Genomic DNA, 121898 nt, shown 5'->3' with positions numbered 1-121898 from the left:
ATGGGGTGATGTAGGCGCTCTCCTGCTGCGGCCTTCTGGTGGGTAGCCATGGACCTTTTGTGCTTCTACTCAACAGAGGGCAATAGTGCCAAGTTTTAGACAAAGGGGACGCTTTACTATGCCAAGAGACAGTTTATCTTGGTCAGTCTTCCCTATATAATATTTATTGCTAAAGGAAAAAAGAAAAAATGCATTTTTTTTTCTTTTTCTGAGTAAACAACTGAGGTCTCGCCAGAGAGCTGACTATTCTAATAAAGGGTGGGGCGATGCCCAGGAGCAAAGCTCTGACCGTGTCCGCTGCTTCGCCTGTTGCAGTCCATGGGGAAGCACCGGCATTTTTTCCACATCCCTAAAGCTTCCTCTGTGCCTCCGCCGGTGCCTCCGCCTCGCCTGAGTGCCGGGGCGGGAAGGGCGGCTACTGCCGATGCCGTACGCGGCGTCCCTGCCTCGCCCCCCTGCCCTCGCTCTTCGATTTCCAGCTAAAGCAGCGGACGCCGAGCCCGCCGGCGCCGCCCCTGCTGCTGCCGGGGCCGGGACTCGAACCCGCGCCACCGCCGCGCGCCGCGCGGGCCGCTGGGGCCGGCTGCCGCCGGAAGCGGGGCGGCAGTTCCGGGGCGGCAGTTCCGGGGCCGGCCGTGTCCTCTGCCCGCCCCGCGCCGCCGCCCGCTCCCCGCCGCACCATGCTGCTCGCCCGGGCCCTGCGCGCCGCCGCCGCCCTGCGCCCGCCGCCGCGCCCCGCGCCCCGCCGCCTCCTCTCCTCCTCCTGCCCCCGCGCCCTCCTGCCGCCGCCCGGCGCCGCGCCGCCCCTGGCGCGCTCGCTCTGGCAGCTGGGCGGCGGCGGGTGGCGGACAGCGCTGCTCCGCCCGCGGCGGGGCTCGGCCGGCGGCGTCTCCTGCGGCTGCGGCGGCCTCCACACCGAGGGTGAGCGGGGCTGGGGGGCGCCCTGCCCTGAGGGGAGGGGGGACCCCCGTTCGTGGGGCGAAGGGGGACGGAGCGCGCCCGCCCTTGCGGCGGGCCGGGAGGTGGGCACGTGCGCGAGCGCTGCCCACCCCCCGTCCCCCATCTTGGGCAGCACGTGGTGGCGGGGGGGGGGAGGGGGCCTTAACACCCCCCGTCCCTTTTCCCGCCAGGCGACAAAGCCTTCGCGCAGTTCCTGACGGATGAGATCAAAGAGGAGAAGAAGATCCAGAAACACAAATCCCTGCCCAAAGTCTCCGGGGGGTGGGAGCTGGAGGTGCACGGCACGGAGGCCAAGCTGGTGCGGAAGGTCGCGGGTGAGAAGTAAGTGTGGGCTCCGGAGGGGTTGGTCTGGGCGAGCAGCTGCCCGAGAGGGCGAGTAAATAACAGCAGCCAGGTTCCTGCTCGTGCTCGCGTGGCTTTTATTGCCGCCTGCCCAGTCCGTGCGAACCGGACGTGGCCCAGGCTCACAATTTTACCACCGCGGGCCAAAGGCACTTTTTTTTTTTTTATATAAGCTTGCTACTATATTGTGTGTTAAAATTTCATGCAGTCCCGCATTAAAAATAAGAGTTTCATCTAATAAAACTTGAAAAGACAATCATTTGTGAGAGCACGTGGAGGAAATCAGCTTCATGCTGCTGTCCCCACAACAGAAGCCTCAAATAGAAGAAATTTTTGATGGGTATTTTTTGAGCGTGCTCGAAGTAACTGCTGCTGTTTCTTTTGAAGGATAACGGTTACGTTCAACATCAATAACAGCATTCCACCCTCAGTTGATGAAGAAACACAAGAAGAGCAGAAACCTGATGAGCAGGAGGTAACTTGGTCTTAATGTGCGCGTCAGTGACGGGCACAGAGGGAAGTTAGAACATTGCCCTTAAGGGTTTTTTTTTTCTCTCTCACCTGATATTTGGGAGCATTAAGTCACAAAACACAGATTTTTCTGGGTTGGCTGTCACTTGGCTGTGACCCTCTGCAGCAGAAGGGCAGAGCAGGGTGAGAGGGCTCTGTACGCGGAGAAGCGAGAGGAACTCGGATCTCTCCAGCCTTTGCGACCCCCTGCAGTAAATAATAGCGTAACTCATGGTGCTGGTGGGCAACATCAGTGAAACGCAGAGCTGTTCAATGACTGCGCTTGCATGGTTTTGTTGGTCAAGTGTCTCCCCCCTGTTTAATAAGACTGTTAGTAAAAATACTGGTAAAAACTGTAAAAGAGCAATATAATTTGAGGCAAATGGCTTCATCTGTAGTGACAGTGATGTCGAACAAGCCAGGAATGCAGCTGCGGCTGGTTTGCAGCAGTTAACTTGCACTTTCCGCATGGTAGTATCGGTTCCAGCGCATGGCACTCAGCTGGGAGGGACAGTACTGGGGACACTTGCACGTTGCTTCCCTTCGTGGGCGTGCCGGTGTCTGCTGAGAAGGTGCAGTGCGTTTGATCTGTACCTGCGTTTGGCAGTCTATGCCCTGCCAAGTTTCCTCCATGAAGGAGGGCAGGCACGAGCAGCTCCTGCTCTGAAACCAAGCTGAGTCTGTTCCCAGTTCCTGTCACTCTGGAGGGACCTATCCAGATGAGCTGCAGGCTCTCTGGGTTTTCAGAGGGTGGGAGATGCTCCCAGCTGCCATGTTACCTGTGTGACCAGCCGCAGAGTGGAGAAGGAGCTCAAGGGCCATTGGCGAGGCTGAGGGAAGTTTGGGTTGCCCTGGCCAGGACAAGGACTCCAGAAAGAGGGTCACGGGGAACAGCCTGCGCTGGATGGGCTGTGTTGCTGGGCTGTACTATGATCACTCTGACTCCTGTTCAGGTTCCAATACTGATACAACTCTTCTCTTATTTAGCCTGATCTTACATCAACTCCAAACTTTGTTGTGGAAGTAATAAAAGATGACACAAAACAGACCCTTGTTCTTGACTGCCATTATCCCGAAGACGAGGTGGGTATCAAACTGGTTGTGTGTTAGCAGTAGCCAGCTGCGGGCTGTGACTCGCTGTGCAGTTCCTGCATGACTGTAGTTTAATTGTGCCGCTGTTGAATGTAACGGCTTTTTATATTCTCTCGCTTTTCTGAATCTGCAGAAAATGCAGTCTCCTCTCTTTTAACACTGAAAAAAAAAAAGGCTTTGGGTTTGCAAGAACAAGCTTTCAGGAGGAGATGTTCTGTTGCGTTCCTCACATCCTGACTTGGTGTTTCTGATCAGCTGCCTATTGGCCCGTTTATTGGATGTCGTTAGAGAAGGGAGGCATGGCGTAACTTCAACAGCCCCACAACTCGAGGGGTAAACAGGAACGGCCAAACCCAGATAGATTGGATACAGCATGTCAGTAACTTGCGAATCTCACTGTTGGGAGGTGTCACAAAGAGAAGCAGGGATTAAAAAAGGGGGAGGGGGAAGAATTGAGAGCTTTGCTTCAGACCGATCGTTGTGCTTTATTTATTTATTTAGAGCAGCCCTCCAGTGCCTAAAGGGGCTACAGGAAAGCTGGAGACAGACTGTTGACAAGGGTGTGTAGTGACAGGACAAGGGGCAATGGCTTTAAACTGAAAGAGGGGAGATTTTGATTAGATAGAAGGAAGAAATTCTATACTGTGAGGGTGGTGAGGCACTGGCACAGGTTGCCCAGAGAAGCTGTGGCTGCCCCATCCCTGGAAGTGTTCAAGGCCAGGTTGGATGAGGCTTTGGGCAACCTGGTGTAGTGGAGGGTGTCCCTGCCCATGGCAGGGGGGCTGGAACTAGATGATCTTTGAGGTCCCTTCCAAGCCAGACCATTCCAGGATTCTGTGATTTTGTAAGCCCTAACAAGATTACGTATGCAGCTGGCCCTAGCTGACAAAGGTTAGCCAGGCGTGTGAAGGCAGATTTAGAACCGTACTGAAGAGGTTTTTACATCTTTGTAAAAATGAGGCTGCTGACTCACATCAGGTTGCTCCTGGTAGACTGACCTCCAGGGGATTTCCTGCCTTCTCGTGCATGTCTTTTCTTGCCTTCGCAGGCACGGGCTGAGAGGGGAGAGGCACAGCTTCAGTGCCCGTCTCGGGGCTTTGCCTGCAGCGTGACATTCCCAGCTTCAGCATTAGACAGCTGAAGGTGCCCCGTGGTTACAGTAACGTCTTACATCTCATCTCCTGTTTCAGATTGGAACTGAGGGAGAGGAAGAAAGTGATATTTTCACGATTCGGGAGGTCAGTTTTCAGCCCACTGGAGAATCGGATTGGAAGGACACCAACTACACTCTCAACACGGATTCCCTTGACTGGGTAAGTGCTGCTGACACGGCTGTAGGCTGCAGAGGGCACTTCAGCTTATCTCATTTGCTCCTGAATTATGAGTGAGTCCTGTCCCGGATGTCTGGGATGAGGGATTCCCCTGATCTGCCACAGCTTGCCATGAGAGCGGTTCTGCTGCAAACCGAGCACTACCACATGGTCCCAGCAGCTGTGCAGTGCTGGTGACATTACCAGCAGTCAGAGACCAACATGTTGAAACTCTTTCTGTTCCAGGTTTTTAAGCTGGTGATTTCCTAGCAGCTGTATTACATTTTAGAGATGCTTTTACACTTGCTCAGATGTCTTTTAATCTATGTGTTTAATAAGGTATCTTATCAGACACTGTGTGTACATGTCTTTATTTTCCAGGTATGATTTTATAGTGGTGACACTAAAAGCTAGCATGACTAGGAGCAATGGCTTTAAACTGGAAGAGGGGAGATTTAGACTAGATATAAGGAAGAAATTTTTCACTCATAGGGTGGTGAGGCAGTGGAACAGGTTGCCCAGAGAAGTTGTAGATGCCCCATCCCTGGAGGTGTTCAAGGCCAGGTTGGATGAGGCTTTGGGCAACCTGGTGTAGTGGAGGGTGTCCCTGCCCATGGCGGGGGGGTTGGAACTGGATGATCTTTGAGGTCCCTTCCAACCCAAACCAGTCTGTGATTCTATGACCAAGAATTGAGCCAACTGCTCATACGCTCTCAGTGACAGGCTTTCAAAAGTTTAAATCTTAGTTGTAGGCTGTGTATCATCTGATGAAAACTTTAGAGTGTGTATCTCTCTCTTTAGGAAGCATTCATGTTAAAATTGTTAGTGTGCTCTAGAACATCCCACACTGCTTTTTTTTTCCCTCTCTGACTTGAGACAGAAAATTAATTAAAAAATGTGTATGATTTGTGATCTACTCAGATTATAGACATCCAGAATTAATCATTTGCTCAGTAATACTGGTCTGTTTAAAAAAAACAAAAAAACCCAAACAAAACCCCAAGAAATGCATGACAGGTATTAGCATTACTGCACTAAGCAGCAATAATGAATCTGTTCTCCTGAGGTGTGAACCCACAAGCATTAACATATGCTGGAGCTGCAACAGTTAAGTAGGAATAGAAAGAAGAAAAAGATGATTGTGAAAGATTTAGTCTCTCAAACAAATATTTACATCAGATACCACCCTTTTCAGACACAGCAATTCACCCCCAAGGCCATAGCACTATACAGGGGGCAGGCACAGCTCGGCAGGTGTCATCTTTGACAGACTTTACCTGCTGACTCCCACAGGCAGTTGATCATCTCCAGAGTGCAGCTTGTTTGTAAGGTCAGCTTTGGGTTTATATGACCAAGTTTGGATGACTTGTTCCACGTCTCCCTCCAAATGTTACATCCAAGGTCAGGCCTGCTGAGAAGGGAGTGGGGAGCTGCCATGGGACATTTGAAAAGCAACCTGTGCCCAAGTGTGCTCTGCTAAGGAAGTTTCCTGTTCCATTTCTTCCAGGCTCTGTACGATCACTTGATGGATTTCCTGGCTGATCGAGGAGTGGACAACACATTTGCTGATGAGTTGATAGAGCTCAGCACCGCACTGGAACACCAGGAATACATTAAATTCCTTGAAGACCTTAAAAGCTTTGTCAAATGTCAGTAGGTTAGGCTAGGAAACTTATCTTCAAGTGTGGGTATTCTGCAGCACTGTTCCAGCCAGCAATACCCAAATATATCTTCACAACAGATACAGAGAGTAAGTAACTTTGAATTTGGAAAGGAGCATCATAGGAGAATGAGGATTCTCACTGGTATTTGGGGATTTGTATTTATGTTGCAGCCCAGATCAAGTTCTCCAACATTATGGTCCGGAATTGCCTCACTCTGCTCGGTGGTTTTTGTACAATTAAGAATGAATGTGAAGAATAAAATCTGTTCAACATATCACTGAAAAATGGTGGTTTCTCTTCTACTTGTACCATTGCTGACCAGACAGGTGCCATAAAAATGAGGCTAGTGTTTGCCTGTGCCTGCAGCCAGTGTGGATACAGCCTACAGGGCTGTTGATGCAGCAGTGGTGTGTGCTGGCCCAGCGTTTTTCTCCAGGGAGAGCTGTTCCAGCACCTCCAAACATGTAGTGTGCCCTTCTGTCAGCCAGGCTGTGGCTGTAGGATGAAGTCTGCTGACCAGGCGGTGCTAATCAGGAATGTGAATCTCATTCTAGAAGTCTTGGCTGTGTGTTAGGGAATAGAATTCAGAGTCCTAAACATGTTTCGGGAGCTGTTGTAAAAAGAGGGATGTGCTACCATAAGCTATTGTGTTAGTATTAATTTTAGAAAAATACCACAGGGAGGCTGGACCACTTCGGTTCCAGCAGAATGACTGAAAGGCTGTGGCTGCTGATGTCACGGCACTGCTGCAGGGCAGTAGTTGCGGTCTTCTACTCAAACCTGTGTCTTGTTTTACCTGAAGGTCTTATTAAGTTTCAACAGAAACTAAAGCTGAAGTCCATGTGAGATCACTGAAAGACAACACAAAGGCTGAAATAAACTAAGTATATTTATTTCAAAACATATACTGTGCCATCAAAAGTGCAGGTCAAGGCAGTACTACTGCCTTTTCAAGTGTCTTTTGACACAGCAGTTACTTGTATATACATAAAAATACTAGCAGCTCTGGGTGGATTTTTAGTCTTGAAGTCGTTCCAGTAAAAAAGCAGCAGCCAAATCAACTTTTTACAGGAGAATTGTCCAGGAGTCACAGACCTTTACAAAAGGTAAGTTGAACAGAGACGCTATAGCAATATATAAAACTAATTATGTTCAAAACTATTTGAAATGCTCTGCTTCTAGCACTGTCCTCACTGTGTAGGTACATGCAGTGATTTTACATAAGCAGCAAAGCTAAAAACTTGCTACCTCTAGCTTGAAGTGAAAGGTTGGTGTTTTCTAAGAGGTATGGGCAAGCCTTTTGAAGAGGCTTAAACTGAAGTAATTTTTAAAGCTTTTCTTCATGAACCACTTATCTGAACAAGTGCTCCACACAAGACTTGGAAGTTGTTAGCTAAGGTGTGAGAAAAGTGAGGCACTAAGTTTGACAGGTCCTTGAAAGATTCCCTAACGCAGCAGTTAAGGTAAATTGTGTAACTCAGCTCTTCCTTTTACAGTTACTGGTAGTCAAAAGTAAAACCATTTCCAAGGAAGTTTGTGGAAGAACAGCAACACAAACCCCTGGGATCAATGTACATGTGATTGAGAAGCGGATCCAAGCAGAGATAATTTCCAGGAACTTAACATTTAGACTCACCGGACAGCTCATGAGGAGACTGGCTTCTTCCTCCATTCCACTGCTAACTCTGAACTCTGGGTTGTGAAAGCACCTGTGACTGTGCTCTGTTACAGTGTTTTCTAGGAGTGACCGAAGCTTCTCTTCTGTCATACCCTGAGAAAAATTGGGTTAAAAGACCTCCTGCACTTAAGATGCCTCTCTGCAGCAGCAGACTTAAGACATCACGTTTAACTCATTCCTCATGACGCAGCTTACCTGTGTACTGATGTATAATCCACACTGGCAAAAAACCAAGTGATTCTGCACAGTCAGGTAATTCCTAGAAAGAGCATACAATGAGCACCATCACAACCACCAGAAGCAAAGGTAGATTTTAGCAAAAAACCTCTTTGATTTAGGAGATCATTGCTCAGTTTTTTTATTTTGTTGAAATTGACACTAACAGCAGCCTGTTTGCCCACTGCTTTTGCCCATTTCTAAGCCCAAACTGCTGTAGGGGATGGAGAACCTTCTTCCAATGCCAAGGGCTTTCTTACTTTCTGCACACTGGGCAGATGACCTTGTCGCTGACGTCCAAGCCATCAAGCGTCGCGTTGAGACATTCTTCATCAAACTGCAGACTTCGCTCGTACTGTTCTATAACAGACTGCTCTGCAATAACACAACAAAATACCCTCACGCGTCTCTTAGGACAAGCAGCACACGAGAAGCTGCTGAGCAGATGGAGGCTGGGGCGGCCACTAGTTTCCGAACTTTTTTTTCTTTGGATCAGATTTCTACACTTGATGAAATCATTCCTGGTAATCCGGTTTTTGCTATGGCTCTATCTTTACCCAGTCTCAAGTGGGTGACTTTCCAAACAACAATTTAGAAACATTCTGAATTAATTTATACAGACTCCTATAGCTCCCAGACACCTCAGTCTGTTTCTCCAGTCTCCTTTCGTTAGCTTGTCACAGACTTTAAAAAACACCACTTAAAACTGTCAAAAAGGGTCTTGACACATGAGATAGAAATTTCTGTAGCCTAAGGAGGCTCTTCTGTACCACATGGTCTACAAGAACCGAGGAGTGAAGCCTCAGCTCGTTTGGATTACTAGAAAGTCAGTAATATTACAAATAAAATAGCTGTCAGAAAACGTGGAGAATTTACCTTCCAAGATCAATTCCTGTTGGATCTCTTCCAGCACTGCTAGCTCATCGGGGTCCTCTAGCATCTGAAATGTGCACCAGTCAGTGATTCTCCCATCCCTGCTACTTTCTCATTTAACTTCCAGCACCTGGCTGAGCTGTAACTGTAACATACATTGGCCCTGCTTACGCTGTCAGGTCACAGAACGTGCACGCGCTGCGGAAAGCGATCTATACTAAAAGCACCTGTGCAAAGCCAGCCACAAGGGATCAGAACACGGCCTGCCCAGGAACTTGCTTTTTAAAACGTGCTGCAGTTTTGCTCCCATTCCCACGAGTGCTCAGTGACAGACACTAAAAGCCGCAGCGGAGGAAGCCATGCTCTGCCGGGGTTCCCACGCAGCCTGGGAGCGGCAGAAGGAAGCGGTCCGCTCGCGGGCCCGCAGGCCGCATCCCCCGCACCACCCGGGCAGCAATCCCCGCGCTCTGGCTGCGGCCGGCTCCCACCAGCGGGAGCGCGGCCGAGCGCCGAGCCTGACCGCCCGCGGCGGGCGGGTCGCGCGGGGAAGCCGGAGCCCGCGGCAGCGCCGGGGCGCGAACTGACCTGTGCCGGGGCCGCCGCTCCGCCGAGGCCCGGCGGGCTCTGCCGCCCGCCCCGCAGCGCCCGCCACTCCTGCGCCATCACCTCCCGCACCAGCAGCGCGCCGCCGGCCGCGCCGCGCGCTCCCTGCCCGGCCCGGCGGTACCGCTCCAGCAGCCTCGCCCGGCTGCTCCGCAGCCTCTCCACGCAGCGCTGGGGGGAGCAGAGCACACGGGCCCCGTCAGCGCCGCGCGGCGGCCGACAGACGGCTCCGAGCGGGGCCACCGGCCGCCGCGGCGGCGCCGCGCTCTCGCGAAGAGGCGCTGGGCCGGGGCCGGGACCCCCCGCCCCGCGGGCCCGCCCGGCCCCCGGCCCGCGCCCCACTCACGCGGCGGTAGGTCTCCTGCCAGGGCGGCGCGGCGCGGCCCTTGTACCGCGCGCGGTGCCGCCGCAGCGGCGCCTCCATCGCCCGGAGCCGCGGGGCGCCTCTGCCGCAGTGCACGCCGGGAAATGTAGTCCCGGCGCGGAGGGGGCGGGCGCGGCGGTTGGTGGCGCGGGCGCGGACTGCAGGGTCGTGAGGCGACGGCGGCGGCGGCGGCGATGGCGTCCGAGCGGCGCCCGGCGGAGCAGTGGGGCGCGGCCCTGTCGCAGCACGCGGTGCTGAGCCGCCTCCGCGACCGCGCCCCCGCCGCCGCCGCCCGGCTGTCGCTCATCCGCAACCTCCTCTTCGGCCTCGACGGCGACCTCGTCCTCTGGGACGGCGAGATCAGCGGCCTCCGCGCCATCGGCCTCCGCCGCCTCGGCGGGCCCGACGCCGCCGGGCTCAGCCGCTGCCAGGTGTGGCCCGGCGCTGCGGGGGCGCCGTGAGGGGCCGACGGGCCGCTCAGGGGAGACCGTTCCCGGGGGGGCGGGGTGGGTGTCGTGCCCGGAGCGGGGCCGGGGGGGCCGGTGCCGGAAGGGCCCTCGGTTGCCCGTTACCCCCCAGCCCGCCGCCGGGGCGTCTCTCCGCGGTGACGGCGATCGGCTCCGTGCTTGGCTGTGGCGGACACGAGTTTTTGCCTCATTCTGCACCTCGCAGTGACACCTGAAGAGGAAATCGAACTTTCCAAGACCTGTTCTGGAGTGTTAGAAAGCGCCATCCTTTATCGCAGCGCTGGGTGCGCGGGGGATTTCTCCTCCTAGCAGGCACACCCGGCTTCTGGGCAGAAAATTAGTTACACGCTACAGTCATGCATAATTCATAACATATTTACATATTCTTTAACAGTCGGTTCATTTTCTCTTGCTTGACATGTAAATTCCTTCACATGCTCAGTTCTCTTCCTCCGCCCCTTTCTTTTGGGTCTGGGGTGTATTTAGGGCAGGTGGTCCGTGAGTCAGTGGTCGCGATCTCCTCCCTGCTGGAATTCCCTTTTCCCCCAAGTCACTGCATGTTCACAGCTCAGAAAAACACGGGAACAAAGTTTATGCAGTTTCTGGGATGTTCCCTCCAAGGGCAGATAGTTCTGAAAAAAGAATCTCCCTTCTATTCACTGCTGACAGCTTCAAGGATGGTCATCTCGTTGGTTTCTTTAGGTGTGTGTAAATCACCAACTGCCTGCTAAACCCTTCATGAAACTCTTACACAAAAACTTTAACCCCTTTATTGTTGGGTAACAGCAGCCGTTGTAGAGATCCCCGTCCACAGCACAGACGTGCTCTGCTCCCGTGAGCGCCTGTGATGGCTCGTGCTCAACTGCCATGTTGGTATTTTCAGACCCTGCTCTGCATAAACCCGCCCCGGTTTGAGGTTCTTCAGGTGCTGCTGAGCCCCACGCAGCACCATGTGGCGCTCATCGGCACGAAGGGGCTCATGGTGCTGGAGCTGCCGAAACGCTGGGGGAAGAGCTCCGAGTTTGAAGGCGGGAAGTCCACGGTGAACTGTAGGTGGGTGAGACCTCCGGCCGTCCATGGCATCCTTGCCCAGCCCTCGCTCCTCTACAGCCTCTCCCCTCTTGGGGCCAAATGGGTCTGGAAGGTCCTGGCTGTTATCGGGGCTGTAGGGACAGTCACAAATGCAGGGTCAGGGCCCTGCTGATTGTCAGGTGACCCAAATGAATGGCCTTCTACACGTGTTGCCAATGCTGAGGAGCAAGGTGCTCCTCTGTAGTACTCTCCAGCCTTTCTGGGGTCTTTCAGCCATGGTAGCTAAAAGCATGTGTCCAGATGGAAATAACAAAGGGCTTCAAGTTAAAGCTGTCTCTCCAGCTTTAGCAATAGTACAGCTAATGGCTTTGAAACCTTTTAACTGGGTTTCTAGCTCCTCTTGCCCCAGCTTCCCTTCAGAAGTAACTTCTGTATTTCTTGTCACAGTGCACATTCCTGCTCTGTATTTCAGCACTGTTCCGATTGCGGAAAGGTTCTTCACAAGCTCGACATCTCTGACTTTAAAGCAAGCTGCCTGGTATCCGTGTGAGACATTGGAGCCTCATATTGTGCTTTTGACTTCAGATAACACTATAAGGTAAAACCCGTTTGCAGTTGATTAAGCTTTTTTTGTCATAGCCGGTCTGATTTTTGCTAGATATTTGTGTCCTGCTATTCTTACCAGGATTACCAATAAAAAATAGGATGGGAGAAACTTTAGACAGATACCATTTGATGTTCCTGCACCAACAGGAACAGTGCAACACTGGCAGCTGAATGAACATTCTGCTGTTTCTTTCCTCTAGGTTTTACAGTCTGAAGGTACCTCAGACACCCATCAAAGTGATTGCTCTTTCAGACACTGAGGAGGAGACTCCTCCAATCAAAAAAGGGTTTGTGTGGCTTCTTGTATTTTGAAGTGCTTTTGACAGAATAACCTCTGTGTTCTCTGTTGTGTTTTTAATGACTAAGTGATAAATCTACCTGAAAATCTGATGTGATTTTTTTCATGGGCTTCTTCAGTGCTAGGACTTCTTCCTAGCACAGTAACTGCACTTTTTTTTTTTTCTTTCTTTTTCCCATCCATCTAAAAGTGGTAACAAACTGTACAGTCAAGTGTTTGTCAGAGTAGTCATTTGAAAAATATCCATTGGCTTTAAGATGGGGTTAAGAAGGGCTTTCTGAGGGGGGAATGCAGAAAACAGATGATCTTTTTATTTCCCTCTCGGCCTGTTTGGAAAGGGAGAACTTGTGGATCTCTACTAGTCAAGTCACAGCCTGATGCACACCCTCCTCTTTTAACCTGTGCAACTGGGCTGGCTGGTCGGTGTCTTGCAGAAATGAGGTACCGTGAGGAGGACGTTACGTGCAGGGTTTGCTGCTGAAATAGCGTATGTCAAAAGACTGATGGACAGGTGTTTGGCGGTAATTTGTCAGCACAGACCGATGGGCCCAGTGAAACACGTGTTCTCACGGTCATTGCTGACTTCAGGTCTTGTTCTGCCTCGTCCCCAGGAGAGCCTATACGGCATCGCTGGGAGAGACCGCGGTGGCGTTTGACTTCGGCCCGCTAGTGCCGGTCCCAAAGAACGTTCTTGGACAGCGAGGGACTGAAGACGTGTTGGCCTACCCACTTTACATTTTGTATGAAAATGGAGAGACATTCCTCACATATATCAGCCTGCTACAGAGGTAGGATCACATTCAGCCTCAGGTTTCATTTGCACTTGTATGTTTGTACAACGTTAGGGTTGGAGAGCCATCTCTCAGTTTTGCTAGGACAATTGAGTGATAAAGATAATTAACTGGAGCTTTCTGTGGGTACTTTGTGTTCTTGTATGAAAATGTTTCCTCTTGAATTTGTTGAAATGCAGCTTGCTTGCTTTCAAAGCATAAAACGTTATTACTGAGCTCGTTTCTTTTGTGAGATCTCCACCAAGTAGATGTAGTGCAGACTCTTAATCTGCAGAACTCTGGGTTGCTACTATCTAATGGAAATGAAACAGAACTCCAACCATGGGGGTTTGGGTGCTTTTTCAAATCATCTTTATTTTGTAGTTACTGTGCACCAAACTGCACTGTTTAATGTATGACAGGTACCTTCTGCAGAGCTATCATTATTGTCAGGTTCTCTTATAGTCCTTTTATTTTTATCTAACTATTTCTGCACTGTTCTTAAGTATTTCTTACAGCTTTTTTAAACCTCATTATCTGAAATTACATGGGTGAACAGTGATGGAGCAGGCTGCTTTGAAAAGCAGGTCATTCTGCTGTTCAAGCACTTCCTTGCCTTGTTATTTTCTTGTCCTCAAGTAAACGGTTATTTATGATTCTTGCTAGCTTCAGCTGTGGGGATGTGGGGATGTGACCTGTACCAACCTTGCCTAGAGCTGGGTTTACCACATAATTGAAATATTTCCTCTTACTGCTGTAATAGATGAGTTCCACAGTGGATGAGTTCCCCACTTTAACTACCACTTAAACTTTTCTGCTTTAAACTGTGCTCTCCAATGTGACGTTCCATGGCAGAAGCACAGTCCATCCTGCATCCCCTCCCCTGCTGTGTACCAGAGAAGACAAAGATGTTGCTGTTTCCCCTCTCCGTATCCTGGCTGAGTCGCAGCATTCGTTTGAGAAGCACATCCGAAGCCTCCTGCAGCGCCGTTCTGCCAATCCCTTGCTTCTGAAGTAAGTGATGTGTTTTCCTAGGGGACCCGAAGAGGGAGGACTCTGGGGAATACTGTGTGTTCATCAGCTCCTGACCGAACAGCACGTTATCTTGGACACAGCAATAGTGGGGGTGCAGCTCCTGCAGCTGACGTGTGCCTCCCTGTACAGGGAGGACATCAAATCCAGTAACGACGGGGGCTGGGAGGGAGAAGCATCTTGCTCCAGTCCCCTGCTCAAAGCAGGGGTGACTGCAGCTGATGGGATTGCTCATCGCTCGTCCCGTTGGGCTTTGAGTAGCTTAAGGGATCTTGGGATTTCCTCCTGTAAGAAAAACGATTGATACCAAAGGCATTTAATTATAGTCCCTCACTTCTGTAACTGAGCCCCGAGAGCCCTTACCATAATACTGTGAGCTGTTTAGCCTTTCAAAGCAACATGTTGGAGTAGGATTGCAAAACCCTGTCTCTCATATTTGTCAGGTCTGCTGATAAAGATGCTGCACCTCCCTCTGACAAATGCCTTCGGCTTCTTAGCAGAGCCACACAAGTGTGCATAAAGCAATATATACTGAAACAAAATCTGGCAAAAGAGGAAATTCAGCAAAGGTAAGGCAAACCCCTCATAAATATGTGCTATGCAAGGTCTTCTCTGTACAAACAACATCACTAAGTATTGAGCACTCATCCTCTTCTGCTGGATTAACCCTTGTAAATTAGTAAAATGTACTTGTGTAAGACTAATGGAGTACCAGAACTGAAAACTGAGTTACCAGGGAAAGCAAGGGTGAGTGTAATACTTGATCTCTGTAGTGGCTCACAGAGGAAAGAAAAATAAAGTAAGCACACACACACATAAAATACTTCTGTCTTGCTGGTGTCAGTCTGCCTGCGGGTGGCAGGAAATCCTTTGACCTCAGCAATAATCCTGACAAAGCTGCAAAAAGAAAAATTGCATTAAATAAGTCTCTGCTTTTTCAAATTATTTATTTATATTATAAAGTTAGGACAAAATGGAGGAGTTTGTTCTCACCACTGCCCATTTTTCAGTGTCTTTAGTTCTTTATACTCCCAGGAGCGTTAATCACATCTGTCCTGTCTTCTGTGTGGCCTAAATCCTGGATTGAACTGGATTGCTGTTGTGGGTGGTTTGATTTTGTGTCATATTTTAAGAGTAAAGCTGTTGTGGGGACTGAAGAAGAAACAACTGGAAGATCTTAATTACTGTCGAGAGGAAAGGTGAGTATAATCTATCTGCTTTTACCAAGTCAAACCTCAGGAATGACAGACCTTTGTACAAAAAGTTTTTCATACAGGGTCCTGTGTGAAACAAGTGAGAAGCGAATGCGTTTCCAGCTCTGATGAAGCGTGTAGGCTCGCTCCCTGCTCCAGCTTGCTTTTTCAGGCTCCTTGTCCTGTTTCCACATACAGACCACCCTGCATGTAAATCTAAAGTAAATAAACATTTCTCACTTGCATAAAGGAAAAGTTTGCGGGAAAGGGTTATGTGGAGGATTATGGCACGGACCCCGCTGAGTGCTTCAGGTGAAAGCCAAGGCGAAATCGTTTGTGGAGCCAGGCTGGCAATCTCATTTGCACGCGACAAGCACCCCTCCTACATTTGGTCCCAGTCCTTGTTTACTGTAAGAACATCTTTTGTTCTTCTTTCCAAGGTCGCTCTTCTCAGTCCCGTGTCCTGCACGTCTGTTCTTGTTGCCTGGTGTTTGCAGTTCTGATGCGCTTCTATTTTTGTGTCCCACGGTCTCAGGGGAATTCCGTCTCCCACATCTCCCCCTTCTTGTTTTAGCATGACATCAAATGCGCTTCAGTTCAGAGCCTTCATGAAAGCATTCTGTAAGCACTGCAATAAACAAGGCACTACACAAGCCAATATTAATAGAATTATCAACACCATTAATCCTTCTTTAACTAAGGGTAAAATCCATCCTGGTAATCCCCATCCATTGAATAAATTACCCAACCAGTCTTGATTAACCTGTAATCCATTCACCCGATCCTTCAATTTTTGTATCGTTTCATGAGGTGATTCTGCGCCATCAGACAAGTTCATGCAGCACATTCCTATTACCATCTCGACTCTGCCCAAGATTCCACTGAGCAGGAGGGTGTCAATCAGCAGGGTCATCGCGGAGAAGGGAGGCAGGCACGGCACCTTCAGGGTGTCCCCTGTTTATCCACACAGTGTGCTCTGCAGCCTCCTTCCGCCCCGCTCCGAGCCATCCCTTTTACACCCTCAGCAGAGTCCATGAAACAGACACTGACTGGGCGTTGCTGCACGCGTGGCCAGTGCGCGCAACAAGGCTGCCCAGTATGTGCTCTGCTGGCTGACAGCAGCTTTTGCGGATCGCAACATGTTGTTCAACAACAACCCTCCCAGCTTCTTTTTTTAAAATTACATACTCACAACTAAGTCCGGTTTGTAATTCTTTGTCATTAGTTTGATATTGGTCAATTCTTTTCGAAGTCTCCTCTCACACTGTTTCTTGGTTCTTTCCCAGTCTCCCTCGGAGGCCTCCCACAATTGAGGTACCAAATGGCCTTTTACCACGGACCTACTGACACTCGTTTTGTGCGGCTGGTGGCATCCTGTGTGTTGGCGGATGCTCTCGTTGTACATAAGGCTTCACGCACCTTGCAGGTACCCATCGACTTTCTTGGCCTGCAGAGACACAAGCATCCCCTCTTCCCCAGGTTATTCTCAAATCTCTAACCATGACCTGCGCTTGATTTTGACTGATATGTGATATTTTATCCATCCCAGAATGTTTAGCCATTGGAGCTAGATCATCTTCCCACCGATTTAAGAAACTTAGCACCTATAATGCTTTAGCTATTCTTTCGTTGGGAGATTTCCCTGTCATTCCCCCTTCTTGTTTGAAAAGCATATTTTCCAAAGTACCATGTGCGTGTTCTGTGATCGGTTGCCCAGCAGGATTGTAAGGAATACCAGTAACATGCTCAATACCTCATGATGACAAAAATACATGTATCTGATGAGAGGTGTATGCCAAAGCTCCTGCGAGTGTAAACCACGAGGATTAACACCATCCATTGGTGGCACAATCATATTTTAACAGCTACTACACAATTGTACGATTGAGCGGGCTTGCTGTAGTGTTAAGCCAAATTGTGACTAACAACATCAGCGTTCTGATGGCAGCAGTCATGCGAGGTTTGTGCCTGCATTATCGAGTTTGGTACCAGAGCTGCACTCGTGAGCAGCTCAGCTCGCCTGTTCCCTTCTGCTGTAGGCCCTGGCAGCGCGGTGTGCGCTCGCAGATGTACAATGGAATACGCATGTTTACGGTTTTACAACACTGATTTTAACTGTTGGAATTGCTGGAACAGAAGAGGATTAGTTATTTCCCACAACGCTGATCGAGATGATCCAAGTTAAGTGTTAGGTGTACTGTCTCTTGGTGAAACCTGGGCCACCGGGGTGGGACAGCGCTCACAGGCCCGCGGAGCGGGGAAAGAGGGGAAGGAAGGACCCAGTCTCCCACACGCACAACAAGTCTGTGATTTTTTACTCTGATCAATCCGACAAGCTGCGAATGCCTGAGCCATAGCTTGCATCTCCCAGCCTTTGGTTCCAACCACATCACATGCTTCCACCATGTGGGTTACTGAAGCTAAGGGACTGGCAGCCAGCAGAGCATCCAATACTTTTTTGCAATCCAGATTTGCATTAGCCACTGCTAGTTGTTTCAGTAAAACGAGACAAGCTTCCCCATGCTCCACCGGCCTTTCCAACACCTCATTCAAATTATCTATAAACTGCATGTGTGGTTCAGTCAGGCCTTGCTTAATTGCTGCGAACGATCATGCGGCTCCTCCGTTACTGCTCGGAATGCTTAACAGTGCTTTAAGGGCAGCCTCTTGGCTCCGCGTTAGGGCTTCACGAGCGATACGGAGTTGAAGATTGTGGGGTGTGAACACACCTTCACCCAAGAGTACCGGCACCCCAGCTGCATACAACGGATCCCCCTGCTGCCAAATTTGGCATCGCAGCTTGCTCACACAAATCCCTCCAGCGCTGTGCCCGCAACATGTGGTGGGTAGGAGTCAGAATGATCTGTGCCAACGTCCGGGAGTCACCAGGTGAAAAAAGATTTGTAGCAAATACTGATCGTAATAACCGTTTTGGATACGGCGAAGTGAGCCCTGACTCTTTCACACTTCGCCTTATCTCCTTGATTATATATATCCTTATCTCCTTCTGTAGATATGTCAGTGATAAAAGGAGGACTAGGGAAAATGTGGGCCCTCTCCAGAAGGAAACGGGGGCCTGGCCACCCAGGATATGGAGAAGGCTGAGGTTCTCAATGACTTCTTTGCCTCAGTCTTCACTGGCAAGAGCTCCAGCTGCACAGCCCAAGTCCCAGAAGGCAAAGGCAGGGACTGGGAGAATGAAGAACCGCCCACTGTAGGAGAAGATCAGGTCTGAGACCATCTAAAGAACCTGAAGGTGCACAAGTCATAGAATCATAGAATCATAGAATGGTTAGGGCTGGAAGGGACCTTCAAAGGTCATCTAGTCCAACCCCCCTGCAAGGAACAGGGATATCTCCAACTAGATCAGGTTGCTCAGGGCCTCGTCCAACCTGGCCTTGAACGTCTCCAGGGATGGAGCATCCACCACCTCTCTGGGCAACCTGTTCCAGTGTTCTACGACTCTCATGGTAAAAAATTTTTTCCTAATATCCAATCTGAATCTACCTCCCTCTATTTTAAAACCATTACCCCTTGTCCTATCACAACAGGCCCTCCTGAACAGCCTCTCCCCATCTTTCTTGTAGGCCCCCTTGAGGTACTGGAAGACCGCTATAAGGTCACCCCGGAGCCTCCTCTTCTCCAGGCTGAACAGCCCCAACTCTTTCAGCCTGTCCTCATAGGAAAGGTGCTCCAGCCCTCTTATCATCTTCGTGGCCCTCCTCTGGACCCTCTCCAACTGGTCCATGTCCTTCTTATGTTGGGGGCTCCAGAACTGGACGCAGTACTCCAGGTGAGGTCTCACAAGGGCAGAGTAGAGGGGGAGAATCACCTCCCTCGACCTGCTGGCCACGCTCCTCTTGATGCAGCCCAGGATGCGGTTGGCCTTCTGGGCCGCAAGAGCACATTGCCGGCTCATATTGAGCTTCTCGTCCACCAGTACTCCCAAGTCCTTCTCCTCAGGGCTGCTCTCAATCCATTCTCCACCCAGTCTGTATTTGTGCCTGGGATTGCCCCGACCCAGATGTAGGACCTTGCACTTGGCCTGGTTGAACTTCATGAGGTCGACACGGGCCCACCTCTCCAGCCTGTCGAGGTCCCTCTGGATGGCATCCCTCCCTTCCAGCGTGTCGACGGCACCACACAGCTTGGTGTCATCGGCGAACTTGCTGAGGGTGCACTCCATGCCACTGTCCATGTCACCGACAAAGATGTAGAAGAGGGCCGGGCCCAACACGGACCCCTGAGGGACGCCACTCGTGACCGGTCTCCACTTGGACATCGAGCCGTTGACCACTACTCTCTGAGTGCGGCCATTGAGCCAATTCCTTATCCACCGAGTGGTCCATCCATCAAACCCATGACTCTCTAGTTTAGAGAGAAGAATGTCGTGCGGGACAGTGTCAAAGGCTTTGCACAAGTCCAGGTAGATGACATCTGTTGGTCGACCCTTGTCCACCGATGCTGTCACCCCATCATAAAAGGCCACCAAGTTGGTCAGGCACGATCTGCCTTTGGTGAAGCCATGTTGGCTGTCACCCACCACCTCCTTGCTCTCCATGTGCCTTAGCATGGTTCCCAGGAGAATCTGCTCCATGATCTTGCCGGGCACAGAGGTGAGACTGACTGGCCTGTAGTTGCCCGGGTCCTCCTTGTTCCCCTTTTTAAAAATGGGGGTTATGTTCCCTCTCTTCCAGTCATCGGCGACCTCGCCAGACCGCCACGACTTCTCAAATACAATGGCCAGTGGCTTGGCAACTTCATCCGCCAGTTCCTTCAGGACCCGCGGATGGATCTCATCAGGTCCCATGGACTTGTGCACCTTCAAGTTCCTCAGATGTTCCCGAACCTGCTCTTCAAGTACAGTGGGCGGTGGTTCATCCTCACAGTCCCTGCTAGTTCTTTCCACAGCTTGGGTGGTAAGACAAGAGGCTTTATCAGTGAAAACTGAGGCAAAAAGGTCATTGAGTACCTCAGCCTTCTCTATGTCCCGGGTAACCAGAGCACCAGTATCCTTCCGGAGGGGGCCTACGTTCTCCTTGGACTTCCTTTTGTCCCCTACATACCTATAGAAGCATTTCTTATTGCTTTTTATATCCCTTGCCAAATTCAATTCCTTCAGGGCTTTAGCCTTCCTCACCTGATCCCTGGTCACTCGTACAGCTTCTCTGTATTCCTCCCAGGCTATCTGTCTCCGCTTCCACCCTCTATCGGCTATCCTCTTCATTTTCAGTTGGTCCAGGAGCTCCTTGCTCATCCACGCAGGCTTCCTGGTCTTTTTGCCCGACTTGTTCTTCATCGGGATGCACCTCTGCTGAGCTTGGAGGAGGTGCTCTTTGAATGTGGACCAACTTTCCTGGGCCCCTCATCCCTCCAGGGCTGCCTCCCACGGCACTTTGCCCATCAGGTCCTTGAAGAGGCCGAAGTCCGCCTTCTTGAAGTCTAGGGCACAGAGCTTGCTGTATAGTTTCCTTGTTGCCCCGTGGATCTTGAACTCCACCGTGTCGTGGTCACTGCAGCCAAGGCTGTCCTTAAGTTTCACATTGCCCACCAGTCCCTCCCTGTTGGTGAGCACAAGGTCAAGCATGGCACCTCTCCTTGTCGGCTCCTCTATCACCTGCAGGAGGAAGTTGTCATCCACGCATTCCAGGAACCTCCTGGACTGCCTGTGCCCTGCCGTATTGTCTCTCCAACAGATGTCAGGGTGGTTGAAGTCCCCCATGAGGACCAGGGCTTGTGACCGCGAGGCTGCTCCTATCTGGCTATAAAGCGCCTCATCTGCTCTGTCCTCCTGGCCAGGTGGCCTGTAACAGACCCCTACCGTAACATCCCCTATCCGTCCCCGTCCTCTAATCTTGACCCATAAGCTCTCTGTCAGCTCGTCCTCCGACCCCAGGCGAAGCTCCACGCACTCCAGCCGGTTGCTGACGTAGAGAGCGACACCCCCTCCTCGTCTCCCCTTCCTGTCCTTTCTAAAAAGCTTATACCCCTCCATGTTGACACTCCAGTCATAGGAGTCATCCCACCACGTCTCCGTGATGCCAATAAGGTCGTAGCCCTGCTCATGTGCACACATCTCCAGCTCATCCTGTTTATTTCCCATGCTGCGTGCGTTGGTGTACATACACTTCAGCTGGGCCCCCGACAAAGCCGACTCGCTGGCTGGAGCGACAGGGGTCCTGATGAGGTGCATCAACAGGTCCTGAGGGAACTGGCAGATGAAGTTGCTAAGCCACTATCCATCGTATTTCAGAAGTCGTAGCAATCTGGTGAAGTTCCCACTGACTGGAAAAGGGGAAACATAGCCCCCATCTTTAAAAAGGGAAAAAAGAAGACCCGGGGAACTACAGGCCAGTCAGTCTCACCTCTGTGCCCGGCAAGATCATGGAGCAGATCCTCCTGGTGACTATGCTGAGGCACACAGAAAATAAGGAGGTGACTGGTGACAGCCAACATGGCTTCACTAAGGGCAAATCCTGCCTGACTAATTTGGTGGCCTTCTATGATGAGGTTACAGCATTGATGGATCGGGAAGGAGCAACTGACATCATCTGCCTGGACTTATCCAAAGCATTTGATACTGTCCCGCACGACATCCTTGTCTCTAAACTGGAAAGACATGGTTTTAATGGATGGACCACTCGGTGGATAACGAATTGGCTGGATGGTCACACTCAAAGAGTTGTGGTTAACGGTTCAATGTCCACGTGGAGGCCAGTGACAAGTGGTGTTCCTCAGGGGTTGGTACTGGGACCAGTGCTATTTAACATCTTTGTTGGAGACATGGACAGTGGGATCGAGTGCACCCTCAGCAAGTTTGCAGATGACACCAAGTTGTGTGATGTTGTGGACATGCTGGAGGGAAGGGATGCCATACAGAGGGACCTTGACAGGCTGGAGAGGTGGGCCTGTGAGAACCTCATAAAGTTCAACAAGGCCAAGTGCAAGGTCCTGCACGTGGGTCGGGGCAATCCCAAGCACAAGTACAGGCTGGGCGGAGAATGGATCAAGAGCAGCCCTGAGCAAAAGGACTTGGGAGTGCTGGTGGATGAGAAGCTCAACATGAGCCGGCACTGTGCGCTGGCAGCCCAGAAAGCCAACCGTGTCCTGGGCTGTCTCAAAAGGAGCGTGGCCAGCAGGTCGAGGGAAGTGATTCTGCCCCTCTACTCTGCTCTCATGAGACCCCACCTGGAATACTGTGTTCAGCTCTGGAGTCCCCAACACAAGAAGGACATGGAGCTACTGGAACGAGTCCAGAGGAGGCCATGAAGACAATGCGAGGGCTGGAGCACCTCTGCTATGGAGACAGGCTGAGAGAGTTGGGGCTGTTCAGCCTGGAGAAGAGAAGACTCCAGGGTGATCTTATAGCAGCTTTCCAGTGCCTAAAGGGGGCCTACAGGAAAGCTGGAGAGGGACTTTTTACAAGGGTGTGTAGTGACAGGACAAGGGGCAATGGCTTTAAACTGAAAGAGGGGAGATTGCGATTAGATATAAGGAAAAAATTTTTCATTCAGAGGGTGGTGAGGCACTGGAACAGGTTGCCCAGAGAAGCTGTGGCTGCCCCATCCCTGGAGGTGTTCAAGGCCAGGTTGGATGAGGCTTTGGGCAGCCTGGTGTAGTGGAGGATTTCCCTGCCCATGGCAGGGGGGTTGGAACTAGAAGATCTTTGAGGTCCCTTCCAACCCAAACCGTTCTATGATTCTATGATTAACCCGAACTGAAACCCCTCCCACCAAGGAGGACTATCAGCTGCAATAGAACCGGCACCCCTCCAGCCACGGTTGACTCCCGCACTGCTCCCCATCCCTCGGTCGGGTCGGGGATGGCTACGAGCAGCCTTTCCAAGGTCGCTGTTCTCAATCCCATGTCCTGCACATCTGTTCTTCTTGCCTGGTGTTTGCAGTTCTCCTGCGCTTCTATTTTTGTGTTCCATGGTCTCAGGAGAATTCTGTCTCCAACAGGCTTCAGCGCCTGACTGACAAGTACGAGGAGGCCAAAGAGAAGCAAGAAGATATTTTGAACAGGTGAGCGTGAACTACAGCCTGTTGCATCACGGATAACTTGCTGTTGTGTCGACGGTTGCAAGTGTGGTAGAACAGAGCAGGCAGGAAGCATCACCCTGGTTTGCGAGATGATTTGGCTTCTGAAATTCTTTGCTGGGGCTCAGTGGTGATTTTCCAGTACTAGTTCAGGTCCAGACCGAGTAAGCAACGTTTCTTGCTTTGCACCTGAAGGATGAAGAAAGTACTTCGGAGTTTCCACGCCCAGCTTCCTGTTCTATCAGACAGTGAAAAAGACATGACGAAAGAATTGCAGACAATACGTGACCAGCTGCAGCGTTTGAGCAACACTATCAGACAGGTGAGGTAACAGATGACCTGGCTGGTAAGTTACTGACATCTCCTCACTCGCACCTAACGGGAGTGCTGACAAAACACTGTCCTTCCAATAGAGCAGCTTTGTGCTTTTGTTAAATTAGCACCAACAGACTAAAATAACTTCTGATCCTCCTTAGTAATATCCACAGAACCTCTGCAACCCCTTACAGACCCTGAGAAAACCTACACACCTTCCGCAGTCTTAGCCCTGGCTTTCTCTTCTCTTCTCTTTGTGGGAGGAAGTGTGCAAAAGCAAGCAGATTTTAACCCCAAAAGAATGGGAATTCATTGCAGTTTGTAACCGTAACAAGCTTTCACTTTGGCAGGCAGGACCAACACTGACTGGGGTCTTCTTTCTGTACGTGACTTCCAGGTTAAAATGAAAAAGGAATACCAGCAGAAAAAGATGGAAAAGGGTACCAGCCCCCGAAAACCCAGCATCGCCCTCAGTGCCTACCAGATCAAGTGCATCCAAAGCGTCCTCAAAGAAGAGTAAGTTAAAGCTTGGCTCCTCCTGTAGAATTCCAGCCTTGGCACTTACATCAGCAATTCCATTCAAGGTGGCAGTCTGTAATTAAGAGAAGTGTTTGCAACAGTGCTCCCACTCTCTGCTTCTACCATATGAAGTATTTTCCTTCCTGATAGGTCTTGAGCAAAAATGACTTGCAGCCTTTTGACTTGAATTTGTTTTTCTTGAAGGGGAGAATGCATAAGGGAAATGGTAAAACAGATCAACGACATCAAAATCCGTGTGAACTTCTAAGGCGTCCACAGTGAGGAACCCGCACCGAAAGGCTGGATGAGCTGTAGTTTTCTCTGGTATTTCTCCTTGTATATTTAACATTTGTATGTTGAACGATTCACCTTTTACTTACTACTTTGTAAAGATGGGCTGTGAAATAAAATACTTGTGAAAAGAGATTACAAAAGAGTGCGTTTCTTGTGCTTTTCCTTAAGTATCAGAATTCAACAGAAAAATTTCAAGGAGCTAAATTCTCAGTAAATTTTTCTCTTTTTTTGGATTAGCATTTATCTGTTCAGGAGACACACAGCTCGCTCATGTCCACCACATTTCAGCAGCATTCAGATTCTTCAACACAAAGTCAATGATAGGAAAAAAAAAAAAAATTACTGAGTTATGAAATAAGATCAATATCCAGTGTCCTGCTAATAAAGTCATATTTTAATATAAAATATTCATACAGCATACTCTACACCTCATTCTCTCTGCTAGCTGAATACTGTTACTGACTAGTCAAACAGAAAAACTTCAACCACTTGGCTCTTCAATGTTTTGGAGGGACAATATGGTTTCCAGCAGCTACTTTGATCACAGTAGTGGGGGGAAAAGAAAGAGGGAAAGACAGGGGGTAAATGTTCCAAAACTCTCTATTAGGTTACGAAGTCGGCTGAAAGAGGGAAAGTTTTTCAGAATGTAAGGACTGATCCCACTCAGTGGAACACGAAACACCGCACTCGTTAGTGTTTCCATTACAAAGTTCTCCTTCCTACACTGCAAGTCACCCTTGTGCTCTCTTCCTGCCCAGTACGAAACCCTTTTCCCTCTAGAAACAAAACTTCGTCATTGCTCCCCTCTGTTGTCTTCTGCTCTTTCGGTTAGAGTTAAATAATAATTAATGTTGCTATAAAGATGAGTTAAAAACCCCAAATGCAGCCTTGGAGCCTGTTCGTCAGGGTGTCATGTTTCAGGAAGCTGATTAATGTCCGTCAGTTTTGTGTCATTCAGGATTGCACGGATTCTCTCCAGGGAATCTGCCTGCCGGATGCGCTCCAGCTGCACCTACAGAAAACCAACAGGCGCAATGAGTTCGCAAAACGGGCCAACGCGAGACCACAGACCCAGACCCAGACCCGAGCCAAGGGGCAACGTCAGCAACCCCTAGTACCTGTGCAAGCAGAAGAGGCAGCACATTAGCATTGGCTGAAAAATGCAAGGCGTGAAGGAGCACAAGCTCCATTTAGAACCAAGAATGGGGGAAGAAGACATAAGGCAGTTGTGTTTTTTCAATAAAAATAATAATTTTATAATAATTTTTTTTTACAATAAAAATAATAATAATAACAATTTTTGAAAATAACATACTGGAAAAACATCAGGAGATGGACAATGAAATGCTAGGGCCTAAATGTGTCATCAGTTATGGTTTGCTACAGTTCCTTTGTGTACAATAATTGTGTATCTTTGCCGCTGAGAATCGACTGGAATCAACTAATCAGAATAAAATCCCCAATAGGCTTTAATACTAATATTATCCTAGGAATACCTGATCAGTTTACTGTGCTCATAACTTTTAAAATAGTTCATAAATATTTTACATCATATAATTTACAACTGCTACTTCTTATTTTACACAGCTCTGGAGAAGAAACAAAAGTAGCACCTTAAAAACTGATTGTACTTCCCTTACCTGAAGCGTCTGAGAAAGCTTGACAAAATCTCTCAGGGGGAGGGGAGGGGGAAAAAAGGAAGGAAAAAAATGAGAGAGAGAGAGAGAGATCATATCACAAGTAATTCATCCGACTGCCAAAGCAGCGCTCCTTCCACCAGGAAGAACAAAACGACATTTATTCACAAGAATCAAGGCGTTCGAACCACGGTTCGGTCACTCAGGAAGCTTTCTAGATGCAGAAGTGTCGCTGAAGCCAAACTTTGGAAAGAACCCAAAAGAGATTCCAGGTCGCAGTACGCCAGATCCACAGCTTTACAAACCCAAGCACAGAGGGACTGGGATGAGGACTTCAACTGCATCCAGTGGACACTACTTCACTGCCAGAACGTTATCAACATTCGAAAGTTCCTTTTCCAGCCTTGTGCAGCGCTACGTTCCCTGGCCACAGTTCCATCAGCACAGCGACGCACACACGCTTCACGGCCGGACACCAGGGCTACCTTTGCTGCTGTCTCCTTCTTCAGCGCTTTTTGTTTCCTGCAGGCTCTCCGGAGCCCGCGGCAGCGCCGGGGCGCGCACTGACCTGTGCCGGGGCCGCCGCTCCGCCGAGGCCCGGCGGGCTCTGCCGCCCGCCCCGCAGCGCCCGCCACTCCTGCGCCATCACCTCCCGCACCAGCAGCGCGCCGCCGGCCGCGCCGCGCGCTCCCTGCCCGGCCCGGCGGTACCGCTCCAGCAGCCTCGCCCGGCTGCTCCGCAGCCTCTCCACGCAGCGCTGGGGGGAGCAGAGCACACGGGCCCCGTCAGCGCCGCGCGGCGGCCGACAGACGGCTCCGAGCGGGGCCACCGGCCGCCGCGGCGGCGCCGCGCTCTCGCGAAGAGGCGCTGGGCCGGGGCCGGGACCCCCCGCCCCGCGGGCCCGCCCGGCCCCCGGCCCGCGCCCCACTCACGCGGCGGTAGGTCTCCTGCCAGGGCGGCGCGGCGCGGCCCTTGTACCGCGCGCGGTGCCGCCGCAGCGGCGCCTCCATCGCCCGGAGCCGCGGGGCGCCTCTGCCGCAGTGCACGCCGGGAAATGTAGTCCCGGCGCGGAGGGGGCGGGCGCGGCGGCTGCGCGCGGCGGAGCTTGACGGCGGCGGAGCTTGACGGTGGCGGCGGCGATGGCGTCCGAGTGGGGCCCGGCGGAGCAGTGGGGCGCGGCCCTGTCGCAGCACGCGGTGCTGAGCCGCCTCCGCGACCGCGCCCCCGCCGCCGCCGAGCGGCCGCCGCTCATCCGCAACCTCCTCTTCGGCCTCGACGGCGACCTCGTCCTCTGGGACGGCGAGATCAGCGGCCTCCGCGCCATCGGCCTCCGCCGCCTCGGCGGGCCCGACGCCGCCGGGCTCAGCCGCTGCCAGGTGTGGCCCGGCGCTGCGGGGGCGCCGTGAGGGGCCGACGGGCCGCTCAGGGGAGACCGTTCCCGGGGGGGCGGGGTGGGTGTCGTGCCCGGAGCGGGGCCGGGGGGGCCGGTGCCGGAAGGGCCCTCGGTTGCCCGTTACCCCCCAGCCCGCCGCCGGGGCGTCTCTCCGCGGTGACGGCGATCGGCTCCGTGCTTGGCTGTGGCGGACACGAGTTTTTGCCTCGTTCTGCACCTCGCAGCCATTGTAGAAATCCCCGTCCACAGCACAGACGTGCTCTGCTCCCGTGAGCGCCTGTGATGGCTCGTGCTCAACTGCCATGTTGGTATTTTCAGACCCTGCTCTGCATAAACCCGCCCCGGTTTGAGGTTCTTCAGGTGCTGCTGAGCCCCACGCAGCACCATGTGGCGCTCATCGGCACGAAGGGGCTCATGGTGCTGGAGCTGCCGAAACGCTGGGGGAAGAGCTCCGAGTTTGAAGGCGGGAAGTCCACGGTGAACTGTAGGTGGGTGAGACCTCCGGCCGTCCATGGCATCCTTGCCCAGCCCTCGCTCCTCTACAGCCTCTCCCCTCTTGGGGCCAAATGGGTCTGGAAGGTCCTGGCTGTTATCGGGGCTGTAGGGACAGTCACAAATGCAGGGTCAGGGCCCTGCTGATTGTCAGGTGACCCAAATGAATGGCCTTCTACACGTGTTGCCAATGCTGAGGAGCAAGGTGCTCCTCTGTAGTACTCTCCAGCCTTTCTGGGGTCTTTCAGCCGTGGTAGCTAAAAGCATGTGTCCAGATGGAAATAACGAAGGGCTTCAAGTTAAAGCTGTCTCTCCAGCTTTAGCAATAGTACAGCTAATGGCTTTGAAACCTTTTAACTGGGTTTCTAGCTCCTCTTGCCCCAGCTTCCCTTCAGAAGTAACTTCTGTATTTCTTGTCACAGTGCACATTCCTGCTCTGTATTTCAGCACTGTTCCGATTGCGGAAAGGTTCTTCACAAGCTCGACATCTCTGGCTTTAAAGCAAGCTGCCTGGTATCCGTGTGAGACATTGGAGCCTCATATTGTGCTTTTGACTTCAGATAACACTGTAAGGTAAAACCCGTTTGCAGTTGATTAAGTGTTTTTTGTCATAGCTGATCTGATTTTTTGCTAGATATTTGTGTCCTGCTACTCTTACCAGGATTAGCAATAAAAAATAGGATGGGAGAAACTTTAGACAGATACCATTTGATGTTCCTGCACCAACAGGAACAGTGCAACACTGGCAGCTGAATGAACATTCTGCTGTTTCTTTCCTCTAGGTTTTACAGTCTGAAGGTACCTCAGACACCCATCAAAGTGATTGCTCTTTCAGACACTGAGGAGGAGACTCTTACAATCAAAAAAGGGTTTGTGTGGCTTCTTGTATTTTGAAGTGCTTTTGACAGAATAAGCTCTGTGTTCTCTGTTGTGTTTTTAATGACTAAGTGATAAATCTACCTGAAAATCTGATGTGATTTTTTTCATGGGCTTCTTCAGTGCTAGGACTTCTTCCTAGCACAGTAACTGCACTTTTTTTTTTTCTTTCTTTTTCCCATCCATCTAAAAGTGGTAACAAACTGTACAGTCAAGTGTTTGTCAGAGTAGTCATTTGAAAAATATCCATTGGCTTTAAGATGGGGTTAAGAAGGGCTTTCTGAGGGGGGAATGCAGAAAACAGATGATCTTTTTATTTCCCTCTCGGCCTGTTTGGAAAGGGAGAACTTGTGGATCTCTACTAGTCAAGTCACAGCCTGATGCACACCCTCCTCTTTTAACCTGTGCAACTGGGCTGGCTGGTCGGTGTCTTGCAGAAATGAGGTACCGTGAGGAGGACGTTACGTGCAGGGTTTGCTGCTGAAATAGCGTATGTCAAAAGACTGATGGACAGGTGTTTGGCGGTAATTTGTCAGCACAGACCGATGGGCCCAGTGAAACACGTGTTCTCACGGTCATTGCTGACTTCAGGTCTTGTTCTGCCTCGTCCCCAGGAGAGCCTATACGGCATCGCTGGGAGAGACCGCGGTGGCGTTTGACTTCGGCCCGCTAGTGCCGGTCCCAAAGAACGTTCTTGGACAGCGAGGGACTGAAGACGTGTTGGCCTACCCACTTTACATTTTGTATGAAAATGGAGAGACATTCCTCACATATATCAGCCTGCTACAGAGGTAGGATCACATTCAGCCTCAGGTTTCATTTGCACTTGTATGTTTGTACAACGTTAGGGTTGGAGAGCCATCTCTCAGTTTTGCTAGGACAATTGAGTGATAAAGATAATTAACTGGAGCTTTCTGTGGGTACTTTGTGTTCTTGTATGAAAATGTTTCCTCTTGAATTTGTTGAAATGCAGCTTGCTTGCTTTCAAAGCATAAAACGTTATTACTGAGCTCGTTTCTTTTGTGAGATCTCCACCAAGTAGATGTAGTGCAGACTCTTAATCTGCAGAACTCTGGGTTGCTACTATCTAATGGAAATGAAACAGAACTCCAACCATGGGGGTTTGGGTGCTTTTTTAAATCATCTTTATTTTGTAGTTACTGTGCACCAAACTCCCGCAGGCCATGGGTAACTGCCATTCCACACCTTGTGTTGTGAACACATCTTCTTTATTCCAGCAGTGGAAACCTTGGCAAGCTGCTTGGCCCTCTGCCCATGCACCCTGCTGCAGAAGATAACTATGGCTACGATGCCTGTGCTGTCCTTTGCCTGCCTTGTGTTCCAAACATCCTGGTGATTGCCACCGAGTCGGGAATGCTTTATCACTGTGTGGTACTCGATGGAGAAGAGGATGATGAGCAGGTACCTCGTCTTGGTTTATTTCCATATGTATTTTTGTTTCTTTAGTCAAAGTTCCTGGCTGCAAGATGGCAGGATGCCTCGAAGGGAATGTCAAGTGCCACAGCTGCATTCTTTTATAATGAGGTAGTGAGTCTTCCTCCTATTCCAGCCAGTTCCTGTGAATCTCTAATGCTTTTATTTTAAATGTCAGTTCTGTGTATCCTGTTGGTAGATCAGTTTTTGATCAAACTTGCTATGGACTATTTTAAGGAGGGTCTTCTGAGAAGAAACCCTGTTTCTCAGCTAATTTTTTTTAAGTAAAAAAGGGAAAAAAAGGGAACTACTTTCCCTGACAATTAATACTCTTGCCCTATATTATGTAACTCTTTCTTGATGCTGCTTATGTTAGCGTTTCTATTTGAATGATGTCTCACAGAAGAATTCAATGTTCTTTACAGTCAGAAAAGTCGTGGGACCCAAGATCTGATCTTATTCCTTCCCTGTATGTGTTTGAATGTGTTGAGCTGGAACTTGCATTGAAAGTGGCATCAGGAGATGAAGAAGAGCCTTTGGAGTCCGATTTCTCTTGCCCAATCAAATTGCATCGAGGTAGGGTTGTTGTTCAGGTTGTTGTTTTTTACTTGCTTTATTTCATGCATTTAGGATCAAGCTATTTACAAATTATCATTGGTGTCAAGCAAACAGTGGTATTGGAATAAGGATTTGCCTGATGTCTTCAATAAAGCTTTGGGAAGAGCAAGCTTGGGAGGTGCTCTAGTGTTTACTCAAGGGCAGATTACATTTGGTCACATAATACTAAATTCTTTCAGCTGTGGATTATAAAGTAGCGGGTGTTGTGTCTGTGATGACCTAAGTATGTAAGCAAGTGCTGTGGGGTGGTGATCCTGCAGGAAGAATGGGTATCTTCTTATGGGACTATTTGATGCAAGTATGGGGCAGGAGCTTGGGTAGGACAAAGAGTTTGGGTCTTTTTGAATAAGCAGCTTGTCAGAATGCTGGTCTGTTGGCTTTACCTGATCTTCCCTTTAAAAATCTAGTGGATTGATACAGGCGTGGTGTGAGAGGAATAGTCCAAAACACTTCATCAGGTGTTTCAAGCATAATTTAATTGTCTGCAGAACTCGAATAATGTGGCTAACGCATCTAGCTCAGGTCTTGGATGGGGACGAGTTAGTACTTGCAACAAGATGTTGCAGTCTATGTAAAGTCCAGTCAGCATTAAAGTGTTCAACAATGCAGGTTTGCAGCATGATTTTTTTCTCAGTTCAGAGCCTTCTCTTTCTTTGGCTGTTTACATTTCAGATCCGAAATGTCCCTCTCGATACCACTGCACACACGAAGCTGGTGTCCATAGCGTCGGGCTGACGTGGATCAATAAACTGCACAAATTCCTTGGCTCAGGTGAGTGGCGAGGCTCTGCTGCATGTAGAGGGGCGAGAACACCCCTGCACACCTGCCTTTTGCTAGTAACGAGTTGGCGGATGCGGATGATACTGAGAATCCCTTACCCTGCAAAGCGGAGCTCATGCTTTGTGACAAATCTCTTTGTAGATGAAGAAGACAAAGACAGTTTACAAGAGTTGGGAGCAGAACAGAAGTGCTTTGTTGAACACATTCTTTGTACAAAACCGTTGCCATGCAGGTAAAAACCAAACCCTTTCTATTGCTTCCAAATCAGTGAGTTGCTATGGAAAGTATTTATGATTTGCCCTCTTTTTGCAGCTTTCTTGCCATTAAAAATAATGAAGTCAGCTCAAAAGAATTCAAATAATACAAATAAATAATTGGTGCATCAGGATTCTTTATGCACAGTTAGGGAAGCATAGGGAAGTCTGAAAATCATCTGTCAAACCAGCAGAAATTGCCACTTCCATTTACTTGACCCCAGACAACTCTGAGGCTTGGTTTGGCTAAGGGTCCCGAATGCTGACATGTTCCTTTTAAACAATGCCTCGAGAGAACATCTGGTATTTTTTGAGCTTAGTCAGGCTTAAGAGGCATCATTTGCTGGGCTATGTAATACACCTTTGTCTGTATGCTTTATTTTTCACTTTTTTTGAGGCCTAATCATATCTGTGGATTGCTATGTATTAAACAGTAGGAAAATACAGAAAAACTGTTTATTAATAGGTGCTGAGTCATCTAAAGGGTTCCCTAAGCCAGCACAGATGGTGACTTTCCACTGGTGTTAGCAGTTACCTGGGCAGAGGGCATTTGGACCACCAAGGTGGCCTGCAGAGCACCTGCGTGCTCTCCTCTGGAGGTCCGTGCCCTCGCTAGAAGCGGGCAGTGTTTCCTGGGGCACAGCCGGGTTTTGCTTTCTGTCACAGTCAAGTTGCACAAGTGCTTCCTCTCTCCAGCTGGATGAGTTTGTCCTGGTACATCTGACTGCCAGTCAGATCGTGGGGTGTAAGAGTAATTATTTTGCAGGACTCGTTCTGGGGAGTGGTTCTTAGCTCAGTGAAAGGGGTCTGGCTTAGGCCGATTGCTGTAGATAAAGCTTTTCCAAAAGAGTGAATTTGCACAACTTCAGGAACAAAGGCCTTTTCTTGACCTGGTAATTCTTGTGTTCTCCTCCCTTCAGGCAACCTGCTCCAATTAGAGGATTTTGGATCGTTTCTGACATCCTGGGTGCCACGATGATCTGCATCACGAACACCTATGAGTGTATTACAAGGCCTCTCTTGTATGTGGTTCTTATTTTTTTTTTAAATCTGTGCCTGTTCCATGAAAAGGATGTCAGGATGTAATTTTTTTATTATTACTGTTCTTTTGCTCCTTTCACCCCAGAGTTCTGCACTTCTTATAGTATCATAGAATCATAGAGTGGTTTGGGTTGGAAGGGGCCTCAAAGATCATCTAGTTCCAACCCCCCTGCCACGGGCAGGGACACCCTCCACTACACCAGGTTGCCCAAAGCCTCATCCAACCTGGCCTTGAACACCTCCAGGGATGGGGCATCTACAGCTTCTTTGGGCAACCTGTTCCAGTGCCTCACCACCCTCTGAATGAAAAATTTTTTCCTTAGATCTAATCAAAATCTCCCCTCTTTCAGTTTAAATCCATTGCCCCTTGTCCTGCCACTACACACCCTTGTAAAAAGCCCCTCTCCAGCTTTCCTGTAGCCCCTTTAGGTACTGGAAAGCTGCTATAAGATCACCCCGGAGCCTTCTCTTCTCCAGGCTGAACAGCCCCAACTCTCTCAGCCTGTCTCCATAGCAGAGGTGCTCCAGCCCTCTGATCATCTTCGTGGCCTCCTCTGGACTCGTTCCAGTAGCTCCATGTCCTTCTTGTGCTGGGGACTCCAGAGCTGAACACAGTATTCCAGGTGGGGTCTCATGAGAGCAGAGTAGAGGGGCAGAATCACTTCCCTCGACCTGCTGGCCACACTTCTTTTGATACAGCCCAGGACACAGTTGGCTTTCTGGGCTGCCAGCGCACAGTGCCGGCTCATGTTGAGCTTCTCACCCACCAGCACTCCCAAGTCCTTTTCCTCAGGGCTGCTCTCAATCCATTCTCTGCCCAGCCTGTACTTGTGCTTGGGATTGCCCCGACCCACGTGCAGGGCCTTGCACTTGGCCTTGTTGAGCATCATGAGGTTCTCACAGGCCCACCTCTCCAGCCTGTCAAGGTCCCTCCCTCCAGCGTGTCCACAACACCACACAACTTGGTGTCATCTGCAAACTTGCTGAGGGTGCACTCGATCCCACTGTCCATGTCACCAACAAAGATGTTAAATAGCACTGGTCCCAGTACTGACCCCTGAGGAACACCACTCGTCACTGGCCTCCACATGGACATTGAACCGTTGACCACAACTCTTTGAGTGCGACCATCCAGCCAATTCCTTATCCACCGAGTGGTCCATCCATCAAAACCATGTCTTTCCGGTTTAGAGACAAGGATGTCGTGCGGGACAGTATCAAATGCTTTGGATAAGTCCAGGCAGATGATGTCAGTTGCTCCTTCCCGATCCATCAATGCTGTAACCTCATCATAGAAGGCCACCAAATTAGTCAGGCGGGATTTGCCCTTAGTGAAGCCATGTTGGCTGTCACCAATCACCTCCTTATTTTCTGTGTGCCTCAGCATAGTCACCAGGAGGATCTGCTCCATGATCTTGCCGGGCACAGAGGTGAGACTGACTGGCCTGTAGTTCCCTGGGTCTTCTTTTTTCCCTTTTTAAAGATGGGGGCTATGTTTCCCCTTTTCCAGTCAGTGGGAACTTCACCAGATTGCCACGACTTCTGAAATATGATGGATAGTGGCTTAGCAACTTCATCTGCCAGTTCCCTCAGGACCTGCGGATGCACCTCATCAGGTCCCATGGACTTGTGCACCTTCAGGTTCTTTAGATGGTGTCGAACCTGATCTTCTCCTACAGTGGGCGGTTCTTCATTCTCCCAGTCCCTGCCTTTGCCTTATGGCCCACAATGAAGTTTGCCAGCACTCCCTGGCTGAGTGCTTAAGTGTTACCATTGTAGTTATTTACTATTGGTAAGGTGTTTGTAGGGGATATAATTAATCTGTATCACTTACTTAATGAGTATTAGGACAAGAGTTGCATCAAAACTTCTTGGCAGTATTGTTGTTGATGGTTTTTTGTTTTTATAATGAAGAGTCTGCAAATCCAAAACGTGTTTACAGGCAGCAGTATAGAGGTTCTTCATGTGGGCACCAAGGTTATGTTTGCATGAAAGGAAAGAAAAAGTGGGCTCTCAAAGTGCTTTGAAAGCAGTGGGATTCTAGTGTGCATTTCGAAAGCAGCTTTCCTGTGGGGGTGGTGGGAAGATGCAGATACAGTGTGGTAGCTTTGCCTTTGCACAATTAAGTGAACACATTGAGGGGATGGCAGTATTTTCAGTTCATTTATCACCAAGGGCACTGTTTAATGTGTGGCAGGTACCTTCTGCAGAGCTAGCATTAATGTCAGGTTCTCTTACAGACCTTTGATTTTTATCTTTTTAAGTATTTCTGTATTAAATAATATTATTTAATATGATTATGATTATTTAAATCATAAATTATTACATGATTCTTGCTAGCTTCGGCTGTGGGGATGTGGGGATGTGACCTGTACCAACCTTGCCTAGAGCTGGGTTTACCACATAATTGAAATATTTCCTCTTACTGCTGTAATACATGAGTTCCACAGTGGATGAGTTCCCCACTTTAACTACCACTTAAACTTTTCTGCTTTAAACTGTGCTCTCCAATGTGACGTTCCGTGGCAGAAGCACAGTCCATCCTGCATCCCCTCCCCTGCTGTGTACCAGAGAAGACAAAGATGTTGCTGTTTCCCCTCTCCGTATCCTGGCTGAGTCGCAGCATTCGTTTGAGAAGCACATCCGAAGCCTCCTGCAGCGCCGTTCTGCCAATCCCTTGCTTCTGAAGTAAGTGATGTGTTTTCCTAGGGGACCCGAAGAGGGAGGACTCTGGGGAATACTGTGTGTTCATCAGCTCCTGACGGAACAGCACGTTATCTTGGACACAGCAATAGTGGGGGTGCAGCTCCTGCAGCTGACGTGTGCCTCCCTGTACAGGGAGGACATCAAATCCAGTAACGACGGGGGTTGGGAGGGAGAAGCATCTTGCTCCAGTCCCCTGCTCAAAGCAGGGGTGACTGCAGCTGATGGGATTGCTCATCGCTCGTCCCGTTGGGCTTTGAGTAGCTTAAGGGATCTTGGGATTTCCTCCTGTAAGAAAAACGATTGATACCAAAGGCATTTAATTATAGTCCCTCACTTCTGTAACTGAGCCCCGAGAGCCCTTACCATAATACTGTGAGCTGTTTAGCCTTTCACAGCAACATGTTGCTTGGGGTATAAAAACCCGAAGCATCACTACAGGCTCAGGGAAGAGTGGCTGGAGAGCTGCCTGGCGGAGAAGGACCTGGGGGTGTTGGTTGACTACCGGCTTGATATGAGCCAGCAGTGTGCCCAGGTGGCCAAAAAGGCCAATGGGATACTGGCGTGTATCAAGAATAGTGTGACCAGCAGGAACAGGGAAGTGATCCTGCCCCTGTACTCGGCACTGGTGAGGCCGCACCTGGAATATTGTGCCCAGTTTGGGCCCCTCGCTTTAAGAGAGATATTGAGCTCCTGGAGCGGGTCCAGAGAAGGGCGACTAAACTGGTCAAGGGGCTGGAAAATAAAACTTATGAGGAGCGGCTGAGGGAGTTGGGGCTGTTTAGCCTGGAGAAGAGGAGGCTGAGGGGAGACCTGATTACGGCCTATAAATACTTGAGAAAAGATGGTGGGGAGGTGGGGGAAGGGCTCTTTACATTAGTGATGGGTGATAGAACAAGAGGAAATGGGCATAAGCTTAGTCAGGGGAGATTCAGGTTGGATGTTAGGAAGTATTTCTTCTCTGAAAGGGTTGTCAGCCACTGGAATAGGCTGCCCAGGGAGGTGGTTGAGTCCCCATCCCTGGATGTGTTTAAGAAAAGGGTGGATGATCTACTTAGGGATATGGTTTAATGGGGATTAGGGACAGTTGGACTCGATGATCTCTACGGTCTTTTCCAACCTAGAAATCTATGAAATCTATGTTGGAGTAGGATTGCAAAACCCTGTCTCTCATATTCATCAGGTCTGCTGATAAAGATGCTGCACCTCCCCCTGAAGAATGCCTTCAGCTTCTTAGCAGAGCCACACAAGTGTTCAGAGAGGAATATATACTAAAACAAGATCTGGCAAAAGAGGAAATTCAGCAAAGGTAAGGCAAACCCCTCATAAATATGTGCTATGCAAGGTCTTCTCTGTACAAACAACATCACTAAGTATTGAGCACTCATCCTCTTCTGCTGGATTAGCCCTTGTAAATTAGTAAAATGTACTTGTGTAAGACTAATGGAGTACCAGAACTGAAAACTGAGTTACCAGGGAAAGCAAGGGTGAGTGTAATACTTGATCTCTGTAGTGGCTCACAGAGGAAAGAAAAATAAAGTTAAGCACACACACACATAAAATACTTCTGTCTTGCTGGTGTCAGGCTGCCTGCGGGTGGCAGGAAATCCTTTGACCTCAGCAATAATCCTGACAAAGCTGCAAAAAGAAAAATTGCATTAAATAAGTCTTTGCTTTTTCAAATTATTTATTTATATTATAAAGTTAGGACAAAATGGAGGAGTTTGTTCTCACCACTGCCCATTTTTCAGTGTCTTTAGTTCTTTATACTCCCAGGAGCATTAATCACATCTGTCCTGTCTTCTGTGTGGCCTAAATCCTGGATTGAACTGGATTGCTGTTGTGGGTGGTTTGATTTTATGTATCTTTATATTTTAAGAGTGAAGCTGCTGCGGGCACAGAAGAAGAAACAACTGGAAGATCTTAATTACTGTCGAGAGGAAAGGTGAGTATAATCTATCTGCTTTTACCAAGTCAAACCTCAGGAATGACAGACCTTTGTACAAAAAGTTTTTCATACAGGGTCCTGTGTGCAACAAGTGAGAAGCGAATGCGTTTCCAGCTCTGATGAAGCGTGTAGGCTCGCTCCCTGCTCCAGCTTGCTTTTTCAGGCTCCTTGTCCTGTTTCCACATACAGACCACCCTGCATGTAAATCTAAAGTAAATAAACATTTCTCACTTGCATAAAGGAAAAGTTTGCGGGAAATGGCTGAGCGCCTGGCTGACAAGTACGAGGAGGCCAAAGAGAAGCAAGAAGATATTATGAACAGGTGAGCGTGAACTACAGCCTGTTGCATCACGGATAACTTGCTGTTGTGTAGACAGTTGCAAGTGTGGTAGAACAGAGCAGGCAGGAAGCATCACCCTGGTTTGCGAGATGATTTGGCTTCTGAAATTCTTTGCTGGGGCTCAGTGGTGATTTTCCAGTACTAGTTCAGGTCCAGACCGAGTAAGCAACGTTTCTTGCTTTGCACCTGAAGGATGAAGAAAGTACTTCGGAGTTTCCACGCCCAGCTTCCTGTTCTATCAGACAGTGAAAAAGACATGACGAAAGAATTGCAGACAATACGTGACCAGCTGCAGCGTTTGAGCAACACTATCAGACAGGTGAGGTAACAGATGACCTGGCTGGTAAGTTACTGACATCTCCTCACTCGCACCTAACGGGAGTGCTGACAAAACACTGTCCTTCCAATAGAGCAGCTTTGTGCTTTTGTTAAATTAGCACCAACAGACTAAAATAACTTCTGATCCTCCTTAGTAATATCCACAGAACCTCTGCAACCCCTTACAGACCCTGAGAAAACCTACACACCTTCCGCAGTCTTAGCCCTGGCTTTCTCTTCTCTTCTCTTCGTGGGAGGAAGTGTGCAAAAGCAAGCAGATTTTAACCCCAAAAGAATGGGAATTCATTGCAGTTTGTAACCGTAACAAGCTTTCACTTTGGCAGGCAGGACCAACACTGACTGGGGTCTTCTTTCTGTACGTGACTTCCAGGTTAAAATGAAAAAGGAATACCAGCAGAAAAAGATGGAAAAGGGTACCAGCCCCCGAAAACCCAGCATCGCCCTCAGTGCCTACCAGATCAAATGCATCCAAAGCGTCCTCAAAGAAGAGTAAGTTAAAGCTTGGCTCCTCCTGTAGAATTCCAGCCTTGGCACTTACATCAGCAATTCCATTCAAGGTGGCAGTCTGTAATTAAGAGAAGTGTTTGCAACAGTGCTCCCACTCTCTGCTTCTACCATATGAAGTATTTTCCTTCCTGATAGGTCTTGAGCAAAAATGACTTGCAGCCTTTTGACTTGAATTTGTTTTTCTTGAAGGGGAGAATGCATAAGGGAAATGGTAAAACAGATCAACGACATCAAAATCCGTGTGAACTTCTAAGGCGTCCACAGTGAGGAACCCGCACCGAAAGGCTGGATGAGCTGTAGTTTTCTCTGGTATTTCTCCTTGTATATTTAACATTTGTATGTTGAACGATTCACCTTTTACTTACTACTTTGTAAAGATGGGCTGTGAAATAAACTACTTGTGTTAGGACTCCTTACGTGCTGGGGGTTTTTTGCTTTTTTTCCTGGGAAGGAGACTGCAGCAGGTATTTTGAACCTTAAGCATGTTGCAGCATCACACTTACAGCTAGCTCAGGAGTGTGGGAGGGTTTTGCTGCCCCCTTCAGAAAGCTGCCCGGGGTTACTCTGGGAGACATCTCCTACCCGTGGTCCATGGCACGGTTACTGCGGGGGAGGCCTGCGGCACAAGGCACAGTAGAAAGACCAGAGAAGCGCACACACTTCAGCAGCTTTTTTTAATTTGGAACACTTTCTGCATAAAGGACACACCTTCAATACAATTAACAAATGGTTACACTTGAATCCTGTAGACAGCAGAACTCTACACCCACAATTGCACAGGACACCAATGGCTTGGTTCACTGGAATGCAGTAGTAACTTCCAAACACTCGCTTTGCCTTTATCAAAGATGGCTCTTGACATTAAAAGGCCAATTATTTATCTGCTGCAGACAAACCTGAGTGGACAAATAACTGTCCCCTCCCCCACCCCTTAGAAAAGGTGACATGGCCAAGCTCAGTTTTGAGAAGTAGTACTGCACTGCTACAACCGCGGCACGGCGAGAGGTGCCGAAGGAAAGCGGTAAGGGAAGGAGGGCTGTTACCACCCGTTGGGTAACAAGGTGACCAGACATGCTGCAAGAACACTGGTTTTTGTACAGATTAAGACTACACAAGTACAGGAATGCAGACAGAACTTGATCTCGTCCTGTTTACCGTCTACATGAACAGAATCCAGTTTTCTAATCCACGCACCCTGTGTGTCATAGCTGACCTGCCAAGTTGAAAGTAGTGCCTGTTACGGCTCTTACTAAGTGAGCAGAACCTACCACCCTACTCCAATCAAGCTCCAGAACACCAACAACTGGAGAGAAGAGCATTTGTTTTTATGAGTCATACCACCATAATTCATCCTGTGAGTATCTACACCAAGAGCTTGTACCACACTTAATTTACAGACTTTTAAATTTGCAAACTTGTCACATGCTTTTTCTTTTTTATTTTTGTTTTCCTTTAAGGACCCCTTGAGTTCAGCAGAAGCTTGAGGCACTGCTTCTGAAGCTGCGCTTTCCTTCCCCAGGAGGGACAGCCTCTGGGTTAGCAGGACAGCTGTCTGCAGTGAGCACATCTCCCACCACTTCTGTGAACCGCCAGGCTCTAAAAACAAGAAGTTTGCACTGGCTGGTGAAAAAGGGCCCTCGCATTACAGCGGTCACAGCTCGTACTCAAACAGCAGCAAAGGTGTTTGGGTGCATGATGGAACAAGGTGGTAAAAAGGCAAAACAACCATACAGGAGCTGTATACCCTTCCTCTCCAAAGCACAAGGAAGTTCCTTCACTGACTCATGCGGTGCCTGGTTTACAAGCCAGGAAGCCCGTGGTCTGCAGCAGCCCGTTCAGGCGAGTCTTCACTCAGCCCCCTTCGTGCCCTACCCCGGACCCCTGCAGCCTCCTCTAACCACACCAACACGCCGTGGCCGTCCGCTGAGAAAAATGCACGAGCACAGACACGGACACACGTGCACACACGTGCAAAACTCCTTCGGCCACTGCTGTATTTGTCACTGTGCCCGTCACAAACCGACGGCGAGTGTGTGCTCGCGGACTGAGTGCCCCTCTGCTGCCCTCCCCTAGGGGCTGCAGAAAGGCTCCCTGCAGCCACCTGCAGCCTGACAGTACCACACCGGTGGGAGGCCGGGTCCACAACTGTTAAAAAACGCGCTCAGGGAAAGCCACGCCGGCCACGTAGTGCCTGAAACAATCCGAAACGCTCAGCCACAGCCACGGTCGCTTGGAGCAGACAGGGAGGCAGGGCTGCTGAGAGCAGGCACTGACCCACGGGCAGCAAGGGATGCAGAAAGGCCATGACCAGCTGCTTGCCTTGCTCTCTTGCACTAGGACAGTCCAGAAACTCAACCAAAAACTCTTCTTCTGTACAGGTCTTCAGGTGCATTTCCTCAAGTGTTCAGCTTGCTGAAGAGATGTATAGGATTTGTTGTCGTTCTGCTGTACAACAACAGGCTTCCTTAAACCCTGCTGCACAGGTTAAGTGTCAGTAACCAGTTAAGAGTTTCCTTTGGGGAAGGAAGGGACCACAGGAAAAAGCTTTTCATTCGGCAGCTCCCATTAAAGGCCTATATTTTTTTCTCCAAAGTTAATCCAACAGAACAGGACCCTGACCATTCAAAAATTGAATGCAAAATATCTGGTATTGGATTTATGCATCAGGAGGCAGCTGCTGTCACCTCACATTTCAGCAAATAGTAAAAAAGATTAAAAATCCCAAAATCTCATCATAGCCAATTAATAAAGAACCTAAACCACGTTTCAGTTTTACTTTTAAGTGAAATTAAGTGTCATCTGGAAGATGACAACTCTGCCATCTATTAGTCTAGTCATTACTAAGGTGGGAAAAATGGCTTTTGGGTGTCAGGATTATGAAAGGAATTAATTGCTAGGGTGAATAAAATGCTTTAATTCTTGCAATGAGTGACATGGAATTGAGCTTGTACGCTGCTTCTTGGCTGTTTTTAAGGCATTCATCTTCAAAACCACGAGTTCTAATTTTATGTTAGTAGCAGGATATACACTGCCAAAAACAGGATTTAAGCACTTAAAATACAGTCATGTGCATTACAGTTTGGAGCATTTTCTGTCACTTCTGGTTTTCTTCATCACCTTCAGATCCATGGTCAAGTACGTAAAGAAAAAACAACATGCAATGGAGGAAAGTCTCCGTTATAAATTTTGGACAGTAACAATCAGCTCCTTCAACCTCCTTTCTTTTAATTGAGTTGTAATTAGAGGCCAGTTCAAGAACTCGATTTGCACCAGCAGCATTATCAACACCTGTAACTGTACATGAAACCACTGCTATCCAACCGTGTGCCTGAAACTCCAACAAGAGGAAAAAGAGGAGGAATGGTCGTGTTACCGCCGAACATCCACAGAACAGGAAACCCAAACCTAACACCTGATAGATGACAAGAATTTCTTGCCTCTGCTGTCATGTTACATAAAGTCACTTCAATGTATGGTTCTAGAAACACACGACAGTGTCGGAGTCAACTCTGCACAACACCACGACCCCAGGCTTCCCAGTAAGAGATGCACTGTGCCTTTCCAACTGGAACCAGCAGAACAATGCAGCTCCAGCACGTGTGCTCTGTGACTCAGTGCAATCGCTGTTTTGCTACTCTTAACGCTGGCCCAGAAGAGGTGGGTCAAGCTGACTGCTTCAACTCAGCACCTTACCTTGACACCTTCCAGCAGATGCTGACAACTTTACATCTGGTGTCATCCACCGGAGCTACGCAGGCCCGTGGAAACTTAATGCCAGTGCTCAGACAACGCGTAGGGTTTTTACTAGCCTTTTTTTTTTTTTTTTTAAATGTAGAGAAGGGATTATAGGTACTGCTCAGCTTATAGAGATGAGAAAGAATCAGTCGTAGGTTCCCTATTCTAAATTACATTTGTGAAAAGAGATTACAAAAGAGTGCGTTTCTTGTGCTTTTCCTTAAGTATCAGAATTCAACAGAAAAATTTCAAGGAGCTAAATTCTCAGTAAATTTTTCTCTTTTTTTGGATTAGCATTTATCTGTTCAGGAGACACACAGCTCGCTCATGTCCACCACATTTCAGCAGCATTCAGATTCTTCAACACAAAGTCAATGATAGGAAAAAAAAATAATTACTGAGTTATGAAATAAGATCAATATCCAGTGTCCTGCTAATAAAGTCATATTTTAATATAAAATATTCATACAGCATACTCTACACCTCATTCTCTCTGCTAGCTGAATACTGTTACTGACTAGTCAAACAGAAAAACTTCAACCACTTGGCTCTTCAATGTTTTGGAGGGACAATATGGTTTCCAGCAGCTACTTTGATCACAGTAGTGGGGGGAAAAGAAAGAGGGAAAGACAGGGGGTAAATGTTCCAAAACTCTCTATTAGGTTACGAAGTCGGCTGAAAGAGGGAAAGTTTTTCAGAATGTAAGGACTGATCCCACTCAGTGGAACACGAAACACCGCACTCGTTAGTGTTTCCATTACAAAGTTCTCCTTCCTACACTGCAAGTCACCCTTGTGCTCTCTTCCTGCCCAGTACGAAACCCTTTTCCCTCTAGAAACAAAACTTCGTCATTGCTCCCCTCTGTTGTCTTCTGCTCTTTCGGTTAGAGTTAAATAATAATTAATGTTGCTATAAAGATGAGTTAAAAACCCCAAATGCAGCCTTGGAGCCTGTTCGTCAGGGTGTCATGTTTCAGGAAGCTGATTAATGTCCGTCAGTTTTGTGTCATTCAGGATTGCACGGATTCTCTCCAGGGAATCTGCCTGCCGGATGCGCTCCAGCTGCACCTACAGAAAACCAACAGGCGCAATGAGTTCGCAAAACGGGCCAACGCGAGACCACAGACCCAGACCCAGACCCGAGCCAAGGGGCAACGTCAGCAACCCCTAGTACCTGTGCAAGCAGAAGAGGCAGCACATTAGCATTGGCTGAAAAATGCAAGGCGTGAAGGAGCACAAGCTCCATTTAGAACCAAGAATGGGGGAAGAAGACATAAGGCAGCTGTGTTTTTACAATCAAAAGCCACTTTCTGCGGGGTTCAAGCAAGCCTTCATCATCACTCTTTCTTTTGCCCAAGAACCAGTCACCGAAACCATGCTCCTGGCGAACTGGAGGAGGTGCGTAAGCAGCGTAAACTTTCACAGAAAGATCATAAAGGAAGTAGAGACCTGCCCAACGTGGGCCTTCAAGCCTGAAAGCGACCAGGTGCTGAAAAAGCGACCAGCAGAACTGTGTTGAAATGAACACAAGGAGATCACATCCTCATTCGATGGTAATCTCTTATGTTACACAGCAGATCTCATACTATGTATGGTGGAGATGGCACAAACCATTGTTTGAACAATGAGGAGGAGGATGAAAAGCAAGAAGCAACTTCACTAGCCAGGAAAACAATAGTCTCCTTTGTTCTACCTACTCCTCCAGAAACAGCCAGAACAAGAGGACAGTTCCCTACTGCCCATCCAGTCAAACTCTGCCTAATAAACAAGCTCCTGTACTCCTGCTTTAGTTTTTCAAATTAACCTGAACACTTGACTCAAAAAGTTTTAATTAATAACAATTTTTGAAAATAACATACTGGAAAAACATCAGGAGATGGACAACGAAATGCTAGGGCCTAAATGTGTCATCAGTTATGGTTTGCTACAGTTCCTTTGTGTACAATAATTGTGTATCTTTGCCGCTGAGAATCGACTGGAATCAACTAATCAGAATAAAATCCCCAATAGGCTTTAATACTAATATTATCCTAGGAATACCTGATCAGTTTACTGTGCTCATAACTTTTAAAATAGTTCATAAATATTTTACATCATATAATTTACAACTGCTACTTCTTATTTTACGCAGATCTGGAGAAGAAACAAAAGTAGCACCTTAAAAACTGATTGCACTTCCCTTACCTGAAGCGTCTGAGAAAGCTTGACAAAATCTCTCTGCACTTGCTCGCTGACATCTAACTCAGTCTGCAACCGCTGAGCTTTATTCTTCTCTTCAAACACCAGCTGTTCAAGGTTTGCCTGAAGAGAAAGAGATTCTTTATGCTGTGCTTGAACTGAACAAAAAAGCAGAAGCTTGCATAAACTGATTAAAGCCCGATACTAGAGCAAAGAAGCCTGGTTATTCCCAGAGTCCTGGCAAGAAATCAAACCAATCCCTCTTTCGACACTACAGTTTTCCTAACTGCAAAATCGGGGGCTGATATCCACCAAACGTTCTCATGATTAGATGGGTTAAAGCATGGAAAAGCCTCATGTCTTAACAGCACTGTGTCCAAGGACCTCAAAATAAAACCAGCACATTTCTGGGTTTGAATGGAACATGATCAGAAACGAAGGGCAGTAGCCTGCTGGTGAGAACACAACTATTACTGTCTCGAGTTTTACCCAGAAACATCTTTGGGGGTGCAGAGGGGGGAAAAAGGAAGGAAAAAAAAATGAGAGAGAGAGAGAGAGATCATATCACAACTAATTCATCCGACTGCCAAAGCAGTGCTCCTTCCACCAGGAAGAACAAAACGACATTTATTCACAAGAATCAAGGCGTTCGAACCACGGTTCGGTCACTCAGGAAGCTTTCTAGATGCAGAAGTGTCGCTGAAGCCAAACTTTGGAAAGAACCCAAAAGAGATTCCAGGTCGCAGTACGCCAGATCCACAGCTTTACAAACCCAAGCACAGAGGGACTGGGATGAGGACTTCAACTGCATCCAGTGGACACTACTTCACTGCCAGAACGTTATCAACATTCGAAAGTTCCTTTTCCAGCCTTGTGCAGCGCTACGTTCCCTGGCCACAGTTCCATCAGCACAGCGACGCACACACGCTTCACGGCCGGACACCAGGGCTACCTTTGCTGCTGTCTCCTTCTTCAGCTGTTCCTCCAGAGCGCTTTTTGTTTCCTGCAGGCTCTCCAGTTGCTGCAGGTTTTCCTGGGAAGAACTTTCCAACTATATTATAATAATAAAAAAAGTATTAACTAAAACTCCTAACATTTCAATTTCTCACAGTCCCTCCATAGAGGAAATAAGAGCCCAAACGTCTTTCTTGGGACTTCAGAAATACACCTTAGTTATCTTTCCTAGGGACAGAGAAAAGACCTAAATAACACATCTTTCTCTCCATTTATTTTTTTTTGGAGCTGGAGAGAAATGGCCAAACTTGACATTTAGGTTATTATTAGATAGCCTACTATTAGGCAGGAATTAATTAATCCAATTATTTAGGTTACAGATCAATAAACAGACAAAACATCTTTTAAGGAACAGACTATGAATGTGTCCCAGTCCTACACTGGCATCCATACAGCTATTCTCTCCTTCAAAGTTCCAGGCGTGTCTTTACGCGGTCCCTTTGAAATGGTCACAGAAGCCACACAGGGGCATCTACATCCTTAGTCGATACCACGAGTTGTAATAGACTGAGTGTCCAGTACGGTGTCAGTGCCCTCAGGAAAGAAAATCTGTGCGAACACATAGACTGGTGTCCCTTCTTACAGAAAGCAAAGGTTATCTACGCAAACGCCAGCCCTCCAGCATCCCAGAAGCATGTTGAGATGAAGGAACCATAACGTCATGTGTTTCAGAATTCTCTCCTTAGTTCAGCTCTCTTCCCCTCCCTATACTGGGCATACTAAACATCATACAAAAAATATATCTAAAGTGTTATTGATGCCTCAAAGGCAGATGAGAAAAAAGGTTCATTTTCTCTGATATGAAGAGATTGATAGCAAAGACAGTAGTAGTGTCACTGATAGAACCAGCAGAAAAAAAAATCCTATTCTCTTTGTTTAAAAAAGAAAAATATCGAAAATAAAAATCCCACAGTGAAAGTGCTCCTTACCTGTTCCTTTTCCACTTTTATTCTTTCCAGTTCGGCTTTTAAACTGGAAATGGAAGCTGAAAACCAAGAATATTAAAGCTTAAATGCAAGAAAAACACAAGAAACTGGACATACCCTGTTTACTTCTGTTAATATTTAATGGAGAATTAAGTACGTGCTACATCAAAGGTACCTCAAAAGTAAACAAAAAACTGTACTTCTGTTTTCAGCTGCACAGCTTTGGTCTATCTGCTATGAAAAATGGATGGTGTTTAAAATTCAGATAAGTCTACTTATCACAAAATCAAGCCTTCACTTCTCTTACTAATTTCTAATATTCGTATTTGGAGACTTTTACCAGGTGCTCACCTATTTCCTCTTTGCAATTCTCTATTTCCAGCTGTAGAGTTTCTTCTATATTTTCCTTCAAATACTGTTCAGCTTGAATCTGTTCTTTTAAGAATAAAATCTCCGCCTTCAGTTTCTCCTCAAGGTGATCTGCTGCTGTCCGCACACTAATTATGTCTTCACGATATTTTAAAATCAGCTCACGGAGCTCCTGGATCAATGATTAGCAAAGATTTGTATCACGATCTTCAGAGCCACACAGTGCTATCTTTATCAGCATCCAAGCCAAAGGCTAAGTTATGCTACCCTGAGGTTTGTCCCACCATCCTGCATCCAGCAAGGCACTAAAACAAAATCACAAACGGTTTGCTCGGCCATAGCAAACGAAGAACATGTAAAGACTGATGTCTCCACAGGCTTATGAACCTCTATCCCCTGCCCTTCACCCCTCCAATCTTTTAAGCTTGACTTGCTTGAGAGTCAGGGAGTGGCAATGGAAAGGATGGCAAGGCTTATCATTATTGAAGGCTCAGGATTATTAGTGGTCTTAATGCCTGGGCAGAAATTCAAGTGACTGACTACGCCTAATTTATGGAATCAATACCTACACTGGAGCCATAGTGACTGAATACTTGTGTGCCCAGCTGCAAAATACACCTTAACCTAGCTGAGTTGGGATAAGACCACTCCCTACTGTCAACAGAGCAGTTGTCAGGCCACAGTTAACTCGTTTTGTTATTATCTGTCCATACCCTGAAGCATGTTTATGGCACAGTGGGATCAGACGGCTGATTTTGTACATCACAGGGTTAAAATCCAGACTATCGTGCATTGTGCTGTTTGAGTCGGCTTTTTGATAAAGATCCTTCCAGTGAGGTCTAGTCCCATGCATCATTTCTATTAATGACTTAAAAATCTTTTACCTCTGCTGCTTCTGGTAGAATGAAGTCTTCTGCTTGCTGTAAAGACACATGCAAGCTATGTTTTCCTTGAAGACTCTCATTATCTTTTTGCAGTCTCACCAACTCTTCTGAAACCTGCTCCCTTGACTGTGTCAGGACAGCCTCCAATGTAAAGAAAAGCATAAATTCTCACTCAGGGTCATGCTCAGATCTCCTCACGTCCCATTTGCTATCATTGCTTTCAGAGCCCTGGTGCATTGATATTCTTTGTAAAGAAGGGAAACAAATGTTTGTGTGGATCAACATGATCTTGCCTGGCCTATGCACCAGAAATAAAGGCAAGATCAAGCTTAACTACACAGGCAGCTAGGAGGAAGCAAGTGATACATACAGCATTGTTACGTCTCTCAGTTTTCTTCCGTATTTCTCCAATAGCTAGCTGTATGGATGGAGGGGGGTGGTGGAAATCACACCTGATTTCGAGAACTGGCAGCGATGTTTACTAAAATCACCCAACAACTCAGCTGTAAGACCAGGTTATTCAAAACTTTAAACGTTCAATCAAACTTTCAATGCTAGGCATCTGCCTCCCACTGTCCTTTGAGGAAAACATAAAACCAGCTGATTCCTTGTGAAGAAAAAGGATTAAGAAAACAAAGTTTGCTTGAATTACAAAAGAAAAAAATCCGGTGAACTTTTCTGAGAGGAATGATTGCTTCAGTATAGGGAAACAGGGACTTGAACTCTGACAGAGGTTGCCCTTTGTATTACAGGCAGACAACATGAAAAGCATATTCAGATCAACACATTTTCTGAATCTCCTGCATCTCCATTAGGCATGCTCTCATGCAGAACATCAAGCAAAACATCCGTGCAAGCAATGTCCTGATGTCCTACGGACAATCCCAGGCCCTAGAAACGCAATACTGGGATTCACGAGAGAGAATGCTCTTAGTCCTCCCAGTGCTGGGCAAGGGAGGAAAAAAGAAGAAACTTGATTCTAATACAGAACAGAATGAATTGCTCTAAGGAAGTTAGACTTTGTTCTGCCCTAGAAAATGAGGTCATAGTCCTTTTCTTTGGCTTAATTCCTACAAGACGCTCAAAATAGCTTTAAAAAAGTAAGTTCCCATACATATCTCTTCCTGGGTGTTAGGGCTGGTATTATAAGTCTGACCTGTAAAAACACTGAGTGTTCATCTCTGAAACTTGAGAAAATACTCACTAGTGATGATACTTGTGACGAGTCCTAAAAAATTGTCTTGGGAAAGTCTATTCTGTCTTCAGATCTGAGATGAAATAAGACACTACATGGCCATGGAACGCACACAATGAATAAGGGGGAAAAAAGCAGTTGACTAGTGATCTCCATATTGATCAATATGCATACACACAGAAAATACGACAGACTGACCTTACAAACTGTTAGGGGTCCAGCACTTGCTATCAGAGCTTACTTGGTCAGTAACATTCCATGTTACGTGCACAGCTCTCTCCAGCCAAGCTGGGCTGGGCAGCAGGACAAAGCCCCTGACAAACACACCGAGCTCCAAAGGTCAGGCAAACAGTGCTGTTCAAGTGAGCTCTGGGCTTAAGCTGTCTTACCATTTGCTCCTGGACATTCCTCTTTGCTTGCAAAAACGACTGCTGCAGTTCGCCGAGGAAGTTCTCCGACTTTTGACATTTAGCCATAAGTAAAGAGATCTTTAAAAAAAAAAAAAGAAAACCCCCACAAAGATATAACACATGAAACAGATTTTGAAGAAATAACCACTGCAGTTCTCTTGCCTGTTATCATTACGACGTATACTTTGAAATTCCAAACAATTCCTTACTCAGTAAAGCAGCAATGCAGCTCAAGTTAGTAAGAAGAGATGCTCTGCTTTTATACCAGTAATATACTTATATTCTATTTACCAAACTCTAAACAACAAATAAACAGTTAATTCTAATCAAACTTGAAGGTAAGCCAGTTCAGAGACACTGAAGGGAAACTGCAGAGCTACTACCTACATTTTCAGCATTTTCTTTAAAGTAATTTTTTGTACCTTTCTCTGAAAGCATAGATCTTCAAAAACTTTACAGTTAAATTATTCTACAACACAACATGCTTAACAATTAGATTAAGCATTACTTAAGAGCACCCTAGTACTGACAAAAGAAAGAACACAAATATATTCCTGTCATCTGAGACAGACCTTGTCTAATGACTACTGTTTCTCTAGTAAGAAAAAATACTGGGTGGGACGGAAGAGAGAAAGTCTTGCAGCTCAAGTGAAGTAAATTCAGTGTTTTGTACACAGCATCGACCTCATATTGTAATCTTCAACACGCCAAAGGTGATGACACTTTTTTTTTTTTTTAAAAGCTATGACTACCAAACACCATCTTTGGCTCCATAGTTCCAGGAAAGTTATGTACACATCCTAGACTGAAAAATCTTTTCAGCAGGCTATTGTTTCCAAGAAGTCTAGAGTGTATTTTGGACCAATTACTGTTACTGCCTGCTCAGATACTCATTAACTGTATGTCTTCACAAGTCCATTAACTGGGTGCAAGAACTGATGACAGCAAGCAGCACGAACAGCACCACTCTTCTACTGACAAGGACAGCGCCCAAGAACACAGGGCTACTTTTGCATGTTTAGGTGATTTCATGCACAGGTCAATTCAAAGCCCAAACACTAATTCCAATTATCACTTCCGTAACGGATTCCAAGATTAGAGATGAAACTTCAGGGCTAAAATTGGATAACATTGATATTAGAGACTTAGCTAGAAACTGGCAGACTCAGGCGGAGCATAACTAATCCTAGAAATTCTTATTTTTGTTGCCTCTACAGCAGGTAGTCCATCCATGTCTAACAGAAGACAAGAATTCTTTTGAATAACATTTTATTACATTCTTTTGAATAACATTTTATGATTCCTACCATTTTGATTGCAAAATGCTTGTACCTGATCAGAAGAGTCCTCAGCACTTTTTTTCATGTAATCCTCCAATTCCTGTTTATCTTTCATTGTCTTTTCCAGCTGGTCATTAGCCTGCCTCAGCATCACCTGCAGCTTTTTCACCTGTGTTGTTACACAAAATAATTTAATTTTCCATTTTTTCCATGCATTCTTTCCATTTATTTCCTGAACACAAATATAAACCACCCCATTGCACCCCCAAAACACCAAATGAAATCCCCGAAAAGCCTATGCAACCCAGAAGTTCCTTTGCTGCTGTTCTGCAATGCTCCGCGTCACGGATTACACCTGTAACGAAACACAGGACATCAACCTGCACTGGACCATCGCCATGTAAAGGCTTCAACCACTTATTTCAAAGCAGAACGTGACTCGTGCCTTCCGGGCTCATCTGAAAATTGTGCTTCAGTATATGGCAGGAAACACACATCCCCCGATACTGTACAGTCATTTTATGCTGCAAGGATGAGGTCCTCTAATTTTCCCTTTGCTCTTAACAATTCTTGCAGTATCAAAGATAATAGAATTTAATGCATGAAAAGCATTTTAGAACATAAATTATGAAAGATACTGACTTCAGCATGGGCACAACACTTTTTATAGAACAGTGCCTTTACTGCACGGTCTTGTAGCACTGGATAAAGTGGTTCTCCAAGGTGAATCCTTAAGAAACAGGTACATGTGGTGCTCATGACCACATAACAGTAACAAATCAGGTTATGCCAATAAAATGTCAGAAGTTATCCAGATTTTAAGCATGCTGACATTGTTCAACTAAAGCCAATGAATAAAACAGCCAATGGTTCACTGTTGCAACCTTAGTAGCATGAACAACTGCAAAAGTCTTGCTAGAACTTGAAGAGAAATCCCACCTGGTCTCTTGTCTCAGCCTCCTGAATCTGGATACCTTGCAACTGCTTCTCATAATTTGAGCACATATCACAGCGTCTACCCAGCTTGTTGCCTGCATTCTGCACCTGGAGAACACAGAGTCATCACCTGCCATAAAGGCCACAACATTCTTCAAGGAATGCAGGAGTGCTACATACTCTCAGGTGTGTTGCGTGAACGCAAAATATTACTCATAAAACACAGTGGCAGAATCATGGAATGACAAGATTAAGTTGCTCTAAAAGGAAAGGATAATGTAAATCAGCGGCAGAACATCAGCTTTTCCTGGCTCGAGTCCCACTTTTAGCACAAAAGCAATAAGCCACGACATGCAAGAGTTCATCAAGTCATTCAGTGTGTCCTTTTGAAATATATTCCTTAATTACCTGTACAGAAACAGATATCTCAGAGAAAAGCTTTCAACAGACCATAGCACTTTTTCCATGCAGTTATTTTATATTACAAATCAAATTATAAACACAATACTACAGCATTTGGTTTTTTTGGTTTAGGGTTGGGTGTGTGTGTGTTTGGGTGTGTTTTTTTTTAAATCAACACAAACCAATTAAAAAGCAAGTCAGTTCATCAGGTCAAGACGTCCTTACATCTTTCTCCTCCTGTAACTGAGCTCTGAATATTTTTCAATAGCACATACTAATTTTGTTCTACAACAGTGATCAAGTTTTATTTACTTTTTAATACCCTCCTCCAGTATAGCTTAGTATCAGAGACTGAATAATCAGCTAAAAGAACAATTGGGAAAGAATAAAGTAGAAGACAGGCAGATTTTAAAAAACAAAACAAAACAAAACAAGAAGCAACAAAAACCCACAAAACTGAAATCAAATCAAACCGAGGCAGGGAGGAAGTGTTGGGGTGTGTAGCAGGGAAACAAAGGGTAAACCAGCTACCATTTTGAAATTTTAATCATTTTGGCCAAGGGGACAAATGGAAGTTTTATCAAAGCTCCAGTAGCAAGTCAGGTTTGAGCTGAAATCATATTTATATTTGCTGCTCCACGTCCCACCCACACAGAGTGGCATTCACGTCCCCTGCCTGTACTCCTGCCTCCAGAAACATGTGGGAAGCAGTGCATTTCTTTTCTGAATACTAAGAAAGGGCTGGAGCAAAATGTCATCCAAAAGTCAACAGGGCATGGAAATACTCAGGAGTAAAGGATTTAACTCAGCTGTGAGATCACACTGCTGCAGTTTCTCCAGATATTACAAATTAGTAGCAACACAAAAAATAAAAACTTTACAATAGGTTTGGAGAGATCTCCTAAGTAATGATTTGCAGATAAGCTGAATTCCAACAAATTGATGAAATAAAATATCACCAGTTCTTCATCTCATCTGGCCTTGGCCTGGCCTCTTCTCTTTCACTGCATTCTTGTCTTCCTTTCCACCGTCACGGGTTGTTACCTCCCTCCCCTCCTTTTCTTCCCCCTAACATGTTGCTCCTCGGCCTCTCTTCTTCTGAAAGAGTAACCACAGGAGCCCCACACTACTCCTCTTTTCAGCAATAAACCAAATGTGAGCTTTGAACTAGCACCATATAAAACTGCTGCAAAACTGACAGCCAAAACAAGCAGAAGCAACAATTTCCTTGGTCACCCACACTGAAATCGGCACAGTGTTACGCCTCATCTGCCACTTGTCACACTCAGAAATTGGTTTCTGATGATGCAAGCCCCCAACAATTTTCTGAAGCTTCCTTTGTTTGTTATGCATATCTTGTCTGCCTATTTCTAAGCCGCGCTGCACGCACAGTCCCCAATCGAACAGCACTGTTCGCCTTGCTCCTTTTGTTCATCTCTGCACTCTCCTAGTCACCCCCAGGTGCACTATAACATCCTTTCCTTAGCTTCCCATTTTCTCCTTTTCGTTGAGCTCTCCCATCTTTTTTCACCCCCTCACATATTTGCAAGATCAACATCTGCCTCTGCCAGACCCTCCCCTAAGTGCCAAAATATCCTCTCTGCAGTAAAGCTGACTTTCCCACAGAGTCAGCCAACAGGCTTTACATTGGATGTGCTCTACCTACAGAAGTATCTCAATAGAGAACAGTGAGTAGCTACATATGATGCTACCTATTTCCTTCCGCACCCGACTCCGTGTAAAGTGGATCAGGAAGAGCGTGACACGGCGCCGGCAGCCCGCCACGCTGCCGGCGGTCACCGCAGACGCGCCCAGCGGGTGCTCACCTCCTTCTGCAGCAGGTTCCACTCCGTCTCGCTAACCAGGCGGTAACCACTAGGAGACACATAAGCGCTTTCTGCTCCTTGTGTAACACTGGAAAGAAGTGAAGCAGTCTCTTCTTGCTCTGGTGTCATTGCTTTGATTGCTTTTTCCTGATCTTTGGTTAACATGAACCCACTTGGCATTTGCAGAGACCCAAGGGAAGCGGTATCAAAGTTCTCAGACACTGAATCTGCTCCAACAAGTGGTCCAAAATCTGACTCATCCAGGTTCCCAGCAGATTTTGCTTTGTTGTTGTATCCTAAAGCTTTGGACTGTAAAGATCCAGATGTCCCCAGACTGTCTGTTGACTGTGCTCTCCGTAGTCCATCTTTAAACATATCGTTATCCGATTTATTGAAAGATTCGCCAGAAGAAAGAAGCAAGTCTGCATCCAACGAATGGACTGAGCCATGGGTGCTATTTACATGCACCTGGAATTGAAAAACAAGGAAGAAAAAAATTACATACTCCATTCTAGAAGCATGGTACAAGAGAAATGCTGGACACTAATAATCAGTCATGGTAAAGCCAAGTTTAAGTTGCCTTTGGCAAGAACATCTGACCACTAAACTTAAGATGACAGAGAAAAGGATAGAGAAATGAAATGTACCAGCTAGAATTAAAAAACAAACCAAAACTATCAAGCAAAAAAAAAAGAGCCTTCTGTTAACAGAGTGCTTTTGTAAGAATCTGTTTTCCTGTCAGACAACAGAAGGCAAATATTCCACTTCCACAAGCAAATTCAGAAGTCTTTCATAAACCAAAACACTTCACATTAACATAAAAATAAATGGAGAATGATATACCTAAAATCTACTCTATACTGACATATAAATATTCTTCTCCTATTTCTTTCTTCTGCCTCGAGTCTGACAAAATACTGTACAAGAAGGAAATATTTCCTCAAAAAGATTATTTGTACATAAAATAAAATCAAAATGGAAAAGGCTGGGCTTAAACAGAAAGGCATCCTGGGGAATGCTAATACCAAAAGCCACACTAACTGTCCTGTGATGTCTATCAGGCACATTAAGTCTCTTGATCTACTTTTTTTTATTTGTAGCACTGAAAAAGAGAGCAGTAATGCTTTATTTAAAAAGCATATGACTGCTTTCAAAATACCTTCCAATATATTATGCACTTTTGTTTTGCCATTAGACATGTAAAGAAAATTAACACTGGAAACAAGCCTCTTGAGAAAAATAATTTCCAAAATAGGTCCAGCAGAGACTAGCAGGTGGCTGGTGTCTCCATGTAGGTGTTTATAGCTTATAACAATATGTTATGCATTACTGGTTTTATGACTGTTGTAAATGCCTCATTTTAAGCGTTTTTAGGCATAATATTTATATTTACTTTAATATGTATATATATAAGTTCATAACAAAAACTCAAGAGAATACGGACATAAAAAACTGCATCTTCAGACAACAACTGTTTGGTGATACTGTTAACAAATCATTTGTATTGCAAACTGCTCAACAGAGAAGAGCTCAGAAGTCAAATTATGACAAGATACATGACTGATAATACAATACATTACCACTTCTAAAATACATTCCATACAACTAAAAAAGGTCATAACCAGCAACAAGATATAAATCCATAAGCAAAACCCAAACCACTCTGCAAACTATGCTCTTATTCAAAATGTAAAATTCTCCATCATGTATAATTCCTAGAATTAAACAAACATTGTGATTAAGGAACCAAAGAGTATCCCAGGAACTCAGATTAAAGAAAACATCAGAAGACAAAACTTTTGTTCACCATCAATAGGTCTCATTTCATATCTGGATATAGAAGTGTTACTATACAACACAGTATTTGAAATAGAAAAAGTTGTATCCTTACTGTAGGATAGAGAGTAAAACTAGATCTCAGCTACATTTAGACGTGAACACCTTTTTGCATTCTGAACCATTACACATCATTGATAACACTAAAGGGCAGACTCTAAAAGAATATATTTTTTTCCCCTTCAAAAAGGATAAACGTGACAGGCAAAATACTGGTTGATAACTGCAAATCCCCAAGTCTCTTGAAACTTGCATAAGCTTGCATAGCTCAAAACCTGGTTTGTTTTTAGTAATTTGTCCCTGTTTTTACCTACAAAACCAAAATGGAAGCTGTCGGATGATCAGATAAACAAGTAAAATGTAGTGGGAAAGGATAAGTAATTGCCCGTTTTTATATTGTTTCCAAGTTACAACCCGTGTGCTCATTGGATTCGTTTCCTCACAAGTGAGAAGCTCAGGCAGATTTCAGGCAATCTCAGCTTGCCCCACTGTCTGACTGCCCACCTCGCCCAGAAGATTGCTAACTACGGACATCCAGCAGCACCACTTTTTCTGGCTGTTACGACGAGTCTACTAATACAGCTTGAGCAGCTTCCACAAAAACTTGGTGCTGAGCCCCAGCTACTGGCTTGGCTAAAAAAAAAAAGCAGCTTGTTTTTGGTTGCTGACAGATGTGGCCAAAAACCTCTACTTGGACAGCTGAATGTAGCTTAGAACATGCAGACACACACATCATGCTATTTTACACACGCTAAGCAACTGGCTAACTTCAGCATTAGTGATCTCAGACTTGTCTAACCAGTTTAATTTTAGTACAGAATTCAACAAGTAGATTAGCCAAGCAGCTACAATACACTTGCTGAATGTTCAGATATAATTGGTTTGATTGTAAACATTTAGGTGTGTTAGAACATGGTTATAAATCCCAAGAGAATTTAACGCAGTTAACATCCAGAACACAAAAGGTAAATTACAGTTTTTAACAGGATTGTAAAGTATTGTCTTCCAATCTTTATTAGAATTTATGTATTCAAATGCAACTCCAAAAATTTTTTCATGGCTTAACAAGAATTATAAATTACAGAGAATAAAGGGCACTAAGTTTGCATTTGTGTTTGTAATCAGCACCCCGAGGAATGCGTGAGTGCCCAAAGTTGGTCTGAACTATCCGACTGCTTTACCTCTTCGCTAGAGAGCTGGGTAGGGGTTTCCTCATGGGCCAGAGAACACGGAGCTTTCGCTTCATCGTCTGAATGTTTTTGCTTCTGCTCCTTTCTCTTGCTAAGCCTTTGCTGATCATCTTCTTCCTAGAAATCAGTGGTAAACAGAGAACGCATACAAGAGGGATTCAGTTTTGTTGCAGTAGTCATGACATTAGCTTTCATGATGAACTAAGCTACAAAGGTGGCACTGGAAAAGATTATTTTGGTTAAAAACCCAGTATTTATCACATGAGGATTATTTTGGTTAAAAATCTAGTGTTCATTTCACAAGGCACCCAAACCACCTTAAACGAGAACTTACTATTCAAGTTCAGTGGCCAATTCATGTTCTACAATAATTTTATTCAAGGAACGTATTACCCAGATCAAAATTCTTATGATAGGGATTTACCAAATAAGTAACAAAACTGTTACACTGGCTGTTACATAGAACCTGGTAACACATTTGCATCGCTAAGGGCCCCATCAACAGCCATTACCCAAGCATGAACATCAGAACAAAATGTGAAAACAAGAAGTGCCTTGATCATTCTAAACAATACAATATAACATAGGGAAAAAGAATCAAAAGAAAGACATGGTAGAACACCAAGTCATAAAGCACGTACACAATCACTTGCATAAGCTAATTTAAAATGAAGCTCTTAATTTATGCCTGAGCTAAGGACTGCACTGGAAAAACCCAGAAGGAAGTGAAACTTGCTATCCTAACATCCTTAACTCAGATGTTTTGCATCATAGATGACTGTTTCTTCCTCCAATATTAACTCCTGGATATGATTACCTTTTCATTTAACAATGCTGGCAACATTAATATTAATATATATATTAACTTTAAAAGTAGATATTCACATGCATGAAGAGCTTCTGTTATAACTGTCGGCTGTCACTCAAATGGAGAGTTTCTATTAAAACTGTTAATATCTTTTGAAATATTAACACACTTAAATAACTTGTCTCCAACACGTGATTTCCATACTTGTTATACCACATTAAATCTACAGTATTTATAAAATAAAAAAAAAAAGAAAGAGAAAAGAGGAAAGCAACAAGTAACCTGATCCTTTTTTTTCAGTTCTTCTACTTGTCGGAGCTGCTCAGAGGTCAGAACAATTTCCATACGTTGCATGTCCCTCATCAGCAAACGCTGAGACTCCAAGAACTGGTCATTGGCTTTTTGCCATGTGTGTTTCAGCTGGTTGTGCTGTTGTCGCTCTTGCTCTAAGAGATGGCAGACTATTCAAGAATAGAAAGAGTTATTCTGAACCAGAATTTTTGTAACCTCTTTTCCAAAGAGAAGCATTTTCATGAACAAATGTAATTATTGTTCTAATCAAGAACAGTCAGGCTTTGTTCAACAACTATTTAGGATGAAATAAGACGTTTTCTTAATCCCCAAACTTGGCTTGTGATTAGGGATGTATTACTGACACCTTAAGATTTCCCAAGTAGAAGGCTAACACCTTAAGCTATTAGAATTCATGAATGAAGTTATTTTTTTTTTAGTACTGGTCTCAAAAGACTGTCTTCTACATCCCTATTTATTTCAACAGAAGATTCCATTTCTCATTCCTCCATAATGCTTCTGCACTGTACTGGCATGCATGTACATTTACACATCCGTTCCACCACCAGGCATTGGGAATTGACATACCTCAGGGAGACATATCAATACATTATGGAAACAATGCTCATAATTGTACACAAATAAAAAGACTCCATAAAACCACTTCAATAAGAGGGAAGCTTGCAATCCTACAAGAACTTAGCAGAAATTCAACAGCATCCCTTGAGACAATGAATGGCTCTGTTGCTTTTCTCCATCACAAAACAACTCCATGTTCAACTCTTCTGTAAACATTTTAAGGGCTTTCACATTTAAAAGTACTGCTTCCTTCCCCCACAATTTCTTTAAATCCAATTCAAATAAGAAATCAGAAAAGAACTAACAACTATGCTGGGTTTTGCATCCTTAGCGTAAAAGAGTCAAAAGGATTATTATTAGATAGGTACCTTCATGCAGTTCTTTCCGCAACTTCTCTGCATCTTCTTGCAGGACTGATTTTTGTGTGTTGAGAACAGCCACATACATCTCTAAGTCTGTCCTACACGACTTCTCAGCTTCCAAATAATGGTTCAGTTCTTTAACCTGAATAAAAAGAAGAAAATCTACTATCCCAGTGGGAGAACACTCTCAGACATTTCCTTTTTGTTACAAGATAGTGTTAGAATCATAGAATGGTCTGGGTTGGAAGGGACCTCAAAGATCATCTAGTTCCAACCCCCCTGCCACGGGCAGGGACACCCTCCACTACACCAGGTTGCCCAAAGCCTCATCCAACCTGGCCTTGAACACCTCCAGGGGTGGGGCATCTACAACTTCTCTGGGCAACCTGTGCCAGTGCCTCACCACCCTCTGAGTGAAAAATTTCTTCCTTATATCTAATCTAAATCTCCCCTCTTTCAGTTTAAAGCCATTGCCCCTTGTCCTGTCACTACACACCCTTGTAAAAAGTCCCTCTCCAGCTTTCCTGTAGCCCCCTTTAGGTACTGGAAAGCTGCTATAAGATCCCCCTGGAGCCTTCTCTTCTCCAGGCTGAACAGCCCCAACTCTCTCAGCCTGTCTCCATAGCAGAGGTGCTCCAGCCCTCGGATCATCTTCGTGGCCTCCTCTGGACCCGCTCCAGCAGCTCCATGTCCTTCTTGTGTTGGGGACTCCAGAGCTGAAGGCAGCACTGCAGGGGGGTCTCAGGAGAGCAGAGCAGAGGAGCAGAATCCCCTCCCTCGCCCTGCTGCCCGCGCTGCTTTTGATACAGCCCAGGACACGGTTGGCTTTCTGGGCTGGCAGCGCACGGTGCCGGCTCATGTTGAGCTTCTCATCCCCCAACACTCCCAAGTCCTTTTCCTCAGGTCTGCTCCCAATCCATTCTCCGCCCAGCCTGTCCTTGTGCTTGGGATTGCCCCGACCCACGTGCAGGACCTTGCACTTGGCTGTGTTGAACTTCATGAGGTTCTCACAGGCCCACCTGTGTTGCCTGTTTGGGTAACAGCTGCTGAAGGACATATTTATTTCTAGACATCAGAAATATTCAACTACCAGTGTGTAAGTAGCACTTGTATTCATTTCTGAATAAATTACTCATTAAAATTCTGCTAAGTCAAACATACCAGTATATCACGGTTACAATTGCACCACAACAGCAGTGGCACTGAGCACAGAGACAATACAGAGGCAAATGCCTAAGAAGTGCAGACAATGAAGCAATCCTTTAATCAGCACTGATAAGCCAACAACTTAGCAGGATGTGGAGATGGTTCAAAATAGAGTAATAGCAGTCAGAAAACATGACCATGAGGCAAGCTCGAACTAAAGCAGGGACAGCAAGCCTAAGAAGCGAGAAAATTTGTGGGCACGCAAGCAAAAACCGCATTCAAACCCATGAAAGACTGCTGCAAAAAGAATGGAAAAATCTGTCAATGAAAAGCAATTACATCAAGAAAGACTGAAGAAATATATTAGGATTTTTTTCTTCTTTTTTGTTTCTTAAATGGCAAAGCTAAGAAAGAATTGGAACCAATGTCCTGCAGAGATCGCAGAATCTCCAGTGAGAACTTTTTAAGACAGGGTTACATAAACATCTGTCAAACATGATGCTTGTAGAAATGGATCTCATCCTCAAGCAAGGAACAGTTTGAAAGATTTCTTTATGGTACTATTCAGCTTTATGTTTTGCCGAGTCAGGAATCACAGGAGTTTTTACTTCAGTGGAAAGAAAAGCCTTCAGGCAATTCCTAACTGGCTCCACAGAGCGGCTGTTTGTCTTCCTCAACATAGTAGGGGAGCCACAGACACCAACTGGAAGCTCAAGATAGCCCTTGGGCTTTAACTTGCCATTGATGGTGGGGACAGCTTCTCCTGCCCTAGGATACCAACTATTCTATCTGCTAGCCTGTTTGCCTTTGAAATGGAGAAATGTGACTCCCAGAGAACAGCCTTCGGGAAGGATGGAAAGCGGGGGTGAGGGAGGAAGAGAATAAAACAACGCATTGTTCACTAATCCAGCTAAATACACTGAAAACCAAAATGACGTGACTCAAGCAGATCTGAGAGATTTCATCATGACCAACAGAAAAGCCAAACATATCGCTCATTCTGCACAGCAGTCCTCATACCCATCTAGTAATATAAATACGTAATTATTTACATAATACCTTGCATTTTTGTAGTGCCATAGATTAAAGTACTTTAACAACTTCCTTGCTAAGTTTGTGCTTAACCCTCTCCTTGCGAGATACAAAATGGGAATCCATTCCCATTAAGCTAAAAAAGTGACTTAAAACAGCACTATGGGCAACTTCGGATAGAAGGAATAATCAAGTAGAATTGATTACAGGTAAGAATAAAGGGCCTAAGTCTGGGGTTGTTTTTGGTAAGAATCACCATCTAAAGTGAGACTTCTTTAAAAACAATCCCCCAATAAACTAGAAACATGGATGAAGTGATTATTCTCTTTTCTTTTTTTTCCAAGAGATGTGTGCTTGTGTGTTACTCATCTCATAGAATGACATGCTTAGATTTTAGAGGACTGACAGAGAAACCAACACAATTCCTGGTCCTGAAACACTATTAATTTTACTCAGGCCTTGCCTGTAAGGAAAGAGGGAGGCAAGAATGACCTATGATTTTTATAACCAAATCGACAGAAAATTTATAAGAAAAGTTCTAGACTACTCTTAAGAAAAGACAAAAGAGAAGAGGAAAAGAAAAAAAAAAGCATTTTGAGAGCAAGTAAGCAAAAAGAGAAGGTTCACATTTCCTCATCTTCCCCAAATTCATCCTGGCAATGAAAAGGAAGTATTATTTGCATCAAGAGAAAAAGCAGAACTCCCTGGAGAACTATTATTCCTAGGAACATTTCTATCTCAAAAATTTGACCTGTAAAGCACACAGAATCTATGAAGAAGGAAAACACTCAAGCATGGACTTTCAATCTAGCAAAATTTTGAGACTGTTAAATGAATTACACTGTTGTCCCAAATCTCAGACAGACTTCCAAGCTGGAATAAAAGGGGAAAAAAAATAAAAAAAAATAAAAAAAGAAAGAAAGAGAAAGAAACCTAGCAAGTGATGAGCATCTATTTAAATGAGAATGCAAGTGACCCAGAAGATAAGGAAGGTATTGTTTGCTATGTCTTAAAAACATCCACATGGTAAGTTACCTCGCAATTTCAGTCTACTTGCCTTTCGAGATAAAATATTTGTTACAGAAGACATCTTCATTTCTGTATAAAACAGTACATTAAACGTAACTGTCTTACAGTGATGTAGATATTTACCCTTCACAGCTGATGAGAAAGTTCAATAGGGATTCTGACATATGTGAAGAATACAGGAACGTTAGATAAATCCCTTACATTGATATCTTGGCAGCAATGACCAGTATCCCTCTCTACTAATCTGAGTTTTGCTTAAATTTTAAGATATAAAAATTCTGGTGATATTGCCTCAGTTTTATGCCCAGGATTAGAAGAGAAATATAACATATGCTGGATGGAAGCAGATTAAAAGAACTCTGCCAAACGCAAATCTTTCTGTGGCTGCAAGCATGACAATAATCTAAAGGCCAGGCTGTTGGAGAGGTGCAAAGCAGCTATAGAGCTTTTTCTTTTTTATTACTAGTAGACCTGAAGCCATGCAATTTAAGCTAAGCACAGATCACACACACACATAACACAACCCTCAAAATAGAAAGACAGGAAAACATATATAGGTCAAATACGTTATTTAAGCAACAGGAAAAAAGATGTCTTGTGCATGAAGAGTTTCCCAATAAATCTTTTTCCCTTCACAAAATTTGACTTTGTTTATCTGCATCAAACCAGCATGATGAAGATATAAATTAAGATACAGTTACGACTCCACCTCACCTTTGATGCTTCTAACTCTTTTATTTTTTCTTCAGCTCCTGTCAATTTCTCCTTTAGCACTGCAATCTCTTTCTCCATAGGCATCACAACCGACCGCAGCTTCTCAGCATCCTCCTGGGCCTGAAGGGAAGGCAATAAATTATGAATCACATATTATCATAGATTCCACCACAACAGTTTCTATTATCAGAGAAATTTGGAGAAAACCTCTATGCCAACAAAAATACTTGACAAGACTTTGACTTTCAATATTCATCTTACTGCTATTTATTTAGTTCAGCAGTCATCTCTGTGACAACAGGCTGATATTATTTCATTCAAAGAAGGCAGCTATATTTTAAATCCATGTACGGACTAGGCCATAAATATCTGTTTTCAAAGGGAACATTAGTATATCTATCGCTCTTGATACTTGGGAGAAAATTTACGGATCAGGCATTTCAAAATCGGGACGCTTTTCTGTTACTAAAGGCCTAACTGTCCTGCAACTTGTTGCCACACAGCAAATATAAAAAAAGTGCAACAGAGGAACTGCACGGTGAGTTATTGGCCATTCATTTACTTACTCGTGAAGTTAAAAGAAAAAGGATCTGCACAGTAATGCACATTGTAGCTTTATTCTGGTTTGGAAGACCATTTTTCAACTTTAAACTACTACCGATATAGCATCAGGTTTTGGTGTTACTGTACTAAATATTTCAAAACTATATACAGACATTTTATCAAAAAATTTTGATTTTTTCAAAAAGTACTTCTGAAAAGATCAAAGCAGGACAACAGAATGAGAAGATTGATATGGGCGGCGGGGAGAGGGGAAAGGGGGAGGGAAAGAAAGAGACAGGTAAAAATAGCAAGAATTAACATAAGAAATAGCGTTCAGTGTCCAAATTCAGAATCACACATGTCAGGGGGTGGCCCTGACATCCCTGTTTCTTCAATGCTCTGGCTTTCCTTCATGGATGCACTGAAAACTTTCCTAGTGAAAATAACAGCTCCCACAACAGCAAGCAGAACACTCAAATATTCACTGCAGTAAAATTTTTCAAGTCACGAAGAACTTAAGCAACCTAATTTGGGTTGGTTTTATGCATGAAGGCTCAGAATGCTCAATTGATCTCCATCTTGTGCAGGAGGAATCCAGCAGGGGAGGGCAGGCAGAGAGCTGTGTCTCAAAGCTGAAGTTTCAAAAGATGACACTTTTCCTCACCTGATCAGACAAACATGTCTTGTTTTAAATCTAGACTGGAATGCAAGTCTTAGAGGCCACTCATTTGACTTTCAGTCTCTTGTAAGCTTATTGACAACTGTATTTTGAACAGTACTTTCAGGAAGAAAAATAGACAATATTTTTAATCATTGAAATGTTCTAAACTTAAAATTAATAGACAAAATAAAATAATATTGCAATATCTGTCAATTATACAAATGTTACCAGGTCCTTGGGCTCTAAAAAGTTTTAAAGAAAGCCATAGACAAAACAAAATTAATTTTTTTCACATTTCATTCACTTCTGCTACATTTTATCACTGCTGATTTGCTAGTCCAAAGAGCACAAATAAAATCCATGAGGAAAGCAAGGGACATCACATGACACAGTAAATTCAATACCAGGGACATGTGACAGTGTCACACATACATACACATCCCATCACTTGCAGCCAGCAACTCATCCGTCACATTTTACAAACAGATGGGAGCAGGATTTCAACTTCAAAGATTGCTTTGTATTCCATTTACTGTATGACTTCTATTCATTTAGTGCTCCCTATAGCCAGCTCGTATGGACTAAAGATAATCTGTTGAATAAGCTTCTTCCTAATTATTTATGATAACTGCAGGAACATTTCATCACCAGCCTGATTTCACACAGTGAATATAGCAAGAAATGTGCCCATGTTGGAGCCAGCCAGTTCAGAGAAACAGTTAGAAAGTTCTCAGAAAGCAAAATCAAACCTGTTGAACAGCAAACAACTGGAAAGACAAAACCCTATCAAATTCGGCATGACAGAAAAGTTACTGTCGCTTTTACTATTTGGTAAACAGAGTTGAAGTTTGACACTATGGTTGCAACATATTGCAAATGTTTCCTGTAGGTAAAAAAAAAGGAAAAAAAAAGGTAGAGGCGAGGTCGGGGAGAAGGATCCATATGGAAGGCCAGTGGGATACTGAGCTAAACACCCCGAATAGCTTGTATCTGCTAACAAACAGGGCTGTCACTGGTACTGCTTTTGAAAGGTAAATCAGAACTACTGACACCACCAAACTGAGGCAAAATTCCCAATCAATCTTCTAATAAAATGAGAAAACCTGTCCTATTTAAAAATGCTACATTACGATACCATCACTAGAGGTACCACAGCATCACACTGCCTGTGTCAAAACAAGGTCGTTTTTCAGACTCCTCCAGAGGTGCGATCATGAAAACATTTATTTCCTTCTAACTTTACGCCAAACTAACTTGAGTGCCAAAGACCAACGTTTTACACATGATGAGCTTGTATTTACTCACGGCCCGATCAAACCCAAAGCACCCAAACCACTTCTGCCTCCCTGCAGCCCAGCAGAGCCCGCTGCCCCCCGCACGGCGGCTGACCACGCTGCAAGGGATGTGCAGGTCGCAGCACGACGTCGACCCCGCGGGCAGGACGTGCTGAAAACGAGCCCAAGGCAACACACAAAACACTGCCCTGCTGGCCTGGCAGCTAGCTCAGCCATTTGGGGTGTCCTTTACGGTTACTTCAACCGACACTTCCAGAAGAACAAAAACCTGGTTGGAGAAATCTCAGGCAATACCGTACCTGTGTTCCTTAGAAATCAGACAAAACTCACAGGTGAACGTTAAAGAAGATTAGAAATCCCGTGCCAAGCAGTTGAAGCAATTCTCTCAAGCTGCACTCTGAAGACTAGATTTATCCCTCCCCCTTGTATTACATAAAGCATACGTGCCTCTGCTTGACAGGCCTGAAAAGCTTTCTGAGCTCGTATTAATCACAGATTAATAAATCGATCGCCTTTTCCTTCAGGAACTCAAGGAATACATATTTCCCTTTTAAAGGAGCATAGTTGAAAATGCTACTTACCTGCCATACTAAACTTTTAAAAGCTAGCCGGCTCATAGTAAAGCCACTAAGTTCAGGTGAGCTGCTCTGTCATCTAAGCGTGCAACTCCAACTGTCCCATGATCAGTACATTCAGATCAAAAAAAAAACAAACAAAAAAAACCCCAACAGTGCTGAGATTTCAGCTATTGGAATGACTCTCTTGGTTGAGAGAGACTGTTCTGAAAATTCTTATTAGCAATTTGTTGGTAATGCACTGCTGGGACTTCTACACTAAGAAATCCACATCATCTGGGCTTTTTCTACAAGACTCACCACACTGATCCAAATTTGAACCCTCCTTCCAGCTTCAACCAAAGTCTTTTTTCTCTTTATATGGCTAAACCCTTCTCTTAAAACAGCTGATGTCTTAAAATTCCAGTGGCAGTAATTCTGAAGTCCAAACATTGGCAAACAGGCTGTACCTGACTCGTACCCTTACAGATCAGGACTAGATGGAGAGCAGTCTCACTGAATACCGAACAGCAATTATGCAACCACAACTAACAATATTCAAGAATCTCTTTACAAGTCTCAGAAAAACAATTCCATTTTGCAACGCTAGTACTGATTGCTTGTTACAGCTAAGCACAAGTAGGTAAAATACTTATTAGGTGGAACGTCTGTGATATTCAATACTGCGTTTCTGCTGCTGATAGTAAGCAGAAACAAGGAAAGGCAGTGATGTGGCAGATTATCAGATGTTAGTCTACTCCTTTATTGAATATAGGATCATTTATTACATTAAAACTGTCTTAGAATACCTTGAAGACAACTGTAGGCCTACTGAGAAGGCAAATCCACCTAAATGAAAGTTTTATAATATCATAAACAAAAATTCCAAAACATTGATCTATTATGACAGGTTCCATTTCCTTTCTGCCTGAAAAAGAAATAAACCAAATCTTCAAACTCAACAACAACTAAAAAACCATAATCCAAACTCAATACAAGGCACCTCAATCTACTTCTAGGAACTCTAAGTCACAGATGTTTGAACATCACCAACAACAAAATCTTTCTAAACTCCAGGGCAATTGTCCTTCATCATCTGGAGCCTGTTTTGTGACAGCAAGGTTCTGTATTTCCTAGGAAGTCTGCAGTACTGTGTTGCACAAACATAGCTTACCTCAAAAGAAAGACAAAAGACATTTTGGACATAGCACCCATGAAAAACCTCAAAAGAAGTTTACAAGATTTGCAAAAAGGAATAAAGATGCAGAAGTGTAAAAGAAATTTTATAAATCCACCGTCAATCCAGAAAAATCTAAAAGGGGCTTTACTTGAGTTCATTTGACATTGTGACACGGGACTCTACAAGGCCTCCTACTTTTACAGGCTGAAGGCCAAATCTTACCATCTTCTCAGGTGCAATCCTCTTACTGAATCCACATCAGCAGGTACAATACCTTTACGGATTCAAACGCAGGATTAGGTCATGGTGACTTCCATGAACAAAGACCTGAAACTTGGCAGAATGAGGCTATGTGTATTTCTGAAGACTACAGCAGGGCGTGGAAATGAACTCAGGAATAACAACACAAGTGTATCTGGAAACAGAAATTGAAGAGCTAGATTTCAATGTACCTTTTTCATTTCGTTTTCTAGGTTTTCTTCCTCTTGACCTTCAGATAGTCGTCGTCTTAACTCTGCTATTTCCCGTTCCACATTTTCTCTATATTGATTCCACTGAGCTCGTTCTTGCTCCAACCTGTGATGATACTGGAGCTCATAGTCACGAACCGTCTCTATAAAACAGCATTTTCAAAACTTATTTTCAATGTAAGATAAAAACCAGAGCTTTAGAAACTTCATCTCCAATCAATGATTTATCATAATTGATCAAAACTAAGACAACAGTGAACTCTCCCTTCTTCCCTTTGACTCTTGCCCCAAAAAACAACTACACAAGCAAAACATTCAAAGTAACTGCATCTCAATTTGTGCCATCACTAGGAAACGAACAAACAAGCTTCCAAAACTGTGTAACTCCTAATTTCAAAACATCCTATTTAGCAGCAAATTTTGTACCTCCAAGCACATCATCCAAACAAACTACCAAAATCCTACTTATTTACTTCAAAATGTAAAGGAACTAGAACTTCTCACAGAGCTTTCATTTCCCTATTATTAATATTACCCCTTCAGGTAAGGAACTGTCTTTGTTTACATACATACGGCAGCTGGCACAACTGAGCCTTGATCTAGGTTCATGTATGTATGTAGATCACAAATACAAAGAAATTTGTGTACTCAATATACATGAAGATTTGTGTTCTCTGAGGGAAAAGCATAATCAGGTGATGGAAAAACTGCCTACAGCCAACAGGCTGTAGGCTGAGGATACTGTGATCCTGTTTGTGAACCTTTAAGAAAACAGCTAGTTATGGCAAGTCTGTTCCCAGTTTACATCCTGCCTTTTGTTCCTCGCATGCAGTTGGTCTCAGGAACATCAACAGCTGTGCAATGTGCAAACATAACAAAGAATAGCTCCGAACTAACAAGAAAAAATAATGACCCACGACTGATATAGAGCAGCAGGTTCAGTCACTAGCCTGGAGAAAAGCCCATGTGGTAGTACTGGAGGGACACTTCTCTGTGACAGCAGAACTATGTTTGCCCAGAAGGAGAGAAGAGAATCATGCTGTCAGCCTAAAGCTATCTTCAGACTTGTCAAATCACACGCGTTACAGTTATCTTCCTGGAAGAATGAAGTACCACATTCATAGTCCCTCAAAAATGCTTTGCATATATGTGGGAGTTCCCATTGCCACGATTCCTTCTAAATTCTGTCCCCATATTAACAGAAAAGAACCACCAAGCTCCTTTTCGCAGACTTAGGAACTACGCTTCATCCATCCCTTCTGTAGCCCCGTTTTGCCAAGCCTTGAAAAGCAGCTATCCATGTTCTGTGCAAGAGCAGGTACAAATCACAGAACGCACGCTGAAGAGGTGTCTGCTCACAGCAGCAGCAGCTTTCCTGGTTGTTACCTTTCATAACAGCTTGTAGGGAAGCTACTTCTTCTTGCCACTGTCTCTTCACCTCATCGATAGCTTCCTGCTTTGTATTCTCAGATACTGTAGCTATAGCTTTGATGTTCTCCATTTCAGCATGAGCTTCCATCAGCTGGGTCCGCAACTGCCCCAGATCATCTTGGGCTGCTTGCAGCACTGCGTTTTGTCTTTTCAGGTCCTCTGAAAAGAATCGTTATTTCCATTTAGCTTGATTAATAAATTCGATCTGAAGAGTATTCACAGTTGCTATGACAAAGAACGGTGCTCTAACAAGGGGGTGAAGGAAGCACTGATACTAAAGCATCTACCCACAACTGAACAAACATTAGCAGGTATCTTTAGGGAACATTATTTCTTGACTTGTTTACCCTTGCCTTTTATTGAAAAAAGTACTTTCTCCTAGATAAAGCCACAAAGTACACACTGTAGACATAATCTACCGATCAGTATACCTGATGAAACTGAACTGTGCTTTTAATTAGTTCATGATTTAACTCATTCTGGTAATGAATCTGGGAAAGATAAAAACAATAGACAGGAAGACAGTTCTTCCCCCATTTTGGCACCAACGTGGTGCCGAATTTGGATAGAACACTTCATATTTCTTGAACAGAAACACTTTATGAACACTACCTGGAGCCCATCTAAGAAAACTGTGCAGCCTGATTTTTTTCTCTTTACCACGGCTTTGCTACATCTGAGCTTCCACTGAAAAAAGGGACACGTTTGACGGAACATCCACTACTTCTCTAACTGTTGCAACTATAAACAGAAATTAAACTAATTTCACATTATCCTCCCGAGTTTTTGGTTCATCTGAAACAAAGAGTTTTGGAAGATACACACTACACAACTAATTCCAGAAGCACTAACATAAGATATAGTTCTATGCTGACATAGCCTATTCCAGGGGCAATCACTCTTGGCAGAAAGAGCTGGCCAGTGTACAACAAACACCAAGCTATCTCCATGTATTTCCCTCAGCACCAAAAAGCTTAATCATCCACATGCCCAACACCTTATCCCTTGATAGGGAATATGGAACCTTGAGCTAATCTAGTACTCAAAAGGACATTAATCTTCATGTCAAAAAAACCCCACAAAACAAACAACAAAAAACCCACCAAACCCAACAAGAACCTATAGCACTTATATTACTTAGTTCTCAAATGACAGAATTAAGGATGGTGTGTGATAGTCCCAATGGACATTCAAGAAAGGGTCTTGTAAATTCTCCTCTGGTATCCTTTCACTTCAGTACATGTGAAAGTTGGATTTTTTTTTTTCCCCCCTTCATCACTATTTTTTTTTCTATTTTTTGACTGTTCTGAAAAGAGAAAATTATTGCTGATCTCATCAGTAGTGTCTTGTATCTTAAATTTCTTTTCATCCAGCTGCTAGAAACACAAAGAAATAGGCCTTCTGTATGATCTGATCATTATGTCTGTTGTATTTCTGCTCTCAAAAGCTTATACAAGCAGCTGCAGTCTCAATGCATTATTTTTTGGCTTTGCTTTCATATGGTAAGGACAGGAAAATCATCAGGATTAGAAATAAATCATTTTGTCTCTCAAACCAACAGCTATGTCAACTCTCCAATTTTTCATCAGATATTTGAGTTCATACGGTTCAAATTTTCCTATAAGAAGTGTTATTAAAACAGATGTCCTTGACTAGTATTAAAACTTTTATAATGTTTGTCTGCTTACATTCTACCTCGGATAGAGATTTAAGACAAATTAATACTACATTAAAAAAGTTAGCCACAAAGGACAAACAGCACACCACCTAGACTATGTCTTTCCACTTACCAGATCAGCTGCTGTTCAGAGAGAATGAGCACATCACGACTTCAGAAAGTTAGTATTAAACCTCAGTGGTGGTGTTTCTGCATGTACATGAAGTTGCTCTGCTGACTCCTACCCATGTAGGCAAACCTTTAAATTTAATTCTAAAAATTCGTTCTAGAAAGCCAAATAGTCACCTACTGAATTTTACTCTCTCCTTGTCTCTTATGTTCTTATTACACCTGTTTAAAAGACTACTGTCACTTTTCCATCTTTAGCAAATCACACACATCAACAATGCCTTATCCCACCAACCATGCTGGATATGCAGTTGACTATCCTAGTAGGAAATCCTAATAATCCCCAACCAAAAAAAGGCGAATGGGGAGTATTAGTTGGCATTACAAAAGTTATTCTTCATACAGGGATTATTTGAAGCTGAAGTTTCATAAACTTAAGAATAATTCAGAGAATTGAGAACTTACCTTCCTTAGCCAAGTATAACTCCTTAAATTTTGCTCTCTTTTGATTAAATTCTTGCTCAAGTTGCTGCTTTGTGCGCAGAAATTCTGCATTGACCTTTTCCAATTCTGCTACTCGTTGTAGAAGAGCAACTAAAAATAAAACAGAAGATAAAGTATGTCACTAACAGTGAAGGCATCCCATTCTCCGAGTTTGAGGTTTGGGACTTATTATTTTTAAAATATCTTTACTCATTAGCACAGCTATTGCCCCATGATACATCTTGATGTAAAGGACTAGTAAGAGTCCAACAGAGGAAGATAAGTTTTCTTAGACTGTAGCACCAAATTGTAACAGACATCTTCAAAGTTTTCTTAGACTGTAGCACCAAATTGTAACAGACATCTTCACAGCACTAGAGGTACACATGGCAGGGAATTCTGTAGAAAACAATCAATATTCCAAAGAAAACTACAATTTTCTATATACAAGGAAGGAAGAAATGGAAAAAAAAACAACAACAATGCCAGAATTATTTCTGTTGATGCTTCTTTCCAAAACACTGGGATTTTTTTAGTCACCAGGCACAGGAACAGTGTGTGAAGGCTGAGCAACAAAGCACCAAGTTCTCAAAAGCTGAGGTCAAAGAAAACAAAATGACAGCTGCTGAGCTAACAACTATGGAAGAACAAAGCACAGAAAAACCTGTAAGCTAAAAATTAGGTGTCGTTATCCTTCTTGTCATCAGTTCTGCACATTCACCAAAAGAAGATTTCTCAGACTATACTCAGAGAAGTTTGCCAGAAGATGACCACAATCTATGGAGAAATAACTGATCATATGATAAAAGTCTCCTTATTTCCAGCAGGTAAAAATCCTCAAGGGCACACATGCATCACACTGTTTTCCAGTATTTACCACACTAGCAGTTGATCTGGTGGTACAAGAAAAGAGGGAACAGTAAGAAGTCCACAAGACACCTAAAGATGGTTAAAATGTGGTTATTACTGATAAAAACATAAGATACCACTGCAAGATCCCCCACAACCACTCATCCTGTAATATTGATCTTCATGTGCAATATTAACTTTTTTGCAGCTCAATAAGTACAGGTCTCGTTTAGGTGCAAGCCAGTTTCACATCGCACACCTCGGGATTCACATACAAAATGGAAACAAAAGACAGATGAACTAGAACAAAATCCACCTCCTTGCTCCAATGCACTGAGCAAATGAAGTTCCTCTACGCAATTTTCTATCTGTTCTGCAAACACATTTTATGGACATGTTCCAACTCTGCCACGCAAGGCTGATCCACTTAGTTTCAGTTATAGCCTCTATATAGCACAGACTGGATAAATAAGCCATTGATCCATCAGAAGTGTTTATGTATCACACACAACATACTTCCCACCAACGCAAGTAGTGAAAACACAGCACAAAGGCTGCACAACTTCAGCATCAAACATTTAGACTTACAAACAGGCAGATTCAGATCTAGAGTGGTCAAACACTGGGTGGCCAATGTCATTGAGACTGGATGAGTTATATTTATTTGTAGTAACAGATGCCTTAGAGTAAGAGTAGACACAAACAAAAGGACCTTCTAAAAACACAGGTATGTTTTACTGATTACTAGTTATGAGGGTATATGGTATTACAAAATACAGGAGCACCTTTCCTATGAGGACAGGCTGAAAGAGTTGGGGCTGTTCAGCCTGGAGAAGAGGAGGCTCCGGGGTGACCTTATAGCGGTCTTCCAGTACCTCAAGGGGGCCTACAAGAAAGATGGGGAGAGGCTGTTCAGGAGGGCCTGTTGCCATAGGACAAGGGGTAATGGTTTTAAAATAGAGGGAGGTAGATTCAGGTTGGATATTAGGAAAAATTTTTTTACCATGAGAGTTGTAGAACACTGGAACAGGTTGCCCAGAGAGGTGGTGGATGCTCCATCCCTGGAGATGTTCAAGGCCAGGTTGGACGAGGCCCTGAGCAACCTGATCTAGTTGGAGATATCCCTGTTCCTTGCAGGGGGGTTGGACTAGATGACCTTTGAAGGTCCCTTCCAGCCCTAACCATTCTATGATTCTATGATCTGTTCAACTCTATATCAGATAAAAGGGATATGCAGATACAGGACTGAAGAAATTTTAATGTTGTGGGGTTTTGGTGGGCTTTCTTGGTTTGTTTGTTGTTTTTTTTTTTTTTTCTTCTTTAAATCCTCACTTAGTTTTTTTATCATCTTAAATATCAACACATCAGGTTTTTTGGCCGGCAGCCCCTACCTGGACTATGCCAAGCCAGCTGCAAAGGGTTACTCTCCAGAAAATGGAAGAAACCTGTAGCAAAGACAACTCACTTCAAGCAAAGCTTCAAAAGAGCTGGGAAAGTGGCTGGATCAAAATCAGGAAAGAACCAGCACACACGGAGCCAGGCCCAGGTAGCAAAAACACTTCCCAAGGCTAAAGGGTTGCCTTTGATCTCTTGCTGAAGTCTTCCAAAGCCAAAGGGCTTGCCCACGTTTCCGGCCTCCTGCCGGCTCCCGAGCGCCAGCGACGCGCTGCTCCCCGCAGCCCCCGCCGCCCGCCGCGGCCGCGCAGCTTCACGCCTCCCGGGGCGCAGAGGGACGCCTGGCTCTGCGGAGGCGGGTTCCGACCCCACGGGCTCGGCTCTGCAAAGGAAAGTGTTGGCAGCCCCAAAGCCTCAGCGAGCTGCAGGCGGCGGTCGGGGCAGCTCGCTGCACCGTACAGGCCCGGCCGGGCACACGGCTTCCGCAGGTACCGCCAGGAGGCCCAAAGCCACACACGTGTTTTCAAAACAAACCAAGGAGGAACCTGGGCATTGCTCACCGTCTTCACTCTTTTGAAGACCATGCAAAAAAAAAAAGTTTAATTCTACAATTACTAATTCTTCAAGTTAACAAATCAACTGCGGACATCAGTAAACCTCCCCCTGCCCCCAAAAAAGAAGACTCACGCGCTCCCCGTTTCCCTTTCCATGTCTCTTTTGCAGAGACAGCAGCAGCTGTGCTTCTGCTCCCATCGGAAAGCTGATGTGCAAAGCAACCGAGTTGTATTTCTTCCGAAGGTGAGAGCTGCTTCTGCTGAGGATGGAAGGACAAGAGGACAACACAAGAGCAGAAAGTTCAAGTGCTTTATGCTGGGGGGAAAAACAGGCTCATCTTTTTTAAATCCTCCTGCCCAAACAGAAAGAGGGATGGCAGAGTCACCAAGCAAGAAACACAACTTAAATATTTGCATTTTACAGTATTTCCTCTCTCTGCAGCCTGGTAGTTGGGTGTAAAAAGGTAATGAATTAAAATAACGATCAACCCCCACCACAACAAAGCTCTGGCAGCTGTCAGGACCAGCTGCAGGCATTCAAGAAGCCAAACGGTTTAAGATCTCAACTGCAGGTCATGCATCACTGCAATGATGTACTAACATCATTCTTTCTATTCAGATAGTAAGTTTCAAGTGTTTTTACCACCTGTGCCACATATCCAGCTCAGGACAGACCTTAGCATACCCACACTGTGGTGATACAAGGCACATAAACCTGAGGACAATAAGCCGTGCAACACATCAACCCCCTAACACACATGTGTATAAAAAGTAAAAGCAAAAGATTTATTTTCTAAGACAGCATGGCAACTTCCTCCTTTCTACTAAGTGATTAAGTTTACCAAAAAAAAATTATTTTCTTCTCCAGGGGTATGACTTGTACAATGGTCATAGAGACACTCCACTTTCCAAAATGAGAGCATGAAGCCAAACCCAAACTACCAGATGCAGGTAACCATGGGCTACGTGACAGATTGAAGTCCACCTGGAAACACACTGAAGTCAATGGCAGGAAATGGACTCATTTATGGATTTTCAACTGGGCCTTTGTCATTTATAGCTTACTTCTTGCTCTGAATTTGGGTCCAACTCACCCAAGTCGGTAACAGAGCTGAAAAAGAAAACTTTTTATTTGTCATCATAGGCTATCAACTTAGAAAAAAAAAATCCCCAAACCAAAACATACATTTTGCAGTGACAGTATTCATTAACTTGCCAGTCACTGTCCCTATGATCCTATTCCCATGCTCAGAAATGCAGCTATTGATGTTTAACGACACCAGTGAAGTATATAGTAAATAAAGCCCCACAGACCGTCAGTCCTGGCGGAGCTACATCCCACTGAAACAGGATCTTGTGTTACACATGGGATCAGAACGGGCACAGAACATGCTGTATTTTGTAAGAGCAGTAGTGTGGAAAACCTGATTCCCTAATTAAGGCCTCAACTCATCAAGAACAAACAAAAACCCTAAAGACTCAACTTTTTAACTCCTGAAGTAGCACCGAGAAGAATTTATATTAAAATTGATATGCCAAACTGAAAACCAACTAAGTGAACAAGAAGTCCCTTTGGCCAACAGTTTCTTAGCTGTAAATAGTACTTTTTCTCTCCAGAGTATTAGGGCAAATAGACTACTGATGACACAGTTAGACATGCCAATCAAATTACTGATTTCTTTCTAATGAACACCACAGATTTTGCAGAGACACTTCAGGTCAGATGCAAGGATCACCATCTCCCTGCTTAACATTAATACTACAGTGAAATACAGTGCATACAGCTATTATGTGCCTTCACCAGGTAGAAGAACTCACAAGAAGGGCAGCAAAATTCCTTTCAGATCGGAGCCATGGTTACAGGAGAACCACGAAACTACTGGAGTACACAAAGAGAAACTCCAGTGAAAAAAGACCTAACTTTCTCTTCACTCACTACACAGCAAGGTTTCAATTCAAGGAAAACACAGGAACAAACACATTTCTTATTGACGAGTTATTTAAATGCAGTCTCACAGACCAGCTCCCAAAAGGATTAAATTTTATGTATGACAAAGTTTCCAGTTACACAAACATGTTGTGGCCGTTCCAGAACTAAGACAGACAAAGCTGATTATCAATAAGGCTATTTTTGAGTACTAGGTCTATTTATAAAATTAATACCACAAAGCTTTCTACTTGATATTTAAAGTGTCAAACAAGACATCAAGAGTCCAGTCCTACATAGCTGATAACTGAAAAACAGAAAAAAAAACCCTTATATATACAATAAATTTTTGGAGACAAAAAAAACCCATCACTTCTGTCATACTTCTGTTATTTCCCACCTCTTTCTTTTCCTGTCATGATTGCTCAAGAGAGAAGTATGGAAAATAAAAATATATGGCTGCCCATTTTTCTTCATGCTTATTCCCAAGAGTACCCATTTTCATCTATCATGACATCCTATTGGAGCCACAATTATGTTACTATATAAATTTTCAATCTGAGAGTCTGCCACCAAGACATGTACTTAGACTGCAAAAAGCTTTTCTTTATTTTCTTCAAACAGGATTTGATTTTAAAAAAACAACCAACCAAAAAAACCCCCAAACCCCCACACTCTTAAAATATACTCCAGTACAGCTGTTCTGTAACAGGCATCCAGAAGCAAAGGAACGGATTATGGTTCTTTTAATAAGCATGTTGAACAGAAAGTATTCCTGACTTATTAAACAGAGGTGGTTTTATTTTCAAGGAACAAAATTTGCCTGTACACGCAGACAGTCAACAGCAGCAGACCAAACTGAAATTAAAAAAAAAAAAAAAATTATTTGCTTCTCCCAAACTCGCATTTGGAAGCATCAAGCATTTTATCTACCTGGACAAATGGCTAAAGCTTACTGGTCAGCATACGCTTTTCTAGCTTTACTGGAGGACAGAGAATCGCACCAGACTCCTCACCTGCCACCTTCGTTTTCAGAGTGGCAACGAATCCCTCTGGATCGCCACACCTCTCCCTTCCCGAGCACCTCACTGCCTGCAATTATGATAACCAATATACAGAAAGGAAGAAAAGAAAAAAGATTCCAACCTGCAGCTATGCAACGCAAGCCGTGCCTGACAATATTGCCACCGGTAAGTAGCTCTGCAGAAGTAACTCTCCGGCAGTTCCGCGTTTCGGGCAGCGTGGCTTTCAGAGACGCTGGTACATTCATCCAACAATATCTAGTTTATTGTACAGTTGAAGGTTATTTGACATCCACAATTTGGTCTCTATGGACTCGACATTCACTGGCAAACAATCCCGTACAAATTTAATGCTATATACATAGAAACTCAGCGTTGCTGAACAAACGCAGGTATCACAGTAGAGAATTGAGCCTTGCTGCATCATATCTGTCACAATATCTTTTTATTTCTTGCAGTAAATCAATAACTGCACAATCAAAAATACTCAACTGAGCACTGCATGTTACAAACATCTAACCACACTATAAATATTATACTAACATCAAGTGGAAGTTTGCAATATACTATTAAAGTTTGAAAGTAATATTTTTTCATTGAAGTTGAATGACTGAAACACACCTTTTCACTGTAACTTGCAGGCTCGGTAGTACCTATTCCTACCCTTTCTTTTCTTTTTTAATGTTGAACACTGTATGACATGCTACATTAAGGATCTCAAGAAAATAAAAGCCACTACCGAATTAAAATAATTAGTCTATAGAAATGGAGGTTGTTTGAATAAATGGGAAGATTCTCTTCTATAATACAGTCAAGGAGAGAACAAAAACAAAGGGAAAACAAGGGTCCTTTAAATGTCTTAATTAATCCTGCACAATTGAACAGCCATACGCAACAACAACCAAGTAATGTTTAACATGATATTGTAAAAACTTGCACAGCTGTTTATATGACCATCTTCCTGGTATTTCACGAGTCGCTTGCGTTTCACAGGTGCATCATCTCTAAAGATCTTGCTCCTGCTTCCACTAGCTGGGGTAGCTGCACCAAAGCTACATCTGGTGCTGCTGGTTTAAATCAATGCAGAGGTGTACAGTGGGCAAACGAACATGAGAGCATTTCTAGGTTTAGGTCAAACATCTATTACCAAAAACATCACTTAGTACCTATTAGTAAGACAACACATCATCCTGTATCTTTGATGTGCAACTGTGTTTACTGAAATCTTCCCCAAAGTATGTTTATACAGCAAACAGCTTCACGCATAGTTACACGGAAAAAAAGCCAACACATTGTTTCTCCTTCCCCATTTTTTTTTTTTTGCACTTCCCACTTTTTCTCCCTTCTCATGGTGTTCACATCTGTTAACTACTTCCTTCCTTTATTATTGCCTCCCTCATCTTCTTGCTTGGACACAAAGTTGCTGTTCTGGGGTCCAGTCTGCACCCCCGACACTGCATTTGCACTCAGTAAAGCGGAATCACACTTGACTTCCTCCCAGTTTTGATAAGCCCACTTCGTGTGATGAGTAATGCTCCTCACCTCTTCTACACATTTACTCCTTCTGGCCCCAGGTAACTCAAGTCTAGTTTCAAATTTATGCTTAGTTAAACATTATTTATATCAGACTGTGATGGAACAGTGTTCGCTCACATCAACTACCACAGGAATACAGTTAATCACATATGTCCACGTTGACAGAAGTGGGCTTGAATTTTTTTCCAGCCATTTATCTTTCATTTGCTAAAAGCACTGTTTCTTCCCAAGGACAGTCCCCTATCTCCATTATTATAGCCTGGCTTTTGCTACATCCCTTATCATAGCAGCCGAGTTCTTCCTTCACCGTTTAGCTAGCATGGCCATCAGACCTCTCAGTTTTGCGCACATGCTTAATCTTCTCCGTGGAAATTCTAACTCTATGCAGGAAGGGTTTTGCCATCATTAGTTTTTATTCTGTTTCATTTCCGCCATTCATGTTTTGCAGGGTGCGGAGAACAAGCCTTCATGAATTTTCAGGAAAACACTATTTGTTAGCATATTTTCCAAGAAAATCGACTATGCTTTATGCCTTATGAATTCAGTGATAAATGGGGTAGCAGTGGATGAATCACAGCATTGGAAAAGTCAAGCAGACATCACAATAGATGGTATCCTATAGAAAGCATTCCGGCTGCATCCTGCTGCGACCATCAGTGAATCCGCTCAGAAACCCAGCGCTGGTAAGCTTGAATGCGTATCAGAGTATTTCAAAAGTCAACAGCAAGCTACAGTCTGGTGAACACAGACACTTTGAATTCATCTACGGTGACACAAAATGGAGAGAAGCGAGTTACCAATCTCATCACAACCAGCAGCATTTTCCCTGCTCTCTCAGTGCCTGTATCTTATTCCCCTTGTTTTAACAACTTTTCATTTTTATAACTGCTCTGCACAAGAGGATCAATTTTTAAAAACGACTGCAGGAAAAAAGCTCAATGACTTCTTGGGTTTATGAAGGGTTTATTTACTCTACAGTCTGTGTAGATTTACCCAAACTAGTCCCTGCTTGAGCAAACGAGCACGGTGATGGCGGCACAAACTCTGCTGGTCAAGCATCCCCACACTGTCAGGTTTCTCTGACAGGTTCGCAGCCCGCGCCGAGTGCCACTGCTGCCACGATGACACCGCTCAGCTCAAAGCCAGCCCAGCTGATCCACACGCCCTGCGGTCACAGCCCGACGCGATCCCCTGGGCAAAGCTTTTAGAGCATTTAATACATCTAAGCTTAAACAACGCATCTGTCAAACTTGTCAGCGTACACACACGCTTCCACCACTCCTTTATTTCACCAGTCTGTCCTACCTCATTAACTGGGAGGCTGCACGTTCAACAGCAGGTATTTTAAGCAGGCACACAGAGGAGTCTCCTTCAGCCCGTACCGACACCTCCAGCACAGCCATCTATGCCCTTCCACAGTATTTTAAAGCAAGTCCCCCAAAACAGCCAAGTCACTTAATTCTTCCTGACCAAGGCAACACTGAAAATATGAATGAGACTTCGTGTTTACACAGGAATGCTTCTGCCAGACTTTTCCACACCACCACATCTCATCATTTGTATGATATAACCACAAAATCCAGGACAGGATTAAACTACTTCATGTGGCAGTTACACTTGACAGTGAGTTTTACAGTTTGTCTTGCCTTGTGAGAAAAACCAACATTTAAATTGAGGATAGTGTCAGCTTTAGTAAGCCATCAGAAATCTGTTGTTCTGATCAAATAACAATACTTCAGATTGACAGACATTTAGGGAGAGATTTTGACATGCATTTCACCCTACAGGAGACCACTTACACAATTTATTACTCCGAACACCACTAGTATAAATGTTTTCTTACAATGTAAACATTTGCTAAACCCAGACAACGAACTCAGTACTGATTTTCTTTCAAGATTAATTTAATTGCTGACTCATTTTCAGTGGGAGGGAAAAAAAATCCCTTTGACTCCTTATGTTTATCACATCACCTACAGATTTATTAAAGGCTGTCCTCTTTTGAGAAAAAGAGCGAATAAAGTATGACTCAGCTCTCAGAAAAAAAAACAACACAAAACAACCCTACTGCATTGTTCTCTTTGATAAAGTAATTTAACATATAAACCAAAACCATTCCATTAATTTAAAAATTCCCCCAGATACCACTATTCTGAGATCTCGTGCTGTTTTACCATTTGTTGTAGGGACAACACTGAGGTATAGATTTGAGAGTATCCAGGCTACAGACCACCCCAAATACTCTGGTTCCCAGTTTCTGAGCAGAAAAAAAACCCAAATTAACGATGACCTAAAATTTCAAAGGAAGGTAACAAAAGTGAAATATTCAACTGGAGAGATAAGTACATAGAAAACGATGCAGAGAAAAACAAAAAGAAGGCATTGTTTGTGAAATTTATATAGGCAATGGCTTCTCTAGTTTGCCGTTGTTACTGGTATGAGGAGACTGCCACTTAAAGCAAATCCGCCTCTTTGTGGACATTTTCAAAAGCTGACATAGTCAATAACAGCGCGCAAAGTCGCTTCCACGTGTGCAGCTACCAGACTGCACTACCGTACTTGTACGGGTACCAGGAAAGCTTCAGAAATAGCAGTAATTCCTACGTAACCCCGGAGCCCTGAATGTGAACAAGCACCACAAAAGGGAGTTAACACCAGACTTCTTTCCCCCTGTGGTTCCCTATCCCTTCCTACGTAATTTGGCCACCCAAATTGGTACACAGAGAATAAACTGAGGAAGAGAACAGGTGAAGACTTACTTTCAAGGAATAGTAACTTAAAAGTCCTAGTTGTTAGAAAAGCAGGTTGCAGGCATGAAAACATGGTGCCTTAGAGTAACCACTTAAAGGGTATAAATCTTAATAAAAGGCCTGGAAAATACAGTTGCCAGATGTATTTACAGAGACACTGTGGTGATAAACATAGTATAATAAATAATAAAAGATGATTACCATCTTTATTTGATATAATAAAAGATGATTACCATCTTTATTTGATAAGGAAAAGGATACACTTCCTATCATTTAGAGTAAGGTTTCTATAGCAATTTAATAGTTGCCCTGAGAACAATAGACTACCACTCCCCCAAGCCTCTATAATCTATTTCTTGACAGAAAACATTGCCATCATTCTATATATTCATATTTTTTGCTACCACTTGTCAACCAAATGAATTCCTCAATAATTAAAGAGGAAGAAAATCCTCCTCCAGCATGAAATTTTTAAAAAAAATTAATATGCCTGGGGTAAAAGCAACATAGAACTTGAAGATTTTACTAAGCCTGCAGTTATGATCATTTAAGTCAACTTAAGCACTGGTGGCCATCTGAAAGGATAACAACACTCTCACATGTGCCTTTCATCCCCACCATGCTACAAGAGCCTTTGAGGCTGCACAGTGATGGGATCAGAGAAGTGATAAAAGCAAAAAGTCGGGGGGTGGGAGGGGAAGGAGACAAACCAATTTTCAACCAAACCAGATCCCTGATCACGCTCTTCACTTGGCTGAGCATATACCAGAACTAGCACAAACATGACAGCAAGGATGTAGGCTGGTTTAAAGTGTGAAAAAAAGTCTGAACTATACCCTTGGACACTCATATTGCTACTGTGTGGTCTCCACCCTTTCCTTTTTACCAGCTCTCATGCTCATCAGGTCCTTCACTAAATCAGTTAAACTCATTAATCCAGCAGTGAGTAGTTCTCAGCTGGGTGACTGAGCTGAACTGGTTCAGCGACGGGTCCAATGCACACAGCTGCCACAAAGGAAATGATGGGAACACAATTGTGGGAGAAGGAAGAAGAGAGCAGGATCACTCCTTTCAGTGACAGTGACCTCCTAGACGGGCTTAGCTCCAACATGAAACCATAGCATATGGGTACAGTTTGATAATGAGTTTAAACCTAAGTGCCCGTTGCTTGCCAAAAGAAATAGCCTGGCCCTCCTTCTGTCCTGCACTCTCCCTTGTGGCAACCGATCGGTGTAGTCATGCAGCAGAACTTACTTTTTAAGACTTGATGACTGTCGTTTGTAAGTGATAAATTACTTTTCTCAAACCCTGATTTCCATTCAGACTCTCCAGGGGAAGCTTACAGACATAATCTGTATCAGAAAGCAAATTCTAAAGCTTGGATTTCCCATCAGTGTTTGTATATACATGGTTTGAACAAATGCAACTGAAAGGGTGTCTCCAGTTTAGTTGCATTTAGACTGGTACAACACCTAGAGCTACAGACAAAAATCAATCAGAAAACACTTGTATTATTCTAGAATAATGTTAGGCTCACATTTACTCTTACGTGAAAGCAAATATGCTAGTACAAAATTGCAGTTGGATTAGACCCTATAATGTGCCATTACGACCCCTCCTGGTGTATCATCAGGTAAATGCACACCTCAGTGCCTCAAACACACAAAACCTTTGTAACATCAGGAGTTTCTACACCATTTAGAGACGTAGCACCTTTATCTCTAGTTTCATCTACAACTCAAACAGAAGCTGTGAAGACCAGACAGACAGCTATAATACGTTCACAGCTAGAAGCATCAGTTAAGCACAGAATCTGGAGTTTGGCTAATTGTCTTCCCATTAAATTAGCACACATCTCTAGATACAGCACAAGGAAGAAGATCTAAACAGACATTGCAAGCTGACAATTAAGAAAATCTTACTTGAAATCAATCTTTAAAAGAAAACTTAAAAGATGTAGCATATGACAAAGATGTCAGCTTGTCAGATGATTTGAACTAATAGAGCCCAATTTATGCTTCATATTTCACCAAAATAAACCAAGTAGCACCACAGTCAAATCGTATCACAGTGATTTTGGCAGAGGTTACTGTTAATGTACGATGAATGTGCTAATTCCTGTGTCTGAAGTCAATGGGAGTCTAATACGAACTTCAGAAGGCCTCAGGAAATACAATTTTCTTAAAGGGTACCAGAAATGAAAATTTACAGTGGATGGTTAACATAATTATTGCTTGAGCAATAACTTCTAGCAGTCATCTGTATTTCTTCCTATATAGATTAAGCCAATGACACTGAAAATACTGTCTTGTATCCGAGTTACTCTTTGCAAGTTACTGTATTTTTTTTTTAAAGCAACCAACCATAGTTCTAGTCTAATCATTTTCTATAGCACTGATGTAGTACAGATTAAAAAATAACACAAAAGTCACTGCTGATGGCAAGAATTTAAGGGTAAAACACGCATGCCGATACAAAAAGCTACCCTGCCGAGGCAGGGTGTGGTGGGTAAGCATTGACACACGCACACACTGTGACAAAAACGTCAAGAGCTCTTTCGCCTTTCCTCCTGCACACTCCTCTCTTCTGTTGCCGTTCAAATCGCGTTTACAGCCTTGTTGCAGTTATCTGCAAGTTAAAAACGTGTATCCACAAAAGATGCATCAAAACCCCTACAGTCTATTCAGGCCACTTTCTTAAAAGGCATGGGCAACACCACTATAACCAACGAAGCTGGCTTGGTTTGAGCCTCAGTTAACCCTTTTCTCTCACCTACGGGCCATGTTCCCTGGAGCACTACACAGTTAATGCTTCTGTTGTCTTTCAATTATTGATTCTGATTCACTTTGCCATGTATAACTTCTACCTGTTATCGCATTTTTGCTCCATAGTTTTACTAAAAAACATTTTCAGAAACCACAAAATATAACAAGAAGATAATATTAACAAAAAATTCCCACCTGAATTTAAATTTCTTCTGTGTGACTCACTACAGCAAGGCAAGGCTTTTTTGCTTATTAAGTAACTAAATCAGGCTTTTATTTTAAGATGTTAGTTATTTTTCAGTTCTTAACGCTGCCAGACACACAAGACAAGACAGGGTTCTCAACCACACACAGAACAAAAGGAGCAAATCGCAGCAGTGTGGGTTTCCTGCCCTCCTCTTTACTGATACCAACTTTCAGAACTGCTCTGACAGCCAAAAGATGGAACTCTCATGTTTTTCTGCCTTGCTAAGAGGCATAAGTTAACTTCCAGCAATTAATTTTCACAATCTGTGAGGCACATAACTGTTCTGGTTTACAAATAAAGATACCGAGGTATTAAAGAACTAGATGTCAGCCAACCTCGCGATAAACAGGTAACTAAGCTCATTGCCTGCAAAATCACAGAACCATAGAATGGTTGGGGCTGGAAGAGATCTTAAAGATCATCTGGTTCCAACCCCCCTGCCATGGGCAGGGAAACCCTCCACTACACCAGGTTGCCCAAAGCCTCATCCAATCTGGCCTTGAACACTTCCAGGGATGGGGCAGCCACAGCTTCTCTGGGCAACCTGTGCCAGTGTCTCACCACCCTCTGAGGGAAGAAAATCCTATAACCTGTTCTGAGAAAACACTCTGAACCTGAAGATGTATAAGGTAGGGCTGAAAAGCAGGCAAGTACTTGCTCTGTACCAAGAGCAAAGCATGACAAGAGCTTCCCTTTTCAGTAAAAGAAATTGGAGAGATCTTAAAAAAAGAAAAAGTTCTTAAAAAACCTGCAAACAAGCTGAGATTCAACACAGCTAGGGAGAAGTGCTGTTTGGAAAGGAAAAGAGAAGACGTTTTTCACAGAGGAAGTCTGTACGGTCATACGATTTTCTCTAGAAGAAAACGGAGGCATGGAAGAACCGGAGAGGGACGGTGTGCCAACTGCAGCGCGGGGCGAGCGAAGCGCGGGGCCACGGGCAAGGGCCACGGAGCACCCTGGGACTGGAGGCTGCAAAAGGCCTGGGAGAGGGGAAGCAGTATTTAAAGAAGATGAGGTGATGGCTGGGAAGGAGAACTGAGGAGGCCAGAGGATCAGCTGGACAGCAGCAGTTGCCTCAGACAAGGTCAAATGACCGGGGGCTTGACCGGAGAGGAAAGATCTGTGGCCAAAGGTCAAGTAAGGCCACGCTTCTGCCACTAACTGTGTGGATGCAGAAAGTGCCCTGAAGATGAAAACATGTGAACTCAAAAGCTTTTATATTTCCTCTTTGTTGTATTTGGAGGAGCCAGGCCAGGGAAGACAAGCACAGGATGGGGACAGGAAGGAGAAGCACGAGTCGGCGGAACGCTAGCAGGAGTGTGGCTGAGAGAAGCAGACATGAATGGAAAAAAACAAACAAACAAAAGAAACGCAGCAATTCCTCGTCACATTAGCAGTAGGGCTGCAGTTCTGCATTCTTCAGGTACCAAATGCTGCTAATAAAGCAACAAGACAACTCAGAAGTTTTCTCAAGCACCAGGTATATTTCAGTGAAGAGCTAAAAAGCAACGTTGTTCTTTCTGGAACACAGAGACCTATGAACTAAGGGTACACTACTCACTTGTCCCTCCTATTTATATAAAGATATCAAATGATTTAAATTTTTCCAGAGATAATTCATCATCATGCTTAACTGACTCTACCATGACTAAAATCACACAATGCTTCCCCTATTTATAGAATAACTTGCAGTGGCTCGTACCCTTCACTCAGACACCACCATCGGATACTAGAAGCAATTCCGCAGGTAAAGACTACGAACCACTCAGGAGCACCAGACCTTCGGAGCGAAAGGTGTTCCTCTTCCACACACACACACCATGGCAGTTACAGCTAGTCATCTTTTGTCCAGCCTTGCTGGCAGAGACTGCTCAGGAGTCTGCTTAGTAAGTGCTGCTTATCAATGCTACCAGTTCTTATCTTGGAAGACTTCAGTCAGAGTAAAGCATAATCATGCTTTTGCTTTTTTTTTTAAAAAAAAAAAAAACTACATGCTTTTATTAAAAAAAAAATAAAAAATATTATAAAACACCTAAGTGTAATATAGAAAACTTCACATGTTAGAAGCCTTTTTTAATAAAGTGCCTGGAGTGAAAGCCCAGGAAATCTGCCATTCAACCATCACATGTTATGAAGCCTATGGGATTTGGTCCACTCCCATGCTGAGAGACATTGTTTGTTTTAGCTTCTTAAAAGTTTTAAAACAAAATTCCTTCTTCGATCACTTTCAAGGGAGTGCACACAAACTAGTTCCACAGTGGGAATCCTCTCCACCCACAAAGGGCTATGGGAAAGCTATTAAGCATCTTAAGGCACCAGGACAGAAAGGGAAGAAAACATTCATTAAGGCCATCTTCTCTGTGATGATGCTGAAGTGGCCAAGAAGCAATACAAACGGGCAAAGAATTTCTATTTTCCAGTGTTCAAAATGCAAGAGAGAGTCAGTCCACTTGTTGAAGTATACTCATTGTGCCTTCAGGCGAGTCAACAGCTAATTATAAAGAACAGGGTCATGGTATTTTTCAAAATTGAGAGAGAGATTTGGGACTTGGCTTCAGCAGGAAAACAGACACCCTGAACATGCATATTTTCACCTCTGAGCAAACTGACCTGCTGAGTGGATCAAAACTCCCTTAGAAATTCTAAAAGATGGAAACATGTACGTTCAGGCATCTGTTCTGCTTTTGAATCTAAATCCCAGATTTGTCCACTGAACCGACACAGAAAAACATACAGCTTAAGAAAAAGTGTGAATGTTTGTGCTTTTTAATTAAAAATATATTTGTTTAATAATATTAGTAACTATTAAACTATAATAAAACAAAGACCAAGCAAAATGAAAGTGAGTGTTGGCTCTTGGAAAGTACCAACAATTTTGAAGTTACTCCCCCAGAGAAAAAGAGTTTAACATTTGACAGTTACATCAACAACTTCAGCGCTCAAAACCTACCAACCACACCTAGCTTTTGAGATGAGTAATAACATTTTTAGATACTTCAATTTAATGTAAAAGTGATACTTCTATGGAAAACAACTAGAACTGTAAAAGCGTCTAAGGATTAAGTTTTGTTGTTAATTTTCTTCGTGACATCCCAGGCCCCTGTGCCAGGAACACTCGGCCTCTGGGACACTGGGAAGCACAGTGACAGCAAGTCTCAGCTCTTGTCAGGATCCCGGGTTATGGCCGCAGAGAAACAAGGCAGCTCACGGTGCTGCTACTGGCATGAAACTCAGTATGGCAACATCCTCCCACCTCCTGTACACCGCCGAGCAGCCCTCTCCACTGAGAGCTGACATAATCCCTGACCACAACAAAAGGGACACCATTTTTACTGGCCTAAGTACACGAATAAGAACAAGTTACTCCAACACTGTACTAATTCCTTCTGCTGGCAAATTCTTACTAAAATCTTTGATAGATTGTGCCATTAACAGTTTCGTTTATCACAGAATAATATCAACAAATATGGTATTTATCAGTTTGACTGTACTAATGGTTTAAGTTTACTAGTATAGTAAGAAGAGTTTAATTATTTGCATATAACTGTAATTAATTTCAGTCTTCAGGAATTAGTGTTTTGTGTGACTGCAGTTTCTTCATCGAAGAATTTTCCAGATATGAGAAGGGAAGTATAACTAAAGTCTGAGCATTCTGATAGGGAAAAACTATGCCAAAATATTTTGTTTGGTAACCTTATTTTCAGAGATGGCAAACATCCAGATCTGAATTAAACCCAGGAAGGCTGAGAGCACATCACCTTCAAAAATAAAAATATTTTGAAAAATCACTGAATAACTGTTAGAGATTGGAAGGAACCTCAAAGGATCACCTAGTCCAATCCCCCTGCCGGAGCAGGACCACCTAGATCAGATCACACAAGAACGCATCCCGGCGGGTTTTGAACATCTCCAGAGAAGGAGACTCCACAACCTCTCTGGGCAGCCTGTTCCAGTGTTTTGTTACCCTTACTGGGAAGAAGTTCTTCCTCCTGTTTAAGCGGAACCTCTGATGTTCCAGCTTATAGCCATTTCCCCTTGTCCTGTGATTGGATGCCACTGAGAAGAGGCTGGCTCCATCCTCATGGCAGTCACCCTTTACATATTTATAAACGTTAATGAGGTCCCCCCTCAGTCTCCTCTTCTCCAAGCTAAAGAGACCCAGCTCCCTCAGCCTTTCCTCAGAAGGGAGATGCTCCACTCCCTTCATCATCCTCGTGGCCCTGCACTGGACTCTCTCCAGCAGTTCCTTGTCCTTCTTGAACTGAGAGGCCCAGAACTGGACACAATATTCCAGATGCGGCCTCACCAGGGCAGAGTAGAGGGCGAGGAGAACCTCTCTCAACCTACTCACCACACCCCTTCTAATACAGCCCAGGATGCCACTGGCCTTCTTGGCCACAAGGGCACATTGCTGGCTCATGGTCATCCTGCTGTCCACCAGGACCCCCACGTCCCTTTCCCTGTGCTGCTCCCCAACAGTTCACTCCCCAACTGGTACTGATACATGGGGTTGTTCTTACCCAAATTCAAGACTCTACCCTTGCCCTTGTTGTATTTCATTATTCTCCCCACCCAACTCTCCAGCCTGCCCAGGTCTCTCTGAATGGCAGCACAGCCTTCTGGTGTGTCAGCCACTCCTCCCAGTTTAGTGTCATCAGCAAACTTGCTGACCGTGCACTCTATTCCGTCATGCAAATCATCGATGAATATGTTGAACAATACTGGTCCCAGTACTGACCCTTGAGGGACTGCACTGGATACAGGCCTCCAACTGGACTCTGTCCCATTGACCACTACTCTGGCTTCTATCCTTCAGCCAGTTCACAATCCACCTCACTAACCGATCATCCAGAGCACACTTCCTCAGGCACTACTGTTCCAGTCACACAATTGCAATTAAAATCTCAACTAAACCCTACCTTGACTGGGATCAATCAGAAGCACACACCTACTTGCACCACAGGCTGACATCATTAGCTAACAGCCCACAAAGCCACACCAGCAGCCAAAGGACTCTGCACTGAGCCTTTTGCGACTGGTATTGTATGGAAACACAAAAGAATTAGAGGGATATTAACACCTGTACTGACCCAAGTACAAAAGCGAGGTAGGATCTGACGTCCACTCTTTTCCTATTTCTTTGTGCTATTCTTTCCCCTCTTCTTGGGCCCATTTTCATTTCAGTATGGGCATTGGAATAGAATATACATCCTATATTTTATTCCTCCCATGTTGTTCCATATATGTTCCATATATGTTATTTCTACTACAGTAGAAATAGCAGTTCTTTTATACTTGTTTTCAACAAAAAAATCTCAGCTGATGGGTCTTGCACAAGTAAAGAATGCATAAGGTATTTATAATCAATACAAGCAATTATAAAAAGCCATTATTTTTCCTTCGGGGAACATACTAATCCAATTCTACTTTGTCACATGCAATCTTAAATCAGAGGTTACACTACTCCTTTAAGCAATAAATTCAGTGCAGACAACTAAAACCAGATAATAATTCCTTTCTTCAATATTTTCTCCACATTAAAACATAATAGAGAAGTTTCAAGGCACACTTTTGGCAAGTTACTTAAAAATAAAACCAACACACAAGACCAATACTATAGTAGTCAAAGTGGATTAAAAACCCAACTAGTCCTACTAGTCCAAAGGAGGATGAGAGAGAGGAGCCATTTTAGAAACTGTAATTCTTCAGTGCAAGAACACAGCAACTACTTTGAGAATCCATCCAACCTGCAGCCAGTTCCCCTGCCATGGGCCTTACTTACAGCATCCTCATCTTCCCACAGCTAGAGAGCATGAGAAAGACAACAATTCGTACCTCCTACAAGAAAGGCTTCACCAACCTACCAAATTGCTAAATTTCACTTGCGCCTTTTTGCCTTCTTTTTAAATAACAAAATAAAAAAGTAAAATCCATCTGACTTGTAACTTCTAATATACTACTAAGATACAACTACCTTTCCTGGCCAAGAGGCAGCAAACATTTGTACAACGCACAGTTCCACTGCACACCTGCAGTCGGATAGTCCACAAGAGCCAAGAAGAAAATGTGTTGGAAGTTGTTCTGTAGCTCTCAGAAGAAAAGGCTAAAGAACAATAAACAATGGTTATCCACCAAAAAGTACACAAGAGCAACCCATACCAACACCGATCTTACAAGCACGACAGCAAATAAATTCACCTTCCCCTTAGCCCTCTACAAAGACAAGCATGCAATTATTGACCTTGATGTAGGAAAAAAACCCACAATCTAAGCACCTTCATCATTAAAACTTTGAAAATGTAGACCGAAATACTGAAATCCCTGAGGATAAGCACTTTCTCACGTAACTCCACCAAAAAAAAAAAAGAGCCCACACAATTCCCTAGATATGCGTAATTAAGAATACATCATTGTCCTTTTCTAACAGAGTGCTTTCCCAGGGAAACTCATCTGCTCGCTGAAAAAAAAAGAGAGCTCTGACATAATCCCATGGCTGGGTAAGCACCTATTCTTCAAGATTCTGCACATCTCTCTAGCCCTTCTACTTCTACGTTATGACCAACCTCAACTTAAATTTCTTCCTCTCTGACCCTTTCTCATACATCCCATACACCAAATATCGTCCCTTCAATGCCATCCTCCAAGTTAAGTACTACTTACAGTTTTTTCTGATATGCATACAGTTCTGTATCCTATTCCAAGGTAAAAAAACACCTCCTTGTCCGTAATTCCTCCCAAAGCAGAAAGAACTAGCCTTTCCACAACAAAAACCTTCAGGGAAAGCTCATCTTCCTCCCGCACAGGTAAAGACCATCTTGAGAGAAGAGCTGTCACTCTCTTTGTCTTTGCCAGCACAGGAACGCACCGTCCACCCCAAACACCCTGACCTCGACGTCCAGAGGTGCCTTTTCACCGCACCTCGCGGCGAACGCCCCTGCCCGAGCCCTGCCCAGCGGGTACCCGCCCACTCATCCCTTCTCTCCGCTCCCGCGGTCCCCCCTTCCCGGGGCGGGGACCCCCCCCGTCCCCCCGCACGCCCGGGCCGAGCGCCCCTTTCCCGGCAGCAGCGCGTCCCGGGAAGCGCCGTCCCCCGCCCGGCCCGCGCGGGGAGCCGCCCTCGCTCCGCAGGCGGCCCGGTTACGGACCGACGGCCACCTGCGCCGCGCCCTTCGGCCTCGCACGGCCTCCCCGGCCGCGCTCCGCCAGCGCAGCGCCCGGCGGCTCCCGCGGCCGCGCCGCCACCGCCCGGGCACGGCTCCCGCGCGGCCCCGCGGGCCTCTCCGCGGCTCTCCCCTCGCGCACGTCCCCGCCGCTGCCCCGCGCACCCTGCCCCGGCCGATCCCACCTCCCCGCCGCCGTCACCACCCACCGCCGCGGCCCGGCAAGGCCGCCTCGCCCAGGCCGCTGCCCCCCGCCCCCCGGCCGGCGCGGCTCCGCAGGCGAGCCCGGCGCTGGGCAGGCCGCGGCCGCCCGGCTGCGCGGAGCGAGGCCGCCTCCCCCTTTACCGTCCGTCGGGGGGCTCGGGCCGGGCTGGGCCATGGCTCCGGCGGGCGGGCGGCGCCGCCGCGGCCTCCTCCGCCTCCAGCCGCAGCGTCGGAGCGGGAACCGCTACGCCAGGGGGCCCCGGCGAGAGACGGGAGCTGCCGGCCTGGGCCTCCGCCTCCTCCGCCTCATCCTGACAGCGGCCGCCACCGGCGGCAGGAGGCGGAGCGCCGCGCAGGCGCCCACGGTGAGACCACGGGACCGGCTGCCGCCACCGGGGCTGGGCGGGCCGGGGCCGCGCTGGCGGCGGGGGCGGGCGCAGGGCGGCTGCCAGAGGGCCGGCTGCCGCCGCCCGGCCCCGGCCGAGGCGCTTTGTCACCCAGCGGCCGAGAGGGGAGGCAGAGCCAGCCCCGGCCCCCGGGGCGGCGGCGCCGAGGCCTACGCCCGTGACGGGCAGGGCCGGGGCGGTGGCGGCCGGGCGGGCGGAGGGGCTGAAGGCGCCCGGCGGCGTTCCCGGCGCCCCGGAGCCGCCTCGGTGCGCAGCTGAGGGCCGAGCCGCCGCCTGCCCCGTCCGCACGGCCCGTGCCCTCGGCTGGTGCCCGGGCCGCGGAGACAGCGCCGGGTCTGCCCGCCGTTCGGCGAGTCTCAAGCCATGGGTGGCACGTACCGCTCGGGGTCGGGGTCGGTGGCCCCGGCGCAGCGCCGTGCTGCCGCGCAGGGCACGGTGCGCCTGGCACCGCGGCGGCCGGCGGGCGGACCCTGCCCGGCCACAGCAGCTCTTCCCCGCGGTGCATCGGCCCGTGCTGGGGGAGGGTGTTAGTCCTTCCACCTAACTGGGAGATCATGGCTAAGCGCCAGGTTTTTACCATTACAAAAGTAGATTTACATCTTTTGAGTGCATGTAAAATCACGGAAAGCAGAGCTGGAGTGGACAGTAAGATGCCAAGTCCTATCAAGGGCAGGATCTGTCGCGGGTCGCCTTTCTGATGGCTGGCATACCCTCAGCATCGGGCGTTTTCAAGCAGGGTCTCATTTGTTGACACAGTTTTTCAGGCCTTGATGTCAAAATATGTGGAATGGCAAGACATGAGATTCTGCATTTCATATTAAATTTTCGCTCACTTAAACCAAATACAAACTCGAAATAGGGAGTCTTCAAAAATTATTCCTTTACGTTTTGCCTATTTCGATCAGTTGAGGTAAATCTTCTCAGTAAAAAGCAGGCTTAAACTAAAGACTTAACTTCTCGGTGTTCCAAACTTGAGGGACGTGGAGCTTTCTTTTCGTAGGTATTTGGAGAACCCAGAGCTGCCAATTGCTCACATAATTCTTAGTGACAAAGACTAAGTATCTATCACTTGAGCTACATTTCCGAATTTCTTAGCTCCTGCTTAGGCTCTTTTAGAAGTGGCTGGATATTACACGCATTCATCACACAAATCCTTTTGAAAATCTAGTCCTAACTGTGGGGACTGAGCTCTTGGAACTCTGTCCTTGTGTGTCTTCATAAGGGTACCCCAAACCACATGTATTAACAGCTACTTTCATCTTGTCAAGACAAAACTAACATGTTTTAATCGATCCAAGATCAAACCGTTGTGCATTACTCCTGCCGCAAACAGAAAGTGAGATAATATCAAGCTTGATATCTGTCATACCTACAAGCATTTACGAAGGGACGAATATCACATCCCTTTCATCTCTTCCATAGCCAAAATATTGACTATTGGAATTGAAACATTTCAAAATCCGTATCAGAACTCCTGAGCGTATGTATGAAATGGGTTTTATACAGTAGTTTGAAGAATAGAAAAACTCTCAAGGGGCTCGTACAATTTTGTCCCGTCTTGTTCTCCAATCTAAAGCTGTACTAACTTTATAGGTATGGTTCTTACCTACATGGAGCTACTGGAGCGAGTCCAGAGGAGGGCCACAAAGATGATCCGAGGGCTGGAGCACCTCTGCTATGAAGACAGGCTGAGAGAGTTGGGGCTCTTCAGCCTGGAGAAGAGAAGGCTCCGGGGTGATCTTATAGCAGCTTTCCAGTACCTAAAGGGGCTACAGGAAAGCTGGAGAGGGACTTTTACAAGGGTGTGTAGTGATAGGACAAGGGGCAATGGCTTTAAAACTGAAAGAGGGCAGATTTAGATTAGATAGAAGGAAGAAATTTTTTACGTTGAGGGTGGTGAGGCACTGGAACAGGTTGCCCAGAGAAGTTGTGGCTGCCCCATCCCTGGAAGTGTTCAAGGCCAGGTTGGATGAGGCTTTGGACAACCTGGTGTAGTGGAGGGTTTCCCTGCCCATGGCAGGGGGGTTGGAACTAGGTGATCTTTGAGGTCCCTTCCAACTCTCACCATTCTATGATTCTATAATCTTGCCTTCTTTTTCTGGACAGTAATTGCATTGACAGATGCAAAGGTTTATGTAGGATATAGTCACAAAGTCTTGGAACCTGGTACAGTTGGGTAACTTCCTCTGTGGCTCCCGTTTAATTCTAATCACTTCTAGTTCTTACAGCCTTGATCTCAAAGGGTTTCCCAACATGACTCAGCTAAACCTTAAAAGAGCAAAGTTTAACAGTGGTTTGTGGCCATAGAAACAGGTCTATTGCGGTGGCAGAACCAGGAGAGACCAAAAGTCCTGAATTCTGATCCCCATGCCGTAAATGTTAGACAGCGCAGTATTAATGAATCGGTGAGACATGGGTCAGAGGTAGACAGCTGCAGGTGGGCAGAGACTATTTCTGGAATAAGCTTCTCCAGAAATAATAACACTTCTAGAATCCCATGCATTTTTATCAAATATATTTGGCCTAAAAGTCTAACATGAGCGTTTTCAGCATCAGTACCACAAGCAGCAGATGTAAGTTAATGGAAGATGCATCTTCCCGGAGAGTGTGTGCTGCATTAGTACAAGCTGGAGTAGCTGTCACCTTGCACTCTGCCTGAAATTTAATCTTGCAGGTTCACTGAAAAAAGCTAAGTTTGCAGCTTTTGTTTAAATAGTAACACACAATGACAAGCAGTGAGTGTGTACACTCAGTGGTTGTTTGGAGACCAGGAGTAAACTGAGGGGGACTGTGGTTGTTTGGTTGCAAGGAGCATAATGAAGTAATTTACCTAACACATCTAGGAGAGAAGAAGTATTTTCGTTGTGCCTGAGGAAAATAAACAAGTAGCAAAAGAACTAATTAAATCTGTTTTCCTAATAGATCTGCCTTGTGGTTGACTGACTTCAGTGCTTATGAATGCTCAAGTTCCAAATGAAACTTCTCCTACTTTTTTAGAAAGATTTTTCTTTGTGTGGCTTTGCTTTTGACTTTTTTTTCTTCCCCTTTAATTGGAGCACTTTAACTTCAACTGAAGCAACTGTTTTCATTAGGCTTTGAAGAACATAATGATCACTGTCTTTGTCTGTGAAGCTAGTCCCAGATCCTAGGTCTGGTTGAGTTACCCTGGCTACGTCCCAACTCCATGTCAGGACAAGACCCAATTACATATGTTGTAGTAGCACTTGCAGCAAAGTACACGGCTTTGGAGGAAGTCACAGCACACTCCAGCAAGCCCCTGGATATGGATGATCAGAGGGCCAGAGCTGTGATCAAACCAATGAAGAATATGATCACAAACCCGTGTATTCATAGGAAGTGAGGCTAATAAAATACGGAGCTAATTCCTTTAGTTTTGAATGGTACAAGATACTATTGTTTTATACCACAACTAAGCTGATTCTACAAAAAAAAAAAACAGAGTCTTTAAAAAGATAAACTAAAGTTCTGGATTTGCAAGGCCAAGTCTACATCTGATGTGAATTCAGTGGAAACAGTCTGATGTGTGGGAAATGAGAAGCTGGTCTGTAGCACAGAATCGAAATGGAGATCAAAAAGACCCTCTGAAGTGTGCTGTTTCCCATTTGTGTTGCTTTACTGGCCTACTGTCCACAAAGAAGTTTGATTCCATTGTGCCCGGTGTGGTAGGAGCATGCAGTGAATTACAGGCCCTGCTCCCCGGTGTAGTTCATCTCATAAACCACCCACTGTTTAATTCAATTCATCCAAGAAAACTGAGTACCGGGGTAGATTTGGGAAGCAGCTTTGTGCGTTGCCAAGACTAGGCTCCGCTGCACTCGTAGAGGGAGAAAATTGCAGAACTGAGGACCCTCTGCCTGAGCAAGTAGGAAAACTAATTTCAAGAGCAACAGCTCGTCTGTCCCAGATGACTCTAACTGTAGCTGTTACACAACGAGGATTTTGGTAACAGTCTCCTTCACCGGACAAATCATGAAATGACATTGTCTTTAGATGAATGCAACAGGAACAGTTTGAATGTGGAGAGTAAACTTATGACCAGAAAAAATGGTGTGTTCTGAACTCCAGGTGAAGCGCAGAAAAAGCGAAGTTGCACGCATCTTTAGGGAGGGACTCAGCGGCTCATGGCAGCAAGCCTTGGGTTCACTCAAAAGGCAAGTTACAGACTTGTCCTGCTAGTGAGAGAGAAAAGGAAAACAAGAATTTATTGCTTGCACTTTATATATTTCTGTGTTTGCCAGAGTTTCTCTACTGTTTTTGTCAGTTTCTCTACTGTTTTTGTTCAGTTTCCTAATGTTTAAACTTTTATTTTCCTTTTGTTGAGATTGATGGTTCATTAACATTAAATATTGGTTCTGCAGATATGAGTGTTTGTAGGCTTTGGTCCTTTCTTTTTAATGCAAAGCTTTTGGAGAAAATTTACATTCATCTAAGTATTACCATAAAGAGGTTGGTTAAAAATCCCAAACCAGTCATGCTCTTTGCTTCAAAAGTTATCCTGGAATGCAAGGAATTCAGTCTGAAACAATTACATTATTTGCAATGGTAACTTCTTAGCGAACCCTGGAATAGTTTATGTGGTTAAAAACCTTTCAAGAGCAATTGAAAAATTATGTTATCCCGTCTGTTGCTTAAAGGATTCCATGAGGTTCAGTCCTTTGAATATATGGGAAGCAAATGAAGCCAAAAATGAAAATTTGGCAGGCAAAAATCGAAGTGCTTGCATTGGCCCTAAATCCAGATATATGCACATTAATGATCTCATTTGAAAGATGTCTATATTAAGATTTGAAAGCTCTCTGAGTTCCCAAGGGGCGAGCTCATTGGGTATTGTGATGTACCATGAAACTAAACAATTTTTCTTACTGCAAAATAACCAAGGAACCAGAAACTCATTCCTTATGCATAACAAAGGACACATTAAGAGCATAGTCTTTTGGATACTCTTGCTCAGCAATACTTCATGAGAATTGTCGTCGCAGGGAGGCATAAAACACTGCTTTGTACTTGCACACTTCTTCATTGGAAGATCTAAAAATATGCCATAACCCATTCAGACTCACTGTACCAGCATTAACAAAGTTACCTGCATCTGTCCACAGACACTCAGAGAAGGATGCAGAGGGATTCGGGGTTCAGCAAATGCTCTGGCAAACCCTCCCATAGCAGTTTAAACTGCTAGTGCCCTATAGCCTGCTCTGCCTTTGTGTTAGAGATCTGTCGTAGTGAAGTGGAGAGAGCGGAGTGTCAGGCTGTGCTTAGCCTTAGCCCAAATCTGCCTTCACCAGTGGTTTCAGTGGAGATGCAGCCGGTGAAGTGTGGACACACAGTCCTTCCTGCCAGCTCTGTTGTAGCAGGACTGTATACCAGAGGAGAGCAGGCACCAGCACGGCCCATGTCAGTCACCACGCATTCATCAGACCTCACCCAGCAAAGCCCAACACGATCCAGCAGCAGGGACAGCAAGGGTAATGGGAGCCCAGAGAGAACTCTCTTGTTTTTCACTCTGTTCATGAGATTATACTTTTCTTTTAAAACCTAAAATTACAATAGGGGGTTCTGCTTTTTGAGGCTGTTTTGCATGTAAACATTGCATATAGTAGTACTTTTCAAAACAACAGACCATGTTAGCAGTAGCATCTCATGCATTCAACTTCCTAATCTTGAGAAGACCAGTTCATTAACATCAATAAGGTCAGTCACATCAGATCTGCAGGACTGGGCCATTTATCCCATTTCCTTTCTCTGAAGCATAGGCAGATCAGATATCCCATAAATTCTAATGATTGCAATGCCCACTTGCCAAGAGAAGGAGGGAGTGTTGCAAGTACCGTAAAATCCATTGTTCCCAAGTGTGTCATATTGAATGGGGTAGCCAAAAGATTTCCGCGTTAAGACTTCAACAGCAGCGTTCATTTTGGAGCGTTTTATTAATCCAACCACTGTTAACTCTCAGCATGTCCCTTTCGGAACTGTCTTTGGAGATATTTAGAAAAACATGATACCCAAGAAGACTGAGCAGTCTTTGTGTAAACAATGGACCAGGCAGCTGAAGAGTTGCAACAGGATTTCAGAGTATCACCAAATCTTTGTAAATCCTTCAGCTGAACAAGGCCACCCTTCTGAACAGTTTAATCCAGGTAGGATTGCTGGAAGCTCCAAAAGCGTAGCTCAAGGCCTTCCTCCAAGTGGGACTGTGGCAGCCAATCATTATTAGCCAGCTGGACTGAGTTAACTAATTAACTCAAGGTACCGACCCTGCCTACAAGAGGCAGGCCATTTCCTCCTGGCTGTGGAAGAGGCAATAGTGTCCTTGGTGCTGCAGCCCAGGCTGGTGAATATCAACTGGTGGCCCTGACATGATACATCTGTGAGACCCTGGAAGCCCTGACTCCCTTGCTAGAGCCTGAGCCAAAAGAGCTGGAGCTGGGAGTCTGGGTGAGAGTCCTTTGGAGAAGAAGGTAAAGCTGCAAGCCCTGATGTGGTATTTGTGGGAGGGAAGTGTGCTGGAGTTGGATGAATGGACTGGATCTCTGCTCACCTTAAAGCCTTCTTGAAAACAAAAAATTGTAAAACAAAAAGGGGGAATTATGGCAACCAATCATTATTAGCCAGCTGGACTGAGTTAACTAATTAACTCAAGGTACCGACCCTGCCTACAAGAGGCAGGCCATTTCCTCCTGGCTGTGGAAGATGTAATAGTGTCTTTGGTGCTGCAGCCCAGGCTGGTGAGCAACATGGGACTCTTCAGTGATTCCTTGGCCTTTCCTGGTGCTCTGTGTATGCCCATGTGTCCAGAGATGGACCAGCCCAAATATTTGTTAGTACAAACTTAAATCACATCCCTTAGGTCAGTGGGCAGACCCAGCTAGTCCAACTGTTTCTCATCAATGCCATCCCATCCTTATGAACCCTTTTATCTCCTGTTTTCCCTGATTCCTCCTAGGTGTTACAGTGGTTGTTCTATTTCCCTCTTTATTTTACTAGAGTGCCTTTTCCAGAGCTAATTCCCTTAGATGCAGGCACACAAAATATTTTGTACTTCTATGGCACCTTTCACTGGAGAAAGAGCCTTTTAGTAGAGCCAGAAGAGAAGAAATTATCTCAGATTTACAGGCTGGGAAGACCTAGAGAGATATACAGGGGAGATTCCAGGGGCTGGAGCACCTCTGCTACGAGGACAGGTTGCGGGAACTGGGATTGTTCAGCCTTGAAAAGAGAAGACTTCGGGGGACCTAATAGCTGCCTTCCAATACCTGAAGGGAACCTACAGGAAGGCTGGGGAGGGACTTTTTACAAGAGTGTCCACTGATAGGACAAGGGGAAATGGGTTTAAGTTGAAGGAGAACAGATTTAGATTAGATCTTAGGGAGAAATTCTTCAGTACGAGGGTGGTAAGACTTTGGAATAAATTGCCCAGAGAAGTTGTGGATGCCTCTCCCTGGAGGTGTTCAAGGCCAGGTTGGACGGAGCCTTGAGTGGCCTGGTCTAGTTGAGAGGCGTCCCTGCCCATGACAGGAAGGTTGGATTCGATGATCTCTTAAGGTCCCTTCCAGCCTGTGCCGTTCTATGATGATTCTATGATAGCCTGATTTGCCTGAGGATACATGAAAGTCAGCAATAGGGGTGAAAAAATCTGAACATGTATCTCCTGTCTCCCTGTAGCTTTTTTCCATAAAGTGTATTTCCTTTCCTTACTCATCATACCTTTACAAATATAAAAAAAGCTTCTGACCTTCTTTGAAAAATAGCTGAAGACAAATATCTGTTGTAAAATGAATATTTCTTAGCAGGTAAAAAGATAAAATGAACTCATTTTCTATAGAATCTCAGTTTGATTCTCTCAAAAATGTTTGCTGCTGAGATAAGCTTTCCTGCCTTACTCTTTCACCATTCCTGCAGTGTTAAGCAGCTCCCTTCTCCTCTGAGGCCACAGAAGGTTTCATGTTACATTAACCTCCTTCAGATCATCTCCTCCGTGCTCAATCCCAGTTATATTTACATGCAGGCATAATGTCATTCAGCCCGCTTCATGCCACTTACATCTCTCTGGTTGCCATGGCAAACATTGATAAGGAACCAATTAGCAAATAAAGTATTTAAGGAGGAATGTGAAAGCCACTGTTTGGTAGGTTTGTTTAGGCGGTGACATTCTATTTGGCATTGTCCTTACCTAGCTGAGCTTCTTCCGCTGCAGCTTCGGCTACGTTCTGCCTGGTCAGAACATGCTCTTCCCGCAGGACTGGGAGGCTTGGGCATGGAACTGTGCCCGACCGCGGGCATTGTCACAGCTCTCCCGAGAAGAGGGAGTTTCCCGGCTTTGAAAGGGCTTTTGCTGGCGTGAAAGTGCGAAGAGCACCATCCAGTGTGTGACCAGGGTAAATACAGACCAACGCGGTGGCATCGCCCCGGCGTCTCTGCACGTCTCAGTGCCCAGCTATGCCTGGTGAGGCGCTTCGTGAGCTAAATAAAAGGAGGCTGCGGTCAGTTACAGAAGGAACTTCCAAAGGAAGACTGGCAAAGTTGTCGACCTTTCAGGAAGACACAAGACGGCCTAGAAGATCACATCTTTTAAAGAAAAGCTGTATTCTGAATTGGAATTATTGATGATTGAGGGGGGAAAAGACACAAACAGGAGGAAGTGAAAGTGGCAATAGATGAGGCTTGTCTGCAAACTAAATCAAATCCATGGAGGGAAGGAGCTATGGCAGAGAGAGAAAATTGGGCCAGATCCTTATCCTGTAATCCTTCTCCTTTGCAGAGTGGAATCACAAAAAGAGGCTAGGAAGCTGCACTGGCAGCTGAGAAAATAAGGGAGTAGGTGACTTCAGCTGTCCAGTCTCAACAGCCATATACTGCTTGACAAATGTATGTAATCCTGGATTTCAAGAAGGAAATTGATTTGGAAAAAATTTTTGCACAGAAGCGTATGGCTACAGGCTTTTGGTGGGTTAGAGAGAAGGAACTAATAGGAAAACAAGGAGTCCAGGTGGCTAAAAATGGGCACAGGCAAAAATTAGTATTATCTGCAAAGAAATGATACCCAAATAGATGTCCAAGATAAGGCATGCAACTTTTCTATGGACTAGTAGTTGTGCAACAATTACTGAAACTCTAGGTAAGCAAGGAAACAGGAACGTTTGTTGTGTTATGAACAGGATATCTGTTAATCAAAGATGCAGAGTGCTCCAGTTTAGCACAATGTTTATAACAACATATCACTGATATATCCTCCCTAAAATCAGTCTTTGGCCTGGCATGAGTTAGAAATGCTGTAATCCAAGACAGCTCCTCTCTTGTGTTCAGTGTTCCCAGGAACAACTTAGCATGTGTTTGCTCTTACTCATTTTATATTGAACTTGCAGAGCAGAACTTATTCCTTTGATTAATATTGAGCAGTGTGTCGTTTGTGCCCTGTGGCAGAAATGCCCAGATGGAGTGGTTTGAATACTGAAAACATGAGAAGCATTTTAATGTTCTATGGAGCTCTGTTAAAGTTGTGTGAATAGAACATCTGGTATCAAATCTTTGGATAAATCAGTTTCTGCAAGTATTTGGACCTGCTTTGGCTCTGCTTTGTTCCAGCTTTACATTCCCTCTCTGCTTCCCTGTTTTTAGGGCCAATAGAGGATGGTTTATTGCCTGGTGCAACCCATTACAGTCCCTTTGTTGGGGCTTGGCAGTTAGTTGAGCAGAAAGAGTATAAAAATCGCTTTGGCATCTATGGGGGTGAAAAGGCAACACTGACTTAAGATCTCCCTGACAGGCTTTTTATCTGTCCTCAAGGTGATGGAGAAAGGAGTGGTCATCCAGAGACTTAGGGAAGACATTGCCTGATGTGTCTGCAGAGTGTAACCCTGTTGGAGAGTTTTTGTCTGTATAAAACCTCTGTGCTTCCCATAGGGATCTGGTGTGGATACATCCATGCAAGACCTCCCTGCCAGCAAAAGTGAATGGTATCCCACTGCTCAGCACTGGCAGATCCCACTGCCAGTCCTGCTTTGTGTGCAGAGTTGGGGAGTGAGAAGGGGAAATGGGAGCTGTTGTCATGTTGTATGGCTGATGCTGTACAACAGATGGAAGTGCCCATGCTTAAGAGATCCACAGCCCAGTCTTCCAAAACATATCCCACTGCTGGGCACAGTGAGGAAGGGCAGGCTCACATGCTTTCACTTCAGGCAGAGGTGAATCAGGGGCTGATGCATATGGACACCTAATTTAGAAGTGTTTGAGATTAACTCCTTTCACTTTAGGAAGTGCTTCAGCTAAGAAAAGCTGAGCACACAGAGCTCCCATTACCCTTTCTGGGACTTAGGACACTTGGCTCCACTCCTTGGCAGATTTTCAGATAAGTGGTGGTGTGAATCTCCATAATTTCCCTGTGCAGAGGCACTGACTCCTGGAGCTATGACCAAAGCCATGAAAGAGCATCAAATGGGAACTCCTAAGTTGCACTGAGAATATGCAATTCTTTCACGTGTAGTAACCAAGAAAAAGTCTCACAGTGTAACATTTGAGGAAATAAGGTATTTTGAGTCATATTCCTTTAAGGTGTCTTGCTGTGTTTAAAGGGCTGATTTTCTTCTCTTTTGTCTTGTTTTCAGGCTTGATACATCAAGCAAACATCAGTGGAATTATTCTTGCCTCACATCAATGGTAAGAGTAAGGAGAAGCAAGTTATTCATGTTGATGTTATTTTGTGCCAGATGTTTCGCTGGTAGAAATCCATAGCTCCACAGGCACCAATTTCTTCAGGATCTGGAATGTCTGGCCCAATTTCTTTCTCCATTCTGGATGGTCTGTGAAGGAAACTGCTTTATTTTGCAATATTGAATATTCATGCTGGGAAGTTATAAGCAAAAACAAAATAATGAGAGACAGGGTCTCTAATAAGCTTCCTGTCACATGAGGCTCTGGTTCTGTTGAAGCAGATGTGGTTGCTGACTTGTTTCCAAAATATTTGTTGAGTGGTGATAAGATTCTGACTGATGTTATCTCTCTGTGATCTCATTCAATACAAGTAGTTCTGCAAACAGTGAAACGTTTTTTTCCTGTGGATTGTATCTTGAATTGTGCTTCAGCGTGGATTCTCTGATGTTTAATGGGGATTGAGTTCATTTTAGCCTGTTTCTTCAATGAGGGATGGATAATCAGTCTTCTTTATTTTGGCCATCTAGTTTCACAAACCTTGCAGGAATTAAATGTCTCAAGAATGTCAGATTTGAGTGGGAATTATGAACCAGTTCCAAAGTTATCTGGGGCCAACTCATGTAAACAAACATGAACATAAGTCTCATTTTCTTACAAAAGCAAGAGGTAAGAATCCATTTTTTAATATTTTGTCCACGTATATTACCTCCTTGATTCTATTCTGTTCTATTTGTGATCAGTCATATAACATATACTTTATTTGTAAAACTATATGAAATAAGGGATTTTTTTTTGCTACATTGAATGCATATTAAAACATCTTTAAATTATACTTGAGATTATGTTCTTTTTTAATTGTCCTTGCTGGAGCATGGGAAAGAGGTGACAGGCATTTTAACTTACATGTCTGCATAGACAAGTGCAGAGAAAGAACAGATTGTTTTTCCTCAGATCTCCCCAGTTTCTGGTTTGGAAAGGAAGAAAGGAAACCTAGAATGGAAAAATGACCTTTTGGGTTGCTGAGTCCAGTCTTCTGCTTCTGCAGCGAGCCAAGTTCCCAGTCCTTTTCATAAACAGATTGTGCTCTTCAAAAATATGCTCTTTCCTCCTTGTCATCTCTCCTGTACTCCCATTTTCCTACTTTATTTGCTCCAGTTTTACCTTCTTTTGATAAGAAGGATCCATAATTTCCATTTTCAGTTTATGCACGTTTGTTCTTGTTCCAGGAACATCCCTTAGGTTGCATAGTTCTTTCTACTCCATCTAACTAAACTGAGACTGTGCACGTACTCTGCTCTGCCAGCTCCAGTAAAGCAGGCAGGAGTTGGCCTTCATAGCCAGCCCTTCACTTATTTCCCTCATACTGCTTAGAGCAAATTCGTTATGCATTTTACCGATAGGTCACATTAAGCAAGGAGAAAGTTCCTGTGGATCACAGATCATTTGAGGAACTGGTCAAGTGAGGAGGGTGGTAGGAAGGTTGGAAGCAGTCTCAGTTCACTGACTATAGGAGGATGATCTGTCGCGCAGCCTGGGAGGATCATCGGAAAGTTAAGGATACCATGAAAAACGCGAGGAAATCATAGCCATTTTAGCTTGTTTGTACTAACTAAGAGGCTTGAAATATTTCCCTGTTCCTTCCATGTTGATCTTTCAAGCGTTGATAACATTCAGTCAAGGCTTCATGTGGTTTTTACAGGGGTTTCTTGGGGCCTGGCCCAGGAAACTGTGAGCTGCCTTGAGTTTCATGTGAAGGGTCAGGATTCTGCACCTTCAGCAAAGCTAACTTTCCTTTCAAGTCTTTCTCAGTGACAATAAAAATCCATCTTGATTTTATTCATTTTAGTTGCATGACACCTCTGAGTCGCTTTATCATCATTTCCCCAATTAATAACCTTCCTAGCTGTTCAAACTCTCTGCTTGTTTTTTACATTGGAAATGTAACTTTTGCTTCCTCTAGGTTAAGAAATGGTTAAAGGGCTGTTACAAAAGGTCAGCAGGATTCAAGAAAAAACTCCTAAAAAATCACAGTTGCATCTTTCAAACCTCCTTGATACATTTTAAGTTTCAAAGAGTAAGCGAAAATGACACCTGTCCAATTTTCTTCTTACATCTCTAGAACAGTCCTGTAGGTAAAACAACTCTGGAGTATTTCTCAGTGTCTTTCTAATCTTCTGCAAGGTTACTTTAGTTTGCTCAATGTAAATGAACAATTAGTTTAAAAATGAAAAATGAAAAGCAGGAAGAAGGAGGGAAATAATTGAAGAGGTAGAAGAAGTAGATGTGACAAGAAGGTAAGAAGTAGATCAGGCAAAATTTGATGTGTTCGGCTTTCAGATCCACTTGTGCCAGTATGAAAGGTGGCATCTGCTTATGGTTAAAGAGGAGCTATCATGTGGGAACAGAACAAGAGCTAGAGATCAGGGTTCACTCATCTTGTAAAACAGCCAGATTTCTTCGTTATATTTGATGATGGCAGATTAAGCCCTTGAATCTGAATTGAATCTCTGAAAGGTCCCCAGAAAGACAGCAAGGGAAATTTTAAACCCAAATTTTGGGACTGTGGTTGTTCCTGCTGTGGAGCTTTTCCTTTAGGAGACCTTGTCAGCTGGAACCAGTGTCTGTTACGAAGTGACTCCCATGTCAGTGCTAAGCAGCTGTGCTTGGATGCTGGGTGCAGAAGCCTCCTTCAGATTCTTTGAATGCGAGTTATTTCTGAACAGTGCTCATCCTGGTCCCCAGGAAAACACATCGACAGCCAAAGATAACTGGAGTGGAATCTGGCTAAACTCATCATCTTCCACATGGACCCCCTTCCTCCTCCGAGCCTCACCCTGTCCCAGGGGTCTGCAGGGGTGTGTGTGGCAGGCAGCCATCGCCCAGGAATCTCCCCAGTGCCTGGCAGGTTAAGACTGGGAGGGATCTTTCCTGTTTTCTGGCCCCTTTCAGGACTGACAAAAGGAAGCCAGTCACAGCCTGGAACTTGTGCCAAAGTCTTCCAAGTCTTTGTTAACTGGCAGGATAGTGGATATTGGCCAGTAGTGTCTGGGTGTAAAAGAAAAAGGAAATTCAGATGGAGTCTCAAGAGTCTAACAGGAACTGCAAATGGTTGGGGATGAATGTCCTGACTTACTTTTTTTTTTTTGAATATTAAACCTCAACAAATGATATAACAAAGAGCAATCCACAGCCACACAGCATATGCTCATATCACCACAACAGCAGCACACGCACATTCCTGCTCACCACACAAGTGCTGTTAGTGATTCCTTTGCCATATTATTCCACCTTTGTACTTTAATTGTTAGCCTGGCTATAAGAATATACTACCAGTGTGTCAGCTTGTTTAGCTCACCTGTCCCTTCCTAAGCCATTGACCGTTTTCAACCACATCAGACAAAATGAGAGAAGTCTCAAAGTTATGAAATTCCTAAAAAATTCCTTACTGTAGGTAGCCATGTCTGTATAGAGAATAAGGGAGGAAGAGCCTTCTAAGAGGATAGAAAATCTACGTTTGGGTAAATCCTTAAGACACATGTCTGTTGGAAACTGGGCTTCAACAGCACTTAGCATAAAATGTTTGTTTATCTAGTACCACTAGGTTTTTCTGGGACTGGCAAATGAATTGTTTAATAATGGAAAATGCTTCTGAATCTGTTTCGCTTCTGTGGGTTCGTGTTACAGAAAACTGTAGGAGTGTCTGTAGGGATCACAACTGCCCAACTTTGTGTCGTAGACCCTGTGTCTTAACAGGACACAGAAAGTCCCATTTAGTTGAGTAGAGAAGAGAGCATGGAGTGACAAGTCTTAGCTGTTATTGCTAACGATTTGTAAAATAACCTTTATGGTCTGCAGACTCAGACTTGTGCAGGTCTGTGTGACCTGAGATTTGTTACGTCACTACCGTGTTTGTACATCTCTCTTCAGTTCCTGGATATGAAAGAAATTAAAGGTTCAAAAGTTCAGCTTTATGTTAATAGATCCAAATATACCCGATATTTGACTTCCCTGGACAAAGGAACTGCATCAAGGGTTGGCTTGTCCTGTTGTGTTGTGAAGGTGTCAGCACTGTGTGCTGCAAAGCTTCATGCAACCTTAGGGAAAATAAAGAAAAAAAAGCCAAGTGTATGCTCAATGGAAAACAGATGGAGTTTTCATTAGATATTACTTTTAATGATCTACTTTAAAAGTAAAGATACTGCATTCCAAGCAGAAGAAGGGCCTCCTAATAGCTTTGTTTAGGTCCCAGGCTCATTATCTTAGCTACAGATAGGATCGCAAGATCTTTGTGTCATTAGGAGTTCCGGTCAGACCTGCCTACCATTATCAGAATTCCAAACACAGCAAAACAATTTTGGGGCCTTAGCAGTATTTTTCCCTAAGTCATATCTTTACTTAATGATTCAGAGTTATTATTATGGCCCTGGCAGTTGGTTGCTCAGTTTCTGGAGTATTACCATTTAACCTAGGTCAGAATAAAAATCCTGGAATGTACATTGCAGGGCAGACCTTCTGCTTCTTTGAGGGCCTGGTCTTCACAGTCAACTTTGGTATGACTCCTCCAAGTGGTCTTACTGGCTGTGAGAGGTGACCCCAGCAGTCTAGAAAGCCTGAAGATCCTTCCTAAAAAGATGAACCCTGCGGTCTGTGCCTGTAGGTATTAAATCAACTTTTGACAAGTAAAGAACAATGCAGTCCCGGGGTTTTAGGAATAGATGGTTGCTGCCAAACCACAATAAATGCTTTTGTCTGGAACTCATGGAACAGTAACATAGCAATGGAGGGTGTACCCTTGTCTATTATTCCCTCTGAGCAAATTCTCAGAGGCATGTTACCAGGATTCAGATAGATTTCATGGAACTAGCAGAGAAATAGGCTTTTATTTCCTTACAAAGCGAGGAAGAGACAATGGAACTCAGCAAAACATATGGCATTTTTTTTGTTCCTGTCTGAGAGTTACGTAAGCAAAACCCAGCGCCCATCCTCAGACAGTACTCTCTAAAGTGAGACTCCCATCAGAAAACTTGCATTACCTTTCTTCTGTTATGAGTTGACAAAATTCCTTTACTTCCTCTGCATATGTGTGAATACAACCTATGTCTTCAACTGGTCTCCAGCTGGAGAGTATGGATCAGAGTCCAAGCTTCTCAAAGTTTGAAGCTGATATTCTGGTTCACTGTCACCTCTGTAGAAAATACATAAATAGAAAATGCCTGCATGAATGTAACGAAATAAGCCTCTTGTTGTCATAAGAGAGGGATTAGAAGGATGAAGTCCAGTGACACTCTATCACGAACTATTAATTAAGCACTGTTCTGAAACCAGGTAGGTTTTTTCCACTCTGTTTGCTAGAAACCTTCTTCAATTTCCAGACTAGAGTTATTAATGACTAGTTTGTTCACGTATGTTATTGTGCCAAAGATGTCTTTTAGTTTGGATTATACACAAATAGAATGTGAGCCTGCATATTAGGTTTCTCCAGTTCTTTGTCTCTTTCATGGAAAAAAAAAAAGTCACCTTGTATTCCAGGTCAAATTATTTTTTGCTCTAATTCAAGGGCAGGGGGTGGGGTGGAGAATAAGCAAAAGGAGCAGATGGTAAGAGACTGCTTTGTATTTATGTTTGTGTAACTTAGAGTGGTCCAGCCTTTTCGCAACAGCATCCCTGCTCTGATGATTGCTCCTGTCATCTTAGGTCCAGGTAAATACAGTCAGTTTTCTTTCTTTGTGATGTATTTGCACAAATCAAGCATGTGCTCTGTCTCCCTGTGTTGGTAGAGTGAAAAAAACCAAACACTTCTTATACAGTTGTTTCTTCTTCAGACACTCAGGTGGCCCTTTTCTGATTCAGTGTATCTTTCAGAACATGGGTGACCAAACCTGTACACCATTTGCACAAAGCCAGTTCCGTCAGACTGGTTATTACAACCAGAGGTAAGAGGTTTCCAAATACTATTGTTTGTGAAGAGGACTGATTTTCTGAGGATGAATTCTCAGCAAATTCTAAGGAGGCGCCTTTAAGAGGTATCCAGTTTTGTAAACCTCAGTCACTCACGGGGGAATCTCTGTTGCTCACCAGCCTGGGCTGCGGCACCAGGGACGCTGTTGCATCCTCCGCAGCCAGGAGGAAATGGCCTGCCTCTTGTAGGCAGGATAGGTACCTTGAGTTGAGTAGTTAATTAGTAGTTCATTATCTCAACTCAGTCCAGCTGGATAAGAATGATTAGTGCCATAAATCTCGTCCTAAGTAAATAACCTAAGATAGATCAATGCAAAAATGTGTACGTGAGCTGACAACAAGCATGCTTCGCACACACGCATTGACCTCCTGAACTGCTCGGAGTCGTAGCATGTCGTATCTTTTTCTCCCAAGCGCGGTGGTGTTGCGTTTGCATGAGCAGTGCTGACTGTGGCTCTGTGTTACGGTTAGAGTGTTTCTAGCATCTCGGCAAGGGCAGCTTCTCTACAAGGTAAATGGATCTTTTGGGGAATCTTTGCTGCAAGTGGTAAGAGGAGATAACTCACAAGTGACCTCCAGAGCAAGGTACTCCTGTTGAGAGGTTGAGTAGTTTAAGATCTGATTTTAAGAGGATACCTTCTAGAAGTTGCTTCCTAAAGTGTCTGCACATCGGCACCCTACATATTTTAAATTGATCATGCAAAAGACGGCATGGTTGGGCACTCTTAAATGTGGTGGCTGACGTGACTTCCTCGTAGTCACTTGGCAGTTCAAGAATAGAAATAGGAACACAGAGTTTCCCATGTCTATTGTGTCCATTAGAACAATACTGCTGAGAGCAACTGAGACCAAAGGCCTGGCCTTCAAAATATATGACTTGAAAAGAATGCTGCATTTTTTTGGTAAGGTCCAAATGTATTTCATTCGGCTTTGCTGCTACTCCCAAAGTTTGGTTGCAAACAAGTATGATTTTTGCCCTGGAAGCCACACATCTGGATTGCAGTGCCTGTAACTGGTTTCATCATCACAAGCAGTTGTTGGCTTTATAATGTTCTGTGTGTGCAGAAAACAGCTTGAAAGAGGTAACCTGAGCAAACTCTGGTTTATGATTGAAGAGCTTAAATGTCTTAAATCACCAGTCTGCAAGATAGCCATAGCCATTAACTTTTTCTGTATGACCCTGAAGTCTTAAAATTCTGCATTTCTAGCCTTGCAGAGTTCTTCTGATTCTAACTGCTCCCTATTGAATTTCCATGCTGATTCTTTGTCCAGATAAGTCAACTGTCCAAAGCAATGATGTACCAACTGCTTTCATGGGAGATGAGTGTAAACTTGAGTAGAGCTCATCCACAGCTATAAACCTTTTTGTAGCTATATAGCAATAAAACCTTGAAAAGAATTTCTGTACATCATAAATACAGGGATTTAAGTTGTCAGGATCATCAATACTGAAGGACAAGTGACAAAATAATGTTGCGCCCAAATAACTTCTGTTTAAGTAATGGCTTGTTTTCACATCCTGGAGTCTTTGGACTTTTGCGGAGGCTGAAGGTATTTTTGAATTAATTCATATTTAAAATGTTCTATGCCCCTGGTTCCAGCCTCAGTTCCTCAAACTATGACAATGCAGGTGATCACAGAAAAGCCACTGCAACAAACAGCCACCGAATTCCAGTATGGACAAAGAACCACAGAAAGGGAACTCAGAGACTTCCAGTTTGTGCACGGTTCATACAAAGCAGGAGTTTGGGGGTACATGGCTGCTGACAGAATGAGAAGGAGTCATGAACTGTTCCCTCCAAGGGACTGAGGGCACCTAGAGAAGGCTACATTTGTTTGGAGGAATTGACAGACTTCACCAGTTCTCTACCTTCCATTCCACTTCTTGGAAAGGTCATCCAAAAAACCTTTCCAAACTTACAAGCATGGTGGTAAGGTCCTCAGTGTGGAAGAGTAAAACAGAGTGCTTTTGCTGCAAATTTGCTGTTATCTTCTGCTCCTAAATTGCTCCCACTCCTAGCTAAACCTGTGGTTTGCCAACTGACTTCCGTGTAACTTGTGCCTGATTACCTTGTGTTCCCAGTTTCCTTGACACTCGACTGGGCAATTCTTTGCTCTCACAAGCAGAAGTGTGGACAGAGGCATAGAACAGTCACTTATTGACCACATCGCTTCAAGCAAACAACAGGACTGCGCCCCCCAGTCTGAGTGATGCCATGATGTGGCACTGTCTGAAGCTCTGCAGACTCACTGACAGCCCAGGAAAGGCAGGCTGGGAGGGCAGAGATGGACACCTAACGCATGTTCACCTACCATCTGGCGTTCTCATGCCTCTCTTCTAACTGGATGTCTCTGTTGACCTGTTTCATGAATCACTAATAAATTATACTTCTGAACACTTTCTCTGTATCTTCTCCAATACTAAGGATTACCTTCGCATGGGTCTATGCGTTTACTCTGTTCTCCAGCAGTCACAGAAATCAATCACTTGGCCAGGTTTTATGAATGATGTTCCACACTTATTACGTATTATGACCTTTCTGGATGATATAAAGTCAAGTCTAGGGATCTGTCTTTGGTTCTGCCTAACAGTATTTTTCTTCTCTAATGAACAATGCATTGCAGTATATAGATACCTGTAATTTACATCCTTTTTTTAAGTTTAAAGCAAGAACATGATTAACATTTTATATGAAGCAAGGTGGTAAATAGGAGAGTTCATTGACTCTTCAGCCCTGGAATCACCCAAACACTGGTTTACATTCCAAATAAAATATTTGGTGGGTTTCACACCAATCTTTACCAGTGCGTATCACAATGTTGCTGTTGGGAAAAACTGAATTTATTAAGGCAGTATATTTTAGAAATTGGCTCCAGCACCACACAGCTGGCAACAAGGAAAAAATAATCTAAGGCAGCATGTAAAAAACTTGTTCTCTAGTTAGACTGAATTTTCCAATAACTACCTCCAATAGACCACCCTATGACACTGATTGCAAACATATAAAGCCTGAATGTTTCTGAAGTCATATAAATAAAATGTAGATGTTGAAATGCCAACCTCCCACTATTCGCCTCCAACCTTTTAATCTCATCCTGCTTATTTTGCTTTATTCTTTCCTGTTGTCCTTCCTCTCACTGATATTTTCTTTCAGTACCTCCTCTGTTTTCCTCTCAGAACCGAGCAGAGCTTTAAGCTTTAATGGCAGACTAGGGGCCAGCAGACTATGAAAAGAAGCTGAGGTAGCAAATTCTGTGAGCACACCAAGCACCCAAGGAAAGAACAGTGCAGGTTATTTGTGTGTGCACACAACTTCACACGCCACATGCCTGGCACCAACCTGGGCAGATCCTGGCATATCACTGGAACAGTAATTCTCTAAAGTATGAGCCTCGCTCAGTATGTTTTGTTGTGTTATTTGTAGCCTTTGGTTTTACAACTTCAAACTGTTCTAAGACCTTTTAATCTTCCACCTCACATGCCTTTGTTTTAAATAAAAAAAGACTTAATAATCAAAGAGAAAAATACCAGGGGAAGTACAAAACACAACTGGGGTGAAGAGGCTTTCAGACTCTACCAATGTGTTTGTTGATCTTGAGCATAATGATGTAGAAGTGCTTCAAGCAGTATATGAAAATAACTGGAAAAATCTTCTCCTACCTGAAAGCAACAATAAAAGTAACTTATTCTGAATGGCTACAGTCAATCATTGTTACGCAACTACAGTGAATCCTGTTGAAGGGGACTGGCAAAAGAAAGGGAGTTCCAATTTTTTGCCTGCGCTACCACTAACACCAGCCCATGGCAGTGCACCACACCCTGACTGCTCTCTGCTCCCAGTGAAGCTTCCCAGAGAAAACCCTGGAGAAAGTCCCGATTGCACACCAGAAGAAAGATGTGTAAACAATTGAGTAGATTTTTGAGGCATCTCTTCTTATCTTGGTGTTGCGCAAGGACAGGCTTCTTACTACTCAAAAAAGAACAAATTTCCACTATACTACATCTATATATACTAACTTAGATCACTGAAAAATCCAAGCAGCTCTCAATCCTGTTGTCTTGAACTAAAATACATCAAGTACTTCCTGGTTTATAACATACTTTGTCAAGGATGTTTACTAAAAGCCAATGTTGCTGTGAGGACGAGGCTATTTTAACAAATATACTTGCGAAATAGCCGCAGCTCAAATATAGCTGCAAGAATATGGAGGGAAACGAAATCTGTAAAATTTAGTGCTGTGGGTCAGACATCGTTCTGACAAGTCATTGATCTCGCTCTTCACAAGGTGAGCTGCAGTACAAGGTGGAATGGGATGCTCCTCAAGGATTTTTGCAGTTCCTGCTCCATCTCTCTCTCAATTATCTTCTGTAAAACAGACGTGTGTGTCAGTATGGATACGTGCTTGTTTTTCATTTGTCAGTTCTTTGGCTATTTGGGTCAGTGACAAGGTTTTGTTAATGTCTCTTGTTGGAGCCACTTAGTACGAAACGTACTACAAATTTATCACTGTTTTCCTTTATGAAAAATAAGCAAGTCAGTAAGAGTTCCATAAAATAATAATTATCTTTCCCTTTGAGAACAAAAAGGATGCATTTTTAAAATGTTTTTATTGCCTTAGTACTGCATGTTACAAAAAAAGTCTTCCATAGCGAAAGACACCAAGAACAGGGATGAGTGCAAACCAAACAAACCAGGAAGTAAATTATCTGCGAAACCACTTCTTTCAATGCAGCAGGGAACAGTAACACAAGTTTCGAAACAGCTTTTCCTCTCTGGAGAATGCAAAACTTTTTTTTTTCTCTATTGGAGCTCCTGACATAGGTCAAAGTATTGCACTACACTGAGGTTTCAATTCTTTTCCTCCCAGAGAGACCTAAACGTTGTCCCCAACAACAGTTTATTTCGTTGAGATAGAAGAAAAACTTAGTCCTGAGAAAGACTGCAACCTACTCTGTTTTGCCAAGGCTATAGCTATGAAATGTGCTGTCTTCAGATGCTGGACAGAAAGATAGGGAGAAGACATTAAAATACGGATTCCACACCACAACTACTTCTCAGATCTCTGTTCCAATCAGTTTGTACTGACTTCCAAAAGCATAACTTCTCCAGGAACACAGCTAACATGACCACTTTACTCAGATGCTTCATCAGAACTCCACAAATCTTCTGGCTGTCAGGTTTTCTTCTCTCAGCACCTCTACAGAAAGGGATTCTGAAGTGAAGAGATGACAAATACCTTCATCTTTTGGTCTGCACTAACGTGTTAAACAACACCTTCCTGTGCCTCTGATGCCAAATGAAACCAAAGTGCAGCTAAAGTTACCCAAATTCCTGGATGTGCAGCCATCTCTTTGGCACCGCAGTTCATCAGATTTCAGCACTTGTTTTTTTCTGGTTAAGTCATAAATTGTGCATTATTTTCTCTGAAGTGTTTATGGGCTGGCAAATTCTTACTGTGAGGACCTGTTCACAGGCAAGTATAGCCTAGCAAGTAAAATAATCCTTTTTCTTCCCTGTTCAGTATTTCTTTTAATGTTATGAGATAATTGACATTTCTTCCTTCTCTCTGCTCTCATTTATTATGGTGATAATGCTTCTGAAGTACTTCATAAATTCCATCCGAACATCTTCAGGATTTTCTTCTAAGTTGGAATATATTAGTTTTAGCTTGGTCAGTGGGTAAGCTTTGAAAGTAAATAAAAATAATTAGGTATATTCCTTTTATAAAAGAAATATTCACAATCAAGGTCATGGGACAGCTGATGCTGAAGTCAATCGGAATTCAGTAGTATCCAATGTTTGATACCCCAGCTAACATACAACACGTAAAGAAGAAATGCATCACAGCTTGCTAGCATTACAAACAGATTACTTTCTGCAAACATTATGATTAAATTACTGGTTTTGGTCTCACATTCAGTTAGGCAGAATCAAACAAGTCAGCACTGAATTGCAATTTTACTATTGATGTGATACAACATTATTTGATTACTTCAAAATTATGGAGCAATATTGTTAAATACGTATTAAAATATTAATATTTACAATGCATATGTATTTGTTTGAACACTGGAACAGGTTGCCTAGTGGGAGTGTGTGTTCTCATTTGTATAAACAGACAAATAATTTTGCAGTATGTAAGGTACCTATTACTAATTTTAAGATTGTTAGCCATTGATTTCAAAGGGCTCCTATGCTTTTGATTGATAAAACGCAGGCTTAAATGGCCACAAAAGTGTCAGTTAACAAAAGATAAAATTAAACGTAAGGAACAAACTACTAGTGATGATGACATGTGGCTACGGACATCAGGAGTTCTAATTCCTGCCTCAGCTACGTACTCACTGTGTGACCTTAAAGAAGTCACTCAAATCTTTCTTGCCTTTACCTTCCCTTTTGTGAAATAAGAATATTGCTCACCTTCTAGATGACCTCTGAAATTAATTATTTCTGGTTTTGCAAAGCACTCTAGTATTCTCTGATTGGCAGATTTCAATGAATAATGCAAGCCATAAGGTATGAGCAATTTTAAATATACATAGATCAATAAAAAACTCATGAGTTATAGATCAAGTTTTCCATCTTCTTACCCAAGGACAGATTTTCCATGTCCCCCGCACTGCCTGGCTTGTGATGTGCAACTAGGAGACACTGACTATCAAGCAGTGACTGCTGCTGCACGAAACAGGAGTACCACATTTCGATTTCTTTCAGGTGACTGGGCAGCTCAGGATTGAAGATTATTATAACACCATGAGAGTCCTTCATCAGAGCTGGCCAGCATGTTTCAAACCTTGGAAAACAGGAGCATGGAAAATGGTAAGACTGATGGCTGGAAAACAGAAACATGCACTCAAACATCCTCAGGTTGTCTTCTTCCCTCCTCTAGAACACATTTTAGTACTTTATTATGAGTAATCAGTAATCTTGATAGGGATCTATCATATTCCAAATATTTTGACTTCCCTATTATGTTAGTTGATCCCATGATTTGCTGACAATGTAAGTATTTGGTCAAATGCTTATTTAAACTTTTTCCCTAAAAATGGATCTGCCCAGTTCTCAATTGCATCTTTTGGAAATTAAGGCCTAAATCGTATATAAACATTGTTTGAATTCCACTCACATAATAACTTCAAGGAGATAAAGGCAGTTACAGAGTGGGCCTCTGTCTTCTGTACCTGTAACTTAATTCTGGAAGCTATGGACTGTACTGTTATACTCAGTCCTTATCCAAAATGAAGTTCAGTGTCAGCTGGGATCATAGCAGAGAGTACCTAGTATCAGGTGCTTCATAGCAGAAACTATAAAAAAATATAATGTGGTAAAGAGGCAGGAGTACTCCTCACCTGGAAAAGATAATTGGTTTTAGGCCTTAAGTATGACTATTTTGTGTAAACAGAACTATTATGAATTAAGTTAACCTGGAGGAAGTAACAACAATGCTGGCTTACTTTTGATCGCCACTGCAATCCCACAACTCAAATCGACACCCAGCTCCCTTGCTGTTACCGTTCAAGTTTGGCTTCTCATACTCCAGGATCCTGTGGAAATGAGCGGATGTACAGCGTGGTATCATTCCACAGGCCACGACCGGACAGGAGGACTGTGTGAGGGGCAGGCAAGTGTCAGGGAGCTGGTGCGGTGGCACGCCGCGAGGTTTTGCTCACCTTACACCTTGTGTCGGGCTGTGGCTGCCAATCCCGTCTACGCTCTCGGACACAAAGTTTGCCAATACCGATTTTCCAGACTGGTAGACAGCAGGAGGGAAAGACAGCCTCAGGAACGTCATCGCCAGAGCCCCGACGAGAAGAGCGCGGTGTTTACCCAAGGGCCCTGCTCTCCCCAGCTAAGGCCCCCGAGCATGCAGCCCTGCCGCCTCCTCCCTCCCGCCTCCCGGGGCCCTCCCGCGCCTCCCGGCCGCACCCCCTGCCCGGCGACGCGTGCCACAGCCCGAGGCAGGCCGCAGGGGCTGCGGCCCTCGGAGGGCGGCCGCAGGCCTTGGAGGGGGCGGCCAAGCGGCCGAGGCAGAGGCGAACACGGCCTCCGAGGCGGCCGGGGGAGCGCCCGCGGGCCCGGGGCACGCTCACCTGGCGGGGCCCCACCAGCAGCACCTTCACCTTCAGCATGGCGCGGCGCGGCCGGCCCCTCCCGCCCGCCCGTTGCTCGGCAACGCGCCCGCGCTTGCCGCGCGGGGCGGGGCGAGTGCGGACGGCGCGCTGCGATTGGCTGTGCGGCCGTCACGTGCCGGCGGGCGGGGAGCTGCGCGCGGGGGTCCTGGTGGCGGCTTTGCCCGGGGCCTCTCCTGCCGGGGCCGGGCCGTGGGACCCTGTGCCCGCCCTTGGGCCCCGTGCCCGCCGTGGGGCCCCTGTTCCCGCCGTGGGGCCCCTGTGCCCGCCGTGCGGCCCCGTGCCCGCCGTGGGGCCCCTGTTCCCGCCGTGGGGCCCTGTGCCCGCCGTGGGGCCCCTGTGCCCGCCGAGGGCCCTGCGCGCTGCCCGCGGCGGGGTTGGCAGCGGCCGTCAGCCCTGGCTGGTGTGCCCGGAGGGGAACCCCGGCTCCTGTGCCCGTCGGGCGGGATGGCAGCGCGTCCTCCTGCCCTCACCGTTGTGGGGGAGGGACGTGCCTTGGCCCTTCTGTCCTCCGGAAGGCAGGAGTCCGGCTAACAGCACCCCACGGGCTTTGGCACCGCGCAGTGCCCGCGCTCCGGTGCCTCTCGCCAGCGTGAGCAGTGCTGTCCTCGCCTCGAGCTCCGCTGCGATTTCAGCTGCAGGTTCGCCCTGACCGGACGACGAAGCAAGCTCTGGAAGTTTCCTGTTAAGGCTTGTTAGGGGAAGCAAGAGGCTTTTTTAAATTGCAGCTTCTAAGAACAAAACATCTGGCAGACAGATGTGCTGCTTCAGAGCTGTTCGGGGCCCAGGTACAATGGCAGTTTTAGACAAGCTTTCAAATAGGGCCTCTAGGCGCTACCATACTGTAAATGTTTAGTACTAGTAACGAATGTGAACCAGGATGATTCTGCTCTCACTGAGGGGGCAGAGGCTTTTCTATCACACTGTAGCCTTGTTTCCTGTTTCACCCCTTACACAGGGACAGTTTAGAATGGTTCAGTGTGGCAGTGGCACCACACCATTCACACAGTGTTTCAAACTTCAGAAAACCCTTTGTTTTCAGGTCGGTGGGACAAAGACAATGAAAAAACAGTAGCTGCATCTAGCACTGAATTTGATTCTGCTGCAGCAGACTGGGTGTGTATTTTCTGTTTCTGAAGATCCACGTGTCAGGACCAAATTCTCAATGAACTGGGACAACTCATAGTTAATCCTTTCTGCAGCTATGCTGTCTTCCACATTTCAGACCTACTAACTTCCAAAGAAACGACAGAAAGGGTGGCCCAGAGAGAAGAAATTAGGACAGTCTCTCTTATTAGCTGGTGCATATTAACAGCTGCCACCAGCATGTGAAGAGAAATGTGTTACAAAGGATTCTATTGTAGACAGCAGCACAGAAGAGGAGAAAAAAAAGAAAAAATAAGAGGTAACTGAAACTGGGTAACACTGGCTGTTTGTGCAGCTGCCCAGAAAGCCATTAGGATTAATTTTTAGATGAAGTGTCAGATAGGGTCTTCGTGTGTTTATATTAGCCACTGAAGAGTAAGGAGACCACAGCTGACTAAGGCTGCAATTTTTGGGTTTATCCATGTGATTTAGGATGTGAAGTCACTTTAGAAAGTGGGAATTAAGCTTCCAAGCTACTTAGTGTGACATTTTCAAAGGCATCTAAGTCAAGTACATTTGATGTTAATCTGCCTTAGGTGTATGGGTGAAGTTCTGTTAGTTACTGATGTATTATTTGCTGAGAGTACGAGTGTACAAACCAGCAAGGCCGTTTTGTTTCCCTTATTTAAAACTCTTTGTTAGACTGCAGCAGAGAGAAAACTCCATCAGTAAGTGAACTACTTCCAGACAATACTGGTAATGGTCTATAAGTCTTGCATTCATTAGATAGCTGTTTTCCCACCACAATGTTTTGGTAGCAAGCAAAAATTATCATCTCCACATGATTCTCCATGGACAGATCCTTCTCCTTCCTTCAAAACCCAGAAGCAATTGCAGGCTATCAATAATATTTCCATAAAACTGTTCTTCACTCTAGAAGTGTCTATGAGAACTCAAACTGTGACACACATTGATTACGTATCAAGGCATGTGATGCTTGTTGCCTGAATTGTAGATGAGAAGACTGCCTCCAAGTTAGAGGCCCACAGGTTTTATTGGAAGCAGCAGTAAAATGTAGTGCCAGTCAACTTTCAGATAATACTTTAGCACTTGCAAATCATTCAGTCTTTTGGAGAACAACAGTATTTTAAGTTTGCATTATATTTCATTTAACGTGGCCTATAAAACTTTTCCCATGAAAACAGCTCAAAAAATCTTTCAGAAAAAAGATTTTGTGTCTCAGTACTGATACTTTGTTTAATGTAGTGTAACAATGTTTCCAAACTTTGGAAAACATACCCTAGAGTGCTGAAATGGAGTTGTGTGTGAAAATAATGCCCTGGTTGGAAGTACAACCGCCTGGCAAGGCTGACCGTGAGAACGAGTGCTCTGCCCGTTTGTCGTGCGTTGCGTGACGTTATTGTGTGTGTGCAGAAATAGCTTTGGAGTGGGCACAGGCGGAGACCTGCGTTGCATCCTCTGTCTATTTATACTGGCTCATTTGGGGGCAAGGCATAGAATGCAAGAATTGAAAGGAAAAACCACCTATTTTTGCACACTGAAGCCTGTTATTGAAAATTAAGGAGACAATCAAGATTGTTGTAAACTTGAAGCTTGTTGCTTAAGAAGCTCAGGGAAGGGGTATGTCTCGCAGGTTCAAGGCCTAGTTGATTAAGCAAATGATGAAGGTTTGGATGAAGTAGGGCTGTCCTCTGGATAAAGCTTTGGTAGAACTATGAGAAAGGACTAAACGGAAACAGGACATTACGGTGCCTTGGCAGGGGTGCGTTGGAGCACTGCTTTTTATCACGAGTCTGTTTCACTTAAAAGTGGCTCCTGAGGAGGAGTAAGCACTCAGTTCAGTCTTTCTTTCTCAGAAAACTTCTTCTGGAATCAACAGGAAAAGCTTGTGCAAAACCTGTTGCTTGGTTCATGCCAACAGATTGTCAAGGACTACAGCTCTGATTTATCTGTGGTCTCAAAGTCCTTCCCAGAGGAGATGAGGAGCTTTATTTCCATTTTATAGATGGAGAAACAAAGCAGAGGAAGGTTAAATACTTGCCTGAGGAACCCACCTGGCTGACAGCAGATCTGTGATTAATTAAAATGCCTCTAAGTTTCAGTGCAGGCTGTGGTCAGGGAGGCAGGGATGCAGACAACTCGGCAGCCAATGTGTTTCCCTGACCAGTGGACATGAACTCAGTGACACTTTAAGCGGCCCAATTCTCCTTATGTACCTTCATCAAAGTCAGTGGAAGTTCCCAAGGGATGAATTTGACTTGCTCCATTTATGCAGTGATGTATAAACAAAACACAAGGAGCAGCAGTCTACCTCCATGACTGCCTCAAGAAAACACACCAGAGTGCTCTACTTTTTGAGTCGCAATACGTGAATCCAGAAGTAGGATTTAGTTCCTACGGTTTAAATCCTAAGGTACAACTGCGGAGGATGTCTCTGATGTTGTTTTGCTTACACTGAAGTGGCTGCTCTGATCACGTTCTGTGGAGCAACAGTAACACCTAGTGGCTAAACGTGCCAGTCCCTTGCCTCCCGTCTTCCCTTCAAGAAGTACGAGTTGGAGGGGACATGGTGTGATTGACAGTTTTGACTTGCAAGGCCAACACTTAAGATCTCCAGAGATTTGCCATTTTCCTTTCAACCCCCCACCATGTTCTGTTTTCTATTAAAAGTGGTAGATGAAATACGAAACTCTTCCTCCCACCTCCCAACCCCCTTCACTTTTCTGGCTCATGGAGGAGGTTGTTCCAGTCCATCTTGATCTGTAGGTGGGTGGGCTGTGAGTGGCCGAGCCTACTGCTTCCAGCTTGGAGCACTCAGATTTCTCTAAGTAATCCAAGCTTTTTTCTTTTTCTTTTTTTTTTTTTTTTTTTTTTTTTTGTCTGAAAAGGATCAAGCAGATCATCTGATAGAGGTTGGTGACCTCAATGCATTTGATAATGTGGTGTTAACTTGCCTGCGTTAAGGCAGATCAAACCTATCTGCTCCAAGAAGTACCATTGCTTAAGATGTGGTATGCAGGATTGTTTGCCATGATCTACTGGGACTGCTAATTTATCAGAGAGGGACCCCCTAGAAAAATAGCATTTGAGAGGAAAGAACCCACAGATGTTTATTGTGTTAGCAGGAGAGCCCTTCAAAGGGTCTTCTTTCCCCCTCACAGGGAAAAGTTTCAATTTTTCCATGGAAAAAAGCATTAAGCAGAAGTATTTCTGCTAAAGCCCAGATCATTTGCATTTGTAAATAGAGCCTCAAGTCTTGGTGGGAATTACAGTACTGAGACATTATGGTCTCATCATATTCATCCTGTCTAATTTTAGGCTTCTGGTTTAGGTATTCTGAATTACCCATTGGAAGCATCTATTTGGGAGAGACTTCACTGCCTGTTGACAGAGCCTGGACTCTTAATTTATGCTGTGGATACATGCTCTGTCACATAGGGCATAAACTTGTATCATCACCCACACAAAGAGGTAGTATTGCCTCTATCTACATCCCCAGCTCTCCATCTACATCCCCAGCTCTCCATCTACCTTCCTTCCAATTACCTGTTTAGATGGAACTGATCCAATTGAAAACTAGTCTGATGCCTCTGGGAAAACAAAAAATCAGCTCCCTGAACCTGTTCACTGCATAACTGCACAAAAACCTGGTGCTAACGGAAAGGAGGTAATGAGGATCAGTGGGGACATGGCCAAGTGGGACGGGGATGGGACCATTTGTTTCAGCTCCTGTGCAGATGTACACTGAATCAAGGTGTGCATATAGTCATAACATTAGTCAGACCTCTTAAGTTCGGTGTTCTCGATACCCGTTTGTGAGAGCAGTCAAAGAGGAATACAGCCTGATGGTGAGAAATGAGAAATATTGGGCTGGGATGTGTTGGGCACTCTTTACTCTTAGGAGAGAGCATGGCAGCCTTGTTTGTCTGGGTGAAAATCCTTTATGTTTGGTAAAAACGGTTTCATAGGTGGTAGAGTAGAAGGTATTGGATGGCTGAAACAAGACAATCAAAGGACAATAGTTATTTATGAGTCACAAGGGCCCATGGAACCTTTTCTATTAGACCCATATGCTTTTTGTTTTGAATATAAAATTTCAAAGTAAATTTTCTTTCTTACTGACAAATGTGGTGTT

General features: G+C 44.7%; 6 protein-coding genes and 1 long non-coding RNA gene across 9 annotated transcripts; 3 read left to right on the top strand and 4 right to left on the bottom strand.

Annotated features, from left to right (window-relative positions):
• The first annotated feature begins 680 nt into the window (after positions 1–680).
• C1QBP (complement C1q binding protein) lies at positions 681–6152 on the top strand. The gene is made up of 6 exons (XM_086624433.1): positions 681–921; positions 1131–1281; positions 1690–1777; positions 2800–2895; positions 4095–4217; positions 5722–6152. Exons 1-6 carry the CDS (start codon positions 681–683, stop codon positions 5869–5871), a joined length of 849 nt encoding a protein of 282 aa, XP_086480559.1. The 3' UTR covers positions 5872–6152.
• Positions 6153–6880: 728 nt separating this feature from the next.
• On the bottom strand, positions 6881–9672 carry RPAIN (RPA interacting protein). Its single transcript, XM_086624434.1, has 7 exons — positions 9595–9672; positions 9231–9419; positions 8649–8712; positions 8033–8147; positions 7752–7815; positions 7515–7649; positions 6881–6973 (listed from the first exon to the last, which is right to left on the bottom strand). Exons 1-7 carry the CDS (start codon positions 9670–9672, stop codon positions 6944–6946), a joined length of 675 nt encoding a protein of 224 aa, XP_086480560.1. The 3' UTR covers positions 6881–6943.
• A 134-nt stretch (positions 9673–9806) lies between these two features.
• On the top strand, positions 9807–24889 carry LOC147527297 (nuclear pore complex protein Nup88-like). Its single transcript, XM_086624542.1, has 13 exons — positions 9807–10043; positions 10963–11132; positions 11584–11709; positions 11918–12004; positions 12627–12803; positions 13641–13799; positions 14261–14386; positions 14951–15016; positions 15261–15284; positions 22972–23034; positions 23245–23371; positions 23762–23880; positions 24088–24889. Exons 1-13 carry the CDS (start codon positions 9807–9809, stop codon positions 24149–24151), a joined length of 1545 nt encoding a protein of 514 aa, XP_086480668.1. The 3' UTR covers positions 24152–24889.
• A 53-nt stretch (positions 24890–24942) lies between these two features.
• On the bottom strand, positions 24943–25851 carry LOC147527296 (uncharacterized). The gene is made up of 2 exons (XR_015222760.1): positions 25818–25851; positions 24943–25189 (listed from the first exon to the last, which is right to left on the bottom strand). It is a non-coding gene; the product is annotated as an uncharacterized LOC147527296 (long non-coding RNA).
• Positions 25852–26953: 1102 nt separating this feature from the next.
• Positions 26954–40384, top strand: LOC104373755 (nuclear pore complex protein Nup88). Of its 2 annotated transcripts, XR_015222762.1 has the most exons (18): positions 26954–27190; positions 27526–27695; positions 28147–28272; positions 28482–28568; positions 29190–29366; positions 29814–29997; positions 30435–30585; positions 31300–31398; positions 31549–31639; positions 32582–32683; positions 35232–35390; positions 36589–36714; positions 37285–37350; positions 37595–37675; positions 37886–38012; positions 38403–38521; positions 38729–38848; positions 39748–40384. XR_015222762.1 is itself a non-coding variant. In XM_086624601.1 (17 exons), exons 1-17 carry the CDS (start codon positions 26954–26956, stop codon positions 38790–38792), a joined length of 2166 nt encoding a protein of 721 aa, XP_086480727.1. In that variant the 3' UTR covers positions 38793–38955. The 2 variants fall into 2 exon arrangements, 1 of the variants encoding a protein (XP_086480727.1); XM_086624601.1 differs by lacking the exon at positions 39748–40384 and having other exon boundaries at positions 38729–38955.
• A 2710-nt stretch (positions 40385–43094) lies between these two features.
• RABEP1 (rabaptin, RAB GTPase binding effector protein 1) lies at positions 43095–91661 on the bottom strand. The gene is made up of 18 exons (XM_086624484.1): positions 91634–91661; positions 71066–71194; positions 68770–68973; positions 67366–67526; positions 62681–62800; positions 58766–58901; positions 57810–57988; positions 56711–56836; positions 53694–54161; positions 51469–51573; positions 50582–50698; positions 49229–49327; positions 47645–47785; positions 46743–46932; positions 46395–46450; positions 45404–45502; positions 44458–44574; positions 43095–43341 (listed from the first exon to the last, which is right to left on the bottom strand). Exons 3-18 carry the CDS (start codon positions 68900–68902, stop codon positions 43240–43242), a joined length of 2349 nt encoding a protein of 782 aa, XP_086480610.1. The 5' UTR covers positions 68903–68973; positions 71066–71194; positions 91634–91661; the 3' UTR covers positions 43095–43239.
• A 22374-nt stretch (positions 91662–114035) lies between these two features.
• IFT22 (intraflagellar transport 22) lies at positions 114036–116656 on the bottom strand. Of its 2 annotated transcripts, XM_086624715.1 has the most exons (5): positions 116618–116656; positions 116198–116277; positions 115982–116071; positions 115118–115320; positions 114036–114211 (listed from the first exon to the last, which is right to left on the bottom strand). In XM_086624715.1, the coding sequence occupies exons 1-5, from the start codon at positions 116654–116656 to the stop codon at positions 114063–114065; spliced, it is 561 nt and encodes a 186-aa protein (XP_086480841.1). In that variant the 3' UTR covers positions 114036–114062. The 2 variants fall into 2 exon arrangements, with proteins under 2 accessions (XP_086480841.1, XP_086480842.1); XM_086624716.1 differs by lacking the exon at positions 115982–116071.
• Positions 116657–121898: the final 5242 nt, after the last annotated feature.

This window comes from Tauraco erythrolophus, chromosome 21 (genome assembly GCF_009769465.1).
Source record: "Tauraco erythrolophus isolate bTauEry1 chromosome 21, bTauEry1.pri, whole genome shotgun sequence".
NCBI lineage: Eukaryota > Metazoa > Chordata > Aves > Musophagiformes > Musophagidae > Tauraco > Tauraco erythrolophus.
Note: the sequence above shows the minus strand (reverse complement) of the source record. Positions and strands in the feature narration are given on the sequence as shown.

Excerpts from the sequence above, each read along its gene's own strand:
- LOC104373755 (XM_086624601.1), top strand. The coding sequence starts at position 26,954 with ATGGCGTCCGAGTGGGGCCCGGCGGAGCAGTGGGGCGCGGCCCTGTCG. Across the intron at positions 29,367-29,813 it reads TATATCAGCCTGCTACAGAG|CAGTGGAAACCTTGGCAAGC; the intron begins GTAGGATCACAT and ends TCTTTATTCCAG. Across the intron at positions 29,998-30,434 it reads GAGAAGAGGATGATGAGCAG|TCAGAAAAGTCGTGGGACCC; the intron begins GTACCTCGTCTT and ends TGTTCTTTACAG.
- RPAIN (XM_086624434.1), bottom strand. The coding sequence starts at position 9,672 with ATGGAGGCGCCGCTGCGGCGGCACCGCGCGCGGTACAAGGGCCGCGCC. Across the intron at positions 9,420-9,594 it reads GGCAGGAGACCTACCGCCGC|CGCTGCGTGGAGAGGCTGCG; the intron begins GTGAGTGGGGCG and ends TGCTCCCCCCAG. Across the intron at positions 6,974-7,514 it reads GTCTCCTCATGAGCTGTCCG|GTCTGTGACTCCTGGACAAT; the intron begins GTGAGTCTAAAT and ends CCTTTTGTAAAG.
- IFT22 (XM_086624715.1), bottom strand. The coding sequence starts at position 116,656 with ATGCTGAAGGTGAAGGTGCTGCTGGTGGGGCCCCGCCAG. Across the intron at positions 116,072-116,197 it reads AGCCCGACACAAGGTGTAAG|GATCCTGGAGTATGAGAAGC; the intron begins GTGAGCAAAACC and ends TCATTTCCACAG. Across the intron at positions 115,321-115,981 it reads GATTGCAGTGGCGATCAAAA|GTTTGAAACATGCTGGCCAG; the intron begins GTAAGCCAGCAT and ends CTGTTTTCCAAG.
- LOC147527297 (XM_086624542.1), top strand. The coding sequence starts at position 9,807 with ATGGCGTCCGAGCGGCGCCCGGCGGAGCAGTGGGGCGCGGCCCTGTCG. Across the intron at positions 13,800-14,260 it reads GCCAATCCCTTGCTTCTGAA|GTCTGCTGATAAAGATGCTG; the intron begins GTAAGTGATGTG and ends CATATTTGTCAG. Across the intron at positions 23,881-24,087 it reads CAAAGCGTCCTCAAAGAAGA|GGGAGAATGCATAAGGGAAA; the intron begins GTAAGTTAAAGC and ends TTTTTCTTGAAG.
- RABEP1 (XM_086624484.1), bottom strand. The coding sequence starts at position 68,902 with ATGGAAGCTCATGCTGAAATGGAGAACATCAAAGCTATAGCTACAGTA. Across the intron at positions 62,801-67,365 it reads TAGAAAACGAAATGAAAAAG|GCCCAGGAGGATGCTGAGAA; the intron begins GTACATTGAAAT and ends CCTTCCCTTCAG. Across the intron at positions 57,989-58,765 it reads GCGGAAAGAACTGCATGAAG|TCTGCCATCTCTTAGAGCAA; the intron begins GTACCTATCTAA and ends ATTCTTGAATAG.
- C1QBP (XM_086624433.1), top strand. The coding sequence starts at position 681 with ATGCTGCTCGCCCGGGCCCTGCGCGCCGCCGCCGCCCTGCGCCCGCCG. Across the intron at positions 922-1,130 it reads CGGCGGCCTCCACACCGAGG|GCGACAAAGCCTTCGCGCAG; the intron begins GTGAGCGGGGCT and ends TTTTCCCGCCAG. Across the intron at positions 1,282-1,689 it reads CGGAAGGTCGCGGGTGAGAA|GATAACGGTTACGTTCAACA; the intron begins GTAAGTGTGGGC and ends TTTCTTTTGAAG.